This window comes from Melanostigma gelatinosum, assembly GCF_949748355.1.
Source record: "Melanostigma gelatinosum genome assembly, chromosome: 7".
Classification (NCBI taxonomy): Eukaryota; Metazoa; Chordata; class Actinopteri; order Perciformes; family Zoarcidae; genus Melanostigma; species Melanostigma gelatinosum.
The window spans coordinates 7105803-7249481 of NC_136640.1; the positions used below are offsets into that span (position 1 = coordinate 7105803).

The 143679-nt window shown below is 42.9% G+C and overlaps 8 protein-coding genes across 18 annotated transcripts in view; 3 read left to right on the top strand and 5 right to left on the bottom strand.

The window, feature by feature from the left end:
• Positions 1–4747: 4747 nt before the first annotated feature.
• Positions 4748–25645, bottom strand: LOC306780261 (mitochondrial intermediate peptidase-like). The gene is made up of 19 exons (XM_079272567.1): positions 25276–25645; positions 24922–25095; positions 24685–24773; positions 24413–24499; positions 24226–24289; positions 23927–24109; positions 23224–23380; positions 23055–23103; positions 21909–21969; positions 21689–21741; positions 20128–20281; positions 19853–19930; positions 19352–19559; positions 18516–18625; positions 18211–18285; positions 17646–17762; positions 14403–14524; positions 13706–13779; positions 4748–5150 (listed from the first exon to the last, which is right to left on the bottom strand). The coding sequence occupies exons 1-19, from the start codon at positions 25420–25422 to the stop codon at positions 5050–5052; spliced, it is 2103 nt and encodes a 700-aa protein (XP_079128693.1). The 5' UTR covers positions 25423–25645; the 3' UTR covers positions 4748–5049.
• A 1093-nt stretch (positions 25646–26738) lies between these two features.
• On the bottom strand, positions 26739–46664 carry brwd1 (bromodomain and WD repeat domain containing 1). The gene is made up of 44 exons (XM_079272496.1): positions 46536–46664; positions 46354–46412; positions 46206–46235; positions 45927–45986; positions 44825–44975; positions 44610–44708; positions 43377–43537; positions 43039–43260; positions 42488–42588; positions 41582–41652; positions 41343–41443; positions 41207–41247; positions 40988–41089; positions 39546–39699; positions 39306–39440; positions 38769–38897; positions 38356–38504; positions 38057–38133; positions 37647–37865; positions 37371–37554; positions 36967–37057; positions 36607–36717; positions 36407–36474; positions 35902–36136; positions 35623–35739; positions 35329–35436; positions 34999–35123; positions 34115–34197; positions 33771–33882; positions 33442–33503; positions 33163–33318; positions 32875–32995; positions 32602–32727; positions 32445–32511; positions 32222–32272; positions 31932–32057; positions 31691–31843; positions 31416–31576; positions 31143–31309; positions 30327–30446; positions 30081–30239; positions 29689–29979; positions 29370–29525; positions 26739–29253 (listed from the first exon to the last, which is right to left on the bottom strand). The coding sequence occupies exons 1-44, from the start codon at positions 46570–46572 to the stop codon at positions 27779–27781; spliced, it is 6723 nt and encodes a 2240-aa protein (XP_079128622.1). The 5' UTR covers positions 46573–46664; the 3' UTR covers positions 26739–27778.
• A 941-nt stretch (positions 46665–47605) lies between these two features.
• On the bottom strand, positions 47606–51094 carry hmgn1a (high mobility group nucleosome binding domain 1a). The gene is made up of 6 exons (XM_079271696.1): positions 50913–51094; positions 49746–49772; positions 49045–49077; positions 48909–48938; positions 48654–48782; positions 47606–48561 (listed from the first exon to the last, which is right to left on the bottom strand). Exons 1-6 carry the CDS (start codon positions 50928–50930, stop codon positions 48481–48483), a joined length of 318 nt encoding a protein of 105 aa, XP_079127822.1. The 5' UTR covers positions 50931–51094; the 3' UTR covers positions 47606–48480.
• Positions 51095–51782: 688 nt separating this feature from the next.
• get1 (guided entry of tail-anchored proteins factor 1) lies at positions 51783–54234 on the top strand. The gene is made up of 5 exons (XM_079271953.1): positions 51783–51887; positions 52489–52654; positions 53333–53400; positions 53495–53609; positions 53860–54234. The coding sequence occupies exons 1-5, from the start codon at positions 51798–51800 to the stop codon at positions 53931–53933; spliced, it is 513 nt and encodes a 170-aa protein (XP_079128079.1). The 5' UTR covers positions 51783–51797; the 3' UTR covers positions 53934–54234.
• A 147-nt stretch (positions 54235–54381) lies between these two features.
• LOC306779592 (lebercilin-like) lies at positions 54382–58121 on the bottom strand (the record flags this gene model as incomplete). Its single annotated transcript, XM_079271557.1, has 8 exons — positions 54382–54926; positions 55170–55269; positions 56164–56276; positions 56359–56428; positions 56685–56822; positions 56994–57236; positions 57517–57788; positions 58010–58121. 8 exons carry the CDS (start codon positions 58119–58121, stop codon positions 54544–54546), a joined length of 1431 nt encoding a protein of 476 aa, XP_079127683.1. The 3' UTR covers positions 54382–54543.
• Positions 58122–58872: 751 nt separating this feature from the next.
• sh3bgr (SH3 domain binding glutamate-rich protein) lies at positions 58873–69122 on the top strand. Of its 6 annotated transcripts, none has more exons than XM_079271948.1 (10): positions 58873–59029; positions 59988–60173; positions 60304–60384; positions 61315–61404; positions 62393–62536; positions 63153–63179; positions 65932–65958; positions 66698–66730; positions 67279–67340; positions 68322–69122. In XM_079271948.1, exons 1-9 carry the CDS (start codon positions 58985–58987, stop codon positions 67294–67296), a joined length of 651 nt encoding a protein of 216 aa, XP_079128074.1. In that variant the 5' UTR covers positions 58873–58984; the 3' UTR covers positions 67297–67340; positions 68322–69122. The 6 variants fall into 6 exon arrangements, with proteins under 6 accessions (XP_079128074.1, XP_079128073.1, XP_079128075.1 ...); XM_079271947.1 differs by having other exon boundaries at positions 63150–63179; positions 68322–69121; XM_079271949.1 differs by having other exon boundaries at positions 62393–62521; positions 68322–69121.
• Positions 68017–86816, top strand: igsf5b (immunoglobulin superfamily, member 5b; the record flags this gene model as incomplete). The annotated part of the gene is made up of 11 exons (XM_079271558.1): positions 68017–68165; positions 68322–68453; positions 71313–71398; positions 73087–73404; positions 76393–76520; positions 80357–80522; positions 80924–81055; positions 84176–84200; positions 84858–84946; positions 85781–85845; positions 86706–86816. The coding sequence occupies 11 exons, from the start codon at positions 68017–68019 to the stop codon at positions 86814–86816; spliced, it is 1401 nt and encodes a 466-aa protein (XP_079127684.1).
• Positions 86817–138567: 51751 nt separating this feature from the next.
• dscamb (Down syndrome cell adhesion molecule b) overlaps positions 138568–143679 on the bottom strand; it is a 104653-nt gene continuing 99541 nt past the window's right edge. For 2 of the 6 annotated variants that reach the window (XM_079272174.1, XM_079272176.1), the window contains exons 33-34: positions 139255–139332; positions 138568–139137 (exon numbers count right to left, since the gene is read on the bottom strand). In XM_079272174.1, the coding sequence (XP_079128300.1) occupies positions 138812–139137; positions 139255–139332 (404 nt within the window). In that variant the 3' untranslated portion in view covers positions 138568–138811. Of the gene's footprint in view, positions 139333–143679 lie in introns of all 6 variants that reach the window. The other 4 variants (XM_079272172.1, XM_079272173.1, XM_079272175.1 and 1 more) reach the window with 3 other exon arrangements.

The following is a 143679-nucleotide window of genomic DNA, read 5'->3' on the forward strand; positions in this document are numbered from 1 at the left end:
AAAAAGTCATAGTATTTCGTAAAAAGTCAGATAATAGCATTTCATAGTAAGTCATAGTATAGCATGTCGAAAAAATAAGTCAGTATGTCCTCAAAAGTCATAAAAAAGTCATAGTATAGCATGTCGTAAAAAGTCTGATAACATGTCGAAAAAGTCAGTATTTCCTAAAAAGTCAGATAATAGCATTTCATAATAAAAGTCATAGTATAGCATGTCGTTTAAAAGTCACAGTATAGCATGTCGTTTAAAAGTCACAGTATAGCATGTCGTTTAAAAGTCACAGTATAGCATGTCGAAAAAAGTCAGATAATAGCATCTCTAAAAAAGTCATAGTATTTCATAAAAAGTCAGATAATAGCATTTCATAATAAAATTCATAGTATAGCATGTCAAAAAACTCATAGTATTTCGTAAAAAGTCAGATAATAGCATTTCATAGTAAGTCATAGTATAGCATGTCAAAAAAGTCATAGTATTTCGTAAAAAGTCAGATAATAGCATTTCATAGTAAGTCATAGTATAGCATGTCGAAAAAGTCACAGGATAGCATGTCGAAAAAATAAGTCAGTATGTCCTCAAAAGTCATAAAAAGTCATAGTATAGCATGTCGTAAAAAGTCAGATAATAGCATCTCGAAAATAGTCATAGTATTTCATAAAAAGTCAGATAATAGCATTTCATAATAAAAGTCACAGTATAGCATGTCGAAAAAGTCATAGTATTTGGTAAAAAGTCAGATAATAGCATTTCATAGTAAGTCATAGTATAGCATGTCAAAAAAGTCACAGGATAGCATGTCGAAAAAAGTCATAGTATTTCATAAAAAGTCAGATAATAGCATTTCATAGTAAGTCATAGTATAGCATGTCAAAAAAGTCACAGGATAGCATGTCGAAAAAAGTCATAGTATTTCATAAAAAGTCAGATAATAGCATTTCATAGTAAGTCATAGTATAGCATGTCGAAAAAGTCACAGTGTAGCATGTCGAAAAAATAAGTCAGTATGTCCTCAAAAGTCATAAAAAAGTCATAGTATAGCATGTCGTAAAAAGTCAGATAACATGTCGAAAAAGTCAGTATTTCCTAAAAAGTCAGATAATAGCATTTCATAATAAAAGTCATAGTATAGCATGTCAAAAAAAGTCATAGTATTTCCTAAAAAGTCAGATAATAGCATTTCATAGCAAGTCATAGTATAGCATGTCGTTTAAAAGTCACAGTATAGCATGTCGAAAAAAGTCAGATAATAGCATCTCTAAAAAAGTCATAGTATTTCATAAAAAGTCAGATAATAGCATTTCATAATAAATGTCATAGTATAGCATGTCGAAAAAGTCATAGTATTTTGTAAAAAGTCAGATAATAGCATTTCATAGCAAGTCATAGTATAGCATGTCGAAAAAGTCACAGTACAGCATGTCGAAAAAATAAGTCGGTATGTCCTCAAAAGTCATAAAAAAGTCATAGTATAGCATGTCGTAAAAAGTCAGATAATAGCATCTCAAAAATAGTCATAGTATTTCATAAAAAGTCAGATAATAGCATTTCATAATAAAAGTCACAGTATAGCATGTCGAAAAAGTCATAGTATAGCATGTCTTTTAAAAGTCACAGTATAGCATGTCGAAAAATTTTTAAAGTCATAGTATGTCCTCAAAAGTCATAAAAAAGTCATAGTATAGCATGTCAAAAAAGTCATAGTATTTCGTAAAAAGTCAGATAATAGCATTTCATAGTAAGTCATTGTATAGCATGTCAAATAAGTCACAGGATAGCATGTCGAAAAAAGTCATAGTATTTCATAAAAAGTCAGATAATAGCATTTCATAGTAAGTCATAGTATAGCATGTCAAAAAAGTCACAGGATAGCATGTCAAAAAAAGTCATAGTATTTCATAAAAAGTCAGATAATAGCATTTCATAGTAAGTCATAGTATAGCATGTCGAAAAAGTCACAGTGTAGCATATCAAAAAAGTCATAGTATTTCGTAAAAAGTCAGATAATAGCATTTCATAGTAAGTCATAGTGTAGCATGTCGAAAAAGTCACAGTGTAGCATGTCGAAAAAATAAGTCAGTATGTCCTCAAAAGTCATAAAAAAGTCATAGTATAGCATGTCGTAAAAAGTCAGATAACATGTCGAAAAAGTCAGTATTTCCTAAAAAGTCAGATAATAGCATTTCATAATAAAAGTCATAGTATAGCATGTCGTTTAAAAGTCACAGTATAGCATGTCGAAAAAAGTCAGATAATAGCATCTCTAAAAAAGTCATAGTATTTCATGAAAAGTCAGATAATAGCATTTCATAATAAATGTCATAGTATAGCATGTCAAAAAAGTCATAGTATTTCATAAAAAGTCAGATAATAGCATTTCATAGCAAGTCATAGTATAGCATGTCAAAAAAGTCACAGGATAGCATGTCGAAAAAAGTCATAGTATTTCATAAAAAGTCAGATAATAGCATTTCATAGTAAGTCATAGTATAGCATGTCGAAAAAGTCACAGTGTAGCATGTCGAAAAAATAAGTCAGTATGTCCTCAAAAGTCATAAAAAAGTCATAGTATAGCATGTCGTAAAAAGTCAGATTATAGCATCTCGAAAAAAGTCATAGTATTTCATAAAAAGTCAGATAATAGCATTTCATAATAAATGTCATAGTATAGCATGTCGAAAAAGTCATAGTATTTTGTAAAAAGTCAGATAATAGCATTTCATAGCAAGTCATAGTATAGCATGTCAAAAAAGTCACAGTGTAGCATGTCGAAAGTCACAGTATAGCATGTCGAAAAAATAAGTCAGTATGTCCTCAAAAGTCATAAAAATTCAGATAATAGCATTTCATAATAAAAGTCATAGTATAGCATGTCGAAAAAGTCATAGTATTTTGAAAGTCAGATAATAGCATTTCATAGCAAGTCATAGTATAGCATGTCGAAAAAGTCACAGTGTAGCATGTCAAAAAAATAAGTCAGTATGTCCTCAAAAGTCATAAAAAAGTCATAGTATAGCATGTCGTAAAAAGTCAGATAACATGTCGAAAAAGTCAGTATTTCCTAAAAAGTCAGATAATAGCATTTCATAATAAAAGTCATAGTATAGCATGTCGAAAAAAGTCATAGTATAGCATGTCAAAAAAGTCAGATAATAGCATCTCTAAAAAAGTCATAGTATTTCATAAAAAGTCAGATATCATTTCATAAAAAAGTCATAGTATAGCATGTCAAAAAAGTCATAGTATTTTGTAAAAAGTCAGATAATAGCATTTCATAGTAAGTCATAGTATAGCATGTCAAAAAAGTCACAGTATAGCATGTCGAAAAAATAAGTCAGTATGTCCTCAAAAGTCATAAAAAAGTCATCGTATAGCATGTCGTAAAAAGTCAGATAATAGCATGTCATAATAAATGTCACAGATTAGCATGTTGAAAAAATTCATAGTATTTCGTAAAGTCAGATAGCATTTCATAATAAAAGTCATAGTATAGCATGTCGAAAAAAGTCATAGCACTCTCTCGAAAAAAGTCATGGTTTAATCATGGTCATCAAAACATCCAAGTATATAATCTCAAAAAAGTCATAGTATGTCAAAAAAGGTCAAGGTAAAAAAGTTATTAAAAAGTCATCGTATAGAATGACAAAAAAAATGTTCATAAAAAAAATTAGTTTGTCGAAAACAGTAAAAGTATACCAGTTGGTAAAAGCAATGAAAAAATCCTATTATAGTTAAAAAAAAGAAGTAATTTTCAGAAATTGCCATGGAATACTATACCATCACTTTTTTTATGGAATACTTCACTATGATTTCTTTAAAGTGATCTTTACGTCATACCATACCATGACATTTTTACATACTGTGGCTTTAAGAGCAGCTGGTCAAAGAAACAAGAGACACCACAACTTCTTTGATGTAGACAAGACGATCCTGCTTTCAGTCGGCCCCTGGTAGGCTCCAGATAGATTTGTTACTAATCGCTGTGTGTCTGTGATCCTCTTCCTGCTCTTTCCAGGATGACATGGATTTCTTTGGCTCGTGTTTCACCCTTGAACCACCCTGGACTCAACAAGAGCTGTTGCCAGATCCCCGATCAGACTGCTTACTTGTCCTTGTCGTATTCTCTCAATTCTTGAATCAATTCATAAAATCAAGCGATTCAGCGATGCGCTTCCAGAGTTGAGGGATTCATGTAATACAGATTTAAACAATACGTTTCACAATTAACTCCGGCTGATGTATCGTGACCTTTTTATCTGCAGTTTATCTGCAACACTGAATCTGTCCTGAACCCCAAACTGACATAATCCCGATGACATCATTGGAGTGATTTTTCCTCCAAACTTCACGCCGGTCTTCCCGAGCCACAGAAGACATGCACTCAGGAGTACCTAATGATCTGGTAACTGTCTAAAACTGATACAGTCCAATACAAAAGTCCTGCAATACACGTGGAGCTGTAGATTCAACTTCACAGCCATTTTTGAGGGTTTAGTTGAGAGAGAGAAATTCACCAAACACTCATCCTCCTCTTCCTCCTCCTCAAAACTCCTGACAGACAAAACAGATGGAGCGTTGTTAATATAAAGTCTAAACAGTCAATGACCACATGACAGGAAGAACAGATTAAGCATTGCTCCTCACACTGATTCAATCAGGAACATAGAATACTCTGCTGCTATGCGAGCTGAAAATGGCATTAAATAAATAAGTTAAAGGCAGATAAATAATAACCACAAAATTAGGGAACTTAGTGAAATTTATGGGATGTTTGTTACATTACAGAGCACATTTTGTCTGTTCATTTTTAACAACGCTCAGTGCTACTAAAAGGTGATAAAAGGTACAGTATGTACAAACCAAATACATTGAAACAAGTCAATGTGACTTTAAGGGAGACCAGCAATTTATAAAATGTTAATTAATTTACAGACAAAGTAAAGATGCTTAGTAAGAATGAGCGCGCACCCTGCTGCCACATCTGTGTGCATCATTAGTGTATCACGTCTTTGTAAAGGTCCAAGTCCGCTGCCATGGCGCCAGAGGCATCGTTCAGCTTTCAGAGTCCATGATGAAGGTTTCAAAGTTCGGGTTGAGCTCAGACACCAACGCATCCACAAAGTCCTCCATGGTGGGCTGTCTCTGCAGCATCCCTGTCACACAAACACATACAGCAGCAGGTTTTAAGGTGTGTGTGTGTGTGTTTAATGCACATCTGTGTCTGGGAAGGAAACAATACTGTTGGGGCTCTGGGATAAACCGGTTTTCTATTTCCAATCATCTCACCTCATTCTGACAGCAAAAGTGCAGCTTTCTGGAACATTTAAGCTGAATTTACTGCAGTGGTTTTACAAAAGAGAGCAAACAAAAAAAAAAGGCTAATGGGAACAATTTTAAGAAATCCTTTGAAGCAAGGACTATTTTTATCCCAAATTAAGCTTGAATCTAATTAAGTTGATGGATACCGGCTGCTGCTCCTGAGACTTCTGCTCTAATTCTGCAACGTCATCCTCACAAGTATAATGTATTTTAAAGGAAGGTTATATTCTTAACATGTGGATCTCGTTATTTGATGTGCAATCAGTGCAAAGTATAATATTAAATCGAATCCTTAAATACAGTGTGTGGTACTTGTTGTTGTCATACGTTCTCTCTTTACTGAGTAGAAGTGTAAACAGACACTCAAAGGTATCTCCACAGCTTGTTTCTCCAACGGGCCTCAGATGTTGATATTGATCCAACAGAGAGCATCTCGTAACACACGGCGATGAAGTTCTCAACATCTTCAATTTCAGCCTTTACCAAAACGGTATGCTGTACATGTCATAGGGGCGATACTGAGCTCACACATCAACACACACTCTAGATACACCAGACTACGACTAGCGCTGCAGAGCAAGTGTGTGTGTGTGTGTGTGTGTGTGTGTGCAGCCCGTGAGCGAGCCCTGGGAATGTCTGTCTGTGTTTTGAGAACCTGTCTGCCAGCTCATGCGTGGAGGACTCCCTCGCTTGCTTTACAATTCAGCTGCACGCCCGCTTTGAAGTCAGTTCATTTCCCCTTGTGTAGCTGCCAATGTAAATAGGCCCTCTCTCTCCCCCCCCCCCCGCCCCCTCCTTCCTGCACGGGTCACCTCCAACGCACACACTCACTCGAACATGTCTGCACAGGCACGCATGAATGGACACGCAAAAGAGTCTTTACACAGCGATCCTGAACACATGGACACACACAGCAAGACATGGCCGGTCAACCCCCCCCCCCCCCCCCCCCCCCACCCCCACCACACACACACACACACACACACACACACACACACACACACACGGGAGTCTACGTTGCTGCCATCCTGAGAGAATCGCCTTGTATAAGAGCAGCAGAGAAGGGATTATCATCTCCTCTTACCCACCGGTCGCTCCCTACCCCTCGGCTACAAGATGATACCAGCACATAGGGGTACCCAATGCACCACGACCGCAAAGGACCCTGGGTACCTGGAAACTAGGCAGCCACATGAAAGTGATGATTTCTAACCATAAATGACAGTCTTAATTATAAAGGGCTGCAGGACGTTCTGCTGTATCCACTGCACCTCTTCACAGTACAGTATGTAACAAAACATGAGGAAAGGGGCAGAGCATATAGTATGTCAGACAAAAAGTCACAGTGCAGCAAGTCATCACAGGAGTTACATAATATAGTATGCAACAAGAAATATCTAGTATAGTGTGGCATGGAAACGTCATCATGTATAATATAGCATGCCATTAAACGGCATAGTATAGTATGTCATAAGTATGTATATAAAAAGTAATTATCGTCATTATATTGCATGAAAAGTCATAAAGTATGGCATAAAAATAAAAATCATAAAAAAGTCATAGTATTGTATAAATAATTGTGTAGAATGTAAAACAATATATATTTATTTGATTGTATAGTATACCATGAACATCTTTACATAGCATACCATACAAATGTAATTAAAAGTCAAAGTACCGTATATATCATAAAATAAATGTAATAAGTTGAAGTATAGTATGTCATAAAAATTAAACAGCCGTTAACAGCCACTGTTTAGTTTTAATTAAAGCAAGTCGCTGACAGTAGAGCGGTGTGCAATAAAACCAAAACGACAAAATGAAAGATGCTTGAACACTAACTGCTGAGTCAGGTGATCATTCTCTTGTGGTTTTGTCCTTACGAACCCTTTCACATCACAATAAAGACAGTGCAGCTTCATTCTAAAAGATTAAAGCTGCACTGTTAGATATAATCTCTACATGTCGATGAGATATTTGACTAATCCGTGCATTATTATCCCCCTTTCAATTATCAAACGCAACACAAAGGTCAGAGGTCAGTCACAGAACAGCTTAGAAGAAAGAATGGTACTCGTCTCCACAGTCACTGCAGCAGTTCGCAGCACAAAAACAACGATGAAACGACGACATGTTGGTTGACTTTACAGCGTGTGAGCAGACAGAGCGGTGGGCTCGGCTACGAATCTGAACTCGCCGTACTCCGTCTGCAGCGTCACCAGCACTTTCTCTAATAGATGTAACGAGCGTCCACGGGGGGATCCAACGTCTGCTCCAGTTTACTGTGTTTAACAAGCAACGTTTACATGACAGCAGTGATGAGAGAGGCGGAGGGGAGGATAAAGAGAGAGAGAGAAAGTTAGAGACGCAAAGGGAGGCGTGATCATGAAAGAGGTCAGTCGGGTAAACAATAGCGCCCTCGCCGGCTTCTCATCACCAACAGCTGCGGGTGTCAGCGCCAGGAGATGAAGAGAGGCCCAACAATGGGCCGTGAGGAGTGAGTCTGTTCTCAGCCCACATCCCTGGGAGAGTTTGAGAGGAATGCACCGATAACCTCAAAGTCACAACAACACCGTGGACCTGATGTGAGAAGCGGCTTTTAGAGAGACACACACAAGGAGGTGGTGCTGAGTCGGACATGACACGCCGACAGGGCGCCATCAGCACGCTGTAAACAGGTGAGCACTGGAGTAAATGGAGGCACCACAGAGGTTAACGGTGGAGCTGTGCAGTCCACAGAGGGAACACCACCAGAGGGTTTATCACCCGTATGCAACTTAAGGCTAAAGTATACAGCGCTGTATTTAAGTGGTTGAGAAAAGCTGACTTGCTGTTCTCAGAGCGTTGAAAAATGACACAAACCAATTCAACAGAAATGTGTTTGTTTTGTCCCTACACACTGGATTATCCACAGACCTCACTGGAACTACTTTGGTGAGAAGTAGTTCCAGTCCCTTCTGGTGTACAGCAGCAGTACCTCTGAACAGATACTGTACCGAGTTGACAGCGTCACAGCGGGCAGAGCTCTGAAACTCACAGAGGAAACGCAGAGCCAAACCAAACATAGGCTTTGCTTTGTGTCCTTTGTTCGGAGAGCCTTAGGACAGAGGCTTTGCCTTGTGAGTCACCTCGTATTTAAGAGTTTCCATTTCCATTCATAATGGCGCTGACACGGCCAGTGAGGACCCGGGCTTCTACCCATTACAGTCATCTCGGGGCCAACTTGGCCAGCAGAGTTTGGGCAGGTGTTAAAAGACACACAACAAAAAACAGTGGATCTTTGCTTTGCAGTTTGGCCGCTGAGCAGCCCCACTGGAGCGGTTGGCGGTTGAGCACCTCGCTCAAGAGTACTTGTTGGGAAGCAAAGTGCAGCACTCGCGCTCTATTCGTACGTTCAAATCACACGTTCACGGCCTCTTCCAGTCTGAAATAGCTGTTCTCTCAATACAGAGCAGAGAGATTCTTTCCACTGAGAAATGGAAACTCACTTTAGCCACCTGCTGCAATAACAAAATGACTCAACATGGACATTTTAGTGAATATTTAAATCCGTTTCCTCCCTCTGATCCTGAAGCTGCAACTTGCCCTAATATCTTTCTACACTTACACTTCACAGTTAAATGTCTTGCCAGTAAACAGAGCTTCATCTCTCACAGGAGAAGATACACAGAGTAATCTATCTACTTAAAGGGTGGTGGGCGATGGCCATCAGTCAGATGAAGACCCGTGTGGCTCTCAGCCTCGGTAATGACGGCCCCGGGGACAAGAACTCGGTAGAAACGTTGCCCAGCCTGCAGCTACTGCTGGTTGAAATCATCAAACATCTGAGTTACCGCCCAGTTTTGGTGGTAAAGTGTCTGGTGAGATGCGTTCTTTTAAGAACAGATTCACAGAACACTAAACCCATTTTTTGGGGGGGAAATCTTGAACATGGGGTTGAAGGCTTTGGCTCGTTGGTCAAAGTGAACAACAACCTCTGGAGTCGTGCAGCTTTCCTACAAAAACACATCTATTGATTTATTGTCTCTCTTGAAGTACGTGCAGGAAGCACTTTCACACTTTTAGTGCACCAACAGCAGAATACGGCTGTTCTGCTCTTAGAGCACTAATCAGCGTGGTTGGAAAGTGTCTTGAACCAATCGGAGGGCTGAGCTGTTGTATAAGAGCCACTGATCCCGGTCTCTTGGGCTTGGCTGTGCTCACTTCTTTCATGATTTAATTGGTTGCTTTTATCGGCCAATTAAACTCACTCGCAGGGGAGCAGCAGTACGCCACATTTGTGCATTAATAAAAAAAGGGGAACAAACTGCAGAGTGCAGTAACTTGAGCCTCTGTACAAAAAAATAAACACTCGTACAACGAAACACTCGTGCAACGACTAGCGCGCGGAGCTTTAAGTCACTTTAAGAGTTGCCGATCACACATTTTCAAAACGTGTCCCTGGCTGCCTCAGAAGCCGTTCAGCTGCTGCTTGTAACCATTTGAAACATGTCGAGGTGTGAAAAGCAGTTACTTCTGTCAAACCTGGAGGCAAACTTTGGCTCACTGCCTCTGTAATTACTCCTTTGAAGTTCAGGAAGCTTTTCCTACGAACAGCACTTAAGACGGACCCTGAAAGTAAAGCGAGACAAGGGTGCTGACAAACGCTGCACAGGGAGGCTCTTTGTTGACTAAGCACCTCCACAAAAGAAAAACCCTGCGATGGTATTGAGCATGAACCGTACAAAAGTCAGTACACCAGCGCTTTAACATGCTAAACTAAGTCAACATGGTGAAACTATTTTAAAAATCAAAAGCTTCGACAACTTCCTGTCTGATGAACCTGTACCCAGCCGCTGTCTGAAAAGCTCACTTTTAGCGCTCACTAAAAAGCCTCGTTGGCTCCGATTGGCAGCCGAGAAAAACATGATGAATCACTGCAACGGTAGTTCTCAAGCCGTGGGCTGTATATTCTAATGAGGCTGCACGTGACAGATACAGGAAGACAACAAAGAAACCTGACTGGGTTGTGGGTTGGAAGACACAAGCACTGAAAAAGCGAGTCTTTCATGATACGTCGCCTTTAAAACTTGTGTTGCTCTGTTCTTCACAGCGCTGGAGTCATCAAAAGGCTAAATCACGGAGGACACACTTCCCTCTAGACCTGGAGGATCATTTTCATCACAAATCATGTCTGCTTTGATGTAAGGGCGATACATTATGAATTCTGCAGCTTCACATCTTAGCCGTGACGTTTCTCTCCTCTGGTTCAGGCCGAACGAAACATCATCGTCACAACAGTGCTGTGGGACCGTGCGGACCACCGTGCTCTTGGGGGTTTTATTGGCGACTGTGCGAGCGGTCGTATGAACTATTGAGCCACGCTGCCCTCAGACAAAGAGCTCAGCTACCGAGCTGCAGTAGATCCATTTTCTGAGCTCGGGGCTGTGGGAACAGTCTGGGCCATGAAAGCCCTCTCTGTGGCAGGAGCCGAGGTTCAGTTCAGTCAGTCGATCACCTTTCACTCTCTCGCCTTGTTCTTCCCTCTTACTCTCACGTTTTCCTCGGACTCATTTCACTCGGTACCTTACGCTGCCGCTCCGGGTTTAATGCCCGGGTTTACGTTTCAACGCTGGTCTTTCCCTGTGAAACATCCAGCGGTGGGGAGGGAGCAGATAAAGACTGGCCTCTAGACCAGCCTCGCCCGGGTTCCCCGGGTCCACCACCTCGCCGAAGGGGATCGCAGCGAAATGTTACACACCACCATGTGTACAGGGCTCTTTGTTTGAAAGAATTATGCGTCATGGGTCGGATCTGGAGTCTGCGTCCTTCTTCTAGTCTCGCTCTCTTCTGGCCTAAATCCTGCGGTTGACGTAAAAAGGGCCGTTCTTATTCAAACCCGTTTTCCGTTCCCGAATAGGAATTCAAGATGGTTGCTATGAACCTCTCAACCCCGCAGTGCAGAGTAGTGAAGAGCTAAATGTTTCAGCACATGCACCGATGTCCCTTTCTAAATCAGACTGTGGTTTTCATGATCTCAATGTAAATCATGAGGACATATGGAGCCAGCTGAGGCGGCTGAATGAGTCTCTTTAAATACGTTTCAGCGTTTCTCCAGACATGGAATAGATATTATGATTTAAAAAAAGAAAGAAATGGGTTTCAGATGATCATCATAATGTTGGTTATTCCCCCAAGCAGACATTTTTGCAGAAGGCTTGTACGATGACTTATGGCTGGGAATGACAGCCGGAGGGATCAATATGACCCGGATAACTATTCCGCCCACATGGGCCTATAATTAGAGTAGCGCTCACTTCAAAAGAGAGCCATGAACGCAAATATTGACAGTTCAACAACAGTTAATTGGACAGTAGATCTAATAACAAGGACTTGATCGGTTGGTGGCTGGAATGTCAGAAGCTGGGCGCAGCCCTTAGTTGGAGCTGCCAAAGGGACAATCCGGAGGAGGAGCGAGGAGGTGACCCCGAGGGAGAGATTTACAGTACACTCCCAAATGTCACCTGATCTTTCTAATCCCTCTCCTCTCTCCTCTGTTGTCCTGTCCAGACATGCCACAGTGGCTGCTGAAGTAGGGGAGGAGGAAGTGATGGGAGGAGGAAGGGAAGAGAAACAGGAGGAAGTCGTTTGTTTTGCCCCCTCATGTCTATTGGAAGAAACTTATAACCTGACGGTTACAAACAGACGCACCGGAAGATATCCAAACACAAGTCTCGAGCCATGCCAAGCCTCTGTGAGCATGTACACACGCAAACATGTTTGGCTACACACAACGTCACAATGATAACATGCCGATGTGGAGCAGGTACATAGTTCATGATCACTATCGTAGTTTAGCGTGTTAGCACGCTAACATTTGCCACTTAGCGCTAAAACACAATGTACAGCTGAGACTGATGGGAATGCCTTTAGCTTTGCAGGTATTTGATCGCAATACAGATTATTTGACAAACTGAGATTTTTGACTTGATGATGGCGCTAGTTCAGTGGTGAAAATAGATTTATTAAAAATTAAATAAAAAATGTGTGTCAGGGGAGGATACCCCTGACAGGACCAGCCCTGAATGTCTGCTGTGTGTTTATTAAGTGCTTTATTGGTTGAAAAGTTCCCACCAAGTTCAGGGAGGAACAAAAGAATTCACGGCAATCCGTCCAACAGTGGCGAAGTTTCAGCCGTCACCGACGTGGTAGACCAACTGACTGACAATGCCGTCTCTAGAGCCACAATGCTTGCATGGCTGAAAAACGTTGGTTAAACGCAAAGTTGAATGTACCGGCCTGTGTTTTAACCCTGCAGAGTCAGCAGTTTTTGTTTATGGTTCAAACCCATAATCATCCATGTCTGTATTTCCTGCCTTCTGGATTTTGTCTGTTTTTTTCCTCAAAGCAGATCATATAACTGACCTCAGAAGCGGGTTGGACGAGCATGAATAGCGTATGGTTGCCAGAGGGCGCTAACTCGACAATTTATACTGCAGCGGGACTGGCTGCGTCTCTGGGTTGCTGTTGTAAACAAAGATGAGAAACATTGGGAGGTGTGTCTATTCGGTAAAGAGGTGACATTGTGGGAGCTCAAGCACAGAGCGAGCCAAACCACAACAGCAGCAACACCCGACCCGACCCATGAACTCAAGCTACGATTCCCCTCAGGTGACGTTCAATACCATCGTTACTGGTGAGGCTTACGGACTGCAATGGACACCAAGTACTCGTGTCAATCTTACTTGATACATAAATACATATTTTCATGTTTATGCTGTAGATTGATAATTCTCCGTGGGAGAAATTGGGTTCACAGTTGTCTCATGGTACTCGAATATATACCGATAACAATCGTTACTGTTTTCATGTGTCGTTTTTTTATTCATCTATTTGTCATTTCTTTATTTCTTCTTCCTCTATAACATTTTATAACACATTTGAAAAATAACTGGTAAATAAAAGGTTACTTTTATTATCTAACTTTTTACGCGTTTCCCACTGACGCACATTCTAACTCGGAATCAGTATGTCGTCTTTCAAGGATGATTTTCTGCCTCACAGACTTGCTGGAAAAAAACACATTTTAGAGCAGTTGACCCTCCAGGCTGTCGAAAAACAAATTCAACAGCATAATTACAGTAATTATGCAAAAATCTCTCTTTTAGCCAACGGATTGACACTTTAATTCCTAAACCGAAGGAAACCTGGAGATGAAGTCTGGGGAATCTTAAAACATTTTAAAGATGGTACTAATGAGCTCAATCTGCCTGGAGAAGAGACGGTGTCTTCCACGAGGTGGGGCGACTGTTATCTTCAGGCAATGGGGTCAAAAGGTGAGCCGAGAGCCCAAAAATATTAGGAGAACTGAGGCCTAGACGTCTGGGGAAACAAAGTGTTGTAAAGTTACCTTCCACCATCAGCATGGGCTCCTTGGCTCCTCCGTGGGCCAGCATCTGCCGACGGTAACGCTCACCCATGTCCCTGACAAAGAGAAAGACAAACACCTGAATTCTGCCATCAACAAGCTCCACCACTGCCACTCGGGAGCCCAGGGGCCAAGTCTCCTACGCTGCCTGTTCACAACACACAGGCGACAGGAAACAAGAGATCTGACAACTGCAGGTGGAACTACAGCAATCTCAGAGGGGAAGGGAAGACAGAGAGACGGCAAAGGACAAGAAACGAGAGGCAGAAACGCTGCGGGGCTCCACGGTAGTGGGCTCGTTTTTCAAACAAAGCGTTTGTGCTTTGTCCAAAGGCAAACACTTCTGTGAATTATATCACACACCTGCCAAGTCGGCGTGAGTTTCATATTAACGTCATGTTCAATGTCAGACGACGGAGACTTTAACGGTAAACAGGGGAAGACGGCCTGTCGGAAGGCATTCGTCTCGGCGCCACTAATGCTTTTGCATCATCTGTGTGCCTCTCCCACCAGGAGCACAAGGCAACGAGTGACTCAAAAGAGTAAAAGAGTGTTTGGATCAGAAGTCGAGGAGGATATTCACATTCTTGTTAGAGGGAAGTTGAACATTTTTCCTCCCATTTCTGCATGCTTAATTTGATATTTTGTCGTTGAATGTTTTAACCTGCAGCTGTCTCACCTGTTTAAAGGGTCCTGAACGAAGCACTGTTTCCACACCATTGAGGCCACAGCGCGGGACATGAGGTAGGAGTAGTACTTGGCCCCGTAGCCAATCAGGTGGCTGAATCTCAGCTGCCACGCCTGTGGAGGAAATAAAAAATGTAGCCACAACATTATCACCTTCACAGACAGGGCATCTTAAAAAGCATCTGCACGTCAGCAGGTTCTACTTCCACCAGACGGGATGTGACAGCAGACCTCTGACAGTAAAGTATGATCGGTGTGTGTGTGGTGAGGGAGCAGTGTGGAAGAGGACGACGTCACAGCCGTAAAAGGCTTAAAATGTTTCTGCTCGAGAGAAAAAACTAAATAGTCCCAGTAAAACTAAATATTAACGGCAGACTTCAACTGGGGAGAAAAACAAAACAAAGACAACGTACTTAGTTTTGGCACTACAACTAAATAGAATCATAAAACTATGAAATGTCTGCTGACAATTACATCAAACGCTTGTATCATCTTTTAAGCCGCCTCCATCGTCTTTATTGATGCCATTATACTGTTGGCATAAATACACCTTTTCCTCCAATAAACCTCGACGACAAAACATGAAATCACAACCTGACAGAAGCTCGTTCTTTAAAAAGGCCAAATCGTGGAAATTCCTAAATGGTAGAAAGCCCCCTTCTCCTCTCTTCTGCTCTCACCGGGTTGCCTGAGGGGGGGGGGGGGTATCTATAAAGACGAGCCTTTTTTATGATCTCTGCAAACGGGGACTCTGGGGGAATTCGGCTGGCAAACATTCAAACATTCAGCCATTTAGAGAAGACACAGTTAACAGCATCACAACAGACTGCAGACGCCTCCCGCCACCACTTTAAACAGCTTGATGATTTATCCTCAAGGGAAATAACTGTCTAATGCAAAGGATGTTTCATGAGAATGCCTTGAGGCCTATGTCAGCACGACGCAGCACGACGGTTGTGACCGTGCCGACTGCGCATGCTCCAGTCACGGCCCACACTCTGGTCCAGGTGGTTTGGAAGAGAGGTCGTGTGAGGAGAGACACGTTTATTGAATTTGTCTTTAAAGGAATACAAAGAGAACCAAACGGCGTTGAGCTCCTGGCACAAGAACATTGTGGTGCAACGCCAAAACCAAAACACTGAGCTGAAAGAAGCTAAATATCTGAGGGGACCAGCAGAGTCTCTGTGGGCTCATCAGTACCAGCGAATCTTTTCAACTTACACGTGATCCTTTGTTAATATAAACACAATACCTACAGCAGTCTCATTGAGATCGAATTTCCAAAGGAGACCTGAGTTCATACTTGATATAAAGGCATTGTGCATTTATAATATCAACACATTGTAAAGAATTAATTAAAAAGTCTGTTTCATCAGCTTTGAATTATACAGACTTTATTATTCTGATAAAAAATGTATTAACCTTATGTTTATAAAGTGGAAAACTAATCTACAAATATCACGAAAAAGCCAGAAAACAACAAACTTAAAATCCTGTATTTAACGTTCATGTTACCTTCAAACTGATGTTACCGGATCTCAAAAGTGTAACAAACGTTAAAAAGTCATGGAGATTAGAAGTCCGTTATCGCGGCTTGAAGCTAATTCACACAACTGACAAAACAAAAACGTGCATCAATTATTCTGATTCATGAAAGCAACATGAATACATATTCATATTTGGACTTTTTGTTGCTCAAGTCTGAAATCCAGCCTTTCATTTGGAGACTCTTCGGCTTCCCTGTATGTCCTCATATACTGGAAACAAATACAAATCTACTGAAGAGCTGTTCGGTACTGTTCGGTTTTTACGCTTTAAACACTTCAAACGTGCCACATAAGTGATCTTCAGACTTCCTTTCTGTTTCCAAACCCCCCCATTGCCTCACATCAAATGATTAATGTCAACGTTCGTGTGACAGTGCAAGTGGACGACGTGTCAGCGAGATATCCTTTTGATCCCGACGTTCAAGAAGACAAAGTCAGTGCAGGCTTTCAACTCCATTCCTCTTGTCAGTGAGATAAAAAGACACGGTTCGTTCCGTCTAAACTCAACTCGTGGTGCGTTCACATTTCCACAGGAAAGTCTGGATTAAATGTGCTCGAGTGTGCATTAAAAACACTGCTCATTAAAAAAAAGGGGGGAGAGATCATGAAGCATTCAAGCCAAGAACAGCAGATTGAAGAAATGTCAACACAGCGAGCTGAACATCTTGCTTTCTGCCAGTTATTTCCAAATATTATCTTCGGCTCAAGGGTGAGCATGTGGTGTGTGTTACTTACAGCTGATCCTCTTTCTCTCTCTGCACACAGTGGGAAATGATAGCCCTGCTCTGTAAACTATACACATGTCAGCGTCACCCTAGTGTTTACAATCTGCGCTCTCCGTAACCTATTCGCCACTCAAAAGGTTCACTTTGCTGTGGAAACTTTGCCTGAGCCGCGTTTCCACGAGGAGAGAGAGCGAGAGAGAAACAGAGGGCACATTTTTTTAAAGAAACAAGCTTAAGTAGAGTCTGTCATTGAAGGGTCTAAACAAATCTGTTTTCACTTGCTCTGATCCAACGATGATCCAATACACGAAACTCAAAGCGCCGCGATCATCCTTCAGTTTCTGCCGAGTACAAATGAGGGAAAAGGATCCTGCTGTGGTTGGCCAAGTGTCTGTTCGATCTGTCAGCGTGGGGTTTGAAACGTTGGAGAGACTATGTGACAAAGCAGGACACGAGCAGAGGAGAGGGAGGACGCTGCCCTGGACTCCGACGTTTTGGGAGAATATACAGAAGTTCTGGAATCTCTATTCCTGATGGCACCCCACATAATTACAGCCCGGAGTAAATGCTTTATGACTTCTCCCTCCTTTGCCTCACCCACTGGCCCACAGCTGCAAAAGTGGGGGAAATAGAGCTTTTTTCATTAAAGGACCGGGAGGAAGAGTTTCAAATATTTCCCCGAGGGAGAGCTCATTCAGAGTTTACCTCCGCTTTGTGATTTTAGCAGGACTTCAAAAACAAAAGAGGCTTTAATCCCTTAAACGCTGCTGTGCCTGGTAAGAGATATAAAACCAGGGAGAAAGGAAAGAGAAGGAGAAAGACTAGAAAGCTGAAAGGAGTCCTCGTCCAAGTTTGTCTTTAGGGAACCAAAGCACAGAACTTTCCCCAAATGATCAAACCCCAAAGACTGCAATCGATCTGAAGACACGGCATCAGAGACGAGCCACTCAGCTGGAGATGTACCGTATTGGGCGTGTACGGCAAGCCGTAGAATTTCTGCTGCATCTCCTCCAGGATCTCTGTGGTGGTCTGGTTCTGAGGCTGGCCGTGGTAGATCTGGTCCAACACCGCATAGAAAATCTGCACAAGAAAAAAACACAAAGAATTCAGTTTCTACTAATTCAGTCCTGCTAAGAAAATAAATACAGATTTCCATAGAAATCGGGGCAAACAAATGTGTTTTAAAACTTTCTACATTAACCATCAACAACAACATTAAAGTAGAATCCCTGTTCGTTAAAACAGCTAAAAGACAAACCAGCCGCCTTCAACAAGGAAAACTGTGTCGGTTTAATGATACAAAGCCTGCGCAGGCCTTACAACCACAAGATGCTGTTAAATGTTTATGACGAGCCACATTAAAAACAGACCGGAGGCTTTTGTACTTGATGGATTGTTGATCACACAGCGAGCAGTCTTTCTGCAGTTGTGTGTTCTTGTGAAAGTGAAACATACTTTTACCGTACATATAATTGGAAGTGATGCGCGTGTGTGTGCGTGTGTGTGTGTGTGAGGTTGGTCATTATACCTGCAGCTGGGTGTCTGCGGCTCCGCACACCTTCTTTGACTCACACAGGCGAGCCACCAAACTCTGAGGGAGACGCTGAGCAGACAATGACACAGACGGAGGAAACCACACAGTCAGACATCATTTCATCTCATCCTTTTAGTCACGATAACTGCAGATGTCACTCAATCTTAATAAATAATGTCACAGCTAAAGTTAAGGTGTTAATATTAGTATAATCCTGATGTATTGGAAAATATCTCTACAGCTTTTGAGTAATATTTCAGTGGTTCGGGGTGATGGTGATTCTGAGGGCTTCGGTGTACCTGTCCAGTTTCATAATGGCGCGCAAACTGGCTGATGACTCTGTAGTCGGTGGCAAAGTACTCCATGAGGATGGACGGGACTTCAGCGAAGTCAGTCGCACATCTGGTTCCTGGAGGGGAGGACGTCAGAGCTCAGAGACAAGAACACAAAAACTAAAACACAAGGAGGTCTGACCAAATCACTCCAGAATCGACCCGACTGCGCTCGGTACTGTGCGTCGTTTTCACGGAATATCAAGAACAACATCCGATACAAAAAGAGATTTAGAGGTAAAGGAAGACAGGATTAAAGTTACAGGTGAACTGACTGCCGTGAGCTTTCAGACACAATAGTAATTACAGTAGCATGTCGAAACAGCTGTAAACATGGTGTCCATCAAGAAAACAGCCTGAAGTTGAGTTCATGGATACTGTCATTAGTGTAAAATAAATACTTTTGGGATCTTCTATTGCTGGAGAAGACATCCATCAGCTTCAACTGACAGGAGGAACTGTATTTAATGACAGCTTCACCTGCCAAGCATGATCTAAAGCTCTCCTCTGGGCTCACGCGATCACATTCATCCTCCATTTTTAATCCGCCACTCTGTTATGAACAACTTAGACGCTCCATAATGTTACAACACAATTCCTGCTTTTGACATAATTTTAAGATACCCAGCTCATAACATGTAAACTCTTCTGCCAGGTGAACGGTTTGAATGACACACGTGTACGATCCTCATATATCTTTGTCTGTCTTGGTCATTTATCATTTCTACGGAGATGTGATGTTTTAAAAAGAGGTTTTGTAAGTTGCACATGGTTTCAGTCTGCGATCTGTGCTCGCAGCTCACCCGTCACATGCTGGTAGCGGGTGCGTCCCAGCATGGAGTGCATGGCGTGTCCCATCTCATGGAAGAGGTTCTCCATCATGCCGGGGGTGAGCAGGGTGGGGGCTCTCTTGGTCGGGTGGGGCAGACTCAACATCAGCACCACGACTGGGAGCTGGTACTGACCCGTTTCCGGGCACCGGCGGCCGCCGCGGATGGTGAAGTGACAGTCCTGAGAGGAGGAGGGAGGGAGGGGAAAAAAATCACGTAGTTGCATATTTTATCACTGATTAAATTAAGAAAATAACACAAGAGCATGTCACAGATTACAACAATGTCTTCATTGTTCATTTTGTCAGTTTCAAGGTTCCACGTTGCCTTACGTCAGTGAAAAGGGCTTTTATTCTGTTATGCAGATAAAGAATATTTGATCTGAAAGCTGAATTAAAAACTATGGAGAGGCCTATCCCCTGAGGAGAAACCATCAACAACCTGTGAAGGCATTGTAGATGTGTGTATGCACACCTGATGAGGTTTATCCTGCCGGTGGAAAAAGTCACAGTAGATATATCCCATTAATCCCTCTGTCTCGTGTACCACGGCCTGGGAACACACACACACATAAAGACATATTAAAACACTGTGTTGAAAAACTTTGATCTTGGAAATATACACCGTTGCTACCACATGATAGAAAGCAGACTTTGTTTTAACACGAACAGACTTCAAACACCAACATTTTAGAAAGAGGCATCGATCCAACACAATCCCAGACATGTGGCTGCATTCGTCAGATTTACCAGTTTGCGGACGTCCTCGCTCCAGACCTCTCCAGCGCTGGCGTGTTCGGACATCAGGGACACGCCGTACAGCTGAGAGAAGAGGTTGTTCAAACCCTCCATGCAGGCGCCCAGAGACAAATACGGAGTGTACAGACTGGGCTCTATGTTGTACCTGCCATGAGCAAAACAAACCACAACAAAACGGATTTTTAAATAAAAAGACTCGTGACTCAAGTTTACTCCGTGTATGGAAGTGTCGGACTATTTAAACAGATAAAAGAATGACAATGACCATCTTTTCTGGAGATGTCTCCTTGCAGGCTGAGCAAGTCTGGCTAAAACTCTCCCGATCGTTCCACACGTGTGATAACTGGTTGGACAAAGAGACCATCGCGAGGAGAAGGGCCCCCCATGTTTATAACAGATGCGTTCACGCTGCTGTTCACGCTCGTTTAGCTTCAACACCACATGTAGTGTGTTATCAGTGATGACTGACAGACTGCGGCTCTGTTTACCACACAAACACAATGTGGACCTCGTTTCAATGCGGTCTGAACACTGATGGACAAGCAGAGATAAAGAGAACACGATTGAGTGAGCGATTGGGAGAAAAAGTCACGAGAGACTGACGAGTGGGTTTTTTGTGGGAGAGATCAACAGCTTTTGGATCAACGCGTGTTAAAAATGTACGAGGCAGAAAACAGAAGCAGCTCAGAGGGGGAAACGGCTCTTTCATGCAATCCTGAATTTAGGAATGTTCTGCTAACTAGCGGAGCCCAAAAACCACCAAACGGGAGAAAATTAGAAATGAAGGGCGGCACGACGGAGAGGAGGACCAGTGAGCAGATCCACTCCTCCTCAGAAGCCCCGGGAACAGTCACCAGCATCTCTCTTCCTCATTTCTCTGTACTGGATCAAATCAAGTGTTTCAGTGACAAAACTATTACGACATAAAAGCAGCTGTTGGTAACGGCTGCAACTAACACTTTTGTATTCGACTGATCCAGATGTGTTCCATTGTTTCCTCGTGTCCAGAGAACAGTCCAACACCAAAACGCCGTCTTCCATTTACAAAGTTATGGAGCGGGAAACCGTGAATGTTTGGCTTTTATAAATGACGAGACGATTAATTGCACCGTTTCAGAACCATCGTCGGTCACAGGAGACGTTCGACATTACAAACTCCCTCAGATCAACTCGTTTGTGCTGCTGGAGAACACGTGCTCTCTGAAGACAATCGTTCAGTTTGTCACATTAATATGAGAAATACAGACACACAACAAACATGTTTTAAGGCCAAAGAAATGCATGCTATTTCTATTTACTAATTACTCACAATAATCATATTTGGTGCATTAGTCATCAAATAAAAACATCAGAATAACATGAAAACAACACATGACAGTCAGAGAAATAGAAGACAACACTTGGACAACTGCCAGACTTCTCTCCTAACACCTTTTATAACGCCCGACACCCGAGGGTGAGCCAATAACAGCTCACACCTCGGAATTACAAACATCTCAAAGATACTGATCAAAACGACTTTATCAAACGACAGCAGGCATCAGATACTCACCTTTCAGCACGCAACACACCACTGAGGTAGGGATGGTCCCAGGGCATGAGCTCCTATGAGACAACACCAGCAGTATTGGATTTACATGCGATACACTACAGTGAATCACAGTGAATGTAAAACGGAAAGAAAATGCTTTGAACCATTGGGCAAATAATACTGATTCAGCTAAATGTGTAGGAATATGTTGCAAAAGAAAATACAAATAAAAATCACTCGCAGAGTTTCGAGGGTTGAGTTTTTTCTTCATGTTCCTCATCATCGTAAAGTCTGTGGCTGTTCTGTGAGATGAAAAAGAGAAACTGTTATGAGCTCATTGCCTCGAGGCAGTCATTCCGGTCTTTACCGATGTATCTCTCCAGGGTCAAAGGGTGGGGGGGGGGGGGGATAGAAACCTATCCCAGCATGCATTTGGCTGAAGGCAGGGGAACACCCTGGACCGGCTGCCGGGCCAACGTGCTCACATTCGAACCTGTGGGTAATTTACAGTCTCAGGTGCACCTGACTTGCATATTTGTGGGCTGTTGGAGATTATGGATGCCGGCTCAGGGAAGATGACACAGAGGGAAGGCAAGAGACTTTCTTAAAAACAAACTATTAAACAGAGGGCGTGAAATGAAGGGAGGTACTAAAACTGTCTCACAGGAACAAAACAAAGCGTGAGCTGTAGCACTTAGTACCAACGCTGCCAGACTTACAAATAAAACATGAACTGTAACGACTTCCACACCGAACATTCTGGTTCCTCGCCCGTCAAACCAAATTCCACCACAAACTCAGCACCGTCAGACACTCCAGGCTCAAAGCAAGTCAACGTACAAGACCTGGCTGGTGTATTTTACGGTCCTTAACGAATGTTTTTAAAAGGTTACAAACCCACAAACACATGTACGACTGGAACATGTGCAGTGAAGATGCAGACGGCACACAACAGAGCCCAACTCCAACCAAGCAGAGCGAGCAGACCAGCAATGAAAGCAGCAGTGCACGGATGTGTGGAGATGTTGAAGGTGCAAAAATAAAAAGACGAGTCATCCGATCAGTCATTCGGTCGAAGTCAACTAAGATTTCTTCAGTTGATTCGTCGTTTTATGGATGACGGCTGTAAGAAAGACGAGAGACAGACGGAGCTTTCACAGCCTGGAAGGCCCAGGTGAACCAGAACCAGCTGTCAACCCTCACACATGTCTGATGAGGTTGGCCATAACAGCCTCCAAGACAGCGGGAGGGGCGTCACATCGTCCTTAATGACAACAGTCTTACAAGACAATATATTAAATAAATATCCGGTCGTGATAAAAACCACGTCACAGAATACTGAGCATCACATCTTTTCCCACATCTTTGACAAACACTTAGACGGTACCTGTCTGACAGCTTGTCCGTTAACAAATGAAGAAAGCTCATCACCGCCTCTACAAACAGAGAGAAAGATGAAGTTGCAGCATGTTCAAATATCTAAAAAGTAGTTGCCCAACGCACTATAAGAGCAACTTAGAATCTATAATGATGCTGAAGCAACGCGACGTATCCACCTGGTGTCTTGGCCATCGTTCCCTTCAGGGCTCTGTGTCCGTAGGACTCGTAGCCGACCAGCTTGGCCAGTTTGTATCTGCATTTCAGCAGCTCTTCCAGACACTCCATCAAATCTGCGTTTGGATGAAGGTAAATCATGTACGCTATTTCTCGCACCTGCAGGTGGAAGAGAGAATGAAGAGCAAAATTCACGACATAATATTAAGAGACATATCAACAAAACGAATGCAATCTGCTAATCCAGAGTTACAGATGAGAGATCTTTGGATGGTCATGTGTAGACGATAATGTATCATATCTCTCTACTTCAATTTTTGTCTGGACGGAGCTTTTAACCTCCTTCATGAGAGACATCGGCACAACTATGACGACATCAAGATTAGAGAAAAACGGTTGATATAAATAAAGAGTTTTCTTGTAACTGTATAACGTAAATATTTAAAATTAAAGTTCGTAACTGTAAGAGAGATTATTTGGACAATTTTATAGGCACCTCCAGGAGGGAGGAGCCAATATTTCATTCAAAAATGCTTTCAAACTTTCCTTTTTGTGTTTCGAAAGCTTTCATTTTGTCATTAATCAGGAAAGTATTGGGGACTATAATTTTAAAAAGTCCCTTCATCAAATATACGGCAACAGTGCCACCTGCTGAGCAGAAGCGAGAAAGGTTTTGTGGTGACCCGGAGCAAATGAAGCACACACCAAGTCATCGGGGGAGTCTGCGTGTAATCCCCCGATTTGGATGAAGCTTCCTTCGTCTGCAAAGTGCAGGTGCAGATGCTCGGGAATCGCAGACCTCGCAATTCTGTTCGGCAGGTGAGAGCCGACCAGAAACTCGTTGTTTAGATCCAACAGCTTCACGTGGAGGGCGACGGCCTCTTTCCTCTGCAGAGGAAAAAAAAAAAAAAAGCACCAAGTTCAGTAAAATCCCACTGCATAAAAGGAGAAACATGTTGTCTTTACACATTATTGATTACTTGTCTATATTATGACCACCTCACCAGTTTGTCATCCAGATGAATTCCACTGATTTCAAAGTCGAACAGGAACAGCTCTGCCACTCGTCTAGAAAAGGCAGAAATAAATTGATCACTTACCATCATACACTAGACATTGATGTATTTATGGGAAGAGATAAACAACAAATCATTTATCCAGATACTAAATAAGATGACGGTAAAAAATGACCTCGTATCAGCGTCCAGTTTAGCCACAATATCCGGGCTGTCCAGCAATATTTTTAGGCTCCTGCAAAGCTCAACATTGGTGTTCAGCCTGAAACACAAACCAGCGAATATGAACATCATCAAGTGAACATCTATGGAGTACTGAAGCTGTTTAATGTCTTTTAACGACCAGCGTTTTCTTACTGTTGTACAAGTTGATCATAGATCATAAGCTAGATGTGCTGGGGTGCGTATTTGTAGTGTGCAGATCTTTGTTAAGGTGCCGCCACTTACTTCTCCACAACCGTGCCGATCTCTATGCAGGCCTTCTCTGCAGCCTCGCGAAACGCTGGATCTGGATGTGCCACTTTCACAAAGTCTGCCTGTAAAAGCAAGAACGATGACAGTTGGCTTACAACTCTTCAGACAACACAATTAAGCAGATGATGCAGAATACATGAGTCGTAGATAGCAGCACAGTTTCAGAAGTGTGCTTTTTTTGGGGGGGGGGGGGGGGGGGGTTAAACTCACCAGATCAGCCACTTTACACAAACCATCTGAGAGTTGGTCAAAAGACTCGACTGTCTCAACGCCTGGAGGACAAGAACAGGCGTTCTCCACCAGCCGCTCCGTGTTCTTCAGAGCTCTGTCTGTGGCAGCCTGGAAGCCTGCAGGACAGCTCAGCTCTGGCACCCCAAACAAACCCTGCAACCAGGAGGTCAAACACACACACACACACACACTGGGAATGTCATGACTGATGCACTCTCTATTTACATTATTTCAGTAAAGCTGCACGCACTGATGTAAAGGTGTTTTAAAGGTGTAAAGGTGTAAAGGTATGTTTACATCTGTACACAGATGAAAAGGTGTTGCAATACAAACCACGTTTTTCTCGAACAAGTTCGGTCGTTTTTGTTGTTTGGCGTTGAAAGCAGCTCCAACAGGAGACCACGTTGTGACATTTCTCCGAACATGTGTCCACAAGCTCCGGTGCTTCACAACGTAAAGTAACCTTTTACACGCAGACATGTTGTACTAGTATATCTGCTCCTTCCTGGTGATGTCTACTGACAGTGGCTGACAGAGGACATGCTCAACTTTAGCGTCAATGTGAGCCTGTTTTCAAAAGCCGGAAATGTACAACAACTAATGTAAATAACGTCAATATATTCAAACTGTATCTTTAATTTAAGCCTAACTGAACTGTTGTGTGTCAAGAGTCGTACCTGTCAAGCCCACAGACACTCACATGTTAGCTCAATGACCATCTAAGCCAAGCTAAGCGACTGTAGCATGTGGTACTTTCGTGAAAGAAAATAAAAATTGTATAAATACATATTTTTAAAAAGTAATCTTCATAGAAAATATGGTATGACACGCTGAATATTTATTTTGTTAAAGTATTCCATTTTTCTCATTTTTAATGAGTAACAATAATAAAAAAAACCGTACAACTGACGTGTGTCGAAAGTGCGACTGGCTACTGAAAACCGTTACGTGATGACGTCACATAGAAGCCACGGTGGTTACTTGTTTTGAAAGTCCCTACACAATAAAAGCAGGTTAAGGTCGTGCATCAAAAACACCAAATACATAAATCTCACCTTTACCTGAATAGTTATATAGTATATGAAAATTACATTTAACTATACAACATATTCGGATGACAAAAGAGCAAATAACACTATTAATATAATAAATAATAAAGAAAGCAAACTAAATGCTAATCGGGGTTTAATTTCATCTGGAAACTGATCAATTATTTATCAAGAAATCAATTTTGTCGTCTTCTGGGATTGCCTCGAAACATTTTAATGGATGTTTGCCATGAATCATTCAGAGACAGCGCGGCAAAACTACACGATTCTGTTCAATTCAATTTATTACGATCTAAATCAAGTTAGGTCTTAAAAATGGAGACTCAAAAATATAGTGAATACCATTTAAATGAATGATTATATTCTATTGGGAACTAGCTTACTCCCTATAAACATTTCTTAAAATATTGAACTATTCCTTTAATTCTTGATATAAACTCCTTGGAGACAGAAATACAATATTTTCGTCCTAAACTTGGATTATGTGTCAAAATTGAATTAGATCTCTACAAACCAGAATTTCACAAATAATACCAGTTATTGTATTTCTTACTGTCTGTTAAGTTTATACCTGCAATGAATAAACTGAGCGAGACAGATGCGATGTAATTACTGAATATTCATGTCAATAGATATAAGATTAAGTGAAACAGAATACACCTTGAAACGATGTCTTTATTAATATGAGGAATAACTCATTCATTGCACTCCACAACCACATTGCATTAACAGTTTTCCTGTGAGAGCGATTTATTAAAGGTGTAGTATGAAAAACATTAAGCAAAATGTCAAAGCGACTGCATTTAGAAACCTCCCCATAAACCAAACCAAGTGACTGGCAAAATGTCTTAAGTCATCTCTGAAAATCAATTTAATACTGAAAGTAGACAACGCAGAACAATAAAAAGGTCTTCCCAATATGAGAAATCACAGTATTTTTGCAGTAAGTACTTTTGTTTCCATGTACTTGGCAAAAAGGTACCAATTTGTGACATATGGCAAGACAATATAGGTAAATGTAAAAAAAAAAAAGAAGCTAAATAAAAAAGCTCAAATTTAAATAAACGTTTTGATACCAACTGATAAACAAACCTTTCAGACAATCTCAATCAACTATTTACATCTATTTACTAGAAAACAAAACTAATTAATAAAAAAAAATGAAATGGTATGGGGGGGGGGGGGGTAAGAATACATATTCGTTCATTTGGCTCATGTCAAGCATTAAGTGTGTGGATTTACAAAGGAGTGCTGTAGTCAAAGTGTGAACAGGAACTCGTCCCAGTGAGTGTGTGCTCGGACATCTGCCAACCTGGAATCGTTTCTTGTCCGTACTTTAGCTCAAAAAACAACTGCATGTCTGAGACTACAGTAAACTTATTTGACCCCTGAGTTTCTAATGCAAAACTAGTGTATGAAACACCTCATTACAGTGTATCTTAGTGCAAGCCTTTTAACAGAGGTATATTAGATTAGCACCCAAGCTGACACGATTCCCCAGAATGGTTTACTCTGCTGGCCAAAATCACAACAAGCAGTATGGGCGGTGGTGTTGTTGCTCTGTATCCTTGTGAAAACCAGCTTTTTCAAAAATGCTTGAATTTGTATTACATCTATAAACATGTTTTTCATAGAAAATATAAATATCCCTGAATGAAACAGATTCACAGCATTTTCTGTCGAGTACTCCAGTGCTACTACCATAACGTGGCCATCGAGTGTCTTTAAAGGTCTCCAGTTAATGTCAGTCTCCCTCTCTCCTCCACAGCTCCAGCTGCTGCGTCCTTCTACTCGCTGTCGTGATAACTGACTGTCCGCTTGCCCCGGTTGCGAGTGTTCACGCGGGTCTTTTGCTGCGCTTTGCTGTAAAACTCGTCGCTGTTCTCCTCCTCTGAAGCGGACCGTTGGCGGCGCTGCCGTCTCAGCTGGCGGCCGGCAGTCCTTTCCCCGACCCCGGGCCGTCCGTGACTCCTCCTCTTTGGACTGCTGCGGGACCCTGAGCTGGCACACGAGTTTTCAGAGGCTGAAGACGAATGCGCGCTCTCCGACTCGGAGCTGCGATTGCTGCTGCTGTAGCTCTCCTTTCGTTTGCGTTTTGGCCGCCTCGCATTCTTCCCGCTCCTTGAACGACCGACATCTTCCTGCTCGGCCTCCTCGCTGGAACCGGATTGGGAAGAGGCGTCTTCCTCGTTGCTGTTACCCTCCTTTTGTTTTGATTCCCTTTTGGGACGCTTTGAGGAGCCGGACTTGCTGTTTTTATTGTTCTTGGACACTGGCTGCTTCTTTCCTTCGTCCTCCCCATCTTCAGAGTCTGAGGTGTAAATATGTTTTCTGGTGGAAGACGGCTGATTCCTGGCTTCATTAGGTGAGGTTCTGTTCGACTCTCTCGTATTATACCTGCCCTCTCGAGACGCTGTGGCTGTTTTGTTAGAGTTTCCCTGTTTACGCTGGCTTGCAGAAGCAGAGTCTTCCTCAGAGGGAGAGTTGTCACTGATGTATTTCTTTTTTGGTAGGGCTCGGAGATTCCGCCGTCTATTTGATGCATTGTCTGAATTATTCGACTCTTCGTCTGATGAGCCGGTGGAGCATTTCCTCCTCAACTTCCTCTTGGGTCTGTATTCCTGCTCAGAACTCTCCGAGGCGGCGGTGTCGCCACGAGGTCGTTTGGACTTGGTCTTGTTTCTCGTTGGCCTCTTTGACTTGTTTTCATCCTCCGACTCCTCACTGGAGTGATTGCTTTCTGCTTTGCGTTCCTCATCTTTTTTCATCTTTTTCTTGCGAGGGCTGGATCTCTTTGGAGAATCACTGAGTTCCTCTGATTCAGCACCATCCAGTTTATTATTTGAGGCAGCTTTTTGTTTATCTTGGCTTTTTGACTGTGAAACTTTACACTTTTTCTTAGAGTCCTTGTGGATCGCTTCTTCCACATTTCTTCCGTTTTGGTGCGAGTGTTTCTGAGAACTGTTGACTTTCTCTTCTTCATCCGAGCTGACGGGAACTTTGTGTCGCGTGGTCCTGCGATCAGTGTCCTCCTCCTCTTCGTCGTCGTCGTCGTCTTCCTCCTCCTCCTCCTCCTCCTCCTCCTCCTCCTCACTTGTAATCCTCTTCTTCCTGGCTTGAGTGGTTGCTGTGCTTCTAGACGGTTTCTGAGACACAGAAACTTCAGCTTCTCCAGAACTCTCCTCTGCAGCCTCCTCTTGCTCAGAGTTGCTGTCAGACTTGTGATGTTTTGCACTGTGTCCATTCACATGGGACAAAGTAACTGCAGAGGAAAAGAGGGGAAAGAAATCCAACTGTTAGAGAAACTTTCATCACAATTCCAAGCAAGTGGCAACTAGAAATCAAAAACTAATAATGATCGATGAGGACATTTCTCACCATTTCCCTTATTCTTAGCAGCTTGTCTTGATGTCCTCCGTTTTCTGGATCTTGAGTCTCCATTCTGCAGATTCTGGGAGGAGGATGAAGCCTCACTGTCATTGCCATCCTCCTCGTCCTTGGATTCGCAACCCGATTCCTTTGTTGTCCGAGAAGCTAGAAAGAGAAACAAGGGCAGAATTTAGAAAATGTATCTTGTAAGCTGCCCAAAACATAAAATACAAATGTGTTTCACACATGTTTAAAGGACTGTTTGCGTTCACGAGATCTAAGAGAAACTCCTTCTGAATTGAAATGTTTAAAGAAGAGCTTTGTATACCCCGTCTTGATGGCTGTTCATCAGAATCTGAGCTGATCTGGATCATTGCGGTGCGTTTGCTGCTCCGGACTGTGTGGCGAAGGCGGGTGCTGCTCCTTCTCGGCTTTTCCTCCTCTTCGAATTCCTCGTCTAATGCTTCAAGGAGTTTCATCTTATTCACAGCCGCCCTCGCCGTCTTTCTCTTGAGTGAGCTGCGAACCGTGATCTCCTCTTCCCTGACAGAGTCCCGGTGGCGACGTCTCTCCCTGCGAGACGATCTGCCGCCGTGACCGTTCATCTCTGCTCTGCCCTCTGAAAACAAGCCACGCGGAGGGATGTTTAACACGAGGGCTAATGGTGGTGTGATGTGGTTCACTAAGAGCGAGGCTTAAGACGGTTGTTGTGGTGTTTACCTGTGCGCTTCCTGTCTGCACCAGCACTGTTTCTGGTCAGCCGTGTGCTCCTGCTGTTCCCGCTCCTGCTGCTCTTGCTCCTGCTGGGGTAGCGGCGACGTGAAGACTGGGAGGACATCTCTCCATCCTCACCTTCACTGTCCTCTTCACTATCGCTCTCTGCAACAAAACAACCACAATTAGCAGGCAAATTAAGAATGCCCCACTAACAGGCAGCATGATTGAAACCTGGATTTGACTCCTGACCTTTTTTCCTCCGCTTGGCCCGGTTGCTTCTAGTAACTCTTGCTTTCTGTCTGAGTTGACGGTGCCTTGACGAGCCACGACGTTTCTCCACCTCACTCAGCTCACTCTCACTGTCAGACTCTGAAATACATTTAAAATATACATTCATTTGGCAGATGCCTTTGTCCAAGGCGACTTACAATAAGTGGAGGAACCAGATCATTGGAAATGCAACCATCCCAAATAAACTGCTAGAAGCGTGTTGGAGAACTACGGAGTGAAAAATGTGCAGCGACTTTGCTGTCCTGACTTCAGTTAAGAGATCATTCCACCACCAGAACTAAGAAGAGCACGTCCATCAGAAGTGTCAAGACACAATGACACTACTAGTCTATACCAGTTATACCAGCTAAAATATCAACTTCACAAATGATTGCATTTGTTTTTGCTGCACAACATCTCACTAGTTCCACAAGAGGAAGAGTGAAGTTTGGACATAGTTGTGCATGTGCAAACGTTAAGTTTTGTATGTTATTGAATTGCTAGCCGTCATCTTGTTTACACATATTCAGTGTCTCCAGTAATGTTAAGTTGAGGATCTGGGAGCAGATGTCGCCACGAGTCTGCGCTGTTCAGGCAGCTGGATGTTATAGGGTTACGAAAGGGGAGAGGAGAGAAAGAGGGAGCTCGGGGAGAAGTTGGTTTGGGCTTGTCTGATTGGGCCTTCACTGAAGTTATGAGGAATGAATTACTCCTTATCATACACCCACGTCACTGACAATAGTTCAGAGAAACCAACGATGAGACTAGGGAACCTACTAAGAGTCCCTTCTGTACCTGGTGTCGATGAAGCAGCTTTGGAGTCGTCGTCCGAGGAGCTGTGACCTGAGCTGTTGCGTCGACTCCTCCTGGCTCTCTCAGGAACAGACACTTTGGCTGAGGTAGATTTGGTCACTGATGTCGACTCCACTTTTTCCTGAGTTTTTACAGCAGCTTTCTTTTGACTTGAGTAAAAAAAAAAAAAAAAAATCAATGCAACTTTTGACCAGACATGGAACACCTGAACCTTTTCCCATCAGATTATTGTAGGAATGCACAACTCAAACAGACCTTGATGAGGCGTTGGACTGATCCTGCTGCTGCATTTTCTTGCGGAACCTCTGACTGCGGCGGAGCCTATCGCTGCTTTTGATGGCAGTTTTGTACTCTGATATGATTGTTCTGATTTTCTCCTCGAAGAAGGCAGAGATCCTCAAAGTCATACTGTAAATCTAGAATAGAACAGAAAAGGTGAGTAAAATAAGCTCAAACAAAATGGACCCAAAGAAGATTATACTAAATGTCCTGCATTAAAGAGCAGTTCTCGTGGCATTTCTTCCACTTACCTTGGAGCGTTTATTGGGTGTGTAGGCTTTAGCGTTTGCAAATATTAGCCGGGTGTCTTTGCAAAGCTCGACAGGGTTTTCATAGCGGTCTTCGAACAAAGTCCTTTTCACCGTGTGAAAGTCCATTGGTGTATCAATGATGTTGTGGTAGTCCTGGACAGGCAAACAAAACACCATTTAGACTTCATCAAAACACAAAACATGTTGAACGCTTGCCCTTAAGTCTGTTGTGTTAACGCACTGGATAGTTCTGAGGATCCACAGGCTGTCGGAAGGGTTCGGAGTCCTCGCAGTCAAATATGTAGGTGAGCAGATACTTGCACTGCTCCTTCCAGGCGTCTCTGTCAAGCACCACCTCGACAGAGCGCTGCCATAGAGGAAGAGAGGAAATCATCATGACGTGCAATGAATGCTACAGCATTCTACCAAGACAATCATGTGTTTCAGACTGATTATTTAACAACACGCAACGTTAATCAATAGAATGTCAAAGGCCTTTGTTATCTATTCTATCCCATCTCATGTATTTACCTGACGCAGTCTGTGTCCAGAGGAGGTTCCTGGTGCTTCTGTATCCTCTTCCTGTAGGCAGTAACCACATTATTGTTATTAACCAGATTACCTTTTTCAGTTGCAAAGATTTTTTTTCCCATTTTTAGTAATTCATCTATGAATTACTAAATTCATAGATGACAGCAGCGCATGTTAGAGCAAACAAATATAACACTGACAAGCTGATTTAATTCAGACTCACCTCATCATCATCGTCCATCTCCTCTACAGCATTGTAGATCTCCATGATATCCGTGCAGCTGGGATTACTGGGAAAGTAGGAAGAACGTGTCAATTTAGTGTGACTGACACTGTGCCTGTTATTACAGTATCATTACATCATCTTAATTTTGACTTACTTGACAAACTTCTGGAGGACATTTGTGATGAGCTTTGCAGAGTGGGCAATCTTGCTCCTTGGCTCATTGAAAGTGCGGGCGTTGTGTGCAATATACCTGGCATCCCAAATTAATGCTGAGAGGTGCCTGTGGATCACCAGAGGGGAGTAAATACACAGCGTCTTCACAAACACATAACATCAATTGTTTGAATTTCAAGGACAGAGCTGGGTTGACAGTCAACTGGGCAAATACGTCCATGCCGTTGCTTTGGTGGGAGGAGGGCGGACTCACCTATAGAACCTGTTCCTGAGTCGCAGTCTGATGGTGCCCAGGTCAGTGGGATAGGCGATTACAGTGCAGTAGGTGGGATACTGGACTAAGTCCACAGGACCATAGAAAGGCGCTGCAATCTCTATAGCAGAAACACAGTGGCAGGAGGGTAAGTACGAATGGGAAGAAATGATTTTGCAGTTAAAAGGAACCTATAGATACGCTGACGTGAGTGGATTGGGACCAGACATGTGAAAGTAGAAGTGTGCGATTGAGAGCAAACAACAGAGCGTGTTCACGCATACACACCGACGGTGATGAGCTGGTCGATGCCGGCGACGATGCGCTCACACTCGGCGTCTCTGCTCCTCTCCCCCCACTCCCCAGGCAGAGGCTTGTACATCAGTTCATTCATCTCATCTGCAGTCACGGGGATACCACCTCCTTCCGTCTCTGGATGCTGGGCTGCACGGCAGAGACAGACTTATTCAATATGCATTAACCCCACTGATCCCACTTTGTGAGCGGACATCAGTTCTGTGTTTGTGTGTGGATGTGACAGAAATAAGAGTAAAAAGTCTGAATTACCACCATCTGGAATAGGTTCGACATCCCAAGGACTCAGTTTCTCTGTTTCCCCGTTGTCCCATCTGGTGAAAACACAAAGTACAGTCATATCATTGAGTTTATAGCTTAAAAAAAAAGCATGTTTAAGTGTGCAATTACTCTTTAATATGATACAGACATGACACCGTCATGCCTCTTAATAACCACTAGGGGGCAGACAGACTTGTCCTAGAGACTGATAATGTCAAAAGCAGTGTGTTCTAGAAACTTGCTGATATTCGGAAATGATAGCGACGCCACAACCACCATATCTCCAGCTCCCCGTATAACGATAACGTGTGTTGGCCCACCTGACTTTGAAGCACTGGAAGAGACTGTCGGGGTACTCTGGCTGGTACGGCTCCTGACACACGATGCTACCAAACCACCAGGCATCGTCTATCACTGAGCGAAACCGGTCTCCTGCACAGGAGAAGATGTGAACCAATTTAGGGGGAGGAAAAATCCACATTATCTATATCTACACAGAAACTGAGAATAATCTATAGAGTAGACAGTACTTATTAGTTTAAAGTTATAAACTACTTGGGAGCAGCCTTCTTCTGTATTTGAAATTGATGAAACAGATATGAAGACGATGCTACTTGGCCTCAAAGCTAAGTTTTAACTTCTTTAACACGATGCACAGACTTACTTGGTTTCCAGTTTCTACGGAGCGCCTCGTCATAACTTTGCCTCAACACGAGGAAATCGATCACATCTGGCATGTCATGATACCTGTGGGAGAAATATACGTCACTTTAATGCCGAAGTACAATAAACCAGAGGTTCTCAAGTCTTTTCAGCTGAGGATCCCTTACAAGATATAGAATTTACCCAGGACCCCAATAATTTGGTCTTTACCCCTATTCGCACAGGACCAGAATTACCTCGGACCTCTAGTCATTTTGAATAATTGCGAATGTCATCTTTGATCTTAATCCTTTTTAAATCTGCCATGTCGTTAATTTGTTATGTACCGACCATAATTCTGGGATTTGGATTGGCGTTTTTGGGCGTTACACACAGCCCCGATATCATATCGGAGGAATAATGCCAGTAAATACAGACTTTGCTCATCCCGTGCAAATATGCTCCATGAAACGCAGACGTGGTGGACAATTTCTAATTACATGACGTCCTTTGGTAATACTATTAAACACATTTGCAGATTCTAATAGATAGATTCTAGATGTGATGTAAAAATGTCCTAAATTTAAATGAATGAATCTGAAAACTTTTCACGAACCCCCTGGCACTCTGAGAACACTGCAATAAACTTTCAAGACTTTGTCTTTGTGGAGCTGAAGCTGAATTATATTGATGAATTATACTGATTTGAGCAAACACATTACAGTACCAGACATTCCACCAACATGTCGAGCCAAAAACTGATCGTTGTTATCAAAGTTTTGTCCTGATCATAACACTAACCCACAAACAAAATGTAGGCTTTCACTAGAACACATTTTAGAGTCATAACCTCCATGTTATGTACATTCAGTTTAAATGCCGCCTTCACGTTGGGTTACTGCTTACTTGACAGAAAAGGACTTTTCTAATGTTTTGCCAGTGCCGTTGTCAATAAGAGTCAGCTTCAGACAGCAAAGGGTTGGCGGGCAGACTTCGTATTTGATCCCGGTGATCTTCACAAACTCTTGGTCCTAGAACACATTTGAAAAACAAACACAATATATTGGGTTCATGTTGGGAGGAGGGGAATGTGCCTACATTTAAACCAAAAAAAAAAAACGGAACGTTTTTTTTTTTTTTATGACATCCGTGAAGATTTTGTTCATGATGTTCTTCAGAGTTCTGTGTATTCTACCAAGAACATTTTTATTATCTTCTTATTTGCCGTAGTCTTACCCGTAGCTCCATTTTCTTCCAGGGCTGTTTGTCTAGGTTTATGGGGTACAGTTCATTTCGGTTCACTGCCTCTACATAGGCCTCGTGTCCCTGCCGAAAGTAGATCACCTGACGAGACACGAGGTTCAGAGCTTAGACAGTAAACGTTTTTACAAGATGAAACAGGATTGTGATCATGACGTCCTGTTAAACCACCGAAAGATCAATACAGCTGCTGTTTATTAAAGAACAATCTGTACTGTACCGAGTGCTTTTTTTCCCCTCATGCTCTTGTAAAGTGCCTCGTTTAAATACCTCATCGCCCATTTGGGGAACAAAAGGAGACTTCCTGGGAATGACGTCGGTGATCCACGGTGAGGGTCTGAACTCATTGGACACTTCTCTGTTGATGGACGGTCGGACCTTTGGACGCTGAAGATGTAAAACGAGGGTAAATATGAGCCCGTTTTAAATTCATCTTTATATTTCCTCCCTGACAGACGCAGAGTCTGGCCAATAGTCAACCGGTTAGGATTCAGACAGCGAGACATTCGTTTGGCTACTGCGTATACTGCACTGTGTTCGATAACTCACCCTGGGAGACTTGTACTTTTCTTTCTTGGACTTCTCTTTGCTTTTCTTGCCAGCTTTTTCCTCCTCGTCACTCTGCTGCTGCTGCTGCTCCTCCTCCTCCTCCTCATTCTCTTCCTCCTCCTCTTCCGAGCTGCTGAGTCTGCGCTGCACTCGTTTCCGTGAGGATAAGGGGGTGGAGGGCTGCAGGTTGATGCCGGCGTCTGCCGTCCAGTCCGAGTACTCGCTGGACGTGTGGCTGTCCAATCAAAAGCAGTTACGATTATAATTCTAAATTACATATATGAAAACAGGCAGAAAAACGTAGTTAAATTATTTGTTTTAACCTGCTTGGGGTACCAGATGGGTGGGGATTGCCACCTAAGACAACACAAAGGAGTAACACAAGATTTTAACGTGAAAGACAAAACTCTTCTGTCTATATGATCAATCTTGTGATTCAGGAAAACCCTTTTATCTGGCACTCTAAACAAGTTAAAACAAATTCTAAGTCTATAAAACGTGATACCTCGAGCTGTCACTGTTCCACTCCTCATCATTGGAGGAATCCATTTCACTGCCGTCCAATTCATTGTCCTGAACAGATTCAAAAATGAAAAACAGGAAGTTGCGTGAACTCCCCCCAAAAAAGACCACAGGTGCTTGTAAATTACTTATTTTTTCCGCAAAGTCACAAGAGAGCGGAGAAAGTGATAGCTCGGTGTGTACCTCTGAACTTGCGGTCTCCTCTCCCTCTTCGCAGGACAAGTCCATGTATTCCAGCCCGTCACTGCGGCCGTGTGCACGCTTCGCTGTGTGAGGATCATCATCTGAATCATCCTGAGGGGACAGACGGGCCGACTCAAAACCAGTGCAAAGATTCTTACAGAAATAAGTTGTCAACAGAGGAAAGAAAGTGCTGACAATTATTTCAATATATATATCATTTTGACACATTCCAACACAACACCTTTAATGAATATGCCATTTCCAATTACAGTACAGACTGTGTGATGATTATTCACAATACACGGGTACACAAGCCATTGTTTCAAATTGCCATTGAAGACTTGCTACATGGAAACCTACTCGACAGCTGCTGTAGATAATGCGTCTCTTCTTTGCATTATACAGAACCATCTCCTCATCTCCTCTGGCCGCTCGCAGGCGCTCCTGGATCCTAAAAAACAAAATCCACGATGTATGAAACTTAAGTAGGACAAACACGAAATGTCAAGTTAAATAAACGCTGTAAAATCTCATGAGGTTTGTAAACCACTCTGTTGCTTGATGGGCACGTTTCGTACGGTTGACATGGATGTATGTGTTGAATTATTTTCAGTATTCTTAAAATATTGATGTAACCTAAAATGGGAGAAGAATCCATTTCCACTTAGAAACATAAGAGAATACAAAACACCACAACAGTACAGACATTGCCAGTCACACACGCCAGCTGTTGACGGTGAAGCTAACATTGCTATCTCTGCTACCTGTAGCTGCTGGGTGCCACCTCGGGCACCACCACCCTGCGCCTCCAGGCCTGCAGGTCTCTCTCTGTGGCCATCTGGCTGCGAGGAGCATTCTGGTGCATCTGCCGGACGCCCTCCACCTGTCCGCTGCGGCGCAGACCCACATTGGGGGGTGACTGTACGTCTGCTCGATCATTCACAGACACTGCAACGAAGGATCACATACCTAGCATCCAACAGCTCACTGGATGAATATGCTAATAAGAATCAGATAAAACACGAGTGGCGTATCGATACCTCTACGTGGCGTGCTCGGTGCCAAGGCGTGGCCCTGTGCCTCAGCCAGCCCTTCTGGTATCGCCGGCAGAGCCAACTCTGTCCCAGGCTGGCTATGCCGGTCTTGTTGTTGCTGGAGATTTCGGATGGCGTCGTCCAAAAGGCTGCTGCGTCTTATCGCAACTTCGATGTGCTCTGCCGTCTGCTGGCTGATCACCTGCTCCACGACCTCGCCATCACCTGAAGACGCCATCAAACAGGGAAACAGAGCATGAGTGGGATGGTGGCAGAGGTTAACGCTGGTCAAACACTGAAGAAATCAAAGATATGTTTCAGATGTCACTTACTGTATATATCAAAAAGTGAATTTATGTTTCTGTAAACTAGCTAATTATAGAGAATTTAAGGCCTGCTTCTGGCTGGTTGCTTACTGGTGGCTACGTATCCCAGCTGAGGAACCAGGTGTTCAGCCGCAATGTTCTCCCGGCCCGGGACGAGACGCTGGTACCTGAAAATAAAGTCAAGACGTTTAAAAACAAAATGTAAACTGTGAAAAACATTGCATGCATTTACATAGAACACAAATGTTTGTGCCAACATTTTGAACCCGGCTTATTATCGCTTTTCATAATGGCCTCGGGCATCGAGAACTTGCATGAGACAAACATTCAAACAACTGATCCCACAGGTAACAACTGGTGTGTAACTGATAGAAGGTCATCGTGTCTACCTTGGTGGATGGGGGTTTCCATCCACATCCACCAAGAAAGGCGGGGGCATGAGATGGGGTGCCTGCTGAGTCTGTTCATCCAGCACGAAGCCGTTGGTGTCCCGGATCAGCGGCCGGTAGTCCGTGTGGAAAAACACCTGGTCTGGAAGCTGTGTGACGACCAGGAGAAAGAGGAAGTTTAAGGTTTTTGTTATGTTCATGTTTTCTGGGACACTTATTTTGGGACGGCCAATGTTAGATTTTTATACTATATAGTAAGATTTGAAAGTGTTAAATTTCAAGGGCTACAACAACATCTGGAAAATGCTGTAGTGTATTTATCAAGTGAAAACAAGCATCCCTAAAAACGGCATTACAACAAATTATCAGGCTACAATTGTTTGTGTGAACATTTAAACGAGTGGTATCCTTGCCTTCTCATACGGCTTGGAACTGCCGAAGCCAAAGATGAGCAGGTGGCCATGGGAGTCTGTGCAAGCAAAACGATGCCCATCAGGGGTAAATTTGCAGTCAAAAACAGCTCCATGACCCTGGCCCTCAATCTGGAAGACAAACACAAAACCACCCCAGGTACAGAAACCCGTTAGCAAGGGAAACTTTTCCTTTTCAGATCCTGCAGGACCTTACGTTTTTCTTAAAACACACTTTTTGTAGAGAAAACCAAAAATGCATATTAATAAGGCAGTCAAACTCGTCGTACAGCACAGAAAGAAAGTAAAGAAAAAAAACAATGAGGACCAATGAGAGTTAGAGGATGAAAAACCCTTGAAGGCAAACTGTGAGGCCGAGGTAAGCTGATGACAAACATTGAACTAGGTCTGTTTTATTACTGTTTTGCTTATTGCCGTCTTTGTCATGTTGTGTTATGGTGGGTCTGTAACTGTCTGTTCATCGTGTTACAGAACTGTTGTGTTGGCCATCATGTAAATGCCTGACAGTGCTCAGTGTACCATGTTGAAGTAGTGCTGTGTGTTCGTCCCTCGCAGTAGATCCCAGATGAAGACGTTCCCGTCATGGCCGGCAGACAGGATGATCCTGGGGTCAAAAGGGTGCGGCTCCAGGACAAACACCTCAGCCTCATGGCCCTGAAAACAATGTTCAAGTTAGTCTCTCTGGTCTGAAAATAAGAGGTTAAACTAGGTGGTTGTGATATCCACGCTGCTCTACATTTTACAAGGAGAAACACTAACTTTAAGGATATGTAGCAGCTGTCCTGTGTAGGAGTTCCACACTTTGAGGAGATGGTTGTTCACAGCCGTGATGACTGTAATATCGTGGCGGTCCCACGCTACCATGGTGACTTTGGGTTTGAAGTAGCTTTCCTCTTCACTCATTGGTTCAACACTGAGAGAGAATAAATCGAATTAGATGTCACACACACACACACGATGCAACTCTCAAAGCATACTATGTAATGGAGATACAGTTGATTAATTACTGAACAAATGAGAATAAAATAATTAGTTGCTTGTATTTGACGCTATAAAAATGAAGTTGTCCATTCATTTTCTCTCTCTCTCTCCCTCCAGTTGCGGCCTCATTCCACATGTTGAAACTGGTTCTCGTCCTCCAGGAGATTCAGTCTCTCCTCGTCACTCACTCCTTCTGCTTGACATTGCTTCTTGTTTTTTTGCGTAGCCTGTCCTCTTGTCGCAGATGTCGTGTAGTTCGGGCTCCAACTGTTTAGCAACAACTAGAAGGTGCTTGACATCCCGTAAGATCCATCTCCTTTATTCTTTAAACTACTGACAATATTTCTCCCAAATAAAAATATTGTCATTTAGAGCATTTCTTTGCAGAAAATGACAACTGGTCAAAATAACAAAAAAGATGCAGTGTTTTCAGATCTCGAATAATGCAAAGAAAGTTCATATTCATTTTTAAACAACACAATACCGATGTTTTAACGTAGGGAGAGTTCAGAAATCCATATTTGGTGGAATAACCTTGATTTACAAATCACAGCTTTCATGCGTCCTTCACATTGCTGTTGGGTGACTTTATGCCGCTCGGCTTTGTTTGATGCTTTACATCAGTGGGCAAAGCATCACAACAGGGCGCACCAACTCAATGTTTTCACCCTCCTCAGATTAAACGTATTTAGTTAGTTTCATGTTTCAGCAGGCGTCGTTAACGCCTTCATTAACCTACAATTCAGCAACAAGGTTCAAATTGGGCAACAAATGGAGTATTTAAAAAAAATCATTTACATCAGCGGGCAAAGATGTTCAGCTATCAGAATAATGACGTCATTCAGACCATAGCGGGAAGAAATGTCTTCACAATCTGTTAACCACTGCTTTACAGACAGGCGAGAAGGCTGTGCTAAGGCTAATACAATCTGACACGCGCATAAATTAAACATTGGGAAAAAGAATTCCTCAGCTTACATCAGCAGCTGGTTTACTTCTACATGCTCCAACAGATCTCTGAGGCGACCAATGGAGCAAATGATTGTGCCTAACACAGCAAATCTTCCAAATACTTGTCTACAGACTCTTCTCCTGATGCTTATAAAAGTGTGCGTCCTTGTCTCACTATTTCTTCTTGAGAGACACAAACATTGAGGACACATCAAAAGGAATCTACGCTCAGAATAAGCGCTGCTGTACGACAGCACAGTGCCGCTTACCCGGGGAGAGTGGCGGACATGTTGAGCAGGATGCACCTCCACTGCTGACGCAGATGGAGCTTCCAGATCCGTGCTGTTCCGTCACGGCTTCCGCTCACAAACCTGAGACAGGACGACACCAACCCGTGAACCATCACTTCACACACGGTTACATTTCATTCAGTATGTCTACTATTAAAGAAAATCAATGGCGAGTTCAGTACAAGGGTTCTACTGTACCTTTCACCCGAGTGGCAGAATTGGATGCTATCGACTTTGTCCTGAACGGAGAGCAGAATAGTACTCATGAGTGACTGCGGAATGTTTAATAACTTAAACCAGATACTACAGATTAAGCTTTATGTTTTGTTTTTACCGTGTGCTCGTGGAGCTCCGATATCTTTTCTGGACTTCCGCCACCCAAGTAATATATTCGGATGACGTCATCAGTACTTCCTGTTGCTAAGAACATCCCACCTGAAACAAAAAAAGTTTGTCTGTAGTAAATATGTGCTAGCTAGATGATCATTCTGTGAACTGTAGCATAGATACAGGTTAATTAAACATAAACAGCACAAACATTCAACATAAGTGTCTGCCTAAAGTGACTAATACCTGGACTGAATGAGGAGCACACAGTCTGAACTCCGGGTCTCGGCCGCTCTGTGAATTTGTGTGGCCGATCGCTTGAAAAGATAGAAAGAAAGTGTTTTACTGATTTTATTCAGAACAGGAAAAGTGCATTTAACTGAATAAAGTGCACAATAAAATACACAATATTTGGTTGCAGGGGACCTTTAGAAGGATTTAAAGAATCGTCTTTTCCTAGACATGTCTACTGGCAGCCAGCGGTTTAATTAATTTACAGACCTAGCACCAGTGCTCACCTTTACATCAAGTATTGACTTGTTGGCATATCCTTCAACAAAGAAGTAAGTGCAAGTTTCATCCAATCTAACCGGCATTTCCACTTCAGGATGACTGATGTGATCAACAGTCGGGTAAGGTGCTGATCTCACATTCCTTCGTCAGGTGACTCATTAACACAGTTTGAGGGAATTAAAGATTATTTAAAAACCATTGAGTTCAAGTCAATATTCTATTTGTTTTATACTTTTACCTGATTGCTTGCTATACAAGTAAAGCAGGCTCTTTGAATGCATTTATTTTACTAATATAGCAGCCAGTGTTGGGACACAGACTGTCAACCCAATTTGACTCGTCTTCCAACGTTTGATTTACATGTACTGCTGATTTCCATGAAAATAACTGTCATATCCAACAGCCTGCAGTTACCATGTTAAACTGTTTGCTCAGCAATGTCAATGTTTCCTTTATGTATCCACAGAACATCATTCTCAATCTTTGCTCCTTTAAAAAGACCAAAACACTTTAAATCAAAATTGATTGACCATTTCTTTGTGCAGATGTGTATGTTTCTCACAGGTGTTTATTTTCTTAATTACTACAACTGAATATCACGAAGTCACCATTTTAAATCCCATTTAAAGCAGCTCTCACCTGAAGTTGATGTTGTTGACGTCCCACTGCCAGAAGCAGACGGTGGCATCAGTTCCAGTGGACAGCATGAAGCGTTTGGAGCCCTTGGCAAACGGTGAGAACTGAGAACACAAGACATTCACAGGTGAGCCATCTGAAACCACTCGCATATTAAAATAAAGACATGGATCCTACATGGAGTGTTAAATATTAACACGCCCCCTGACCAGACCACAGACAACAATGGTGACAGGAAGTATGTTTTATCCACTTGCAGTAAAGACTTTACACTTGGCTGAGGGAAGTTGTCATCGTGATAAAGAGAAGATTGAATGAAAGGCTGAAAGGCTGACGTAATATCTTTGCCAGTCCTGCTACCACCTCCTCTTCTTGTTGTTTTATTTTAGGCATTATTAAAAAAAACCAGTTACTGTTACCCAATCTTTAAAGCGCATCACAAAAGTATAGTCCAATAAATACAATTATTTTAAAATACAATAACTAATTCAAATGATGATAAAATCACTATTGTATTGAAAAAGGATCCTTTTTCCCAACAGAGATCCGTTTACCTGTAGGGAGGTAATGGATCCACTGTGCCCCTGCAGCACAGCCACAGGGGCACAGGTACGAAGGCACCACACACGGATGGACTTGTCACAGCTTCCTGCAGCAATCAGTGTGTTCTCGTAATTAACCGCCAAGTCTGTGATCTCTGCAGAGTGTCCTCGCAACGTCGAATGAAGCCTTCCGTCAAACGAAGACCAGATCTTCACCAAACAGTCATCTGAGCCCTGACAAAGACAAATACCAACTTATACTTTAATATTCTACTCGACACGGTTATCGCCGCACATTAAGTAGAGGTATATTTCTAAATAGGGCGATATGTTGACAAGCTCCATCTTACTGTGAAGATCCGGAGACCGGTGCGATCGAATGTGATACAATACACTGCAGACAGATGCCCCAGGATCCGCCTGTGCAGCCGCATGTGCTCATAGTTGCTGACGGGGTTGACGGAGCTGAAGCGCTGCGCTCCCGTCAGCTCTCTCCCTCGATGGACCTTCACTGTGGATTAAAAGACGCCAATCATCAGAAAACGGTGACGAAAAAAGACTGGGATTAACACAAATATGTGGGCAAGGGATACATTTACTCTAATGTGATCAGGAGTGGAAGGGCACCGTCACAGGGTGAAATTAAATATACAGAAATATAAGAAGCTGGTGTTGTTGGGCTTAACCAAGCATGTAAATGCATCGTCTTCCAATAAACCTTTTTAAGTTTAAAGAATATTTTTTATTTATTGCCTCTTGAGAGCAACTGGACAATGTCAGGAGAACAGGGAGAGAGACAGATGGTATGACACGCAGCAGAGGGTCATGGATCGGAATCGAACCCGGGTTACATCAATTTGATTTAAACATCAACTGCATGAAACAAAACTGCCATCCCCATTTCTAAAAAAAAATAAAAAATATCACTGCTGAAGTCTGATGCATCTGGTCCGTACTGTTCTCATCTGCTTCAAGTTCTCACTGCCTCAACATGAAGCTGTTTTAAGCATTTTACAAGGCCATTTTGTGGAGAGCATGTCCTCTTAAAGGTGGCTTAATCAACAGTTTAATAACTTCAACAGCATTTCTTGAATATGAACAAATAATCCGAAAAGGCCGAGACAGGTTTGAAATAGAAAACATTGACGCAAACAGGTGTAACTTTGCAGCCCTGTGTAGTAGAGAACTGTCACAGCAAATGGGAATCGAGGGAGTAAAGCATTAAAAACACACCAATGATTCCTTGCAAATCTGTAGATGAAATTATGACTTATGATCAAGACAATTGTCGTGTTAATAGCAACTAGCACTGCGGGGTAACAGACTGCATCAAGACGACCAATCTGGTGAAGTCGTGGCAGCGCACCAAATTGTTATTTGACAACAATAGCCTAACGAAATGCCTTCTACTCAAAATTGGACCATCAGGGTAAAGAGGAATACAGTGTGTACAGTACACATACCATACATGCATAACATGCAGGGTTAATGGGGAGACGGGAGCAAGTACATGTACCAATGTCCAGCATATCCATTTGTCTATTTCATGTATTTTGATGCTTATTGAGCGAGGCCAGACGTACCTAGGTGTGGAGGTTTCTTGCAGTTGAAAGGCCTCTCTGGTGGTCTGCCCCGGTGAAGGGCTGCATATGATGAAGCATTGAACCGCACACCGTCGCAGTCTGACAAACAACACAAATAGTGTGTCAGTGTACGAGGCACGTAGAATCACCAATACATGGATAAGGGGAAAAAAAGCTATTTATACATTTCGCAGAAATACTTGAAGATTATGTACCTTTTGCTGTCCTCAGCATCGACTGCTTTCCAGACCCCAGGAGAGAGTGTACACCTGGGACACATGATGGCACGTCTTTGTCAAGAATGGGTCCAATCTGCTTACATATCTGTAGCAAATAGTCAGGTGCAATATGTCTGTTGGCTGCAACCTGACGGGTCACAAAAACACAGAGTAGTGACATGAGTAGTGACCAAACACAGAAGACAACAATTGTTCGAATGAACAACAATTTTGACAATCAATTAGGTCACTAAAATGTCAAACAACCAATAAATAACAACCGGCAAATTCAAGTAATTTGAAGTAGTCACCTGCCGATGTCAGAACTTGTGATCGCCATATCTCACTACTTTCTGTTGTGTTGTTTGTAAACAATCGGAACAGCTGTATCAATAATGACAATGTTTGTTGGCTTTCCTAACGCAGATGTTCGTTTTTGTAGAATTATATGTAATGTAGGATTCTGTACTTATCAGTCTGGTTAAGTTTGTTTCATATGAAAACTCGCAACCAAGAAACCCATCTTGATTTGAGACTGTCTATTTAACTTCTACTATATTCATGACATTGTGTGGTCTTTAGTTGTGTGTAATATTCCAGGGACTGTAGCCTGAACAGTTTAGTCAGAATAAATGTGGGACAGGGTATAGTTGGTGGTTTCATGTGCTTCTCAACTCATATCCCGAGAGGCGTGGCTTCTCTTTTTAATGGACCAATCACAGCGCAGGTCACCAGCTAAATAACGCAGAGACAGCGCATCTCGGTCTCTGATTGGCCAGCGGAACAGTCTCGACGTAGCAAAGAAGCCGAACTCCCCACCCTTTCTGCGGTACAACAGTCGGGGCTAAATAATATTAAACCCTCTCTCTATCCAAATACAGTTTTCTGAGCGACCATACAGTTCACGCCGACGAATTAAGTCAGTGGGAACGACTTGCGACCACGTCGACCGTCCCACCTCCAGATAATCAAACAGTAGTAGCAAGGAAAAAGAACAAAGACCGCAAACAAGAAGCATGGACACCGAGTCCCGTCTGTCACAAGACAAAAACAATGAGACAATGAGCTTTAATAACACATATATTAAATGTAATCTCACCAAATCTTCATATGTTCTCGGGTGCTCGTTTCCCAGCCAGTCCAATCTGCCGGGTAAGAGCTGTCGAAAACACAAGTTTTGGGGTAAAAGCGGAGTCACCACAGAAAAGCACCATGTACACAGCTAGCTAATAGAAAAAAGCCGGGTGATGTCAAACGAGTGGGACGTCCAAAAGTATTAAAAAAAAAAAAAAAAAAAGTGGACAAGTTTCATGCAACTCAAGTCCAAAACCGACGGTTAGCGAACGTTAGCCGTTAACCAGCAGCAGAGGATACACACCTGATACTCCTCTAGTTCGCTCGCGAGGACCTGCAGTAGGATTAAGAGAGATACCGATTAGATTCTATTAACTTCATTATAAACTAGCTAGTCAAACTATTTTGAAATACTACACACTGGTACTCGTCAAAAGCACCACCAAGCTTACCTCAGCCGCTCTCCGACACGGACCCGTTGTTAGAAAACGAGAAATCAAGTAATAGAGCTCTGAAATTGAAACAGCGGAGACATTAAAGCGTGAGAAAAAACAGCAGTTAGGATGTCAATTAACGCGAGCGACATCGTATGTAAATCAAGCTATCAGTTGGGTTTTTTACTTCTGCGGCTTACCCGACTCAAGGAGCGAAATGTTCCGATTTTTGGCCATTGAATCGGCCGTGATTTTGGAGAGGTGGAACAAATTTGCAAGGCTTAACTTTGTGACTACAGAGAATAGGATATATATTTATTTAATTTCGGTTACACAGCTCTGACCCCCCTCCACGGTTGCTCCCGCTTTCTATTCAGCCTGTTTGCAGTCGCCATTGGAAGGATGAGGCCCGAGCGATACGACTTACTTCCGCCACAGCGGAGTAACACACAGGAACAAGGGGGTGGGGAGGAGCGCGCTCAACAAAAGACGAACGTGTACGTTAGCCCAACGGCTAGCAACATTAGCAGTATTTTATGGAAGTCAAGTATTGATAAATTAGATTGAATTAAAAAACTATATCTATATATTTTTTAATATATATATATATTTTTAATTACACACAGCGCAGAGATCAAACGGCCGCCTCTTTTTTTTATACCAGGATCGCGAGCTCTGCACATGACGTCATACGCAATGTCTGCCAATTTGCTGTACCAATTTATTGATTGATTTAAATCATCAAACCAGTACTTAATGGGCGAAAGGTACAATAATAAGACGTGAGTTTATAGTGCATGAATCCTTTTTTTTTGGCAATGGTGCAATGTAACTAAGTATATACACAAGTTAAGTTAAAAGTACAATGTTGAGGTACTTGTACTTTACTTGAGTACCTTTTTAATGCTACTTTATAGTTCTACTCTACAACATTTATTTAATTTTGTAGGTACTCTGTAGATTCAGATTATTAATGGATGTCAAACAACTAAAGAATCCTGCTGTACATTTTTACATTATGCTACCGTGCACTATATAAATAAAGTAAAATGAACCCCAACTTTACCAGATGTAATATTTAAGTGATGTAGACTAATGCATCAATAATTATAATCCAGTAATATAAAATGAGTACTTTTAATAGAGTATTTTTTTTAGAATTGGTCCACGTATTGAGTTTATGGCTCAAAACTGGGATTAAACCCAGATTGTATTATTTTCCTCACTGATGTGGTAAACGGCAACAATGATTCATTTCAGGTACCAAAAACACATCTGAAATAGTACTTTTACTCAATCACTGGACACAGGATGTAATTAAACACATAATCAATGAGTAGCATACTTCAGAGGAATTCCCATTTTAAATTCATAACCAAAACATTTTTTTTATTTTCTTTCTTCTTTTTTTAAAAACAGAGGAAACTGTACATTGGAAGAGAAATCCCAAAACCGCAATGTATATCCCCACAAATATGTGGGACACATTTTTGTAGACTGAGGTGAAAATACAGGAATTAAAAAAAAATAAAAAAGGACAAACCATGACAAGAGTGATGAGCTCTGTATGGCATTTTGTTTTGAGCAGAGAGTACAGATTAGTCTAACCATCCTCAAATGTACCATCACTGACAGCATATAAAATCAAAAACATGTCCAGTACTAGTGAACGGGATTAAAGTGATCAGTGTGAACAAGACTTTCTTAGCATAGCTCACAACTCTCAAACATCCTATTCCCTATCAAACACATAGTCTTACGATGTATTAGATTCCAAAACAGTACAGGTTCCAAAAATCCCTCAAGACGTCTCGGGTCTCAGGTAAACTCAAGACGTCTCAGGTAAACTCCCCCGAAGTTGAACATTTAATTCCTGATATAGGCACAACTTCACGTCATGCAGAAAACTACGACCTAAACAAGGCAAAGTAAGAGGCCAGAGAAACAAGAGAAAAAAAACCAACATTATGGCAGAGAGGCCATGAAACTGAGTGGAATTTGTCGTATTTTTTAAAAATGCATCTCTGCAATCGGGTGCCTAAAAACCATTACTGTCTTATGAAAATAGTAGATAAAAATATTCTCTGCATTGTACAAGAAACGAGGTACAGGGAGTCCTGGCAAGTGAGTCTTGGGGTGTCACAACTACTCTGCTTCTTTGTCGTCTTCTTCCTCCTCCTCCTCCTCCTCATCATCATCAGCTTTGTCCTCTGCTGCTGCAGCCTTCTGATGGATGGAGAAAACATTGCTTTCTTATTTAGGTTCTCTTGGAAGATTTCACATGGCAAGAGTCATGAAGATACAAAAGCGTGTAATACCTCCTCAGCTTTTCCCTCGCCGTTTTCTGCAGGAGTCTCTTCTTTCTCAACCTCGGGTTTGTCTTTCTTCTCCTCAGTAGCTTTGGCCTTTGCTGCTGGTTTGGCTGCTTTTTTGATCTTGGGAGCCACCTACCATGTCAACAACCAAGCAAGCAGTGTAAAACACATGGTGAAATGCTCGCCACACAGATGTAAACTATATTAAATGGATACACCGCTCTTGTCCACTAAAAAATAAAATTCTTTTTTTTTTACCTTTTTCTTTTCTGTCAAAGCTTCAGCCTTCTGTAACACAAACGCACCATACAATTATTTACATATTACGCCAACAAAATAAGCATAGTAATAGGAGAATATGCAGTTATTATTGAACAGTCTTTGTAGAACTTACCCCCGACAACCGTAAAGATTTTCTCTGTGGCTGCTGAAGAACATATAAAAACACAATAGTTTAGTCATTTGAAAGTATTAATACATAACATACACATCCTGTTCCAAAATGTTTGATTAAACTAATGTTACTCAATGTGCACAGGAGGGAAGTTATGGCACATGAGGCCAGTGAATGTGGGGGAATAAATTTAATTTAATAATCCCTCCAACTCAAGTTTTGTCCTTGTTGTAAAAATGTAAATACTAGCACATGTAAATGAAAATTGTATTATTTGCTATATTAGCTTCATGCAGACAAAAGGGGCACTCTGTGAATGGCTGACTGACATTTCAGATGGTGAGAAATCACCAGTGATATATATAACCGTCTACTGGCAACGGTGAAATATTGCAACGAGGGATTTTGTAGCAAAATACTATGGATCCAACGTGAATTGTTTCCGTAAGGGGGCATCTCACACACACACACTTTCCACTAAGCATCTGGGCACTCTAAGTGGCAGATCAATTGGGGGCTCTAGAATAACCAGCACCCCCTAGAGGCTGTGGAGCTTCTTGAGCCCAATAGGCTGACCAGGTTTGGAACAGAACATGTACTAATTGACGTTGTTGTCTAGAACTAGAACAAAATGTTCATTTGGGTGCAAGTGGGGGGGGGGGGTCACGGTCTGTTTTGTTAGTTATTACTCGGACACTAACCTCGTCGCTTGCTTCGGAGCTGGGAGTCTGAAAGAAAGAGAGAGAAGGAGAAAGAAATTTAAAAAAAACATGAACAACAGCCATTCATGACGACGCTAATGTGGGCGTGTAACGCATGGGGGGGGGGATGGGCACCTATCCCTCCCCTAGTCACAAAGACATGCAACCTTAAAGTGGGGAGTGGAGCAATAACACGTTTTCTAACTTGGCTATTTAGCCACTTCTTAGCTTCTTCCCGCCAAGCACAGCATCATTCGTTGAGATCGACATGTTTTTGTTGAGTAAGCATGGTGGTCTGTAGCTACTTTATATGTAAGCGAAGAAGAAGAGCCTCCTTCCTCTACCTCCACACGCGCTTCCATGCATCAATTCAATGGATAGCGGATCCATTGAATTGATGCATGGATGCGTTATGTTACACAAACGACCAAACCTTCAATAAAACCTCTCCGACACGACGATAATAAAGGGCTTTGTTTAAAAAAATTAATTTAAAAAAAGCGACCAGATGTGTCGCTGTCTTTTCGAGGATATTTCAGCTGCCATGACACTCAGAAAAGAAAAAGACACATCGAATGGTGACGCGCAGCAGCTTTGACAGTACTCTATGTGAAAGGAGAAAAATAAATAAAAAACAGCGTGGGCTGCAAATACTAAAACAACACTTCGACATGTACCGAGGGCAAATCACCGCTTAAATAGGAACGCGTACAGCCCACGTTTAAATTACATCCAGAGGCAACTACGGAATACATTTCCTTGAAATGGAAACCTGTTCGTCGACAGTGGTTGCACCCCTTTGTTTGATGTCAGTACACAGTGAAGACAACATATTGTTAAACTACAGTCAGATTATGGTTTTTTTTTTGCAAATGTACCGCAAAGTGTAGTCGCTTTCGAGGAGACGACGAGAAAGCACGTTGCACTGCACTAAGTAAAAAGGCGCCACTTCCCTGTATCAACAGGGTCGACACGACAGACGTGACCACAGCAAAGGCGGACCTCATGCATGCACATGGACACGCTGTCGCGAGTACTTACAACGTTACATTAAAGCGCATGCACTGTGAAAAAGATACGTTTGCTAAAAAGGAAATGAAGTTATAAAAAAAAGCTAAATTATACGGTATATATTACATGTGACACAATGTACACGTTTTAACTTACTTTAGTTTTCCTTCCCATTGTTGCTGAGGTTGTAGAACAGATGTATATAAATAAAAAAGAACAACGCAGCCTTTTCACCGTTTGGGAAACTAAACGAAATGTGGGTCAGCTGTATACACCTCACCAGACACCTTCAGAGTCGTCTGTAACTCCACATTAGCGTCCGACCAGTACTAGAACTAGCTCAAACCGGATTGGATCACCCTCTCTGTATATTTTATCCCTTATCCTACCAACCTAGCAGGGAGAGTAATCCCCCGCCCCTTGCTTCCAGTGATTGGCTTTGGGGCAAAGGCAATACATTTTTGAACCACAACATCTTACCTGTGTTGGCAGGATTGTGTGCCAATCAGTCGGCCCAAACCAGCGCTCACTTTTTAATCACACTGTGCCCGGGGTGTGTTTGCAAGAAATGCCCGACAACAACCACGTACATGTTATGAGATATTAAGTAAGAATGTACAGACACAAACAAAAACATATTTCTAAAGAAGCATGCCGAGTCCTTGTGTGTGCTGTCTTTTCTTGTTTTGTTTTAAGTCCCCATGCATCCTGATATCATATAAAATTGTATATACGCTGAAGATAAATCACACCTCACCAAATCATGTTTTACTGCAACTTATTTTGGAATAAGTTGCAACGTTCAACTCTTATGACAAACATCAAATACAGATAAGATCTTTTTTAGGTTTTTTTGGCCATTGCAATCCATAATGCTACACAACAAACATATTAAATAAAGGAGTTCGTTGCTGTTGTAAAGACGACGTGCTTTTTAAAAAGCCGCCATAACCAGAATAACCCGAACGGCCTAATTATTATGCAACATTCACTGTGTAACCTCGTCCTGCAACTCCACAGCTGCAACAAGGAGGAACAAACATGGCGTCGGGCTATGCGTGGTTCCTTGTGCTGGGGTCGGTGTTTCTGTGCAATCTCATGAAAAGCCTCCTGCCGACCATATCCTCTTTTGTAAGTAGGATTCTTGAATATATTAAGTGTGTGTGCGCATTGAAGGCACATGCTAAAGCGACAACCAATATGAGTGAGTGTTGGTGTAGGCTGATTCGTGTAGCTTCCTCTCACAGTCAGCACACTATTGTTGGCTAGCTTAGCTTTTAGCTACATGTATAGCTAGCTGTTAGCTTCGTCTCACAGTCAGCAGACTACTGTTGACTAGCTTAGCTTTTAGCTACACTGTTAGGTGGCTTTAAACAGCGTAGCTGTTAGCTACAGTCAGAGGGTGGGGTTTAATCAGGATCCCGCTGTACTTACTACACATAGGTGGGGAACATTTTGTGCTGCATAATTCTTCAAATGTAGGTGATGGTGATTGTGACGTTGGGAAACGGTGTAACGTTAACTGCAAAAAAAAAAAAAAAACAGCTTACCAAAAGTAGAAATCTGCATGCTAGTCGTTAAACATACATGGGTAATAACCACATTTTATTGTCCAGCAGGACTATTGAGGAGGAACTGTGTGTCTGAGCCCCTGCATCCATAAATAAAACCCCACACTGCAGTTAAACTACTTCTGTTAACTCAGTAATAGTCTTTTTTTTCTTCTTTCAAGCTCACAAAGATGGTGCAGAAAGATGCTGAGCAGGAGAGTGAGATGAGGGCTGAAGTCCAGCAGATGAAGAAGGAGCAGGCCTCGATCAGCATGATGGATGAGTTTGCTAGATATGCCAGGTTGGAGCGCAAAATCAACAAGATGACAGACAAGCTGAAAACACATGGTGAGAGACAAAAGTAAAAAAAAAAAAAAACATTCATAACCTCTACATACAGCGACACTAGAAATTATGACCTCTTATTGAATCAACATTTCTGTGACAGTCTCAACACAAAATAGAACATGAGTGTTAATTGCAGGGCCATTTTGTATCGGTGATCCTGTTATTTAGTCCACCCCTATAAAAGGTTCACAGATCACCCAAAACCACCGGCCACTGGAGGTTTAGGATGACATACAGAGTGTTCAGTGGGAACAGCTGCTGCCTGTTACTGTCCTTCACACACAGCCTCATCTTGTGCACAGACAGGAAGTGGCTTCAAACAGAACGTCAATATGATACACATGCACAGCAGAGCAAAAGGATGTTACAGATCGTTTCTGACTTTATATTTTATTTCTCTTAACTGCACATTGGCATTTTTAAATCTCCCAGTACCAAGCTATATCTTCCATGTTGAATACCAACAATCACGCGTTTAACTCTGATTATGGCTCTCAAAACAGTAGTAGATTTGTAGTCTCTACTTGTGTTCATCAAGAGGAACTCGCCGATGAAAACTTTGTTGTCAGCACCTCTCCCAACACTGGCGTTCGTTCCTCCTCTCTCGTCTCTCATAAAGGAGGACACATCATCACAAAGATCTGTGTCTAACAGCTGTGTACTTCCTCACTTCTGCAGTGAAATCCAGAACAGCGCAACAAGCCAAGATGAAATGGGTGGTGAACATCGTCTTTTATATACTGCAGGTAGGTGGAGATTGTAAGAAGAAGCACAAATGCATTTAGTGAAGCTAACAAAACAGCCTTTAGGTATTTTACTTTTTTTCTTTTAATGTGCCAGGCTGCTCTGATGGTCTCCATGATATGGAAGTATTACTCTGATCCAGTCACAGTGGTCCCGAGTAAATGGATTGCCCCAGTGGAGCGCCTTGTGGCCTTCCCAACAGGAGTTGCAGGTAATAAATTAGTTTTTCATATTCCATATACGCAGAACAACTCATCTATAGCTATCAAATACAGACGGAACTGTTTTTCTTTTGTAATACAGCATAAATTGAGTATACATTGATAATAAAACAACTTTAGTTTAGATGTTGTTGGGTTTTTGTACCGATTCAGACACAGTACTGATGTGTGTATAAGTTGCAGTATGCTGTACTTTGCCTACTCCATTAATTCACTGACGGGGCTGTTCTTTCCCCTCAGGTGGAGTGGGAATCACATGCTGGCTGGTGGTTTGCAACAAAGTGGTTTCTCTGGGTCTCCATGCCGTCAGCTAGAGATGGCTGCTGAGTCAAACACACTGGTTCTCTAAGTTATTGCTCAACATTCAGTTGGCGAAAGCCTTATTTTGTGTTATTTTATTTTCAGCTGCTTCAGGTCAACGTGTAAAAATGCAGTGCATTTTTGGCTGATTCATGTTGCAACATAGTTTTTTTTGTGATGTTGAATTTAGTTCTTTTTGTTGTGAGGATTTTAAGTTAATTGTGAAAATGTTTTGACTGAATTGGACCAAAAACAATGGTTTTGAAATGTTGAAATGCCTTTTTTTTTAAAGAAAATAAAACATCAAGAAAAGATTGTAATGCTATAATTTGGTAATTCACAAATCGGGTAGTTGTCCTTTAAGTAAAACTGTAAAAGACTAAAACAAAGCAGATGGATCACAATGGACCGTGTGTAGCTTTTGGTCAAACAATCATTTATTCAGAGAAATACTTAAATATTAGAAAATCTTCTGCCACTACAGACAATGTCTCCTCATCCACTTTTCCTCTGTGTGTGGCAGCTGGAGAGTATAGGTGTGTCTGACATTATTGACCTCAGTCCTGATGTCGAGTCACCAAATCATTGACTTAAACTCTTCATCAGCTGGCTCTGCTTCTGTCATCACTCACCCTGAGGGCTGCCTGCTTCACCTCTCCTGGGTTTCCCAGCTGGAGGACCGAGTTCACGACTCTCGCTGCTGATGACCTCCACCTTGATTGGGCTCTCGGCGCTTTGACAGTGACTCAAGTCCACACTGCTGTAGACAGGCCTTCCACTGTGCAGGTTCTCGATAGATTCTTTGAAGGTGTAAGTGCGTCTGTTTTTGGGGAACTTGGATCCTTTTCTCTTGGGTTCAGTCAAATTCAGCGACTGCTGTGAAATGAAAGACGTCTCGCTCTCGTGCTCCTCTGTTTTCGGCTCTTCTAACAGCTGTGGGGCCTCTTTAGCTTCCTCTGTTTGATATTCTGGGCTCTCTTCTGAACAACTACTCTGCTCACTGGTGTCTGAAAACATATTTTTTTTATAGTTTCTTTGAATAAATACTGAATGATTCTAAAACAAAACATGTTTAGCTCCATATTACAAAGACCTCATACTAAGTGGGCTCTTAATGGTGTTTGTCTTGTGTGAGAGAGTTGTTGGTGGATGTGTACCACTATGTATTTTATCTTCCAACAACTTTGTATGTGTGTATTGCTTGTGGTGTCAGTTTCTTTTATTATACTGTAACATTAATAAGTGCTCACCTGAACACGTCTCAGTTTCCTCTTCTAATGAGACATTTGAAGAAACGTCTTTCTCTGGATCTTCTAGTACCAAAGACTCCTGCCCTGGATTGGAACAACACTGAAATGATATACAGGCTTTGTTAATATGAGAGCAAAATCCTGAACTACTTTGCTAATAAAACAAATTCATCAACAACTAAATATATGCACTGAGCCCATAACAAATGGAGGTGCAAATGCAAAGAAAAATAAATAAGTATATTTGATTATGTACAAAATATTAAGATGCAAATATCAGAATTAACTAAAAAAACAATGAAAAAAAGAGAATTCTTCAAAACTAAATATATGTAAGTGCATATCAAATAATACTAAAACAAGCAAAATTGAAACGTAATGACAATTAAGATCAAATAAAACACCATAAAATAGTATAAAGAGGAAATATGAAGTCATGCAATAAGGGAAAACTAAACTGTTAAGTGTAGACTATGTTGTAAAAGTGAGTTTTAAGCTGCAGTGGAGTCTTCTGATCTCACTGAGAAAAAAGTCTGTTCCAAAGCCGATCGGCGGTAACCTTTGGTTGTCAGTCGACCGGTGGAACAACTTAAAGGTTTTGGTCAGCTGATCTTAGGCGCCTGATTGGGCTGCAAGGAGTTAAAAGCTCTAAAATAGAATATGTTGCCAGAACATGGATGGCCTTGTAGATAACTAATACAAAGTTAAATAGTTTTATAAAGTTAGTGGGCAGTCAGTGCAGTGATGAGTTCTTGATAAATTTCATTTGTGAGACTGAGTGGGAGTCAAAACAAGTAAAAAGAGAGTTACAGTAATCCAGGCGTGATGATATAAAAGCATGTATGATATTTCTGGTATGCTGCTCAAAGGGTAAGCGGCCATCAAAAGTTACCCCACGGTTATTTGCCAACAATTAAAATCGAGTAAACATAGGCAAACGAGTAAAATGGTCTGATGTAAAAACCCTGACAGTAACACAACATTTAAATCATACCCAGTTCACAGAGCTCTCCTCCTCAGTCTCCGTATATTCTAACGGCAAAAGACTCTCAGCCGCAGCGGGGAGAAGGACTAATCCATCAGTTTGAACCATCTTGCTTTCAGTGACTAAAAATCAGGAAAAAAAACTGAGACACAACAAATGTGACATGGCCAAACTGAGCTAGAGTAGCTTGTTGTGTTTGTACACCTTTTTTGGACGGTCCTTTTAGGAACCTGTGGGAGTAAATATTGTGTGTTTCCAGTTCTCTCTCTCTATCCTGTAAAGGGGAAACAAAAGACACAATATAAATGTAGTTTGTTGTTAAATACCTCTCTAACATGTGCAGCTAATGCATGTGACCGTTGCAAATCTACACCTGGAAAATTCAATTTAGAATGTTTGGTTGTCTTTATGGGATGCTGAGCTGCTCCCATCACTGAAGACAGGCGCTTGCACAATAAACAATACTGTACATGAACACGGACGAGGACATGTCGAATAAAGAAAATCGCCCCAAGCTCTTTTAAACTTACTTGAATTTCCTTGTTTAGCTGATATATTTGCTGTTGCAGATAGCAGGACATCTTTCTCGCCTTGCTGATCTTTCTTTGTTCAGCGAGTATTTGACGATTGAATGACGATCGGCACAATTCAAGATTCTTCCCCAAGTCCTAAAATATTGCGTTAAAAGTGACTGAAATCATAAAACATTCCCGTTCCTATTTATATGCCCCGTGTATTAGTGCTGAGGTCTAATCTATATTTCTAATCCGTGACCATGGGTGATGCTAGGAGATCTACAGTGTCAGCCACCACTGTCCCACCCTCCTGCTCCTCCATACCAGTATCCTCTTGTCCTTGTCCTCCAGCTCTGCAGAGGCCCGGGTCAGCCTGAAGGTGAGTTCCTCCCTGTCCAGCAGGCAGTGGTCCTCATTGAGCAGCTGTAGGTGCTGGAGACTGGCCTTTGTGCTCAGCAACTTTCTTTCTGTGGCTTTTAGCTGCCTTGCCAGATTGTCGCGGCAGGCGCGAGTCTCACGGAGCGACCCTTGCAGGACTCGGGCCTCGTTGCTGTGGGTTGCGAGGATCTGGGAATAGGGACGGCGTCAAGGGGAATGATTAGAAAAATTGCTGTAGAGCTGAAAAAATATACAAACATTCATTGGAAATACGGGGAAAAAAGGATTTCCTGACTGGAGAGAGGAACCAATGAGCAGCTTTTATTTGGGCCTTAAATGGGAGTAGATGTAGGTGGTTCACACATAATATAACTCTTTGTTTAAAGGATGAGTACTCACCACAGGCCATGTTTCTGTGGCAATGATAGAAATCTGAGCAGTGATACTAAAGGGAGACAAACCAACCGACCTGGGAGAGGCAGCCCTCGGAGTCTTGGAAGTGCTGCAGTGCCACCGTGTGGCGATGCTGGAGCCTCTTCAGCAGCTTGTTCTCGGTCCTGGCTTCGCTCAGCTGCTGCTGTAGATCCCACACCTGGCTCTTCAGATCCTTGATGCGGTTCAAGTCGGCAGACGGGATCCCCGGCTTTGAAACCTGCAGGGGCTTGATTGGAGGCAACTTGGGGAAATGGCGGCTGGCAGTGTGGTCTGGCTTTTGCTTGTTGGGCCCTTGTGCTTTTTTACCTGAAGGGCGAGAAAAGTCACGATAGTGTGAATTGCATCCAATATATATATTGTTTTCCACAACACAGGTAGTGAATCATGTTCAATAAAAATGCCTTTTTCTCGTCCCCGTGTGTTCGATCTTGGCCACTTGTCTGATGTCTTGACTTCTGGGGCCTTGTCTGTAAGCGGGTCATCCTGGTCTTCAAAGTCAGATGTGTAGTATGATCTGTTGGAGTCACATTCCAGCCTGGAGGGACTGGACCACCTGGAGGTGTCGGTGCTGGATCTCACAGCATCACCGTCACCCTCCTCCTCTGTGAGAGCAAAGGCCTGCAGCCTCAGGCTCTGCATCACTTCTTTTATAGGCTTCTCCACTCTGAGAAAAGACGAAAAAGATCATTTTACCAGTTTAAACAACAAGCAAAGCTTTAGGGGTAAATAAACCAACTTAAATAGTTTTTTCTGAGTTCAATAAAAACGTTTTACCCCTGTTTAGATTTTGATGAGAAAAAAACCTTCACCTGCAAATAATCTCGTTGTTTTCTCTCCCGACGGTTGTATTTAAGATAGCTAGCTAGTAGCTAATGAGGCTAACGGTACATTATTTCACCAACGGTTTGCTCGGGCCTTTTTTAAAAATGACTGAAAACTGTCACGGATGTCCCCGTAACCGGCGGAAATAATGGTTAAAAAAACTCAAAAGTAAGAGTGACACTTCTTGCAGAAAAGTTGCAATATAAAATAATATTCAATACGTATATATATCTATATATATATGTATTAAAAATAGAGAGGCGTTATGTTTGGCCCTCATTGGGGCCCCCTAAACGGGCCCGAGTTGGTGCGTTTGGAAACCAAAGCCGGACAGCCTATAGTGCTGGTCAGAGCTATTTCTGGCCATATATGCACTCAGTAACGAGCTGAGGACCAGCTTCACTGTCCCCTGCGCCGACAGACAGCTGAAGTTGCCAATCAGTCTGTGTGGCGCTGCGCCCCTAGGGGCCAACCGGCCAATCCAGCGTTAATGGAGCCCGTAGACCAAAAATAGCCGCAGCAGTGTGTGTCTTCGTGTGTGTGTCTATGTGTGTGTTTGTGTGTGATCTCGCTGCTATGTCCCCCGTCCTGGGTGAGCTCTAATAATAGAGGAGGTCGCCTGCTCCTTTAAGAGCCTACTTGTTGAATAGCCTACTCCACTACAACGCATTGTAACAAACATGGTTATCAAAGTATTCCTCGCCTCTTCGTCGGGATCCACCGCGGTAAGTGTTCTTATCAACTTTCCTCCGGTTGAAGATACTTCTTAAAACCGAGCAGGACTTTCTCTCACACACTGAGCGCTAAACCTTCGACATGAATGTCACTTGCTTGCGGTTTTGGCATATACGTAAATGATGGACGCTTAGTTTTTTACCCCTCTGCAGCGGTTCAATACTTTAACTCGCAGGTCGATGTGATTCACATGCAGATCTTTCTAGAACAGGGGGCTTCGAACGTTTTTCATGTCTCGAGACGCTTTCAGCCCACAGAAACTACGATAACAGCCTTTATCGTAGTATTTGTGATCAGATGTACCTTGTTTGAACACTATGTTTGATGACCACAGCAGAGAGGGCTGAATATATCTGGGTCTACTTTTGGCAAAGCTCAATGAGCAGTTTGATGGCCTGGTGGCCCAGCTGGCCAACAGTGTTTGTCTCACAGCAGTAAAAGTTTGGTTTTGTCCTCTTGAGTAGATTTTTGTTTGTCTTCCATGCAGCATGTACTGGGAGAGGTGCAAGGTCCCCACACTGTGTTTAGAAATGTTACGACTGAATCTAGTCCACTTTGTCTTACACAATTCAGATCGCATTATAATTTGTTGGTAAATAGTGAAAAATAGACCCTCACTTTAGGACCTTAAAATGATATCTTCCTGTCAAACTAACAGTCCAAAAAACAAATATATCAAATCTGGAGCGATATATTTGGCATTTGTGCTCGATAAATAACTTCAACAACTAATCAAACATCAAAATAGTTAGTAATTGCTCAAGTCCTAGTTTATATGTTTGGTAGGACACAGGAACGGGGAAAGGTGGTGCACACTTATTAAACACAAACAAAAACGCTGCAATTTACAATCTTTAAAGTTAAATATTACAGCCCTTTTCCCCACACGCTGTGCAATCAGTGCTGATTTTCTTAACGCGGATTGCTATTTGTTCTCCTGCCTCCCAGATCAAGAAGAAGCAGCAAGATGTGGTCAGCTTCCTGGAGGTTCTCAAAGTGGAGTACGCTCCGCTGGACATCGCCTGCAACGAGGAGAACCGCATGTGGATGAGGCAGAACGTCCCCGAGGAGAAGAAGCCCTCCAACGGCATCCCGCTGCCCCCTCAGATCTTCAACGAGGAGGGCTACTGTGGGGTATGTACACAGAAACAGGGATTTACTGGATTTGTAACTGCTACACTGCACATATACCTGCATGATGAGGAAGTGGGAATGGAAGATGCAGTGAGCTGTTAATGAACGTTCTCTTTTGTTTTGAATGCAGGATTACGAGACGTTCTTCGACGCCAAGGAGGACAACATGGTGTATGCCTTCCTGGGGCTGCCTCCTCCTCCTGGGTCAAAGGTTGGAACTATTTTCTTCTAAATAAAATCATTGAATTCGCCCCTACGCCAGACTGTAGATCTGCTGTATTGGGACAGCAGCGACAGTGTTTTTTGTATTTAACCAAAGAGCTTATTGTTTTTTTAACAGCAGGTTTAAAGTTAGTGGAACACACTTTGTCTTTGTGTAATACATCACCAGCTGTTTGTAGTATGTGACGTCTGTCAGAGAAAGATCTTCCTTTTGGATTTTAAGTACTAGAACGATACAGTTTAGGCAATTTGGCTCACGAGAACCATTAAACCTGTGCGATCAACAGAATTAATCAAGCAGTCATCAGGTTATTAAACAACAAGTTTAGCGTAATTTGTTAGAAAATTGTGAAAAATACACCACCACTGTATCCCAGAGCCCATAATGATGCCTTTAAATTACATTTCCTGTCAAACTAACAGTCCAAGACAGAAACATATTGAATCTGCGGTGATATATTTGGCATTTGTGCTTGATAAATCACAGAATATCAAAATACGTTTCGAATTAAACAACTGTAAAGCGGGCACAGGGCTTGAAATGAACATCAAACACCACTATATATGATGATGTTTCTTTATTACCATGTCATGCATACATCCCGGATACAGCCCACATGGGATTACAAGACAGCAGAACTCATTTAAACCAGATCCAGAATGCTGCACAAGCATTTTAAAGCAATACTACAGAGTCCAAAATACCGTGAAGAACAACGTAACGTACTTAATCATGTTGTCAGATCTTGATGCCGATAACAAAACTCATAGGCACTGTAACCGATGAAGCATATGTCTAACCTTAAACTTGTTGAAATTGATACAGAGAGGACACATTGACTGGTGATCTAAACAGTTCAAGCCCCGCTTTTGTTTGACACACTTTTGTTAAAGCTGATCATTTTGTTTATTGACCCAGGAAGCAGAGCAGGCCGACAAGGCGCTCGTTGTGGAGAACGGGACCCACGCTGAGGAAACTAATGCAGAGGAGAGCCTTGATGAATCAATAGTAATGCCGTCGATACTTTAGTTTCCCCCCCCCCCCCCCCCCGTCGTGTTTCCTTTTCACCGTGTCTCAACTCTCCACCCAGCGTAACTTCTCTCCATCCCTGTCGACTCGAACAGACTCTTAACTTCCTCTCTGTCCCAGTCATCACCACTGACTAATCTTCTGGAGTTCTGCATGAGAGAGAATTCATAACACAACACACTTGAGTTGTCATATCGCTGTGTCGCTGTGTCCGGACTGCCACAGAGGTGTGAAGCATCGTGTCCCTGCAATCCTAGTATATAACAGAGTGGAGTATGTTTGATTTGCATTCTAAAATGTGATGTTTCGTTATTGTGGTTTTGTTCAATGCGTACGTAAAAAAAGCATGTTGTGTTTTTTCCTCCCAAATGAAAATCCCTGCTGGACCTCTGTTTCGCCACAGTATCTGCAATGTCATTTTCTTTCCAGCAGGAGTGCGGGTTGTGCTTTTACCGGTCAACAGTTTGGGAAAAATGCACTTATTCGCCGAGACTGGGTTGAGAAAAGTATGGCCCACTCTCATGTCTGTAAGGTAATTGTTAAGCTACAGCCGGTTAGCTTAGCTTAGCACAAAGACTGGAGACAGGTGGCAACAGCTAGCCTGGCTCTGTCCAAAGACCTACAAAGCTCTCAGATGAACTCGTTATACCTCGTTAGTTTATTCTGTAATAGTCCGGCACTTAACAAACTGTTGTCTAACTTCATTTAAGGCAATGACTGATCCTCACATGTGACAAAAAGGCATTCTTCAATTCATGATGCATCACAGCCAACTTCTGGTCCTTTTAACCGCCACCGCTTCTACCCCTCCTCTGCTTTATTCCCAGGATTGACTAACTCCGACCATTTGAGCTCCTGAACCTCTCCAGCTGATCAACCAGTGCCTGAACAACTACGCCATTAATATTCCAAGTCGCTTGTTTTCCTCCATCACCAGTTTGTTGTTGTTCTCACCTCACAAAAAAAGGAGGTTCCGGTGGAGGCGCGAAATGGGAATGCACACGGAGACGAGGAGGAGGAGGTAGCAGAAGGAGAGACTGCAGAGGAGGAAGTCACGGAAGGAGGCGAGGAGGAGGCAGTGGAAGAAACAGACAAGGTCACAGAAGACACAGTAATTGCCACTCAACTGCAATCCAACCTCCCGTAGCTTTGCCTCTCCCTCCGTCCCTTTAATGTTTTGAATGTAATGTCTTCTCCTCCACTTCCCCATCATTCCTGGAATGCTCTGTTTTTCCTTCCCTCAGCATCTCTACTGTCCCTTTAATGCCCCTTTCTTCCATATTAAGGGTTTGCCTCCTTTTTGAGTGCCTGTGGTCCTCGTACTCCATCTCCTTGTCAATTCTCTCTTCAGGATTCAGTCGTTTATTATCCAAAAATGTTCCTCTTCATCGTTCTTGTTCAGCACCACTGTACATTTAACCATTTCACTGTTTTTTTTTAAATTTTCCTCCATGTGTCGTATTTTGCTGACGACGTTGTTTCCACTTGTCTTGCATCTCGCATTTCACTGCACATCTCCGATCACTATTAACCGCCCTGGTCCTGGTCTGTCAGTCGGGTCCCACAAACACCCCACGTCTCTGGGTCAATGAGCCTGCTCTGTGGATGCTGTTGTGTTTTCGTGTGAATAATATGCAGTATACGTTCTGTGTGTGGGGGGGGGATCAGTCCGTACATGTCAGCACAGTCTGACATCTCTAACACTATCTTATCTCTTCTGTCAGCAGGCCCAAGCAGAGGAGGAAGAGGAAGAGGTGGGTTTATCAGGAGCTTACAAACACACACCGATGTCTGCTTCTGGAGATCTGAAAATGATGACTAACATGAGCTGCACTTCTCGAGTGTCTATTGAATTGTAAATTAATCAGTTTTAATTCTCACGCCAGAGCTGGATTTATGTTATCGTAAAAAAAGAAAGATTTTTTGTTTACCGTCGGTTTTAAGAACCTCAAAGAGAATTTCTATTAGTGAGTTTCTCTTCCCCTTTTAAAATTACCGGTAGTTGTATTATTTCACACAACTTATTTACAACAACGTTTCTGTTTTTAATCAATATCCATGTGAAATCTGTAATATATAATCCTCTTTCCTTAATAGTGTGAGCTAGTCTCAGTTGATCCAATGCAAACCTCTAATGTCCAGTATGTTCGATAGAAGACGATCAGCCACATTCAGAGGTTCAAACCCACTCTGACTGTAAATGACTGTACAACACTTTCAGTGGATACTCTCCCATTCTCTGTACCAGGGTAGTGGGTATTTCTTTTTTTTAAATTCACGCACCACTTGGACTGTGCACAAGCATTTGAATGCCTGGAACTCAATATCTTCACTTCAGCCGCTGTTTGCCAGACTCTGGTGTTGAGAATGCATGTCATGATCATCAAACACATTTAACAGCCTCACACCACCAGGAAAAATATACAAAGAAGACATTCTGGCAGTGACAGTTGATTGAACTCAACATTTACCTACTATTATGCGGCATGTCCGCAGTTAAAAAATGCTACATTCCACTTTAACGACACAGTTTGGTCTTTTACCGTGACACATTTATATGCCATAAGCCATTCATAAGCTACACACAGTCTCCCCGCCTTCTTCTTCAGGTAGCTGCATGTAAGAACTGGCACGTCTCTTCAGCTTGTGTTCCGGTGCATGGAAATCAAATGACTCACATTCACTTAGACGCATCAGTTTCAGAGGTCCTGCAGCAGTCTTGTTCCTCGTGCACGCACCGTACGGCCTTTGACCCCCTCTTTGCCCTTTTGTCCATCTCTTGGCTTGCTCCCTCCAGGAGGAAGATGATTTGCAGTCAGAGGTAACTGTGCGTCGGCGATCGTCTCTTGTCTGCGGCTCCTCCGTATAGTCATCATCAGTGTGGGTTTGATGGTGCACAGATCGGGGAAGGCTGCTCCGGTTGGGTTGGGATGGGCTTGGGTGCTGTTCCCACTCATCTGTACACTCTTCAATGTGCTCACTTCACCGTTCTTTCTTTCCCCTTCTATCTTCTCTCTCTTTCCATCACTCTACTCCCATTTGTTTCCCATCTCCTTTCTGCTAACATCCTGTTCCTCATTTCTTCACAGTTTCTGTAGCTGCCTCCTGACAACCTCAACCATCCCCATGTAGCTTCCATTTTAAGTCAGAGGACTTTTCTATAGCGCATGCCTGTGGTGCTCTTTTGCTCCCCCACACAGCCGGCTGACCTGCTATCTGTTATTTACTTCCAGGAGGAAGAAGAGCTTCGGCAGCTTGAGGTAGATTCACGTGATGTTTCTTTAACCCGCCCCAATCCTTCCTCAGTTTCCTTTTATCGCTTCCTTCATCACTTCCCAGATTATCAAGCATTCCTTCAAATGTTCTCTTTCACTAGATAACTAGTAGACTTAGTATGTTGGCCATACTAAAAGGTTTTGCTCGCAACCTCAAGTGTGTATCTTCTCCACTCACGATTGAAAGTATGACCTCCAGTGCTTGTCATAAGAACATATCCAATACAAGAATCATTTTTTAGAAAGGTAATACTGCAATATACTGACTTTACTTATATATGTCATTAGTTTGAGACTGCGTTCTAGTATGTGTGCAATGAATTTACAGTATGTTCTCAAAGTTCTTCTGCATCCCTGTTTGCATTCACACGAGCTCAAGCACATACACACATCTGAGCATGCACTTACACACAGGGTGTCATCTCTTCTTGGGGCTGGTGGAGACTAGTGTCTCGCTCCCTTTTCAAAGTCTTGTTTTTGACCCACTTTTACAGTTTCAGTATGATTGACTCACTAAAAAGAAACGCTCTAAAAAGCGTCCTCATGCTCTCCGGATGAGAGAATATTGATTCAGTCATCTTTTTTGTTGGACATATAGGAAGACCTCCGGCTACATTGAGCGCCACACACTCCTGGAACCAGACCTATGCGTTCGATCACACATTGTCTCTCACACTGACAGTATTCCCGAGAGAATTCTGACTTAACCAGATCCCAGGATTAAAAAACAACAACAAAACAACAAAAGCCCAGATCCTAAAATGTCCCTTTGTTTGATGTGCTGTGTGAAAAGAGCTCCGCCTCTCTGAAACATTCCAGCCTCTGCCTGATCTACTGTCACATATGCTTCACTGCTTTGCTTCGCCTTCTTTCCTCTCTACCTCTCCATCTATTGTGTTGCTGTCCCACTTCTCTTGCAGGAGCAAGACAAACAAGGCCTTCTGTTGTTGTTTGTGGCGTCCTGTTTTTTTTAAGGCTGTATAAAATGTAGGGTTTAAACTGTCCTCCCTCTTTATTTACTCTCTCTCTCTCTGTGTTGCTGCATGGATTTGTCGGTTATCTTACATGGAGATGCCTGATGGTGTACAGCATGAGAAACTGTCATTTAAACTGAAGGTGGATTTAGTGTGGTGACAAAAATGCGAGTCCATATAAAGACCACGAATTACGTTGATCTTCTTTCCTTCTGCGTGACATTTAATTACTAAACACACGGTTTTATCTTCTGTAGGAAGAAGAAGAGGCTGAAGTACAAGAGGTACATATTCTGTTCTGCATCGTGTGAATCATATTTGGATTTGAATGCATGATCTGACTGCACACAAAGACAACACCGGTGTATGCAAACATTTCTACTGTTTCCATCCAAGGATGCAACTTTGTCTCACGAAGTCAAGTGCACACAAGTGACTCAGCTGTGAGTTTCACAGATGAACATTGCTTCAAGATGGCATCTGACCACACAGTAGCTGTTGTTAGTTCAGTGTTGCATGAAACAACATTTACTCAGCCATTTTTCTCGGAGTCTGCCAAGACATCTTTACTAATTTTTGTTTTGATGCCATGTTCTGAATGGATAAGATGGAGCACTTCTTGTTGTTTTTGCAACACCAGGAGAAAAAAAACAGAAATATATTTAGTTAGATCAGATGACCCACTGGGCTATAAACTGCTGCCTACTTTGTTTTCAGGTGTCATAGATCTGTTTGTGTGATGGCGTTTGGCACTCATCTTTTATGGTGCGCCGTCTTAAGCACCACTCTTGTCTCGCTTAGGTCATCCCAGGATAAACTGAACTCTGTGGGTCATTAGCTCCCTTTCTGTCTCGTCCCCGCCGCCGTTGCCACCGGCCGCACCTCTCTCGGGTTACTCCTCCATTTATAACCCACCATCCCTACAAACACTAACACGTGAAGTCCTCTCACCTCGCTGTCATTCGGGACCGTGGCTTCACACAACCCCTGTCTTCTGTCTTTCTGTTTTTCAACACGTCAAAGGAAGAAGAAGAAGAAGACTTGGAAGAAACACAGGTAGTGTTACAGAAACGAGTTGAATACATTTATTTATTTATTTTTACATCTGAACTGCTGCCTGTGCTTGAAATTCCTGCAGAAAGTCTTGTTTCACTCTTATTAAGAAGGTTGATCTATGTGGGACACAAATACACTTTAATGGGGCATCTTGATTATTCAGACCGAGCAATCACTGATTTTACGAGAGCAATAAGGGAAAAGAGAAGCTTTTGGCTTTTTTTTTATACCATCTGTCGCCTGAATCAGCGTTTCTTTTATTTGTGCAACAAACTAAGCTTAAATCCACGAGGCTTAAAGCCGCACACACTCACTGGATCCGGCCCGGGTCACTGAGACAAATTGCAGACACAACAAGCAACCGAGACTGCACCAATTTGTACTAAATTATTAGATTTTTCAAAACCTTCAGATGCTATAATCACATAACAATTCTGCAGGAAGCAATTTAAAACACAGATTTTGACACATTCTTGAGAATTTTCTCCTGCTGTCATCTTTCACTTCTTCCTATTTGTTATTCATACGTGATTATTTCTTTTTCACAGGAGGAAGAGGCCGAGTAGTTGAAGCCAGACGACCTTGTTGATGCTGACTTGCTGCTCTCCAGGTGAAACGCGACACTTTCTCCACTGCTTTGTGTCGGTGCTTGTGCTTTACCACTGGAGGGCAGTAACACATTATGTGAATTAACAGCAAACGTTACACCACAGCATGAATAGGTCCCCTTGGTGTTGCTTTGATATTTGGCATTTTATGTAACCAGATTAATTAAACTGTGTTTTGCTTTTATGTGCCTCTTTGAGCCCGCTATCAAATCAAAGGCCGCCGAATAATAGCAGAGCGATTACTCAAACCTCTGCTTTATCTACATTGTATACTGAGCCCATGAAGCAGCGCTGTAGCATTCGCTACGACGTATAATGTTCTTGCCTTTCACATATGGGATGCATAAATCTCACGCTAACGCTGACGTTCCCCTTGCTTCACCTTGGTGTTTGCATTGTGTTGTCTTTTGGTTTTTCCGTTGACTTGCACTTTGAGGTGTTCAGTCAGAGGAAACTAAATAATGCAGCAGCTTATTTACAAGGGACTGCCACTACTGGCTCCATCTGCAGACAGCTTCAGTGAGCACACAGAATGCCTGGGGATCATCTGGAGCCACAACAAAAACATCCTCTTTTTTTTTTTTTCTTTGTTCCTCTGAGGAATGGATGACAATGAGGATGGTAATGATGATAATAATAATCCTAATCTTCAAAGCATGTCTTTTAGTCCCTCTGCGCATGTCAGGCATCTATGACCCCGCTGCATTATGGGCCACAGAGCAAGCTTTTGGAGGAATGGGTGAGGCTCGCGTCCCTCAGCTGTTGTCCCTCAGCTGTCTCCCAACCCCTGCGAGCCCCTGTCAGGCCTTGTTAGAGGAAGCTGCCAAGTGAGCTTCAGATGTGCCTCCGGAGGAGCGGGCACGCTGGGTGGCACAGGCGTAGCGGTGGTGGTGGCTGTCTCAGCCACCGCAGACTGTACTGGGAAATATGTGACCTCATTTTTTAATTTTTATGGTTTGTTTCCTGTTCGCCTTGTGTTTCAGCCTGAAGGAGCCTCCCATTACATCTCTCCCTGACCCCATGACGCTTGAACCCCTCCACCTCTCCCCGAGGCCACACTGGACTCCACTGGAAACTGTCGGTCATGTGCTTGAAGGCGCCATCCGAAATGAAGAGTCCGAACCCACATTTGCCCCCCCCTCTTCTCTTTTGACTGCAATGTTGACTTAATTTTTATATTTAGCATTTAGAGACTGTACTGAAAATGAGTGGCCTAGTGGTGTCAGTTTGTTTTTATTGAGTAGCTTTTGTAAAATGCAAAACAGTTATTTTGTTAGACTCGAACATATTTCTCATGTTTTACTTTTAGAAAGTCGAGTTTTCTAACACAGACAGTGACCTTTTCAAAAAGCATTACCGTGGCTTGTGGCCTACTTCAGATTCAAAGGTTCTTACTCACTCTCTAATGTGTTCAGCAGTTTTACCAACGTCGTGCCTTGTTGACTCCCTCCACCAAGTGAATGTGTGAATGCAAACTAAGACTTCTAATGGCCACATGAGAAAAGACTACGCACATACCGCACACTACTCCACCACCAGTACAATTACTTCTGCCAATACTGCTGTCTCAGCAATGCACTTTGTTCAATGAAGAGGGAAACATGTGACTAAGTCTTGGATGCAATGGAAAATGCAATAAAGTAGACTGGTATAGAAAGAAACCCCAGTGGTTCTATTTCTTTTGTTGACATATTTATAGATCAATGGACCATTGTGCATGGTGAGCAGCGCAGGGGCAAACAGGAAGATGGAGCAAATGCCTCGTCCACAGAGGTCCCGGGAAAATGAGGAGGGAAGCATACGATAACAAAGAAATATATATTTGGAAAGGCATTGTAAGTACTTTACAATACAATGTAGGAGCTGTCAACAGGGTACAATAGGCTGTCATCTAACCACTTCAGTACGAAGGAATTTATGTTTAATTAAAGAAACAAGCAGATCGCTGGTGTTGACAAATCTGTGTTCCTCGTTTCCAAAATAAAGAAAACACATTAAAAGGCCTAACCAGCCAAAAGTTCTTAAAACAAGACAAAGGGTCTACAGCCATGCTAGCAACCCTGTGAGGCTGCATGCTAACGCTAATGTGCTGATGTGTAGCAGATATAATGGTTAGCTGATGTTTAACATCTTAATTCAGCTGATAGCATGCTAACATTTGCTAAAATTAGCCCAAACCAAAAAGTAGTTGAGGCTTAAAGGGGAAATATCATGAAAAACTCACTTTTCAGTGCTTGTGCACATTCATTTGTGCCTACCAACTCATAAACTGTGAAAAAAGACAGGCCAGATTCTTTGTGGGCTGCCTGGATCAGAAAACATTCAGGCCTGTTGGAATATTTCACTAAAAGCCCAAAATGGAAACTCGTAGTTGCATTAGAGGCAATAAGGTCATTAGGATCCATCTCCTGGGGAACATGAATGTTGTTGAGATATTTCAGTCTGGACCAAAGAGGTGGACCAACCTGACAGACTGACATTGCCATCCAGTGCCACAGCGCTAGCATGGCTAACAGTTCTCAAAAAGCACACTGAGAACTTCATACTGTACATCTCTCATGTTTACCGTACGGCTACATCATCCAGCGTGTCCACAGACATTCATTTGAAGAGGGCGGAGGTCTATGGCCCCCTGGGAACTGGGGACCTACAAGGGGGTATTGTTTGCACTCTGAGTCACTCTATATTTACATCAGTGTGCAGCACGGGGCAAAGTTCGCGCTGAGTTTGGTAATATTTAACAGGACAGGTTTTGGGTGACATGGCTGAGCACCAAGAGTGAGGAAGGTGCAGCAGTGTTGACATGTTTCCACCGCGTGGGACACTTGCCGCTGATCCACAGAGACACCAAACTGAGGTGAGTCAGATAAACACAGCGGTGGTTATTGTTATTTACTGTTCAACTTGAACTTCGCTCAGTCGGTGCTGCTTTATGCCGTGTGTGAAAGAAATGGTTGAGACACAGGTGCAGCGTTGCAAGTTTTTTTATGTACAAAATCTCAGTGATTTTACTGGTTATCTTTGTGTCTGAATAAGTAATCATACTCTGACCTGAATTTAATTCAACTGAAACTCTTTTACTTTTACTAAAATATGATTTGTTGTAACATGATCAGAGATTTACAGTCCTATTAAGGTAACTTTCTTATTTTTATTATCTTTTCTGTCAGAGATAAAGTGATGGATACCTCAAAACGATTATTGATTAAATGGAAACAAATCTGAAATCATTATTTTTCATCCTCCAAAGTCTCCCTGTCTACAAATGTCCAACTTAATTAATGAATTAGTTGTATTCAAGGTTAAGCCAAAAACGATGTCACGCCTTCAGCTAGTACAAAATTCAGCTGCTCGGCTTTTAACAAATACTAGAAGACAAGATCACATCGGCCCAATGCTGAAATGTTTTAATCCTGATTCAACGATGTAAAGCATTGTTTAATTAACTTTATATTACTTTAATGTTTATGACATGAGTGCACAAGGATGAGTTAAGCTAAGAATGAATAAAATAATAAATCATTTAAATTTAACAAAATAAAAATACATTTTTCTGAATTGTATTTAATTTTATTTCCACGAAGAACTTAAAGGATTTGATTGCAATGGAAAAGTCCTCTTGTCTTTTATAGAAGATGTATATGTATATATATTTTATATTTGAAAGGCTTTTTTTAAACAAGACTATAGCCATAGCAGCTCAAAGAGATACTAATTAGCACTAAACACGAGTACAGCTGAAGCTGATGTGAAAGAACCATTCACCCCCCGAGTGACATGGATATGTGACCAAATTTCATGGCAATCCATCCAGTAGTTCAGATATTTCAGTCTGGACCAGAGTTGCGGACGAAGAGAAAGACAAACCCACCCCTGACGCCTCGTTGCTAGCATGGCTGAAGACTTGAGATTGTGATCAACCGTCTTCCTCTGTTGGGAAATAATTAAATTCCTTTTGTCTCCGGTCCGTTCAGCATCGAACAATGGATTAACTGGATCGACGGATCAAACATGGACATCTTCTATCTGTTCGTGCTCCTGCTTTCCTGCAGGATTCAAGGTGAGAGTTCAGTGCCGCTCCAAACAAACACAGCAGCTTGTTTGATTGGAGCTGTGTCACAAAGGGCCAGTGATGTGGTTGTACTACCGGCCACATTCAGTGCTGTGGTGTGCTTAGTAGCAGCATCGTTCAGAGTAAACCCACAATCTAATTAGAAGGCCTAATTATCTATCCTTTATAATTACTTTTCTTTAAAAAAAACAAAACGTGTTCAATTAATTTGAGATGGACATTAGAATTGTAACACACATTAACGCCACAGACCAGACGCGCTGTGTATAGTGTTTCTAATGAAATGCTAATTTACAACACCTGTCCACAGCTGCCTATCTAACAGTACGATGAAGACCGTGGTCAGGGGGCTTCAGAGTTACTGGTTCATGGTCCCAATAGGAGCACGCATACATGACGCTCATTAGACTGCCATTCTCTAATTGCGATGAAAAGAAAAAGCCATAAAGGCTGGCCTCGATATTTCTCAGCCCTAATGTCCTGAACGGATGCTTAATTTAGGATTCTGCAGGCTTTATCAAACTCTGTAGGTTTCCCTGCATGTTAAAATGTTTAGCCTGCAGAATGATGCAGTGGCCTTTTGCCAACAGCTACAGATTCATTTACACTCTCCTACTTTCGTTCATAATTCTTCCCTAACTCCTACTTGCCCTCATTCATGCACCCGTCCAAATCACCACGAAAGAAGAAAGTTTTAAGGAGTTGTTTCATTCTCTTTCTTTGTCTCTTTATGCCTCAAAGGCTTTCTCTCTCCGTGTCCTAATTGTTATGGGAAATGTGTTTGAAAGCAACACACTGGCTCCTCTACAGTTCTTGTGTTCTTTGAGCAAACTGAGCGATTGCCTCTTCTTACGGCTCACTGAATCTCCACCATATTTATGGATTTCCTTCACGGCACCAACCTTCAATTCATCCCCGACTATAAAATGCAAAGTCTCTTCTCAAACAATCTGTGACAACTTCTCCAATAACGTGTTACTTATTATTTCTGTACAAATGTAATCTAACTGTATGTGCGCATTGCATACATTTTATGTGGTTTGAGATCATTTTTGAAGTAATCAGTGTGCATTGCATAAATAATGTAGTATAATAATGTTTCCTGCTAAAATTGCATTCACATGCTAATGTCACTCAAGACAACTGTAGCATTTGACTGCTGTTAAACTGTTTATGTTCAGAATATAGATCTGTGTTTCCCTACTGCGAGTGGTTTTCTGACGAGGTCAATAGTGAGTTTGCAAAGCCAGCTTAATGAATGGCCGAACATTGATTTTTAAGACCACTGGTCTTATTTGGTCTTGGTCCATGAAATAGTCCAGCTCATAACCCGCAGTTTGATTTTTGTATGGATTAAACAAAAATGATGTCATGCATTAAGTAGTGAGCTTTAGACGTTGTCACTTTTGGGACTTTGTCACGTTTTCCAGTCTTTGTGCTAAGCTAAGCTAACTGGCTACTTGCTCCATAGCTACATACTTGAGAGTGGTATCCATCTTTTCATCTAACTCTCAACAAGAAAGCGAATAAGCGCATTTCCCAACATGCCAGACTACTTCGTTCAAGTACGTTAGCAGCAGTGTTAGTCAGTGTTGCTCTGGTAATCGATATGTTTCATACTCAGCTCAACATGGAAGGACTAATGTGTTTTATTTCTGTCTCTCTTTGGTTTTCAGTAGTCGCAGGTCGGATGAAGCTGTCGCCTGAAACACTAACCGCCCTGCGAGGAGAGGAGGCCCGTTTCACCTGCAGTGCCTCAAACACCCGGTGGACCGTTATGGTGTGGCTGCTGAACGGCACAGCGGTTCTCACCATCGCCAAGGATGGTGGTGTCCTGCCCTCCGTCAACCCGAATGTGACGGCCGAGACAAGCCCCGTCTCACATGGAGACAGCTGGGTGTTTGTCCTGAAGAGCACAGAGAGGCACGACCAGGGACCAGTGACCTGTGACCTCCAGGGCATCGATAGGAAAACAGCAAGCCTGTTTGTACAAGGTCTGTATGTCCGTATGTGTGTGTGTGTGTGTGTGTGTGTGAGAGAGAGAGACTCAGAGGATATGTGCATGTGTACGCATGTGTGTGTGATTCACTGTAACAGGAAGGCAGCAAGGAACTGTTTATTTCGGCTGCAGAGAATTTCAAAGGCTTTCTGTGCAGCCAGAACTCACATTCTTGCAAACTAGAGTCTTGTCCACACACACACACACACGCAAAGCAGTGAAGGAAACGAAGCAGATGGCAAGTCTCAAATACAACCATTGCAGCGCGAGAGAGAGTACAGAAACACACTGAATTTAACCGTGACGAGGCAAAAAGCACCATGTAAAAAGGAGGTAAATGAAGGGACCACACTAAAGTTGTGTTGCATTGATTCTGCCGACAGAACACAAAGAGTCAGAGACGAATAATGTTGTATTTTGCCTCAGCATTCAAGGCGCTCATCCTGATTCAGTGCTTTTGTTTTAAATTTCTTGAAGTGGGGATTTAAGGATGAAAGTTTTCTGTAAAAGCAGCTGAACAAGCCTCAGTGATTAATCACGGTGTGTATCAATATCATTTGGGCCTGTGTGGTGGGGTACAGGTGCCCAGGGATGTTTGATGGTCTCTGTGACATTGTTGATGACAGTGTGGATGGTGTCGGTTGATGGGAATTGATTGGCCCTCAGATATAAATACCAGGCGGAAAAGCGCCGGACTCCATGCTAGTCAGGCCCGGCAGCAGAGCAGGATTTACAGGCCGATCACCCCTCCTATCCTAAGAATCAGGACTTTGTAAGAATCAGTAGTTCTCTGCAGTTCTGATGAGGTTGATGACTCACGCTGAAGAGCACTGCAGCATTCTGACCTGATTGAAAGACAAAAAAGTCGAAACAAGCAAGTTATAGCAGATTCACTTAAGTTGGCCGTACCATTCACGAACATTTTCATTTCCACGCAAAGAAGGATATTTCAATTTTGACACTTATTTCAAAAGAAGGATCAAAGGTTTGTACGGCCATTTCAAGTTCAAAGACTGCTTGATGAAAAATGACACATTTCAGAAGAGTATTGACACACGCATCTCCGGGAAGATATTGACCACTCGATGCTATTCACAGTTTGAGCTCACACGGAGGTGGCACGCCTCAAACTAGACGACAACTTATTACGGAATACAAAGCCTCAAGACCTGCTTCTCTTGACCTTATCATTCAGCTTATTTGCATCTGCAGTACGCACAAACTGAACTGAGAACTCAGCTAAAAAAAGAAAATCAGCGCGGAAACATCCTCTCTGTAAACAGGCGAGAGGATACAAAACCACTGACCCATCGCCTCCGATATATTACGGAGAGAGCCTCCATTGCTGCCAGTGCCACAAATCCCCACTGACACATGCAGCCATTACCAGTAGTGCATGGTGAATCAGGCCCTCTGGCCTGGATGCAGAGGATCACTATGGCCTGACACAGCCTTTGAATTCATTGTGCATCCTGGCACGCCCAGTTAACAGTCAGCAACTCTGCCCGTGATTTGTGTACTGCAGCTTCAAATATACTGTTGGACAGGAGCCACAAATCCACCGCGGCCTGGACGACTCTGTATGCTATCATCCGCACTCCCCCCCCCCCCCCGCTTTAATTATCCAGCATGAAGATGATGTAAATATGACAACACACTCCTGCTTCCTCTCGCTGCTCCTTCTCGCTGCTCCTTCTCAGCTCACACACACACACACACACACACACACACACACACACACACACACACACACACACACACACACACACACACACACACACACACACACACACACACACACACACACACACACACACACACACACACACACACACGCCTCTCACTTGAGCAAATCAATACAGTTGCATGCACTGTTGAGTGTGAAAGGGTCTGCAGCGAAGGCTCGAGCTGCAGAGAAGTCTTCTACGTAAATCAGAGGAGGAGAGTGAACAGTAGAAGAGTAGAAGCGCCGTCCTCATTGGCATAAAGTCACACCCACACATACATGATTTTCTTTTTATGTAAGACAAAATTCATGCGCATACACAGCAATCCTGCAGACAGACATGTACAAATGTTTAAATGCTGCCCTCAGTAATTTAGCCTCTGAGGACCCCTGCTGAAAAATCACTGGAATTAGTTAGCTGACGGCTCCCTGCCTCACACAACGTCTTCAGAGTTCCCCTACAGTGATTAACCAACCTTATGAAACCTTATTCCAGGGATCACTTAAATTGGAGCTTTGGGAGAGAGTGCTGATATCGTCCCTTTCTCTATTCAGATGTATCAACCTGTCGTGATCGCCCGGAGCCCCTCATCAGTCAGTGCAAATGAGGCTGCTGGTTCCTCGCCAACCTTTATTCAACGGCGCAGAGATTCTGAAAGAGCAGCCGGAGTCCACTCTTTGAGAATGGGACGGTACGATATTTATGACACAAAATCAGGCATCAAATGAAAGCCCCAGAAGAAAAGGGAGAGCCAACAAAGCGTACAAAACCAGCTGAGGATTTGAATTTAAATCAACCCAGACGTGTCATTCGCATACACAAAGCATCGACGCTTCTGTAATTATCTTTCTGTCTGTGGCAATCGTCTGTTGCATTCGCCGCCTTTCATTCTGCCAGACAATGGACTTCACGTATGAGATACTGTAGCCTATATCTCCCAGGGCCTTACGTGGCTTATTTGGCTGGCAGGGAAGGAGATGAAGGGGAAAAGAGGAGATGGATCAGTCAGGCAATTGAGACTTTGAGACACGCGATCATTCACCCGGGACGAATGAAATCCGTCTTTTGTATATGAGCGGGAGAACTGGAGAGGTGATGCTCACCTTTGGGTGCAGATGCAACAACGTGCATTTCAACAGAGACTCATGGATTCCTGCCCGGCGTTGATATTCATAAACTTACTCATGCACGTACAGGAATATACATAAGTACATGAATAAAAGAAGAAAAAAATAGGTTTGTGATTGTGATTGCAGAAAAAGGCAGCGTGAAAGTCGTTGGAGACGACAAGTTGGCTTTTAAGGGTCAGTCGGTCCTGTTTGAATGCCAAGCAGCCGGATGGTACCCTCCACCCACTTTGCAATGGCAGGTGAATGACAAAAAGGTAAGTGCATACAACCTTCTCACTACGGTAATCTTTAGAAATGACGAAAGGATTTTATATTACAAAACACTCATCAAGCTCAAGGTGTAGCGTTGCAACTCTTCATTTAGACACACACACCTACACACACACACAGAGAGAGAGGAATGAAGTGACTGGGCACTCAAAACACAAGAAAAAAAGGTTTTATCAGGTGTAATCCCAATACAGTACAATGCACTCATTTTGGTTTATGGCAATACAACAGGCAAAGAAGGGATTTTTTTCTTTCTGACAAAATTCACATTTGTAATAATTTGAGCTCAAAACCACAAGTATCCATTCAAAATCAGTAGAGTCTCTAATGGAGTGGCTCTGCAGAGAAGGTGAATTTGCAGATGAATTATTATTTTTAGGCTTCCTGTTGAGAGAAAGTAGCTTAAAAACTCTTCCAGATCGTTGTCACAGTGTTAGTTTGTCATAGTGACAACTGCACTGCTTTTAAAAGGGTCCAAACAAAGTCTACAGATTATGAATGAATGAATGAATGAATTTTATTTATATAGCGCTTTTCACAGACAGTACTATCACAAAGTGCTTAACAGAGCAGACATTTAAAAGCATAAAAACACAATGTGACCCTACGGTCAATAAATTACATACACAGAGTGAATAAAAAATGTTAAAGAATAAAATTAAAATAAAATAAAAATGTAAAACAAATGTTAAGAGCAGGTCTAGGACATGGGTTTACTTTTACACAAACGCCAGCCTAAACAGGTGGGTTTTTAGCTGGCTTTTAAAAGTATCCACAGTATCTGCGAGGCGTAGAGTTGCAGGCAGAGCATTCCAGAGCCTCGGAGCCACTGCCTCAAAAGCTCGGTCACCACGGGTCTTAAATCGTGTGCGTGGGACTGACAGAAGACCTAGAGCATTTGACCTGAGAGTGCGGGCGGGTGAATAGGGGCGAAGTAGATCAGCTACATAAGTCGGAGCCTGACCATGAAGTGCTCTGTAAGTGATGGTGAGAATTTTGAAGTGTATCCGAGATGCTACAGGAAGCCAGTGGAGAGATCGGAGTACGGGGGTGATGTGAGACCGTCGGTTTGTCCTGGTGAGTAATCTGGCGGCAGCATTTTGGATGACCTGCAGACGGTTAAGAGCAGATACACTGAGTGATGTAAAAAGTGAGTTGCAGTAGTCAATGCGAGAGGAGATAAATGTGTGTATGATCATTTCTAATTCAGGCGTTGATAATACAGATCTCAGTTTACTGATATTTCTTAGATGGAAGAAACATGACCTGGACAGCTGCTTAACATGAGGGTCAAATGACATGGAGCGATCAAAGAAAATCCCAAGATTGCGCAGGTTGCAATGGGAAGCAGAAGAGAGAGGACTAATAATCTGCCTGATCATGGGGACAAACTCCTCTGGAGCAATAACTAGGACCTCCGTCTTAGAGTCGTTGAGTTGCAGGCAGTTTTCTGCCGTCCAGTCTCTGATGGCATTGACACAGTCCAGCAGCCGAGTTAATGTGAATGCCTCGCTGGGTTTGAATGACAGATGGAGTTGGATGTCATCTGCATATAAGTGATAGGACACATTATAGCTTTTTATGATCGGCCCCAAAGGTAACAGATAAAGTGAAAATAACAGAGGCCCCAGAACCGAGCCCTGCGGTACACCACAAGACAGTGGAGAGGTAACAGACACAAAAGCACCCACAGAGACATTGAAACTTCTGTCACTGAGGTAAGATGTAAACCAGTCTAACGCTATGCCAGTTATGCCCACCCAATCACGTAGCCTCTTAATCAGGATGTCATGGTCTACAGTGTCAAATGCAGAACTGAGATCCAGAAGAACTAACACAGAGCAGTCACCTGCATCAGCACACATGAGAATGTCATTTGAAACCCTCAGGAGAGCGGTTTCAGTAGAGTGTTGCTTACGAAACCCAGACTGGAACTTGTCGTACATATTGTGCCTCTCCAGTGCAGCAGTAAGTTGTTTGGCCACCACTTTCTCTAAAAGTTTGGACAGGAAAGGCAGTTTTGATATGGGCCTGTAGTTCATGGGCAAAGCTGGATCTAAGTTAGGTTTTTTTTAATATGGGCTGGATAGTGGCATGTTTGAAATAGGAAGGGACAATTCCTGTATACAATGAGGAATTGACAATAGATGTTACTGCAGGGCCAATAGTTAACAGAACGTTCTTAAATAGAGAGGATGGAATTATATCCAGAGGGCAAGTTGATGGCTTTGTATTGTTAATTAAGTCCATCAGGTCTTGAAGGCTGATAGGCTGGAAAGAGCCCATAACAGCAGGAGATTGCGAGGAGCTACAAGTAGCCGAACAGATCCCAGGCCGAATGCCAGACCTAATACCTGTTACCTTATCATTAAAATAGATCAGGAATTTGTTGCAATCGTCAACAGAATAGCATGGTACAGTGGAGACAGGTGGTGAAACAATTCCTCTAATTGTGTCAAACAGAATCTTGGGATTTTTCTTTGAAGAAGAGATTAGGTTGGCAAAATAAGCAGTTCTAGCTTCCTTTACTGTGGTATTAAAAGAAACTCTGAGGTCTTTGAGATATAAACGATGCACTTCTAGCCCAGTAGCTTTCCAGAGTCGCTCTGCCCTGCGACACTTCTGTCTCACGCTGCACACAGCTTCTGTCATCCACGGAGTAGTGTTATAGGCAGCCCGTGTCCTTTCCTTAAGAGGTGCCACTTTATCCAGCAAAGTGGTGCAATGTTCATTAAAGGACTGTATCAAGTGTTCAACATCATTGAGATTTGTGTAAAAGTCACAGCAGAAGTGCATCGAGAACTGATCAGCTGTACTCTGAGTAATAATGCGTGAGTGGAATGTTTGTTTCAGACACAAGGGGTCAGCATTGACAGAAAGATCAAAGAAAATACATTTATGGTCACTGATCAATAGGTCCTCACAACGGGTATTATCAATATCAAGACCCAGAGAAAACACAAGGTCCAAGGTGTGACCACCCCTGTGAGTGGCGCCAGAAACATGTTGCGTGAAATTAAAAGATTCAGTAATATTGAGAAACTCAGTAGCTATACAGTCTGTGGTATCATTGACATGCAGATTAAAATCACCAACCAGAAGCACTTTGTCTAGCTTGATAATAGAGGTCAGAAAGTCTGTGAATTCTGATAAAAACTGACCTGCAGGACCTGGAGGTCGGTAAATTAAAAAACAGTAAAACGGCTTTTGCCGGCCCACTTTAGTCAGCTGTAGTTCAAAAGTAGCATAGGATTCTGTGCTCCCCAAGTGGCAGGAAAACTGATTCTTCCAGACCACGGCGAGGCCTCCACCGCGGCCTGTCAGACGCGGTGTCCCAACATAAGAACAGTCCACAGGGCAGAGTTCATTGAAATGGATGCATTCCATATTCTGTTGCCAGGTCTCGGTCAGAAATAAAAAAGCCAAATTATGACTTGTGAACAAGTCATTTAAAATGTGAGCCTTGTTTGTTATAGAGCGTGCATTATCACGTCATCGTATCTGAAACGATAATTGTCTCAAGTTACATTTTTTGGTGCTAAGTACCATAAACCAAATGAGCTTCATTACACTGGTGTGGATGTGAACTACAGTCACACTGATCTGCCACTGAAGAGTGTTTTACTGGCTGAACAAATCTAAAACAGATAAGTCATCTCCAAAGAGTTAGGCGTTTAAAAACAGACGTGTTCACAGCGTCGGCTGCATCACCTGAAGAAAAAAAAAAGACTTTTGTACCGTCTCTTTAAATACAGCTCTGTTTTGATTGTTTACATAACTGCAAAATGAATTCTCTCTCTCTCTGGGGATTGGCGTGGAGGTGAACCAGGATGAATACAACACCAGCAGTGAAGAGTCAGGGAAGAGCCTCTTCACTGTGACCAGCAACCTCAGCGTTACGGCAGTGAAGAGCTCTCGTGTGGCTTGTCTGGCCTCCGTGTCTGCCCTCCTCACACCACTGAAGAACAGCGTCCGTCTGACAGTGGGTGAGAGGACATTCCTTCTCTCTCTTTGTCCTTTCTTTTTTCCCCTGTTCCTTTCTCTTTTTGGGACGCCTGTGAATCATCACTGGGCATTAATATTGAAGAGGAGAGGGGAAAGAGAAAAGAGCCGCCAGATCAACACTGCATGAGTTTGCATCACAAGAGCAAACCTCTCTAAGGCCCAGAATACAAATACTACATCATTATCTTAGTAATGTTCCATTTGTAGTTGAAACATTTTCTTAAAATCCACGAAGAGCAGCTTCCCCCTCGGCATATTAAAACAGGAGATTGAACACAGCGTTCTTTACACTGTGTCTGTAAATCTGTAATTGAATTGCAAGGTAACAACACCGCTTCGGCGCTTATTTAGCGAAACACCGATGTGACCTGTTTCTCCTCAGTTGCAGAGGTGCTGCGGGAGGAAGACGACTGCACGCTCCCTCTGGCACTCACGGCCTCCCTCTCTGCTCTTCTGCTGCTCCTCCTGCTCTGCATCTGCACCGTCCTCTGGCACAGGCGAAGGAGACAAGCAAGTATGCACTTTTGTCTGTCTTGAATTGCTTTAGGTGAGAAGAAAAAAAAACCTCACCTCCCCCCTACACGTTTCCAGTCCAGAAACTGTGATTAAAGGACAATGAAGAAGATGGGCGGTTGCACGCTGTGACTCGGCACTGCCCCACGCTGGCCTTCACCAAGGACACGGCTTATATTTTGTGACAAAGGCAGAACATTAGTTGTCAGCGCAAAAAGCTTTTCTTCTCAGGAGACAGCAACAGCAGGAATGTTCGATAAGTGTGTGGACTGTATGACTGCAGGGTTGGAGGTGTAAATCCCAGAAGAACTGGGACAAATCGTCAGGAGGAAGGACGATTAATGCTCACCCTGAATAAACACTGCAGGGGTGAGACTGAGCGAGACGTTTCACCAGTAAACAGTGCGAAGATACATCTGTCGCCCCAATTACAATCACTTTACCGAGTACCGTAGCTCTTCTAAGTCCAACTGATATTAAGAAGCATGTTTCTTTCTGCTTTAACGTACATATCTGTCCTCCTCTTCTTTGGGGATAAAACTAGAATTTGCAGTTTACATCTGCGTCTGTCCAAAATGTCATCACTTCATCATTTTATCCTGTAAGCCAGTGTGTGGAAACTTTCATAATTGGCATATGAGTTCTTGAATTATGGCCAAAAAGTGTTTTATGTGCCAACAGTGGCCTTTGACCACCAAATTCTAATGTCTGTTAGACGGAACGTTACAACTTCCCTCAAGGCGTTCCGGAGATATTGCATTTGCACAAATAGGACGGACGTACAACTAGATGGACAACCCAAAAACATAATGCCTCCGGCCACGGCTGTCACCGGCGTGGAGGAATTATAATCGTCAAGTTTCAACTTTGTGCTATTGCACTTTCAATAATGTCTTCTATCAAACACCAGCCAGGAAACAGTATTTCCCCTTCAATGGACTGGTGGTCTTTACTCTACTGGTGCATGATTTAATGAACGTGTTACAGGATGTTGCAGGAAAACAGGTTACAAAAAAAATAGGTAACTGCATTGAGTCTCCCTTGGATAAATAAAGGGACCATGTTCCGGTCCTGGGTTTATATCATAACCCTGTCAGTTGAGACATGCAGATGAGTTGACAGTTGTTGAATGTGGCGATTCTGGACAAGCTATCAACCTGTGTGTGAAGAGGATTACAGCTGTTGGTACACTGGCAGAGATCGTACCTTGGGGAACATAAGGTCCTGACTCACACCCAGTTGCTGCCAAATGAGTCAGTATGTTTGACATGAAGCTTTTGGACACAGCTTGTTCTGTAGAGTTAAATAAACTAGTGAGGCGCCGGTTCAAAACATGCCCTTTCAGAAACGGACCGAATGCCTCGGCAATACTCCTGCCATGACGTCGTTGAGTCACACACCCAAGTCGCGGCTACTCGCGGTAAGAAACACCAGTGAAATACTATCAGGTTCAGGAAAAAACACCAGGGGCAGAATTTAATATCAGGCGAGGAAGACAACCTGGGCCCCAAATGAAAAGGGCCTCAAACAGCTACGGAATTTTGTGGCTGAGATGAAAATGAGTCCCGGAAGTTTTCGCGAAAAGCATTGCGCCCGAAAAGGGGTGAAAATTAGCGTATCCTTCCAGGTGTCATGTTTCCATCACTGTCGATCTAAACTGGAGCTGATGAATACCTGCGATTACTGCAGAGTCATTTATCCCGGGAATGAATGCCGATTGAAACCTTTCTCACTCAAGACAAAAGCCAGATGTCAGCAGGTGTTGGTGGTTTTTTTTGTCCAGTGGGAAATGTGGTTTAAAATACTAACACCTCCAAAACGCACTATTTAACATATTGTAACTCATTTGTCCTTTTTTACACTGAGGTTGTTGTACCGATAAAACAATAAATGTTAGTCAGTAAGCTTAAGCGGCGTTAGGCGTGTCTTGTTTCCTTCAGATAAAACCCGGCTAACTGCTAAGCTAAGCTAATAATTGCTAGAGTGGCGTTACTCTTCTCATTTAACTCTCTGCAAAAAAGCCCCTGAACATAATTTCCAAACTGTTGAACTACTCCTTGAAGACATACATGTTGATTTTTTTGTTTGTTTGTAAAGTCTAAAGGTGACTCAGGCATTACCGAATTGCATGGCTCAGTAATAAGGGTTTTAAACCACTACAGTGCGACGGTTTCACTGCAACTCTTTTAGAGCTCAAAACCCCGGCCTAGAATCTGTGTCACCTCAGAGACGTCGATGCCTTGGCAAGTCGGTGGAGGTAAAGTGGTGTGATGTTGTAAAAAGTCTGGCCGGGAAAGAGGGATGTTGCAGAGATGCTTCTGGAGTGCCATCGCCGAGGGGATCGTTGTTCTACAACACGCGGAGCCGGAGGAGGCCTGTTTGTGCGTGATAACAAAAAGAGGCCCTAAGTCACTCATTTAGAAGTCAGCGTAATCCCCCTGACTGATTGTGGACTGTTGCAAATCACGGCTATGGTTTAGAGCTAAGGGATTATCACGAAGCAGGTGTGACCTTTCTCCTCCGGCAGCCGATTCTGTACCTGAAACGCGTGGTACCGTCTTCACCGTCGTCTTCACGGCTTCTATGGAGCAAAATAAGTTGAATTAACTTCGTGAGGATGTGGCATGGCTCCAAGCCACTAAGCTCTTCTTTGAGTAATCCACCTCAATGGGGAGTAATTTATGCTTTCTAATTTGGGGGGAAAATAGAAGGGATCTCATGTTGTCACCCTCCAAGACTTTGGCCAGCGTGACAGCAGGGATTTAAAATACAATGACGAAGGCAATTTCTTTCCCTGTATAAAAGGAGCAGTTTATACGTCTCCTGAGGCAAGCGCCATCTGCACCACTGTTATATTGTTGTGTTTTCGCCGTGGCCAGGAGGACCTTTTGGCAAAGACAACCATGAAGCGGTATTACAAAACTCATTAACACCGTTGAACGGCAAGCTGACTGGAGGCTATGATATTAGTGCGGAATCCAGAGCGAATAAATGGCGGGACATTTCACACTGTTGTGGCGAGCAAGCACAATGGCTCTGCGGTCAAGGCAGTGAGAATAAAACAGTTATTGGCTGACAGCTCATAATAATTCTGTAAACATAATGACTCATTTTCTTTCAGAATCGACCCCACAGGAGGCAATAAGGTAAGATTTAAGAGCTATTTTTTTCGAGACACCTTTTGCTTTATGAGGCTATTTTCAAACAATGAAAACCTTGGATTTGCTCCACTTTCCAAACCAACAAACACAACTTTAAGATCATGTAAAAGTGATTGACTTGAGGAGAAAGTAGCCGCCAATAATCTGTGAAGGAGTCCCGGCTGTATTGAGCTCCATTTATACTAATATGAAGACTCAGCAATCTCTATTAATACGGGCAACTTATTTCTGAGAATGAATGGGCTTTTATTGTTTCTCATTATAAAAGAAAATTGGAGACATGAATTAGATGCATTAAATAGTCATTACATTTTGCAACTTAATTAAGATTTAAATTGCTGTTAGCTCATTTGAGAAGCATTACTGTTGTCAGAACCTTCCATGCGGATGAAACACACATTATAACTTCCCCATTGAGCACATTGCAGTGAGAGTGGAGCACGTCGGCGAGGTCTCATAAAATGCACTGAAGGATGATGACGCTCATTTTTTAATCTGTCAAAGCATTTTATGATGAAAACAATGCAGAGGCCCCTGATATATACTGCAGCTTTGTGAGAAAGGAAAGATTGTCTGTTCACAACTGCACAGCCTCTCTAAAGGTTATCTTTTCCCGTTGGACATTCATTTGGGCATTTGCAGGTCCGACCAATCGGTGAGCGGGAGACGCTCGGTTGCTGAGCAGACAGGAGGGAAGGTGAACCTGGGATATTCGAGCGAGGGCCCCACAGGTGAGGGAGCGACACACAGTTCACCATGATAACTGTACGACTGTACTGCAACTGTTGGATCACAATGAGAGGGTTGACAGAAGAACATCGGAGCGTACAAATAGTTCAGCTGGGGCAAAAACACAATAACAACTACTTTACTAACTGCACATGCTTTCTGCTGGGGTGTCTGTTTTTTTTTTTACTTCTTCTTTCGAAAAGACAAATTTGACAGTTTACACTTTCAAAAATCTCAGAGAGAGGTCAATACATGTTATAAATGATTAAATATTACTCCAGTCACTTTAAAAAACCTGTTCAGTATGTTTACGTCTGTTCTTAAATTGTGTAATTCATCACATTTAACATAAAGTCTGTGTTCATTATTATTAGATTATGATCGCCCTGTAATGACATTTTATCGCAGATTGATTCTCCATAACAATAATGATACTTTGACAAAAAACAGTAACGCGTGATGTTCACTGTGATGGAGTACACAATTTAAGCACGATTCGAGAGTCTGTTAATAGTTATTCATGTTCTATTGAAATGTAAAGCAGCCAACGGATGTCTGGAGTAAGAGAAATAGATCGACACGTGCAAGACGAACCATTTCAGTCAGCGCTGGCTGTTGAACTTATTTATATGTTTTAAATTGAGACAGAAACAAAAGATAGAGTTTAACTCGGGACGCTGTGTCAATTTGTTAAACATACCAGACAAACGAGCCACTAAATCACCCGATTCTTGCTATTTTTGCCGAGGTCAGCTTTGAGTACAAAGTGGTCCGTATAGCCGGTCAGAGGGACTGCGAGGTTAGATCAGGCTCAACTGATGTTTTTCACCCTGCAGATGCAGTTAACAATGAGCTAATCGTGGAAACTCGTAGGCAGGAGGACTTTGTCAGCTTTCACAAGGTAAGACGGAGAAAGAGAAGGTGGGAGGGCAGAGAGACAGACAGACAGACAGACAGACAGACAGAGACTGTAACTGAATAATGCAGCCATTCATTCTGCAGCTGGAGTTTCTGCCACATCCTCCCATGTTGATGGGAACAAGAACAAACTGATGTGCTGTTGCACCTCCCCTGTTCTCCCAGTAGACAGCTAGATGTCAGACAGGGATGTGGAAGAACATGCTTTCTGGCACAGCGCCACACAATGTCATCAGCACTATTCTTTTTAGCTTACAGGGCACTAATGTGGCGCCATCATCATCGACATCATGTTGTAGTATCGTCTAAACAATGGGATGATCTCAAGGTGTACATGCTGGCATGGACTAAACTGAACGGTTTTCTACCTTTGTTGTCATCGAGGAATAGATTTATAGATTTAGATTTGATAGGTATTGCTATGAATATATTCTGTATTGATATCTTGGGATTTGTCCTGGTATCTAACAATGGAGGAAGGAGGGACAAGTGTTCCCCTTCAGTGCTGGTGCATGTGGCCTCTTTTCCCAATTACGTCTGCTGTAGAGCGGCTCTGTGCTGAGTTCACAAGTTCAGTTCTGGTTCACTGTCTTTGAAGTAATGAGTTTGAGTTCGGTAATAGGATTGCCGTATCTGGAGAGACTAAGGGTGCAAGACAGTTTGAGGACTTTAAGGCAATACTTGTCCTCCAGTCGTCCTCCGATACGTCTGCGTATATCCCCAGTGTCACTGCTGCTGTCGGAGAACGGTTTCAGGACAGGAATATCTGTTTGTTGTCATTCTACAGTGCTGATGTATTGCCACTAAAACCTAAATTGAATGGTGTGTGTGTGTGTGTCCCAGGTCCCTGATGTGGTGTCCTCCAGCAGCCTGTCTCTACACAATATGGCACCAGCGCAGGTGTGTCTATCAGAGGAAACCTCCAAGAATGTCAGAAGAATTACCACAGTTTGAGTTATGATATGAAATATAAAAATAATGTGGTGTCAATGATGCACACTATTGTACAGGACAGTATTTACAGGTGGGCCACTCACCATAATGTTTGACATTTTTGTAAAGCTGTAATCTTCAGCTAAATGTGTGCAGCACATTATTTAGAAAATATATTGTGATGCCTTTAACTTTAACGTATCCTCAAACTGTTTTTAGAATAAACTAAAAAAAAAAGTTTTTTTTAATTTTCAATACATTTTTGTGCTCCTTTATGTTCTTGCCTTACATCTGTATAGTTTGAGCAGGCCATAGTAATTTGGACCAAAACAGGATATAAACTACAGTGTGTACTTTCATTCAAAATATTCCAGCTGATTACAACTTTTTGCAGCTTTGGCTGTAAGATAACATATTACCCAACAAGTAACAAGATAAAAGTTGTAATAAACCAGAATGATCATTTAACGTATTCTTTAGAAAGTGTGAAAGCTTTAAACTGTTTTAATCCTACGGTTAACGACTGCACTCTTGGTTTCGTCTTGCATGATTTAAAGGGACTCTCTAAGCTGTTGCATGTTGATCGATATCCATATTACATCATTTACATATAATCCTGTTTTCAGGAAAGCCATGCAAGGAATGCCTCTTTTTCAGTTTCATACGTGGCAGCATCTCAAACTCAATCAATTTCCCAGTCAAGAAAAGGAAATGTTTTTAAGATAACGTATCAATGAGGAAAGGCTGGGCTGTAAATTAACACAATGTGACTGGTGCTGCAATGAGAACGGTGGTGGTGGTGAGGCTCCCCGCAGTAATGCATGAAATAATGAAATAACTGATTTATCTCCGTGTGAAGTGGGTGACATACCATTTGCATTTAATAATAGTAAAGGATGGAGGGGAGTAGAGCGGTGGAGATGGAGGTATATGAATCTGCCAGACGCTCTATAGTTTCACCAGCATTGCTGTTATTAAAGGAGTTGGCGTGCATTAAACAGATGGCATGCCTATTGCTGGTGTCTGGGGGGAAAAACATGTCCAGATTATTATAATTTTTTTTACAAACTGCTGCTGCCATGCGAGTTTATTAAATTATTCACAACGAGGGGTTATTATCATATAATGATGTCACAATATCTGCCAAAAACTAGCTTTTTCTGGATGATGCTGTCTTTTCGTATTGTTTGTCCCCTCCCACAACGACTGTGAAAGAAATGCCAAATCATGCAAATCGGCTTCGTTGAATGGGAAATGCTCTTTCATTTCACTGAAAGCCAATGCACATTCTGATTCGCCCTTTCAGCGTTAGATGTGATATATCGCCGCTGCCGGCAACCTTCATTAGCTGAATATGACTCCGAGCCCATACGAGAATGGCATGGCGGTTAAAGCTCTGCAAATACAAACAATGCTGAAAACAAATGCAGTCGTCTGCAGTGCACTCAATTGTGAAGTTGTATATTTTCATATAATAAGGAATCACGTATGAAGGAGAAATTGTCTTAACCCTTTCAACAGGGGGGGGGGGGGTCAGAGCCAGAGGCCAGGAATAAACCAGTCTACTGTAGGGGTGTCAAAAGGTCCAATCATAAAAATAGAAAAGAAGCATATAAATTCATCCGACATACTGCAAGCGGCGGGTTCAATGAGGGGAGGTTTCGCAGTAACGACTGAAACGAGCAGTAGAGTAACGTTACGAAGCGTAGAGAGACATTAAATGAGTCAAATTTAACAACTTGCTTCATCAACTTCTTCTTGTCACAACGTTTGAAAGCACAACGCTGTCGCCAGATGAGTGTGCAGCGTTGTTCCGCTAATTTTCTGTGTCCAGTGTAGCGTTAATCAATGCATGGTGGACTTAGCAAGCTAGCTAGCTAACTAGCGGACGAGTGGCTCAACGCTCAGTCTGAGACTTCCAGAGATGGACGAGCTACAAAGCAAACTAGCCACCCCTCTCTAGAGCCCAATGAGAGCGGCGGCCCTATGCTGGATACGTCAGTATAGATCCCACATGCATAGATACATGCTATGTGACACAGCACGGTGAAGCCTACTGTCAATGCAGAAGCCACCAGTAAAAACAAAATGTCTTTGTCAAAAAGGAGAAAAGTGGACACAGTGTCAGGTTTTGAAAGAAAAAAGGACACGTTTTCATCACAGAGGTGAATGGGAAGCCAGCTTGCTCAAGGAATTTAATATTCAGAGCCACTAATAAGACTCTGAATCAGACAAATACAAGAACTTGCAAGGACAACTGAGAACAAAGAAGATAAATTACGGCCAAATTTGACACCCCAGGTCTCCTGCCATGCTGGCAGTTCTGCGAGGCCGTTTTGATGCAACATGAATCAGTATCAAATTTCATGAAAGTGGATCCAATAGTTGGTGAAAGATTTCACTCAAAACCTCAGACGTGAACCTCGTGGTGGGGCTCGAGGACATAACTGCATGGCAATCCATGCAATAGTTGAGATATTTTCATTCTGAAACAAAGTGGATTGATAGATGCCATAGATGCTGCGAACCAGGCTGAAACCTGATGTGCCAAAAGACACATTTGAGCGCCACACTAGTGCCGCTGTTCACAGGGCTTTAACGCTGAATACTCACCACGGCGCCCTTCAAATGCGAAGCTCTGTTTTGTTCCGACATTGTGTCGAAGCCATGCAGTTCCATCTTGGCTTTCCAGCAAAATAAATGGATTGATAGGAACTGAAAAGTTATGTGTTGACAGCATGTACGCCTGCATTATTGAAAATAGCACGCTGACATGCTTTCCTGCTATTCTCCATCACCAGATGGCTGACACAGATCTTCACTTTGGAAATCACATCTCGCCAGCGAATGTGTGAGGAAAGTGTTTGTCCTCTATCGCTCTCCCGCTACGCTTTCATCGTTGCCGCATTCTGTTTTTTCGTGCACCAAAAACGCCTGGCATTGAAGCAGCGGGCTATTAAATTAATTAGGTTTCCTCCAGTGGGCCTGGCAAAGACAGGCCCATTACATGACCTGCTTCAGTGTTTTGTTTTTTCAGTTTACCACAGCCTTCCCTGGGACTAGGGCACCCCGTGGGTGTCAGTTACGCGCCACAAAATGGTGCGCTCGTATCGTATCGAGGCATCTAAAGCTCAGAGAGCCAGCCAGGGCCGGTCAGTGTCTGCCTTTCCAACAGCGAGACTGTAACAAGCTCCCTCGCTTTCACCCTTCACAGCTGTCTGTGCCATCTCCAGGAGCCACTGTCACTCAGTCGCCGTCTTCTCTGCTCCTCTCCTGCCCGTCACAAGCCGATCTGGTGTCACCGTGTGACACTGCGGTTGCTCTGCACATGCCCGGTCTCCAGCGCACACTCTGGATCTCAGGATCGCTTACGTCGACGCGCAAACTTCTTCCGTCTGCAAGGGACCGGCTGTCAGTACAGCGGGTATCGCACTGCGCGCATCGCAGAAAATGACAGAGTGGAACGCAACCCATCGGGGACAACGAGAGTCTGCTGCTTCGGTGCAGCTCCCCAGCTTCCTCAACAGTTTTCTGTTGGCAATTAGCAAGAAGCCACCGCACTCTTTGTTTTTGGTGTGTGGATAAATAAATGGAAACTTTGACTAATGGCCCTCCGGAGTACAGCATGTCTCCAGTGCCTTGTTATATTCTGGTTTCAACTTCCCGTTAGTTAAGGTCCATTAGCAGTCCAGTAACTGAACTGCTAGAGAGGAGCAGAGAAAGGACATTAAAACTACACATTTACAAATATGTTAATATGGCCTCCTCTTTGTGATTCATTCTTTATCAGACAATTTTAAAGCATACAGGTAGCAATATTCAATATTTTTGTTCTTGTCAAAAAACACCATGAAAAGACCAAAACATCTTTCTATACTTCCTTACTTTGTCTGTTGCTCGTATACAAGCTCACTGGTTCCAAAAAGGCTACATTTTGTGATGGGTGAAGACAAACAAGGCTTCCTATAGATGAAAGGTGCTCAATACGGACTTCATAGCATATCTTTTGCCTCCGTGCGGCTCTCAACATGGAGACGGCTGAGCCAACGGACTGCAGCTAACGGTGTTAACTTGAGGGGGATAACTGGAGGGTGGGCACTAAGCACTATAACCTTAAAGACTCAAGTGGGCCAACAAAGGGGAAGACACAGTTCTCCCTCGTCATTGACTTCTAAACATGCAGGGCCACAAGAACTTCTCCAGTTCCTCCTCCAACATGCATACATGAAATAGCTGAGCCGCTTCAGAACGTCACCGCGTTGATTGACTTGAATTAAACGGGCCCTCTCGGTACTGGTCAGGGCAAATTAAGAGGTCCGTGCTGTGTTTGGGCTCTCGAGGTCCGGCACTGGTAGAGCCCCACTGATGAATAACTTAACACGTCCTCTCATTATTGAAAGGCGATGCTTTCAAGAGCATCGTTCCACGGGGCTCCTACGAAGTTAAAGGACCTTCAAAAGTAACTCCGTGCCACTGTATTGCGTGTCAAGGGCCATTAGCAGCAATTGAGGCTAAAATCCTTGACACAACCTTGTTAGCGTAGAGGGTACTATTTATTAGCCGTTTAATGCAACTCAGCAAAGTATTTTGTAAACTAATCACCAGTGTGATTCGCTGTTCAGCGATCGTTATTCAAAAGAAAGGAAAATAATTGAGTTGCTTATCTTTTGCATGCGGGTCCCCGTGACGGTTGACTGGCCTTGGTGGATGGTGCAGCGGGGGTCGGTGGTGCCGCCTGCCCGAGTCGAGCTATCAGAGGTATTTCCAATCCCATGCAGCCTCTCTAATAAAAAACTCTTGCGTTTTAGTTTGCTGACCCGTAACAGATTTTGCTGGTTAAATGGCCACTAAACAAATATGAGAATGATTAGCAATAAAGTGTTGTCGTGATGTTCTCCTAAAATGTTTCAAAGTGGCTTGAACTTGAAAAGGTAGATCTCGACTCCTGTCTCAGGTACATGACCTTAATTAAAATGCTGAAACCATATTAATTCAATTAATTAATTTGGTGCAACTTGAGCAGGTTGTACTGGCATGTCTGAACAGCTTCATTGGGCAGAGGCATGTGCGTGCCAAGAGTTACTGTGCGTGTCGGTGTTTCTCACTACGTGACAATGTTTGCCCTCAGTTCATAAATATGTACATAGTAAAATAAAGCTGAGACCTTCTGTGACCTATTGCTATATCAGCACACCTTAGAGTACATTATTGCACTTTCAGTACAGCTACTAACCACAGGTAAAAGGAGAACCTGTGTTCAGATAGTCAAAATGTGTTTGTTGTCATTTTAACCCTTGGTTAAGTCGACTACAGGAGTAACAATCAGCTCATCTTAAACCTGCAGTTTGATGTAGCTGATTTAGAACAATGGTTAAACTGTTAACCGAGAGGCGCTGAATAAATTATGTTTCTAGCAAGGTGAACTGATACCAGTCCCGATCAAGCTCGAATGAACACAGAGTCCTTGAGTTTCTCCCGACGGGACATGGACTGATGAAAGTCTTCTGGCACTTTTTTTTCTCTGCCTGTCCCGACCTGCCCATCTGTCATGGCCGTGCTGGGATGGAAACAACGTGCAGAGCATCAAGACTAAATTTAAGAGCTTCTTAAATATTCAAAGGACTTCTCCCAAAGAGCCATTGCATACAATCTTTCTTTGTCGCTCAACTTTTGTTTTATCGTTATGTTAGCAGGTAGTTTTGGTAGTTTTGGATTCCTTGGCGAGGTCTTGGGGAGGGCAGGGGAAGATGAAGGGTATTTTACTACTCTGTGGGAGAGAAATCCACCTCAGGCTGAGGGAGGAAAGCCGCCCACACTTCATCTGCCTTACGCCCAAAATAGTAGATGGAAAGAAAAAAAAAAATCAATGGTGTCTAACACACACACACACACACTCACACACACAGAAGGTGAAGGCCAATTTTTCCTGCAGAAATTCTGCAGAGCAACATGATGATGTAACTGATCAGCGGCCATCACAACAAGAACATGGCACCTTGCAAGAAGTGTGTGTGTGTGTGTGTGTTGGAGTGGGTATGGGGAAGAGGTTTAAGGGGGAGTTTCTATTTCTATGCCATACATTTAGGAATAATTCCTGGAAGTGTTTTTAAACAAACTATGCAATTATCTTCTGCGTGTCTACAGTGTGAGGATGGGGCTGAAGTTTGTTGCACAGACCGGTTGTGTGTTTGGCTCCTGAACGGCTGTCAGGTGGAGAGAAAAAAGGGCAAGTGGAGAATGTAGTTGGTCCCCTAAGAGGCTTTCAGTTCATCTCAACATGCTAGCACAGCTTAGTCCACTGCAGCGTTTCATCAAACGGCACAGCAGTCATTTCTGGATGATCCCCTTGTATGCCCTCTGCCTGGACACCACGTCCTAAACTTCAATGTTTCCGCAACACACAGATAAGTTTAAACCGTTTCTAAACACCCGCAGACTTACAGCTCTGGAGTGCTGGTAGTGCTCGGCATGAAGGCCCGTTTCTTTTCTACTGTGTGAGGACTGGAACCTTTAGTAAGCCATAAAACTGAGATTGCCATTCAAGATGTGTTAGACATACGTGATTTGAAAAGTAGTTTAACAGAATTTCATTACATTTGTCAATAGTTTCATCCATTTTATTCTCACTTCTGACATACTCATTTTCTTCGAGCAGGCAAATCTCGTTTTTTTCTTTTTACCAAAGATGTGAAAAATCACCTTTAGATTTGGACCAATAATACTGACCACTGGCCCCACAGGGCCTGATGAATGAACACATTTCTTTTCATAGAAATCAAGGACACATTTTCCTCCTTTCTTCTCTGCATGAATGTGGTATTCTTGTTTTCTCTTAAATGATCAAATGAAGTTGTGCAATGACTACCATGTGGGCTATTAGGAGGCAATTGAGCGGTTCCTCTGTTTAAACACACCGATCAATGGCGGCAACATGACAAATGTATTCACTGCATAACTGATGGCATTTTGGAATATTGCAGTGGCAGCCTTATTTGTTTAAAGTCAGCTCATTTTTCACTCCAACAGCTTTTGACATGCATCGTGCACTCGTTTGACAAACTTGCTGAAATCTGGAAAGCACTTGCTCGAGGGCGAGCGCCATTCTTTTATTATTAAAATGTTCTCATAGGATATTGTATTTTAGGTTTATGCACTCAATGCCACCAGTTTTTTTATTAATTTCCCTCTTTAGATACAGACCAAACTTTATTTCCTTTACAATAAAGCTATGAGGATGTTAACAAACTCATATGTTAATATTGCTAATGACACTCCATAGAAATGAATGAAGGTGTTTCAAATATTTGCATTATTTTTAAACACTTTTGCTAGTTAAGAATGTTCGCTTCGTTTCATCATCATTTAAATCGACTAATCGTTGCCGAACTAACACCACAGCATGAGCCTGCAAAGACCAAACGAAGAAGCACAGATGTTGCCACAGAAGCTGCAGGTGAGAGCAGAGGGATGAAGAAGGCACATTTGACTGGTGACGGGATAAACACAATATCCAGTTCACGTACTGCTAAATAGCTTTGTAACTGCAGGACTTGGCCATCATTACTGTATCACCATCCCTAAATATTCAGTTCAACCAGGAGAGACCTAATAAAGACAACTTCAGTCCAAAATCATATCCTACACTACCTCCTGCCCACAATGCAATGCACCACATTTTATAAATGTGAAAATGAACAATCATGCGACTTGCTGATTTAAAGTACTGTAGCCTGATTTGTGAGGTTGACTGATGATTGGGATTACCCACTGAGATTGAAATGCGTTGGTCTAGTGATGCACCCTGAGATCTGGTGACACTAAACCATCAAAGCTGCAGCTAAATCAGAGACCTGGACCAAGAATTGGGTGGAAACCTGAGGTTTCTGGCCAAAACATTTGGAACTCTCAGCAGTGGTAAGTTTGGCTGTAAATTCAGGGAAATTACACACTGGTGGCATTCTAGTTCAAACATCGAAAACAAATAAATCAGAGACCTGGGAAATCTATTCTGCTAGAGAGCCCTGCCTTCTTCTCTCTGATATAGCTGGACTTGTATTTCATATTCTCCTATTTTGCTTTAAAATACATTTCTCTGTATTCTTTACAAGACTAGACACCAGCCCTCATTAACGCTACTTTACCACACAGGCAGTGATGTGTTTTTCGTGTCTCTTTGCACTAATTGCTTTGCTGCAGGAGAAACCACTAAAATCCTTGTTGTATATATTTGGGTTTCCGACCGGTTGACATCCATTTAACATAACTTTTTGGCATATTTTTTGAGAGTGTTAAAGATGGTCTCAGCATCCCACATCTGTCTTGGTCTCTCTGTTGGGTGAATCTGTCTTGGTCTCTCTCTAAAACACATCGTTGTTCAGTTAATGAGAGAACAGCTTCTCTGTCTTTCCCAGCTGAGCCGAGGACGGTGTGAAACAACGTAATTGCACACCACCTCCAGAGTGGATTTTTTTATTCATCTTTTGGTGCATGCTTGATTTTTACACTCTCTGTTGAGGAAATACGAGTAAACAGAGAATCGAGCGAGCAGACTGTTGTTCTCTATCCTCTCAAGTGACATAAAAGCTGCACTTAACCAAACAGAGTGTTTACCTCCAAATGAAACTCTCTGAAAGTACAGCGACACATCAGATTCAACCTGACATTTTGAGGGTTTTTTTTTTATCATGTAACTATTCCAGTATTCAGATTGACTGCCTGTTTCTGCCTGTTTTTAGTTTTTAAAGAGTTGCTGTTTGGTGTGCAGCCTGACAAGGCGATAAAAACACTTTCGCATAATGGAGCAGCTGCTTTTAACAGCTCCATAAATGTCGTCCTGGTAATGTAAAAGGCGTATAGACGTTCCTGACATTAAAGTGCGCCACTAATTATTTTGTAGAAATTGACAGTTACTGCTCTACATTGTGACACAAATCTCTCTTTGATATTTGTATGTAATTCATGTACAGGATGATGCCGTAAACCAAGCTTCTCTTGTCTCTTTTAAAAGCCACCAGCCTCTTCTCCCATCTGACTTTGTGCAAATAACTCACTGGAATTATAATATATATATATATATATATATATATATATATATATATATATATATATATATATATATGTATATATATATCAGGGGTGTAACGGTTCACAAAATTCACGGTTCGGTACGTTTCGGTACAGTAGAAAACTATAAATGCCAGAGAAATGTACTTGATTTTAAAATATATTTATTCATTACAACTAACATCATGAAGTTATTCTTTGACTTTGAACAATGATGGAACTATACCCGAGTGACCTTTTCCTCGAAGGAGCTGAGTTTTTGCATTGTTCTGAGCTTCAATGCTTTGTTCATTTTATTTTCAGAATCCTTCACATGAGGCTTCTCCAGATAGCTGAGGCACCCCTCACGTCGACTTTGTGATCAAATGAAAATGCAAATGTCCTCAATTTGCTGCTGATATACATGATGAGAAGGATTGGTTAAAGATGGATTCAATTACCATTCATGTGTTTTCCCTAATATGAATAAAAAGCGGTGATGCCAATATTCCCCCGACCGATCCATCCACGTGCAGGTGCTGACGGTGCACATTGGTTTGGCCCCGCTGCCCGTGTAATACAGTTGGTATTGATCAGCAGCACAGACAAGGCAAGACAAATTGAATCCAGACCTCACCAGTAACGTTAAATTCCCTCTCACGACATCAAGTCAGCGGGTTCCAGTTCAGTCCCCGTCTCTCTCAGTCAGGCCGACTGACGCGAACACAGCCTATCAGCACTTTCCTTTGACTGGCAACAGTCCTAGTAACGAATAACTGCAGTGTGCAGAGCTGAGACATGAAATCAACTGGCTGTGCTCTGCTGGAGATCCCCAGAGCTGGAGAGCTGCACAGCCGGGGAAACGCATGTGTAGAGGGGTGAGGAAGGTGCCGACCTATAGTGAGTAGAGGGGAGCAAGATGAGCATGTGTGCACATGCTGTGAATGCAGCATGCCTGAGCATTGTAGGATCAGACAAGAATAGACTTTCATAATCAGGGAGTGCTTTTGCCTATTTTTCTTAAAGTGGCAATGGACAAGTTTTTGCCTTAGCCTTATCATTAGGAAGCAAATGTTGATTGCACAATGTAATAGCGATTGAATAATGACCCCATTTATGTTTGGATTGGTTCCCTTATGAGCCTCGCTTTCACTATGCAATTCTATCTGCCACCGGGTACAATCTCCCGGAAAAATCAAGGATCCAATTACGGCACAAAAGAATCATTGCACAACCAAAACGGGTTGTGCAATGTCTAAAACAGGAAGAGGGTAGCGCCGCCGGTAGCTATCCCGAGTTACCAAAGAGTATCAATGGAACTCCTATGCAGTAACTATGCCCGTGTAGCGGAAATCAACTTAAGTGTGGAAAACATAATGCTGTGTGTCCTGTGTTGCTCGGCTCTGAGGAAAACAGGCAATCCGATTATCTTTGCGACAATGGCTGAGGAGATAAAAAAAATGAAATAATTCCCATTATGTCTCACCTCACAGTGACGACAGGACTCCAGCAAGCCACTGTGTCCGACCAAGAAATAGTCCAACACATACTTTGTCTTTTTATGAACTAAACAAACAGGTTATAATGCATTAATTAGTGAGACATAGATGTTGACACTTTTGGACAGTACTGTTAATGCTTAGCTAAGCTAATGGGCTGCTGGTTGTAGCTTCATATTCACTGTACAAACATGAGAGCGGCATCAATATTCTCATCCAGCTCTTTGCTTTTCTTTGGAATTTAATAATCAGATATAACTCAACAGTCCGACTTTATTTCCTTCTCTCTGATCTTGAACACATATAGAATAAAATTATGATGCGATCTACTGTAACAGAACACTCTTTGGTCCCTTGTGTCCTCCAGCACTGATATGCGTATATATGTGTTTTCTTCTCCTCTCACAAACACACAGTATGCATCTCATTAGCTCGACCCTAGCTTGTCTCCAGTGAGCTGTGTGTCCAGAGGCTGATTGGCTCTGTGGCTTTCAGTGCCCAGCAGCTATAGCACTGATTATAAAAATGGCTCGGCACACTCTGACGAGGAGCAGCGTGTCCGGTACCCGGCCTCGGCAAGACGCCAACGCTACTCAAACACGGGGGGGCATCACAGGAACGGACAGTGACGAAGGAGTGTGACAGCAGTTGGGAGTCCCGCGAAGGAGGGGATTATAAAGCAAGGACATAAAGAGGAAGACAAAAGGAGGAGCGAGGAAGGAGAGAGAGAGAGAGACAATATCTGTAGATCTGGAAGAAGAGGATCCCAGGCAGGCAGAGCTGTCAGGTCTTCCCTGCGTGAGACGTCATTATGCCGCTGCCTCTGGCTCTCCAGAGGTGGCCGTGCTCACAGGATTAGATTAAGTTGACAACCACAGCTTTGAAAAACAAGGAGAATGTCCCGGGACTTTTTTTGACACGTTTGTTTGGAGAGTGCGAGGTGCGGAAACACACACACAAATTATTTGTAGTAATGCTATGATGTACAAAGGAGGCCGCTGAAAGGGCAAAATGTTAACTTCCTGTCTGGATGTCAACGTGTCCTTGAGCAGGACGCTGAACCCAAAGTTGCTCCCGATGGGCGGGCCAGCGCCTGCCGTGGCGGCCCCCGCCATTATCGATGCATGAACGGGTGAACTGTAAAGCACTTTAGATATATAAATGCAGCCCATTTACCATTTATCACTGCTTTGCACCGTAGTATAACACATCCTGCTCACCAGCCTGTGTCACAAAATTAGACGGCATCACAGAACATCCCTCAATTACTGACAAACCTGCACATTTGCCCATTTGAAATTCCATTACTGCATACATTTGTTAATCTCTTATGTTGAAAGAACACGGAGACGTGTTGTGTGACGATGTGATGATAGAGGCGGCGCAGTAAGGACTTATGCCTTCGACTGCTCTGTATATTAATTATATGTGAGCCATATAAACCCCTTTCTGCAAATCCAGCAGACGCAGCCTGCAATTTTAACATTGCACTCACACATCCAGGCAGCCCTGAGCAGAATTCTAAGAGCTGCACTTGTACTTTAATCAGACGCGCTGAAATGGCTCAGTGCTTACAAACAGAACAACCTGATACAAGAGGAATGAGGCGGCCTCTCTTCTGTCGTGGCCCTTGAATCACAGACAAACCAACAGACTGAAAGTTAAGGAGTAACTGATCAACATCCATCTTAAAATGATGTGGCCCTAGAAATATGGTACCTGTGTATTAGTAAATATATCTTTTGCTGAATTTGGACAGAAAACACAGTGTTCGTGTTTCATTTTCATAGAACGTGATGAATTAAACTCTGAGAACTTTCTACAAACTACTGTTGACATTTCTTCAGCACCACAGATTTTGTTCAATGACAATCTTTACGTTCAACAACACCACCGACAACCCACAACCACCATCACTGTTGCTCTTTGCCTTTCAACAGAAAGAGCTGCAGAAGTTCTTGCTCTTGAAAAGAGAGAAAGACTATTTTTTATTTCACTTTCAGGAACAAAATGATCAGACGAGGCAGCGTCGCGAGCGTGATCACCCTCTCACCCTCCTCATCATCTCCAGTTTACTCTTCTCTTCCTGCACCTCCATCACTTTCCTCATCGTCAGTTCGCTCCCCGCCTGCAGCTCTCATACCATCACATTCATTTCTCCACTCTAAATCAGCTCACTTTCCTCAGTTTGACTAAGATCCGTGCACCTTTGCACAATACTCCCATTTCTTCATAGCCTGGCCTCTCTAGGTCTCATATTTACTTTATTCTGTCCCTCTTTTCTGTAGGATCTATAGCTCACTATCTATCTTCTCCCCATCACCAGCTGTCCGAGTCTACCTGGACTTCTTTTCACTCAAAGGCACCTGGTGGCATTCTAGTTCAAACATCGAAAACAAATAAATCAGAGACCTGGGAAATCTATGCTGCTCGAGAGCCCTGCCTTCTTCTCTCGGATATAGCTGGACTTGTATTTCATATTCTACTATTTTGCTTTAAAATACATTTCTCTATATTCTTTACAAGACGAGACACCAGCCCTCAGTCTACCGAGACTTCTTTTCACTCAAAGCACCGTTGATCCTCTCACTCTTCTTCTTCCTTCTGGCAGCTCTGATCTGTTTGTTCTCCTCCTTGCGAGCGCATAAACTTCCCTGGAGGAAGCTGCTTTCCTTTATATCTCACTGCATTCAGTGGCATCTTGTTTGCGCCATATGTTCCCTTCTTCTGAATATTTTTTGAAAACATTAAGTCATTATCTTGCACTGAGCTGAAAGTCTGTCGCTCCTCAACGTCTTTTGCAGATTTCTTACTTTTATTTATTCATCATTTAATTAACTGCACAAATGAAACCAGGCTGAAAAGTATCTCCTTCTCCCCACGATCACATGTGGCTCACTCCAATCCCAAAGGCAACATTTACAGCACTGGAAAACAAAGATGTGTTGGAGAGAGAACGTCCAGCAACACATAGAGCCGATGTGGAAGGATATTATTTATTGTTGCCAGTCAAAGCAAACACTATTATCTGTGTGTAATTGAAAGCCACCGGCATGTTCTTCGTCGTGTGATACATATCTGGGGGTCAATTGCCGCTCAGCTTCCTTGTGTGGAGTCTGAAATAACATGACGATAAAGATAAATCACTTCCCTCTGCAGATACAATCAAACTGTGTGGACCAGTGCGTGAGAACACATCCACTATGTAATCCTGCAGGGTGGAAGTGTACGCGTGGACTGTTTTTTGTTGTTGTTGTACCGAGCGCATCGACTGTGCATCACGTATCTGTCCCTTGCAGTGCTCACTGAGTGTGAATTATACTGTACACTTAGCTCCCGTTGTTCAAGCTGTCACTGAGTCTGCACCAGTGTCACCAAGACGAATGTTGTTGCCTCTATTGTGCTCGATGATTCAAGGGGGTCGGTGAATCCGACCGCATGTGATGCGAATGCAAAAAAACAGGTTCTGAAACTTTTCCAGTACAACTATTTTAGAAAGATTTGGACTAATCTAGTGAAAACACATGCATTTCTGTCATTATCGTCACTATTTTATAGAATAGCTGCATAAACGGACCATCTCAGTCATCTTGAGATCATATCATACTGTTGTTAATTCAATAGTTAATTCATTAGAATATAATTGATATATGTAAACACATATATACACTGTATACACATCAGGATAAATAAACTAATCAGATAGTATTATGTCAAACCCATTTTTCATGCTGTAAAATTGCAATTACAATACATCTCTATAACTGTAGAAGGTAAAAAACTGATTCTGTATTCACTGCACGGCATATTGACAAGCTATACAGGTTTGATAGCGATGACACACTCTTTATGTTTTTATTCTTTTAAAACGCTCAGCCACAGTACTTACCACCTTATATTCTCTCTGTGTACTTGGAGCTTCCCAACGAAACAGCAAAATAATTTTAGTCTTGGAAAAATGATATCCAAACGTCTCCAAAAGGCCCAGTTCAAACCCTGATGGAAATACAACAAAGCGGACACACGCGGTGGAATGTGACATAAGACAGACAGAAAAGACCTCACAGAGAGATCAAAGGAGCAGAGAACAATGCGATATAATCAGTCAACATACGAACAAATTCAGCTTTCAGTCGCGATGCATTTACACAGTGTGGAGTGAGGTTTGGCTGGAACACCACAGGAGCAAGAACTACGGTCTGTACATGAATTGCAGTCTTTTTTTGACTGTTAAGTGCAAAATCACAAACAGATAACGAGCACTCTACAGGGAAAACAAATCCACCACAACCTTCATTTTTACGTCAAATAAAATAAGCGAGTGCAACATTTTCCATTGAAGAGACAATGCAATGTAACAATCCACTGAACCCGAAGCGAATCAATTCAGGTCCCACATGAATGATGGACAAGCCTGACACGAGTGACTGCAGAGTTCAATCGTGGATCCAGAGCCCTGCTGGTTTACACTGTACGCTCATCTCATCACGGATTGTTTTATTCAGCGATAATAGAATATGAACACTGTCGGCATACATTTCCCTTCGCGTGGCCGCTCTATCACAATGTGCAATCATTTGTTCCTCTGACTTAAACATCACGTCTTGCCTTCATGTGGCATCCTGCTTGAAATGTTTCACTGCGTTCTATACCTCGAAGACAAAAGCAGTTCCTTTTCATCTCTGATCAATGTATCTGTTCGTTGCGTTTGGTTACGTCACCGAGCATACTTGATCAACACCCTGAAGCTACAACTTCATGAAGGTCGATCCTGGGAATGGACTCATCGCTGCACAAAAGAAGTTTCTAAATTCATAGAGTCTCCCTACTACGCTGTCCAACAACGCCACACAGAGTTCAAGCCACTTCCTCAGGTGTGATCTGACCGGCGTCTCTAACTTCATCATGTCCCGAAGGCGTCCCGATACACTGTGAAGGACAACACGAGCTCGGCTACGCTGCAGGCATCACATATTGTGCTGCATCTACCATCACGACTTCCTTCCCTCAAACTGCCTTGAGCAGAGCGATATGAGGACGATTTCTTATTTGCAGAACAAGGACCCCGAAGCAATTTTTCAGTGCAAATCCGCTCCAGCTTGTCAGGCGCATTGACAGACACCCAAGAGACACACAGGTCAGGCCGGAGCAGCAGAGATGTTGGGCTTCATTTGTAATCGGGTTCCAATTCTCCCATCCATCAAGACTCCATTGGGACTTCACCGACGCTCCAGCGGCGCTCCATAAGGGAGCTGCACAGCCTTCATGTTACATCCACATCAGAGCTTTGTGAATATCGGTGCCGGTTGTCTTTGTCTGAAACCATTTCCGCTTAGATGTGCAGGAACCAGATGGAGGTTTCTCTGGCTTGAGTCAAGTTGCTGTTTGCTATTTGAATGCACCACCGCCTGTATTGCATTTTTACAAATGGACAAATGGATTTAGGACAAACGATAATTAGCCGTCTCAAATTGATGTTGAAGGGGATGAAAAGGAGGGAATGGATAGAGCTGGATGCAGTTACACAAGGCTGCTGGAAATAGACACTGTTCTTTCTGAGAAAATCATAAGCACCTTTTCTTTCAAGTAAGAAATTTAATAATGGTAAAATGCAACACTCGGTCTCTCTGATGCAATAAATTGAACATGCTGTTGTTAGAGAATTCACCAGACAATCTAATTAGCTTATTCTGTAAACCTTTACTGGATGTAATTAACAATACATGTGAGGGGAGTGCCGGCAAACATCACCAACATCATCAACAACACATTTCATGAGATAAAACAACAATAAAATGTAATGTGGGGACCTAATATCAACATTATGGTGCATTAAAAGAAGCACATTATGCTACAGTGATGCACCACAGGCAAACTGTAAATCCATGTTTTTAAAATAAAAGACACAAAGGCAGAACATCATTTTACTTTAGAGCTTTTGTTGTCAAGCTCACACCCACGCACTAGTGCACGCACTCAGGTGGGATTCACAATGGTACGTTTTGTGAAATAACTATTTCTACTGACGACATGATGACTGGTGCATGAAATGCCTCAGGGCGCTCCCTTCAACAGGAGGAGGCGAGCTCCGTTTGGCTGATTCTGATGAAAAGGGGCTTACCCAGCGTATGAATATTTTAAAGAGTTGGGTGGTAACTTGGGAGACACATTTGCCCACGGCACTCCTATTGGTTTATTGGTGACGTGATGACACGGAGGAGTTGGGCTTACCACTTTATAAAGCTCCTCTGTCCGCGGCGAGCCACTCTTGTAAAGACCACTGTTGCTGAAACGTCTCGCTCCGCAACTCGCGTACTGGAAGCAGCCGAGAAAACCTCCACTTTACCGTCCATCATGAGCGAGGTAGGACTGCTTTATGTTTTTATTAAAACAAAGAAACGGTCGGGTTCAACCCAATTACGCGCGACGCGCGCGCGCTAACCCGCACAGGGGGAACCGTGGTTCATGAGATTTAACGACCACGGCAAGCTGCTGTTGTCGAAGGATTTTGTCGAAGGATTTTGTGCTAACTGATGAGATTTCTGATCCGACATTTACTGTTGCAGCGCGGATATAAATCATTGCGGAGTGTCAGATGCTGCACAGCTGCTCGGTCAAAGTGGAGGGAACCCCAGGGCGCATCAATGTGCCGCGGGCTGCTCCCTCCCGAAGCGGCACTAGAGTGGATTTACGACAGATAACGGTGTTCATTTTTCACTACGATGTTTCAGACCTACTTCACGATCAATCGGGATTTTAATCTTCGTGGTTTCACACCAATGTGCCGAAAATCGAGCGCAACGTGAACAGGTTGAGAAGCGCATTGCGCCAGAAGAGAACAGTTGTTCTACTTTGTCGGTCATACAAACAGTGATTTAAAGTAAGGATACAGTGGACCTGTTTGTGGATGACAGTAGACGTATAGGTGTATCTCTTAGTACAAATAGAATCCACAGGGGGGGTTTCAGCTTGCAATGGAAAACTGCTGTGAGGTTTTCCCACAGCTCGCGCCCCTCTGATGCCGCACAGTCACAGATGTTACAGCTCCATGCGTTTGAAAGTGCAGGGACAAGGACATTAATAACTCTTTTTAATGTTTTTAATCTGCAGACACTCTTAAATTCAATACCCTGCTAATATAACAATTTTAGGAAATATCATGCATGTTGTAAAAATGTCAGTATTATATTTTTTACTAAATAGCAGGACTGACATTGAGTACCCAAAGAGATCATCTGTTCTAAAGAGCTGATGCTCTGATCTTTTTTCTCAACAGACGCTGGGACGTTTGATTGTTTTTAGATTGTCATAAGACTTATCTGCAACCAAGTGACAAGTTGTCAGTCTTTGAAATATTTGCGACGCGTCAGCAGATTGTAAGATATCAGATGTCAGTTAATGCGAGTGAATTCAAATTCAGTTCACGTCCAATCTCAATTATTAATGTTTTACAGTACGAACAAAACCAAGACCAAAACGGTACTTGCAGCAAATGTTATCTATTTTTGAAGAACAAAAAAAGAATCTGATAAATTGCCAGTAAGATGCAGTTGCAGTTGTCGTAGTATTCTTGTTTGCGCACGTATTTATGGGTATACATTTGCTTTTTAAGAGTAGTGCTTACATGCACGTTTGTGTATCCCTGTGCATATGTTGAAGTCGGGAAAATAAGGGCGTACATGTGTGTAACAGCAGCAGTAAACCTCCTCAGACCGTGCACTTCAAACTCAGGTACCCAGGTGTAAGAAAAGTGTCCAAATGGCTTCAGGTTAAGAAGGCAGAGTTACTCGAGTTCCATCCTGCAGTCTGGTGGGTATGCGGTCTGTCATTCCCTCAAATGGATCGGTGGCAGGCATCAGCGTACTTCCCTGTGAGCCGTTTGTAACAAGTCACACACACACAGAGAACAGCTTTTAAATAATTGAATCCCTTGCTGGCAGCAAAACACCTGGGCCTTTTTGTTTGACAATAATGTGCAAAGCAAAGATAAGCTGCCAACTCCTGTTGATTAAAAGAGGTGTCATTTTAAGGAGAGTAGGGCCCCTGTGCGAATGTGAAGAGGAGGAGGAGGAAGAGGAGGCAGTGCAGTGATTTTTCTGCTTAGTTTATGTTGCGTCGAGTAATGTTGCAGAGTGGAGGTGTTCCCAATCAAAGAATTCGGGCGCCAAACTTGAGTTGAAGCCAGTTCCCCGAAGCAGAGCAGCTCAGCACGTTCTGGATGGATGAGTCTCGCAGTGGTCAGCACTGCAGCGCTGCCTCTCTCCTCCACACCACACCCTCTGCCCTTGTTCTCTCCTCCCTCTTTCTCCCCCTCCTTATCTACACAAACCTGCCCGGAACAAGTACAACACTCTAAGGTAACACAGTTCTACCCCTTAATCTTACCTTTTTTACCTTTTGCTGCTTCTCTATCGGTCTCTTGGCAAATGAACCAAGGCTTTAAAAAAATCCAACGAAACAATCAAAGTCCCTAAAGCTTTAAATCGCTGTCAGTGTGTTCATGTCAATGAGGAATGAACAGATGCACCACAGATACCAAGTGCTCCAGATGGTGGAAAATGGCTGACTCAGACACTGTATCGTGTTTTGTACCACTCGGTAGAGTTTAAGCTTCTGACACGATTACGAACCGTCATGACAGTCAGCCTTCACATCTTTCAGGTCTCATAGCTTGCCGTTTGTCTTCACTCCTTCTCGGTGGTGTTGCGTTCACGTATTTGACATGTTTTTGATTCTCCAAGCAACAAAAGACCTTCCCAGCGTCACAGCAGGCAGTTTCACTTTGTCCTATTGAGAAAGAGTCACCAGAAAAGCCCCAGGTTCCAAGATGGCTACCCCCACTGTTAGCCTTGTGTGGTCACATCATTTAAATATGTCTGTACTAGCTAGGAGCTAGCTATCTAGCTACTAGCTGGCTACCAATCTAACTGTCACCAAATTGGTGGTTCTAAGTCTAATTTTACTTAAGTCCGTGAACTCGTCAGCAGCAGATCACCCTTTGGGTTTGTTGTTCTTCACCGAATGATGTTTTGAGGCAGTGACCATCTGTCCTCCCAGTGTGTCTATATATTTTATGCTGGTCTGACATCTTCAGACCAGACATCTTCTTGTTTGATGCTACTCAACACTAAGCTTTGGGAAGTCTGAACCGCTTTAGCCGCCTTTTCATCCGGCATTCTCCTCCTCGCTGCATCCTGTGCTTCGCGCCGCCCAAGACGATTGTGAGTGCTTTAAAGAAATACAAACGAGCCAGAGCGTTTCTCCCCCCTACAGCAGAATAATAATGTGTGGAGCCAGACCTTCCTTTACCGCTGACACAGCGCTAAAGAAAGGGTTTGGCTGTATGAGACTAGGTAGGAACTGCATGAGGAATTGTAGTACAATTTACCATCTTAATGTCTTCACCCACATTGGATGCATTCTCCACTGCAGCTGGATGCATCATGTTGAAAAAAGCAGTTGGCAAACATTTTCATTCGGGGTCATTATGTGGGGTATCTATGAGAATCTACTTCAGAGTTATTCTGTCCTCTCTTCTTGTGCTCTGAACAGTTCAGTTTGTTCCCCACGACATTTAAAAGCTGACTTCAGCAGGTTTTGCAATAAGAAGCATGAAATGCTCAATCCCTGAAATGTACCTTGTGTCCGAGGGTAGAAATCAGCATTGTTTTGCTGCAGAAGCCAATTGATAAATCTGTCCTGGTCTCCACAGATTGTAAAGCTATAGCAGGAAGTGGTTTGTCCCTCCGTTCAAATCAAACATTAAGCAGCTTTAGAGCATGTACTGCTGGATTAGGGGATTTTTGCGGATTGTGTTGATCTGCTGTATCGCAGCCTCCAATGTTGTCGAGGCCAGATTCTTGTGAGCTGTCCAAAAGGCAGATGGACCTCTCTTTGTTTTTCATCCTAAAGGCACACGGGGTTAAATTGGCTCAGCTTTGTAAATGGAGCGAAACTTGTATAAATAAATACTCAGTTGTGAGTTATTGCCGTTAGTCCGTCGCTGCTTTTGTAATGGACTGTCTGCACTAGCAATAATGCCATTTTGATGGAATTACGCATCTACGGATGTTTGTCCTGTAAAAGCAGTTTTAATGTGATGGACAGTTACATCTGTTTGGATGTTCCACCACTTTGGGCCGGATTAAAATATCTCCACAACTGTTGGATGAACTGCCATGAAACTTTGTACAGACATTCAATTCAATTAAATGTTCTTGCAAAGCCCAATATCACAAATTACAAATTTACCTCTGAGGGCTTTACAATCTGTACAGCATACGCCACCCTTGGAGCCTCGCATTGGATAAAGAAGAACTACCCCCGGAAAAAACCTTAATGGCGCCAAGAGGATGCATCCTACTGACTTCGGTGATCCCCTGACGTTTCCTCTAGCGCCACCATGAGGTTGATATTTCTATACGGCCACTCCCATCATCTTCAGCTGCACTTGTTAGCATGCTAACGCGTTAAACTTATGTGGTGATCTTGTTCAACATTATACCTGCCGATGTAAGCATTCAAACAACCTGTAGACTCTTATGCTGTCTATACGCTGCGCAAATTCATCGCGCCACGTACGTATTCGCATCATTCGCGCCGCCGGTCTCGCCGGGGACCATTTGTGTTCATTCGCGTGAATTGCGCTGGACGCGCCGGAGAGGGGGCGGAAAGCTGTTCAACTGTCCGCCATTAACCATGGAAAAAAATAACCTCTTTCTGCTTAGTACGTGTTGTGAAAGTCACAGATATCCCGGGAAACTAAACCCTGTCATGTCTGGGTTCATAAAATAGTATCGAGGTGTGTTCACTGTGTCTAGCAAGCCACACGTCGCTGTTTACTACAGCTGTATGAACACAAAATAGACCGATTTGGCTGCGATTTAACGGCAATAAACCGACAAAAAGGGACTCCGAAATGACTACGAAATGATGCCGATTTGATCGTAGAGCTCTGGGTGAACACAGACGGCTACAGTATTTATTTCCTGATTCAACAATGGACGTCAGTGATGACAGGAGGAGCATCTCAACGCTGATAGGCTATCGCGCCAGGGCATAACGCGAATATTTCGCAGAAGTTGAAAAATTGCAACTCGCGCGTTTGGGGTGATTTGTCGTTCGATGCAAATTCGAGCCAATCGCGCCGCAAATTCGCGCCACGCCAGTCTCATCGCGTCTGTGCATGGACTTTGTATGTAATCTACTCGCACGTATAATTCGCGCCGCGTTTGGTGTGAACGCGCAATTAGTCTGGTTAAGAAGACAATTGAATAAAAACCTTTCAGAGAAAGTAATCACAACTTTAAATGGCACTCTCCGATGATGTCATGCATTTGCCTAAAATAATGCAACATTTTTGTAACAATTTAAAAAAGGTAATTAGCATCGCAGTCACTTAACACAAGGTGTTTTTAAATAGTATTCTCAAATTAAAAACACCCTTAAAGGGTTAAATTAATTATACTATTTCCTTTTGTAAAACAATCACATGTCTTCTTGTTGATTCATATCAGGTTTCCCTCGTGCGTCTAATCAACAAACACTCCATCAACCAACACGATCTTTATCAACAGCAAAGAAGATATGAACGGCTATTTACTCAACGGCAGCCTCATAAATCACTTGGATCGGTGCCGAACGTACCATCACACACACTGGGTGGTTAAGTGACTGCGATGAAACGGCTTTTGTAATGCATGTGCGGCTGTTGTCTTGATTATTATGCAGTCACAAGCCGTGTATAAAAGGATGACTGGTTCCTGCTCCTCAGTTTCATGGATAGCGATGTAAAGTGAATCAATAAAATTAATTGGCATCTTTATTCAACATGTTGCTTTAGTGAAGTGCTTGGAAGGGTGTTTACCGAGCTCCTTTCATGCTGTGAAATGATGAAATGATGATTGATGGATGAGTGGATGTCAGATCGTGTATGCAAGAAAAAAAAAAGAACGAAATCCTCTTTAAAGTTTCTGTTTCGGCTTTTCAGGTCAATAAAGTACGGCAATTCATACTGAAATAAATGAAAAATGGTCAAACATTATATGTTATTGGTGAACATTAATGTTCTGCAGCCGCATCCAAATTGTAACACAACAGATTGGGATGTGAAAGTACATTTTGACAACCATAAAATGTGTTAACATGTGATAAGAGGCATCATCTCGGTGTTTAACCCGTCTCGGTGCGTGCATCGGCGTCATGAAAATCATGCACTTCAGCAACGTCGGCAGCACCCTGCGTGCGTGTTTCAGTCATTCACCTTACGAGCGGAGCGGCTGGGGAAGGGCTGAATTAGCAGAGCGACATTACTGCTGCTCGCTGCAAATCTACCACTAAATCATTACAGCGTCACTCTCAAACGGGTTCCAGGCTGAAAATAACACTTCAGGGACTGCAGGGGTCTGCAGGCCAATTTATTAAGTAAGCAGGTTACAGAGAGGTTTGTGACTGCAGGTTCCCCCGTTTAGATATCTGCACCAATGGAAAGTAATGGTGGCAGAGGCACATGAATGTGCAGCCTGTTTTGTGCCCTCAGTCATCACTATTAATGTGAAACCTCAAGTTATAAAAGGTGTTGAAATGTGTAACTTTACCCTCCCCGTCCACTCCCTCAGGCTCTAAATCAGACTGTTATTGTTGATTTGCTTTGGTTCAATTGGATTTTACAAATGGTATAGATGGTATTCGATGTTGCAAAAGTAGTGGGTCAGATATCATGATGTGAGTTGACATAGTTATCTTTTAGGCGCTTTAATGTCTTGCAAAACGATTGACAAATGAATTATTGGCGAAAAAGAAAAAAAAAAGCTAGACTGTAATCACAGAGTCTGAGATAGTAGAAGACGTCGGAACAAGACATTGAATGAGGGTGAATCACAACGTTAGGTCGTGTTCATACTTCATACTGAGATGTGGAGCTCAATAGTGAGGTTTTCTGGTAATGTTGAGGCTTAAGTCATAAAGACTTTGCTCCTTCAGTTTTGACAATCACAGCCACATACTGTATAATACCTATAAAGAATAAAGAGACTCTACCAAAGGTTAGACTTGCTGTTGAGGAGCCAGGTTCCTCGTGAGATGGTAATATACTGTCTGATTAAATCCAGATGAATCATTTGCTTTCCATCAACTCATGATAGATTAAGAATAAGAATTAGAAATCTTTTCCTCTTGGCTGATTTTTATGTAAAACAACATAGTTGTATGGTCCCCTTGGTAATGTTGCATTGCAGGTTAATACACTTCTATATTCTCAATTTTACACCTGCTGCAGTTGACTTTGTTCTTCGGCAGGGCTGTTGTGTCAAATCAGCAAATTGCCTCAGACTCCACAGAACATTGTGAACGTTCCTGCTGGCAGATTTAGGCGCTTTATGTCCTGTGTCTTTATTCAGTCGGTGATTATTATGAGCTAAGAAGTAACAGGAAGGAGCTGGAGTTCACCGACTTGTACTATTGTATCTCCATTTTGAGTAGGATTTAAAGCATAATTTGAAAATTCGACAGAATTCATTTTAATATAAGTGTGTATCTCATTATATGGCCACTTACAGAGCAGGTCAGGACAGTTGCGTCAGCTTTCTGCAGCACTGTGCTGGACTGGTTAGGATAAAAAAAAGCCGGAGTTTTATTGATGGTGTTCTGTGCTCTTCCCATTACGGACTAAATGGAGCCTAACATCTGTGCTCGATTCTAAAAGGAGCTCATGTGAAAGAAAACCTGCTGCTCAAAGTAAACATTGTGTCTCTTTGGATGTTCCAGGAAGGGGCAAAGATGAGACAAACTGGCAACGTGGACGGAGATTTGTAGCAGTTGGCACGGCGGTGAAACATGGATTTAGGGAGAGGATACAAATCATGAGCTGACAGCGAACGTATGTCATCGCATCTCGATTAATTTGGGATTGACCCGCCACCTGAGAGCCCAGTAGACCCATATATCCTATTGTTTATGCTCCTGGATGTTGATGACAAGACACACACACGATGAAATATAAAAATCAGTTCATTGGTAGTTGAACTTTAACTGAGTCTGTGGACAGATGTTGAGATAATATTAAACACGCTCAGGGTAAGTATCAGCAGAAACTCTTCTTCTTTCATAAATCCTGCAGCACGCTCATGTCGCCACGGGTCTTTTCTATCGCCGTGCTTCCTCAAAGCGACTCCGTCGCGTCTCGTCTGAGCCGGCACACGCTGGAAGCCACCACGTGCCCTCTGCAGATGTCACTTGAAATTCACAGCAGCTTTTGAGGAACGGTTTCATAAAGCGGCGCCTCAGAACCACATTTAAACATGAGAGGTTATGAGGAAAAATTGTGTTCGATGGTTTGATCAGTTGGCTTTATTAGTCCAACAAAAAAAGGAAAAAGGTGGAGGGAAATTGGAGCAGTCAGTCTGATGGTCTGTTCATGATCCTGAGCTGGTATGAGATCACAGAACTCACAGTTCAGACTGCATCACAGTTTTGAGTGACGGATCGGATTAGCAGAAAATAAAGGGAGCGATATTATTCTATATTTTACACTTTGACTTTGTTATAGTCATCTATATTCTCCATTTTTTGGGGGCATTTGTAGTTATAATTGTATTATAAGCTGCTTAGAGCTGGTGTTAGGAAGTCTTATCTCTTATATCTATATACTGCTGTGAAAGAATCTACTTTAAACAACTGTATGTGGTCAAGTTTCTGAACAAAACTCCATGTTATAAGATTACATTTAAACACATCATGACAGCATATAATTTACCTTAACCCAATACTTATCTTTACTGAATAATGCATGAATGAATGAGAGCATGAATGCATCGTAACGTAACCGAATGGATCCACTGTTAGCTCCAGTGACATCAACACAGATTTATTGTTCACAATGTAGCACTATCAGGGATGAGCGACTCAAAAGCATTTTTGACTGAATATTGGCCTATAACTGTCTGGGGTGAAACTTTATTGATGGTTCAATTGAGTAATTAATACAGTGTTCACACGCGTACCGAACCGTGGGCGGGACCCGTACGGATCACGGATCAATGCGGTCCGTTACACATCCGTGAGCTGGTGTTTTGAAGACCAGCGACTCATCTGTCTCTGCCCCACGCCTGAAGAACAGAAAGAGGAAGAGGCAGTTTGGCCTCATGTTCTTTCTGCTCGAGTTATCTGTGGCCTACTTCTGCTTTTTTAAATTCTTAATGGCCATTGAGTGTGTCAGCGAACTCTCGGACTATGCCGAGCTGCCAAGTCTTAAAATAACCCCAGAAACGAATGAACAGTATTATTACTACATTGTTTCCCCCAATTCCTCAGCCTTCATTTTCCTCCACCGCTCTACTTTGATGAAAATTACCTCGTTCTACACTTCAAACTGTGTGATGTTTCGGAACCCACTGGGCATGGAGAGAGGATCCAAACTACGAGTCGATTCTGATTCCTCACATTATCATCATATCAAATGCCTGGCTCTTCTCTTCCCTGGAAAGTTGTTCAATGAGATGTCTCTGCTCGACGGTCTCTGGTGGGACGGCACGAGCAGGGACAGATTCACCGTTCCTCATAATTAGGGTCTTAATTTGAACACCTTGCTCTTTTTTTCAGTTCATTTGCAAAGCTACTCTCCTGCTGCTTGGCCCACAAAAAAAAAAAGGCCGGAGCGTTATTTGGGTCGCCTGGTTACGTATGGCGAACGCTCTCTGTATCACGTGGACCCCCCTCCCCCGCCCTCGCAGCCGATGGGCACTTGGCACTGGATCGGCGCAACCGAGTCGGACCGCCAACAGGCTGGCCTTCCTCTGAGCAAACAAGTCTCTCCGGGTCTTAGCTCTCAAGCTAAAAAGCCAGACGACGCTAAAACATCAATCATCGCATTAAGCCAGCCATGCTTATGAATCAGCTATCACAGATTAACAAAGTAAGAAGCTTTCGGGATACACAATATTGATTTTCTCATTCTCATCTGCTGCGTATAGCGAGAGGCTTTAATGTCCCACGCAAACCGTTAAGGCAAGAAGGAAACTGGGGCTACAATCAGATCCAGGATGCCGCGATGTGAGTCTTACTGGACTCAATCAATGCCTGTGGACACTGTCAGGCCAGCTGTTAGATAAGATGAAGATGAACTAGAGGGCTGCTGACTGGCTGTCTCTACTCTAACTATTCCTTTAAATCAACTGAAATGTTTAACATCTGTTGAGTCCACCGCATTTCTGTACGCTCTTGAAACAATTCACCTTTCGCTAAGTCCCGCCCCTCGAACTGGCCAATCATAGCGTAGCATCTGCCAGCTCCGACCAGGGTTTCTTTATTTTCGGGCTGGTTTTGTGGACTTCCTGCTAGATATGTGTCATCATTGTATAATAGAAATACACTTGTTACCCGGAGATGTATGTTTCCAAAGTGTTACGTTTCTATGTGAAAATCTGTGGAGATAACATTAGCAGAGTACATTAGCACATCATTAGCCAGCATAATGATGCTATGCTAACTTATCATCCCAACGCATGTTGTTGACCGTTCTGTCGGCTTTCTTTCTCTGAAATCGCATTTTTACGAGGTCTTAGCGAAGGGTCAATTGGGACTTGCTGTGAAAACAAGTGTTGCGCGATCTCAACTCATTGGCATGATTGTTTTTTTATTGTGATTTAATTGAAAAAAAAAGCTGATTCTCGCTCTCGCCACGTGATTAAGCGTGTTGCAGAGAGAAGCACTTTCACCCAGCGCACAGCTTGTGTAAATCAGCTGGCTGATTGAACCAGAGCCCGGGCTGATCACAGGGAACTCCCTCGTCTATTTACCGGCTTGCTGGTTAGTTTGTTGCTCCTTTCATCGCTGCAACGTTGCTCTGTGGCAGCTCGCTTTACCGATCCCAAAATGAGGAAACCAATCCCCAGAGATCGGCGACACCCACACTAATGAAAGGAACGCCGGAAAATGTAATCTCGCCAATTTCAAGGCTCATTAAGTTGTGCAACAGATGGGAGTTTGAAGTAATAATTTGAAGAGGAGCTGAAATGTGTTTCTTCCCCCTTCCTTCCTCTTCCCCTCAGCGCTTTTCTCAGTGGAAATTGCTGTGAATCAAAGTATTTTTAGATAAAAACAAAAATTCTATTCTATTCTAGAGGCCCTTGTGGTTTTGTGATTTCAGGTTTTTCTGGGGCATTAAGGCATTTGTACTTCTTGGCTTGGTGTCGACCGCATTATGTGAGCCGAGAGTTTTACTGCTGCATTGCAAACCCCCACTCCCCCCACCCCCCAAATAAAATGTTCGATAAAAAAAAAAGGAAAGAAGTTTGTGAGTCAATGTGAGTTGGTTTGATCGCAGCTTTTCTGGGGACAGCTTCTTGGTTGCATGACAGCTGGCCTGCTTTCTTAGACTCATCATTTTACCAAAAGCCCTCCTCAGCCCGAACCGCAGAGAAAACACAAAAGGAAGCAAATCAACCGAATGAGTGTCTCGCACACAGACAGCCGTGTGCATTGTGTGGAGGTGGCTCGACGACGGGCTGCAGAAAGGGAACAGCGGCGTCGCTGCCACTGCTTTGCAACAATGCAGTTAATACGAAGCGTTGGTGTCATCCTCAACGTCAACCGTTCACCTCAGGGGTCCCCGGCTGCCACAGAGGAGATGGGAAGTGTGCAGCAGAGTTTCTGTGCCTTGTGGTTGTCGCCGGGCGAGACCGTGCCGAGGTGCAGCGTCGCCGTGTCACAGTCACACAGCTGATGTTCGTGACAAGCAGATCAGCTGCTCTTCCTCTCAACCCCGCCGAGTCGCTCCACTTGTCCCCGAGGCTCCACTGAGAAAAAAACCCCATCTCAGCACTTGACTCACAGATAGTAAAAGATACCAAAACCAGCTTCATTTCAGAGTCATTCCCACACCTACTCTGTGTGGGCCCTTGTGCAGTGGCATTATTATTTCTGTAGTCTCTGCTGAATGGACTGTGGAAAAAGGTGCAAGAGCAACTAGCATGGTTTAATGAGACAAATCTAACTTCGTTAATGGCGTCATCATTAAATAGCATGACAATTCCTCAGTGCCAGAGGCTGCAGAGATGGATTTTGGAAGAAGAAGAAGAAAAAGTGCATTTCTGAACTGGGAGTTTAGATGCATTTCAAGCTTAATTCATGCTTCTGTTTGCCCTTCAACTGACTCTCTTTATGTTCTAATTACTGCGGCCGAACTCGTGTCTGTCTTGTCACAGAAAAAAAAACATCCCAGGGAAAAGCCAGTAATTGTGTTTCATGGTAATTACTGACCTGCACTGCAACAGCATGAACAGGCTTTCTCATCGTTTCTACCCAGACATGTGCTGGCTACCCAACAAAGGAAAGAAAATTCACAAAATCTGAAGCAGGGAGTTATTGACCCAGCACTGATTTGACAGTGTTTCAGTATGCCCTGTAGCCTTTATGACAGTATGCTTTATGTAACTGCCAATGGAGCTCATACAGATGAGTGGTCTGTAGCGCGCGCGCGCGCGCGCGCACACACACACACACACACACACACACACACACACACACACACACACACACACACACACACACACACACACACACACACACACACACACACACACACACACACACACACACACACACACACACACACACACACACACATTTCTGAAGAGGCAGCGCGGGTTTTCCCAGTAAACCAGCGGAGACTCCAGGAAGTCGGTACCGCCAATAAAATAGTCCAGCACAAACCCCCCGAAAATACCACATTTCATTTTTACAGTTTGATTTCTGTACAGATTGATAATCAAGTTACAATGTGTTAATTACTGAGCTTAAGAAGTGCAGAATTGTTAAATCTTTGAACAGATAGGCTAATTTCCGATGTTAAGCTAACTAGCTGCACCGTCCTAATCACCAAAGACACGAGGGTGATCTCAATCTCCTCATCGAAGCAAATAAGCATATTTCCCAAAATGCTGAACTATTCCTTTACAGTTTTAACACATAGTTCGTCATAAAAACATTAACTCTTGATATGGTTTGTTAATTGCAGGATAACACTAGTGTATATATATATATATATCGTTGAATAAACAGCATCTGAATCAGAAAGTGTCTTGGTGATGTAATGCATAACAGTGCAAAAGTCAAGAGACATAATATAATATATAAGAAATATGTAAAGATGTATCTGTATTAAAAGTGGAAGAGCAGCATAACATCTCCTCCATTTAGGAGGAACCACATCGAAATTTTCTTTGAGAGTGCAGGCTTGAATTATTCTCCACACACTTGAGCTTCATCAATGTCACGTTCACAGTTTGTGTACAGCACACAAACTAAAAAGCGCTTGCCTCCAGCATCCAGTTCTGCAGATAAAGGAACGTGGCTTGGAGTGAGGAAAGTACAGGCTCGCTCTGAGCAGAATAAAAGGACGTTTTTACGGATTCTCTCTGAAAAACCTCTCCACCCCTCCCCCCCCCCCCCCCCCCCCCCCCCCATGAATGTGCCCAATCAGAGATAAAACATATTTACATTTCTCTGATTTACAATGTGCTTACAGTCCATGCTCTTCTGTTATTCTGCTTCACTATGTTTGTGTGTGTGTGTGTGTGCGTCTGCCTGCATGTGTGTGTTTATTTTCCCCCCTTGAAGTATCCTGATTGAAAGCCTGGAGGCACGAAACACTGATGCAGCCACTATGGAGTTTGCCGGTAGTATTCTGCAGTTTGTGTATTTCACCTAAAAAGGCACACAGAAAAACACACACACACTCATCAAAACACTGTTTGTTGACCTTGCGTACCTCGGAGTCTGTTGATGATTAATGAGAGGCACAATATATGCGTCTCTGCTCCCCGTCTCTCTTGTCAACGTCATATAACAGCTGTTTTTATTTCTGCTTGATCGGTTTCTCATCTACCGCTTTCTCCTTCTCACGGTGCATCTATAGTCACTCGAGTACGTCCTGATGTGTCCACAGGTGTGCAGAGTTGTTCGCCAGTGTTTGTGTTTTTCATGTGCGCGTTCATTTATCTGCAGAGCGAAGATAGCCAGCCAGCCCCCCCCCCCCGTCGGTAATCTCTCTCGCCGTTATTGCAGCTTACATTTGGCTCGGCCCCAGAGCTGCTTGGCCGTAATGGTTCCTCCTCTCTCCGCTGCCCTCGGGGAGCGTTACAGTTTCTCATCACCACTCGTCAAAAACAAAATGACCTCCGGTCACGTCTCGTATTTGAGCCGAGTTATAACCCCGCAGAGCCCGTTCCGAGTGCAACATCGGGATGGTCGTGGCCGAGCGGCGCCCACATCGACAGCGTTGGTATCTCGCAGGAGAGATTTCTCATTGTGCCGTCGTGTTAAGACCTCTAATGCTAACCAAACTCTCATTTTGTTGGTTATAGTTTTTACTTTTACTATGGACGGAGAGAGCTTTACAACCATCGGTTTGACCAAAACATGTCAAATCATTAGCCATGATGACTGAATCAATATTGTACGCTTTTTTTAGCGGGTTCACTCAATCTGTTAGCAAATGAATGTCATTACGTATGATTGCTCACTGATATCCATTTGAAGGTGAGGTGCAACTCATTGGCTACAAAAAAGAAGAAGAAACGAACATCAGCACCAAATTGTAATTTCCACCTCTATGCACATTAAGGTATAAACTCAGAAGAAATGTATATTAAATATATTTTTTGGGGAAAAAAAGAGATGTTCTCCAAACAACGGAAGTATGACCTGGTATTGAACAACAAAGCTAAAATGAGAGGAAGGTGATTTAGGTGTGATGGTATCTTTGTCGGTCAAATGCATTGTAAGAACAGGAACATGTGTCTGAGGCTGCAAGCATGAGAGCGCAAATCTAATTATTTTTCTCCTGTTTGGCTGTTCACGTTATATTTTTTTAATGTGACCAAAATCAACTCAAGTGTGAGTTGTCACGTTCCTGTACTGACCCGCTTGCGATAAAGAACATTCACAAAGACGTGACACACAGGACGCCGTTGCTCCGAAGTTAACACGATTGAAGTCTGTGTTTATAAAGCGATGTGCAGTGGAAGCCAGTGGATCCGTGAGCAGACGTCAACAAGAACTAGGATGAAGAGAAAGAGAAAGGCAGACATTTCTAATTTATGGTGTTTCGTGGAGCAAAGGCTGCTTCTGTACTGTGTGTGTGTGTGTGTGTGTGTGTGTGTGTGTGTGTGGTGATCTTCATGTGAATAGCTTCACAGAGCAGAACTGTGAAGTCCTGTATCTGATTTAGGACCACATATAAAAGTGATCCAAATCCATGAAAAAATAAATAAATAATGATCTCAGTCATATGAACAAAACATCTGATCTCGGCCACTTTCGCCTGCAGAGTGAACACAGCCTACGATATGCCTTTTGAATCTTATAGGCCTGTGGGAATGTTTAAATGATGCAGAAGCCAATATAACCTTCCCAGCGGGCCTCTGTGTTTAACACAACATTCATCTGTGTGGAACAGTGCTGCAATTTTTACATCAACATCATGTCTTCAAAAGCAAACAAGTAACTGAAGCAGATGAGCTTGAGGTGAGTTTGGTTAGAGAGTGCCGATGCGGTTTCCCTTCTCTCAGCCAGCTGGTGCTGTAGTGGAGCAGCCACAGAGCCTCCGACGCAGGCACCAGCTCATTTCATGGCCATTACAAGAGGCGGGTGGAGGGACTCTGCTCTCCTCTTTGAACTGGGATTAGTAACAGGGAGAAACACAACTGTGCTCTTATCTGCCTCTGATATTTGTGTGGAGCTGCAGGGGGGGGGGGGGGGGGGGGGGGAGAGCTCAGCTGTGTGACATCACAAAGCAACGTGATGAATCGTTTCACTTTCTTTTTCCTGACAGACAAATGAAAAGCGGGAACAGGTATCGTCCTGATTAGCTCGACAGGTAAACACACACTGTAGCGTAGAATGCCTCTCTTACACACTTCAAGTGTTGTTTCAAGACCGATCCTGAAATTAGGAATTTCTTCTGGGTGTGTTTTCAAGGATGCTTGAACCCCCCCCACCCCTCACTCCACCACCACCCGTCCCCTCTCCCCAGCATCAAAGCACAGCACACACCGTTTGAAATTCACAGAAAGCATCGGATTAATAATGCAGAAAGAGAAGCTCGGGGGGGGGGGGGCCCTTTCTCGACTCCTCGGCCATTAAAGCACGGAAACCCTTCTGAGGTGACCAAGCGGGAAACCTTTGAGCGAGCGGCGGAACGGCTGCAGAAAGGTCGCGGCGGAAGTAGCTGGAGCCGAGTCTCCCTCGGGAGGCGGCCAGACACACGCGACCTAAATCAACCCGTTTCCTGTTTACTCCGTGTTGTTACCACTCCCCGGTGCTTTCCCTCCAAATTTGTTCAAGGATGGAATACAAAAGACATCAATCCATATGAAGTGCTTGATTTAAAAGCGGTTTTCTCCGATATTACAAAATGCGGTGCATAAAACAAAACGAAGCTTGAACCAGACAATTTGAATATGAACGGTATCGGAAATATAACACAAGGTCCCTGTTCCAGCTACCTCCTCATAGAGGAACAAGTCAACATTTTAGGAAGTGTAACTGTTTGCAAAAGCGAGCAAGCGCGTTCTGTTCTTTAAGGCATGTCAGGGTTTTGGTTACTAGGCTCTAGAAAATTTAGGTTTCTGGGGTTTTTCACAGGGGAGCATTTCCTTCATGGTGTCCGACACTGAATGTTTTTTTTACGCGTTCTGTTTGTGGCAGTGACAGAGTGTTGGAGTCTGGAGTATTTTTGCACTTCTCTCCACTGAATCCCAACTGCTCTTTGGTTGTGATAACTACTGAACATGTAAACTAACAAAATGCTGCATCTTTTCAGCAGAACCCGTCTCCCCAGTGCCACCTTTAAAACAGTGTGATCAATAAGACTAATGATGATGACACCTCTCCTCCTAGCTTCCCTTCCTCAATCCACAGCGGCTCCTCCGTCATTCCCTGTGATATCTCGTCTCCCTCTTTCTCTGCTGCAGGTTAAAAGCCGGACTCTCTAGTATGGTTCTAAAGAATAGCGTTCCCTAACCTGCTCATTGTGATAGAGTGTCACTCCTGTTCTCCTCTCTAACACAATGTCTGCTTTACTTTTCTCCCCAAATAACATTCATGTGAGGAGAGTCAGACGGTGGGCATCTCATCATGAGGTGAAGCTCTTTCAGCTCCGTTGCATTAAATCTATTTTTAAGTGACAAACTCACACGTCAGACGACATGGAGGCAGACGTACGTTAACGCGGCCACTCTGGGTTATTGCCCCAGAGATCGGGGCCTATTTGCGGTTTAATATGAGGAAAGCAGGCGTTTGGAATACAGAACACGGCGCCGGAAACAAATGGCTGCGGGGGTAATGAGAGTCGACATTTAGATAAATGCTGCTGCATTAGTATGCAAGAGTGCAATGATTGTCTTGTATCGGCCCGAGTGTGGCCACGTACCGTTGTGCAGCAGCACATCTGGAAAGCCATTTGTTGAGCAGGAGTGCGCACAGTAACACCCAGGGAGGCTTCAGACTGTATAGAGGAGGTGTTTGCTTCTTTTTGGGGTCGGCAGTATGTGCTGTTCTCATTTGCATCAGTCTGTCCTTTTTTTTTTGCACACTACTTCTTGTGGTGTAAAGTGAATTTAAATGAGTGAATGTGATTATGACCATATGGACGAGAATAACCAACACTAATCTGAATTCTCAGTCTCTAACTCTTAACTTGAATTGAGCTGTTTTTGAATGAAACCCTTCATGTAAGCAGAATGTGGGGATATTATATGAATGTGTAATATATATTTTAGTAAAATATATTGATGCGAGTGGGTACATTGTTTCAGGGTGTAAATTATTTAAGATGGAGTTCACACTATTAAAGTACACTAGGATTTATTCTTTTATTTTATTGTGAAAAATAAGAATTTGAAGCCTTTATTCAATGGTTTAACGAGACCTTATACTGTAAATATATAGACTATTTTCTATGAAAACACACATGATGCATTTGACTGCCAACTCAGAATAAAACATACTGAGGGAACTAGGTCACTTCCTTTGTTCTTTGTCGATATATTTCTGACCTCTGTAGTGTCACAGCGCCAAAAGTGCAGTAAACCGCAACACCTCTGGCATGGTCATTGTTACTGTCACGGGGCCCTCAGCCTGCAGGGCCTCCTCTGTCCAGCTCATGAGGTCATAACAAGGGGACCCCACTGGCTGAAAGACTCCAGAGTGAAGGCGTTAGAGAGAGAGTGCGAGCAGATTAGGTGGCAGCTTAGCCCCCCAGTCGATGTCAGCACAATCGTGAGGACGAGGCTTAATTAGTAAAGGGCGAAGACCAGTGGCGCGTATTCAACTCGTTTGGATATGATGACAGGATTGTGGGTGATCTTCTATTGTTTTGCTGAAGTCTGGTGGAAGTGCTGTGAAAAAGAAAACGTCCATCTCATTCATGTTTCTCTGTTTTGGCGTTGCAGAGACAAGGATCCGGAGCAGCTGCTGGCAACAACAAGACATCTGGAGAACAAGGTGATAAAAAAAGTTACACAATTTTACGTCGTATATATTATGACGTTTACTTTCAAAACATCCCCTTATATTTGCATCAGCAGGATCACATGGAGAACATTACATAACATATGAAACATGTGAAAAAATAAATCTGTTTACAGACTTTTTGACAGTTGTCATATAAAATGCCCTCCAGTGATGACAGCGTGTGCTCTAAAATGGTGCCATTTGTTCTAAACTTGCACCTAATTGTTCATCAGTGATGACTCATGTTTGAAACTAAAATATAGGATTTTTATTCGCACGCCTTTTCGCACGCCTTTTAGAGAACCAACTTTGCTAATAGTTTGGTGTTTCACAGTTAGATACTGCACCACTTTACATTTTTCTCATAAATCTATTGACAGAGCCGCTCAGCTTTAGCGTCCTGACTCAGCGGGGTTACAATAATACAGACACCAGGAGACAAGCATGAGATGACCATAAACGTCTGTAAATCCAACTGTCTGGTTGCCGCCCCCCCCCCCCCCCCCCCCCCCCGAGCAGAGAGAGACTGCCTGTTCTGTCCGGGGGGAAATAAAGATCAGCTCCGAGCACCGAGCGCAGAACAAATCATGTTTATTGTTGCGCCTTCTGTCATTAAACCTTCATAGCCAAGCAAATAAAAGCTTCCACGCGAAAACTAATATCTCCCCCGCTTTCGCATCCCCTAAATCATGCCCGTGATTTGGATCGTCGCGCTGACTCAGCACCACTTCACAGTCTGAGAAGGAGCTATTTTGATTTTTATAAAATAGTGTGCTCTGTGATTTAGTCAACATATGAATACTTGATGTGTTTTGTCAGTCAGTGGAGTGTTAGCGTGAAAGTGAGTCCTCTGCAAACGTGTCCGATTGTCTGAAGATCAGAAATCTTAAACTGATTGTTTTGTAACTTTATTGCAGTGACTTGAACCGTGCGGGTCAGTTTGGTATTTAGAGATTCAAAGTATTGTACAGCTCATGATATCACAACGGTCAAATACAAAGATACAAGTATGCAACCTTGAACAGGTGAGTGAACAACCTCCATACATGCCATCCTGACTTATTGAATTCCCCTTTCAGCCATCGGGGGAATCGGTGTGAAACTTCACAGATTCTCAGTGTGAAGAGGCCCAAAATGGGTCACTTTGGCACTCCTGTCGCCAAAAAATGTGATCCAGAAGAGAATACAGTTATAGCTTTACGAAAGAATTAAATAAATCTCGAGTAATCTTCTTGTCCATCTTAAAGAGTAAGAATGGCTGGCTGAGTTGAAACACCGAGCTGCAGAGACTCATTTTTCACTGCCTTTCGGATTCAGACCCACCTCTCTAGTCACTTAATAAAACCAGAGAAGGAAAGTGCAACGCCTGCAACACACACACACACACACACACACACACACACACACACAGTTGTCTGACATTGACAATTAATTTGATGCCTGGAAAAACTGCTTTCCCAGCGTGTCTGAAGTGTGCCTCTCTCAATGTGGAGAGGGAGATTGGGGGAGAGCTCTCAGAGTGGGCGAGGAGGGAGCAACGCTGCTCTCGACTCTCGCCCATGCACTCTGCATACAGCCAGCACACACTCGTCTTTAGAGACAACCTCTCGCAGGCTCAAGGACGGCCACACAGGGACGTCTTCATGTTCACTGGAACACATTTCTGACCGGGCAGGTCCAGGAACGTGCAGCCGTGGTGCACCTCAGCAATGCAGCAGAGGCTGTTTACCTGATAACAGCGCTAAGAGAGAAGCCGGAGGAGGGAAGTGTTTACTGCAAAGATAACGGCTCGAGATTGAATGTTTATCAAGTGGATACAATTGAAGCGACCTTTTCATTGTTTCCCGCTTCGCTGCATCGTGCCGTTTACTTCCAGACAAAAAATCAGAGTCAGAAGACGTTGATGTTGCTGCTCATAGCGTTTATTTTTCATTTTAGTATTCAGAACCTTTACCTTAGTAAAAGCAATACTGCAGCGTACAAATACACAAGTATGCTGATTAAAGAAAATACAGGAGACGAATAAAAGCTAAATACAACAAAAAGGCCAAAAATAAAAAAGCTCATTGTGCAGAATGGCTTCTTTGACTGTGTTACATTATTCTATGTATTCAATGATTGAATTATTATTACTGATGCATTGACGTTTAAGAAGCAGTTGTCATGTTGTAGCTGAATTAGGTGGACTTAACGTGACTACTTTAGTGTCGTTCTTAATTATTTAGTGCAGAGAGATCCAGGCCTTTATTTGAATCTGGTCTGGTCCTTTGTCAAGATTGAAAGGAGTAATAAAGTTTTCTGAGTTACCTCCTTGTTGTTGTTGTTGTACACTATTGTGTATGGTTTGAATATGTCCGCTCCGCACAACATTATTGGTTGATGCCTTTATCAGCAGTGAGAGAGTTCAGAAAAATCGACCTTGCTGCAAAAAACAAAAAGTCGCTTTTTTTGCCGTGTTGTATTCGCGTCCTGTATGAAAGTACTCATGAACAAAAACAAAAGGTTTGGACAATTATAATGACGTGCAAATGAATCAAGAAGACGTCGAACATGTGACCCATCAACTGCAGGTAATTCTACCTCACGTCAATGTTTTTTTTAAGTGCTGCAGAGGTGAATCATTGTTGTGGGCCAACCCCAGAGGTTACCATTGCACTGGTTCCCTCGACAATAAGCCAAAGGGATTTTTTCCATTTGATTTTGGATTACTGAAGAAAATAAGCGCTGAGGTAAAACAAACCTTTATGACATTTACATGTTCCGTTCAGCAAGATCATTTTCATAAACAAACTCCACTTTTATGATGATTTTGAAGCGTAAATCCAATCTGCAGGAGTAAGAAAGCTAATGTTATGGTGTTACTACACCACAGTTACATGAGTGTGAGGCTGTGAGTGGTGTTTACTGATTTATTTTACATCATAGAACAATATGTTAAAATCTCTTGTGTGTGTTAACCACAGACCTTATATTTAGGTATCTTAGAATACTTAGAAATACTTAGAATACCTTACATGCTACCTGAGTTTGTGTACTTTCTTACTGTCCAACACTGATTCAAACTCCCTTACCGGCTCGGGCCCTCTGTGACATTGGTTGGACGCAGTTGGAGTCCAGATGTCTGTTTATTCGGGCCGTATGCTCCACATGTCCGCTGACCTTATGAGTCCGAGCACAACTGTCCCCGTCGCAGTAAACAGCACGGGCTTCCTCCGGCTTTACGTCACACTGCACTAAATAATCACCGGCTCCATTCCTTTATGTAAATGTTAAGGCTTGCAGGGAATTGTTCAGGAACAATGTGGAAACAGCAACACCATCATCAGCCCCCCCCCCCCTTGTTTCAAACAGCCACAGGAGGCATTTCAAATGGGCTCACCTCAGAGATCAAAGTCGTCCTTTTATAATTAGCTTGCGACGAAGATGACCCATTTTCAACACACGTTTTAATTAGCTTTACTGTACTCAATGATAGCCATATTGAATTTGTCTTATTGTGTCAGAAATTGTTCGTGAACGCACGCTGTGTCGCTGTTTCAGGTATATTCAGTGCTGGAAGGAGCCGAACACATTTCCTCTGTAGTTCTTTGAACATCCCACGTTTTTTTTAAATGTGCGACCACATCCAAGTAGGTCACACAGAAGCTTCCTCGCCGAAGGAAAAATAAAAGTTGACAAGTAGTGAAAAACCAGAGCACCCGGTACGAATCAATACACAACCGGTCCTTCGTGTGCACTTGTGTATTGATCGCTGTGGTTTCTCTCAGGCTTTGCTGCCCCTCGGGTGTTTCAAGGCCCGAGGGATCGCTGATATTCTCCTTCTACTTTCACACACTGACTTTCAAACACTGGCAGGCACAGTATGCACACACACACACACACACACACACACACACAAATCAAAGGAGTTTCTAAAACCTCCCTGGGATGGTGCAATTTAAAACACAATTGTAGCAGAAAAGAAGGTAAATGTAAATCATCTCTATTTTATTGAAAAGCAATTGGGGCTGCAACTAATAAGGCATCATGATAATTATACATAATAACAGTTTCCATAATGATCAAAGCTTTTTGTTTTTTTAGATTGAATGATTGTTGTTCAGTATATTAAATGTCAAAAATGACAAATTCCCATCATCAGAAATCAAATTAATGTTTCAAAATTGCTTCTTTGTCGGATAAACACAAAGTTAATCAAGTTATTTAGCTTTGAGTCGCTGTAACCAACAAATGTTGAGCTTTTCACTTCATAAATAACTGAAGAGATTCCTTGATAATCCAGATGGTCATCTCCAAATGTTATGTTAATTGATGACTTACTTCTGCAAACTGCTCATATAATTGCTTTCTGGGAAAAAGACCAAAAGCATAGAATACAGAATATTCCCATGATTTACTTTTTCCTTCTTTAATGGAGCTAAACACTGAGCTGCTGTTGGCTCTCTGAAGGAACATATGCACGACTGTAAATTTGCACCTCGGCACGGCTCATTTTAGTGACAAATAACTGCAGCTCTGCCGTATTTTAAGCCCAAAAAGATGTGTAAAACCCTTTAAGTCTCACTTCACTTTCCACAATCTGTCTTTCTTGTCTCAAGGTCTAAAAGTCCTCCTTTAATGCCTCTCGTTCTCCGCTTCCACAGAATCCCTCTCGTGGCTCAACTGGTTTTAAGCAGTGAAATCAATAAGACGTCCCAGCTTCTCACCGGGCTTCAGAGCAGCTTTTAAAAAGACATTTTGAAAGACGGCCAACCGAGGGTGGTCTTATCGTGTCACTTTTGAACCCGCTTCCATCTGAACTATCGATAAAGTAACATGCAGGAAAGTCATGACTGAGAAACAAAGTAAATCCATTGAGCCTGAAACCTAGAAGCACGTAGGCTTCGATTGCAGCAGTTACCAAACACAGAAATAAATACATTTTAAATACAAATAATACAATACAAAATCTATCGTCAGGCCTGAGGAAAGCCTTCCATCAAGAGGACGACATGATTCTTTTAGATCAACGATTCCTCTGAATTATTAAACTGGACTTGATTAGTAGAGGAGATGCTGCTTTTAAAGTAGTCACCCTACAAAAGTGTCAATACGACTGTCGAAACCTATACGGATGGTAAAGTACTAAGTATCTTCACTGACTTGTGTCTGCGCTTTAGAAATCAAAAGTTACTGTGCGCTGCATTGTGAGAGTGAAAGAAGAAAATAATGTCAGAAAACTAAAGATATTTTTGAAAAGAAGCCAAATAAAGTTGTGAAAATAAACACTTTTTTTCAATTCGTGCTGATGAAAGTAAATGTTGCCCTCCAGACACGGTGGCATTAGTTCAGGCAGAGCACTGTTTCAGACGATGCATTAGTGATTTGACAAGCAGTTTGGTTGAAGCATACCGACCTCTTAACTGGAACACCATTCGCGATGAATGGTCAGAAATCTCCAACTAGAAAAACCAAAAAAAACTTGACTTTGACCCCTTTTACGTGTTGCATAGAAATGCGTCTCGTGTCCAGATCGTCTCTGTAATAATTTAAATTGACGTCTAGTATTAATACGTCTCTCCAGCGTCCACATTGAGTCCTGCTCAAACAACCAAATATCACTTCCTCCTCTCATTTGCGCAGGACAAAAAAAAAGAGAGAAAGAAAAGATGGCTGCCATCCGTGAATCACTGGTGGCCAATGCCAACGGCTGTTACCTCGCTGGTTTGAAACACGATTTTGTATCGACGCCGACACAGTTTTATTAATAAAAGTAGCTTGTATTGATAGAAAATGCAATTGAGTTTACATTTATGTTCAATGTGGTCACCGTGCATCCATGACCACCTCCGTTAGCGGTGGAGTCGGTGGGATCAATGCGCTTTGGATGCATTTACATTCATGTGGTCAAGCACAAGGCGTAAAGGTTTTACAATTACAATATTCCTTCCAGCACCGGATCACCTCCTGCGTGAGCCTCCACTCTGACAATGTCATCTTTTTATGAACAAAAGGAGCTTGTATTACAAAGATTATGAGCATGTCTGCTGTTGACGTTGACTATTATAAACGATTGATATCAGGAACACCGCAACTGATTGGTATTTTGTCAAGTCACAACATAATCACAGCATGTCCAAGTAGAGAGATTAAACCTAAATGTCCTAATCGGTTCAGTATTGCATCTGGACTACTACGTCAGGACTTCATTGACCAGGAGTTTAAAAACACTCTTCTTTCCCCAGTGCTTGCTGAAACCAGCGGTTTTTACTGGGATGACAGTGGTGTCTTCCTGCTCGGCGTTGGCTGAGCTCCAGAGGGGATTAAGAGCCGGAGATCAATTCATGCTCTGGCCTTTGACAAGTGATCAGAAACCCCCATGGGAATTCTGCTCCACCACTATAATGAGGGCCGGGGTTTAGGAGTGCTCGTTACGGTTACGTGTCACTGCATCACCTTACCGTTTGAAGAGATGCTGGTTTATTGTGACGGTATTAATGTCGGGCACATATAAAACTAAAATCATACCAACACACTTACTGGATAATTTATACAGAAGTCTGCGTGTGAATTATTGAAATAGGATCTCTTTGTCCTCACTCCAAAATAGACAGTCTGTTTAAACCCAGTATTTCGGCACAGTTGCAGATAAAGGGCCGAACAAAATCATTATAAAATGTCACATTTGAAAAACTGACTACAGCATAGATGGTCTGTCAAAAAAAGATTTGAGACAGAAAAATTGCAAAAGGGAGCGGGGACTTGACCATGTGACCAGTCTGTGTACACCACGGTGACCATCTTTTCCTCCTCCCTCCAGATGCGTCCAAGACGGACGTCCCAGAGGACTTTGACATCGACATGGAAAACCCGGAGACCGAGAAGGCGGCTGTCGCCATTCAGTCCCAGTTTAGGAAGTTCCAGAAGAAGAAGCGCGTTGAGAAGTCCTAGTGAGCGCCACACGGTGCTCTGCCACTGTGTACGGACGGCAGGCGGACGAGGTCGGCGCAGTGACGATGGTGTGACATTTGCATGTAAACAAATTCATACCTGTTGGAACTCCAGGGGCTGTGATGGGGTTTTGGGGGAGGGGGGGGAGAATGCAATAGCCTGTTTATCATAGAACATGTCTGTGACTTTTCATTATCCTATTATTATAATTACTATAATTTATGATTTGACTGCCGTATCAATAAATGAGTAACAGAAACAGTTAGAAAAGAAGATTTGGTTTCTGTCCTGTCCCGTGTATCATGAAGTCTAGCTGGTGTTTGTGTTAGAATATGTTTTTGTACTTATCCCGGCCTCAATAGTTACACTTGCAACTCTCTGTCAGGCTTTAGGACCACGTTTCCCAAAAACACCCGTTTACATCTGTGTCGATGGAGCAAATGCTGACGTTGGGTTGAAGGTTGTTTTTAGGAAACTTGGCCTACAGCTTTCCATTCTGAACAGAATATCTCACCCAGAGGCATTTTTCTTACCCGCATGGTACTATCAAGGTGTGTATCAATGTACATTGAATAAATAAAAAATGTGTGGAACTGGCGTAGAGTCTATGTAAATTCAAAACATTTGACAAAAGCCTCGAGCGACACGTCAAACGTGGCTGCTGCAGTGATGTCTGATAGATTGCATTGACAGACGCTCTGCAGGGATAGCTGTGGGACTTGCATTCTGATGACAAACTATGAATAGCAACCTCTTCAGAATGAGCCGGGCTGAATCTATTCCCTTCTCAGCTTGATGACCTTCTCCATGTAGAGCCAGGCTAACTGATTGACTGATTCCCACTGAGCTGAGAACAGCTTCTGCTCCAGACTTTTTTTGGACTTTTCCTTCTGCTCTCTGTAATTAACTGGACGGCCGTGATTTTGGCTCCGAGGCAGCTGTCACAAACGAGCCGGACTCCTTGATGATGCGTCTTATGTCACATAGAAACATAATTTTCTAGTTTTCTAGCGAGATGTTGATCTATATTTCATGAACCATTTTGAACAGTAGAGTACATTTGCTTATGGCGTGGCTTTATGGATGGCGATGTCCATCTGTCTATGGATTGTGATCACATTTTTTACAGATAATCATGGTACCCAGAGGATGGTCCTGTGTGACTCTGGTGATCCCCTGACTTCTCATCTGCTACCGGCAGGTCAAAATTCATCAGCATCTTCTAGATTGATTGGCAGAATGATGCCCAGATGATGAAGCCTAATCACATCGGTGAGGTCTGACCTTTCCTATCGCGCCTCCATGAGGTTGACATTTGTGGTTTGGAGTGAAATGTCTTGACTACAATGGGATGTGTTGCCATGAAAATTTGGTTGAGGACAGTTCATTCCAAACTCCGGGGTTAGCCTACAAAAATAAAAACATCCCCGCAGAACTTATAAGGGGCTCCTTTGTGTTTTGTGGAACCTTTTTAATAACAAAGAGTTCAGTCAGGTTCTTATAAAGGATACTTTCATGAGAATGATGCTCCAATGGAGATGGGAATTTAATCCGTCAACGGTTAAGAAAAGCTGCACTGATTTTCTTGCAATCAGGACCATAACACTGCACACGGTTGGGTTACTGAACTGTACTATAACAAGGTCAGTGATGGCCTTTGCACCCCAGGGAACTGATCCTCACAGCAGATCAGCTCTGTAAACCCGGGAGGATTAAACTGCCATGACAAGGTCACTCGATTCCTTGATATCCACGGCCAGATGGTTCCCAGTGCAAACCAGCCAAATAAAGGGCATTCATTACATATTCATATCGTCTAAATGCCCATAACACTACATTTACAGAAACAATATTGTGCAATGCTTATGTCAAATCAATACAAGGCAGGGTTGTTGCCATAGTCTTCCTTCCTAAAGACAGACAGTGACCTTTTTAAGGTCCTTGTCTCATGGAAACACAGACTCGCTGCTGCTGCCTGTTAGTTTGCCTGCTGGTTTTATGTTCCACCCAGAGGACCACTAAAAAGGATCCTGCAGAGTCATCCGAAGGCCCGCAGAGGACGACGGTCCTCCCCGAGGTTCTGCTCGTCTCTTCCTTGCGTTTGCGTTAGTGAGTGTGTGGTAATAGAATTAATATCATATTATTAACATATGGAGATTTCCTTCTGATCTTTTACAGCGAAGCCTCTCTCCTCTGTGCTGCGCCCGGCTGATGTAGAGAGGCATGTTTTTTGAGGTTGACATGAACTCTGGATCGTCACGTCTGGGTGCTCATAACGTCCCTGGAGTATGACTGGAAGGTAGATCACAGCACCGCGGCCTCCAGACAGAGTTAAACTATTTTTACCGTTTTAAAGGCAACTAAGCCACCTTACCTTGTGCTTTAGACACAACAGAACACTCATTCCTTCTTGCTGTCTGATTAAATACTGCAGACCATTTCGGGGACGGATATGAACCATTCTGGGGGATAATGATATGTTGATAAATGCACCGAAACTGTATCATGATGAAAATTCCCACATGTACCGAGAATGAGATTGTAAAAATGCACCGCCTGCCATCTGCTCTGCCCAAAGAAGAATATCAATGCTCTGCAGGAAGCGGAATACATCTTCCGGAAGTGGAGGATGGGGCCGAGTCAGTGGAGGCAACACATAATGTGGAGGCAGCGTAGCTATATAGTCCATCAATTATCCTCGCGCACTACTTCACTACTGTTTTCAAGGCAAAGAAGGTATTACTGTGTCCCGTTTCCTTACGTTCCGACAGCTACGGGAATCAATTCCACACGATGAATGTTGTGATAGTAATTATCTGTGATCTTATGAAACCTGACATTTTCATGGTTCACGCACCACCGACTACATTCACTCGTGCATGCATTCCAACATCTTTCCTTGACAATAAAAAAGAAGAATCTGCTCATATTGGTTCTGTTCATGCGTAGCCTATGGGTCTATGGAAACCTCCCATCTCACGCATTCTTCTCGGGTTATTTGATTTGTTTGACGCTGTACTATACGGTCCCTGCAGATGGGGAGATGGATGATTCTGCTCGGTTTGATTCATTAAATTCACATTTAGCCATTAGCGGCCTGTCACAGTATCAGTAACATCTGATCTAATCAGCGAGTGCGTGCGCATGCAAGCTTGGTCTGAGGAATTACGCTGTCAGAAATAACAGCTGCGTACGAACGACTGATGTTTCTTCTGGAATCACACAAAAAGACTCACTTCATCACACACACAAAGTGTAAAAGCTCTCAAAAACAGTTTGGAGTTTATCGGCGCCTACAATCAGCAAATCTCTCCTCGATTAAGTATTTGGATTCCTTCGCATCATAAAGTTTTACCACCGTTCAATCTCTGAGGAGACAGGGAATTGAGTGTTGATGGATTAAATCAAAACCTAATTCTCAAAAAAACGACCTCCGTCACTCCAGAAGCTGATTAAAACTTCACATTTGCATCCTCGGGAACACAGACAGGTGCCTGAGGAGGTTCTAACGTTTTCATGAAGCACATCTTTGTGCCGTTCTCCTCGTCTCAGGCATAACTTTACGTTTATAAGCAACTCTGAGTGGCAGCAGCCTCCAACTTGAGTTGCTCTGTTGAGAGTTGAGAGCTACAGCAGGCTACAACGGAGAGCAGTTATACGGGATCTGTGCTGCCATTAGAGCCAAAGTAGTTATGGAAAACAGCATCTTACACTCAGACAGATAATAAAACGAGCAGCTGTGGAGAACCAGTAAATGTTGCCGTCGTAAAAATTTTAATGCAGCAAACACTTTCGGTAAAGATATTACAATGTGGAGACCCATTAGCTTTAGATCACAAAGCTGACGTCATAATAATACCACGTGACTCTTACCATATTGCATTATGACACATGACTAATACTGTATATGTTGTGTGCATGCTGAATCATGTCTCTGTAGAGCACAGCACTCTTGACAGGCTCAGGGCTCGTGGTGTTATCTCAACACAGGTAGCACACATTACATTTGGTGGTGCGGTGATGAAAGTTCAGATGAGCACATATTTTGCTGTTTACGATCCGTGATTGTCTGTAAATATTGTATCTTTCCACGAATAGCAAATGTAATAGACAGCAGAGAGCTCAGAGAAGGGTGAACTTATCTGAACGGACATGGAAGGGAAGCTGAATTAAAACAGAAATGAATGTACCACACCAGGTGGAAGCTGTCCTCGTTAATGACTTTTGTTTCCTTGACCATCAATCTCAAAGGAAAGTTCTGCAACAGCGATTAAATGCTACGTACTGGAGGCTACGCATTAGCCAATAAATCCACACAATGAATCCATGGGAACAAATAATAAGTGTGGCGGTGACCAGTTGCTGTGAACATGTCTGTTTGCCCTATCTGACAACAAGGAACCTCGTGGGAAATATTTTTGTTGTCAGAAACAACTCCTCAAGTCCTTCACTGAGGACAAGGGCAGACGGGCAACTGGATCAATAGAGCAATCTGAGACAGAGAGGAGGAGATGGAGGTCAACACAGGGCAGAGAAGAAATATAATGATTAGGGGAGTGTTGTGGGAACACAGGGGGAAAGTCCTTCCGTTTCATGCTCTCTAAATTACCCTCATGTCTCCTGCCAACTCTTCAGGCACCTCATTATGAAAGCCAGTAGGGAGGACGCTGGTCTATTCCTAGCCTGCTTCTGCACACTTGACACAACACGGCACGCTTTGGTTTCCTCGGTGGACAGTCAAAAGGAACCGACTCCCAGAGGTACCTGACAGGAACATGGAAGCTCATTTGAAAGATGGAAATTAGGATTTGGTTTTAGAAATGTAATCCTCACATTAAAATAAGAGGTTGCTAAACACCACAGCTTAGCAGCAGATGTTACAGTTGAGAGTGCGTAAAAATGGTTGAAATAGATTTAAAGTGTATCAATATTACTACCAAATCATGAGCACTGCAGGCTTAATAGGCTCTTCCATGCATTTGATTATTATTAAGAGTAAACCTAATCTAACCTAAACAACGAAGCCAAAGAAAACCAACCAGACCTAAACAAACACCATCCAAGCAGGTTTATACATGCCAGTGACTTCTTCACCATCAGCTCCAATGAGGACCATGGTCTTCATCATTCAACGGCCCTGATGGGCATGAAAGTAGGTTTTTAACTTACCTTGGACGGCTTTGTGAGGGAGGCGCTGCCATCTTGCATGTAGGTGCATGCGTGTATCTTGGGAGTTGAACATCTCGATTATTTCATCGTTATCCAAATAATCTGCCACATCATGTTCTTGTGACAGTAAAATCCAGTTGTTCGCTGATGACCGGAGACGCGTTTTGATCCCGTTCGTTGTAGAAAACACGTCAAGGTGTTATTGGACGTTTGGACGAAGAAAAGGTGACACGAATTCTCCTTCATATTAATTTGTTTTCATCCTGTCTGCTTATTTCACTAACTCTCCTGTCATTTCAGATCCTACCATTCACACCCCATCATCTCTCATTCCCCTCACCTGCTCCTCCACACCCATCTCACCTGCAGCCCATTCCCTCATTAGCCCTCACTATTTAGATCCCCTCACTGGCACTTGTTCCCTGACAGGTTGTCTTGTGTATTGTCTTATATTGTCCATGATCTGCCTGTTCCGACCCTGTCTGCCTGTTTTCCACCTTGGTTTTCTGCCTGGCCCTTATTGGATTTGTTCGCCTGTTTTGACTGACCTCCGGGTTTTGACCCTGCCTGAACTCTAGTAAAATAACTGAACTTATATCTTGTCTCTGAGTTGTGCTTTTGGGTTCTAGTATCTGTAATCCTTACAATTTACCCGATGTAACTTGGTGTCTCAGCTAACACTTGTGCTGCTAGCTTCATTAGCTCTTTCAAACATTTTCTCTTTAAATGACGTGTTAGTAATGTGTAACTTTGTAGCTGCCAATGTTCAATTTCACTATAAAGTGTCAATAAGTCCACACCTCGACTCGTTGACAACAGCGACCGTCGTGCGGCGCACACAAACTTTATTACACGCAACGGTCAAAGATTAGCGCCGCCCACATTGGAATTGCAGACTTCTAATTGGCCAATATGTACGAGCGACGTCTCCAGTAAACCAATCATGTTCACAAAACAAACGAAGAAGATAGATTCCCTTATTTGATTGGGTAAGCCTGTGGTCAAACTGATTAGCTAAAAGTAAAACGGTTAAAATAGTTAGCAACGGCTGAAATAGCAGCTAAAATCAACCGATAAATCGTTCTTCTTTTTCCATTTCGAGCTGTAACTTAATAGTGCAAATTCACACTAAACCGACCATAACATTGGCATTTCACTTGAAAAATAACAAAAAATATATCTACTTTTATTAGGGGTGTAACGGTATTCGTATTGAACCGTTCAGTACGACGTTCACTGTTCGGTACGCATGACGAACCGAATACGTTTGAATAAAAAAAAAAGAATTTAAAAACCTTTATTTAACCAGGTAGTCCCATTGAGATTAAAAATCTCTTTTGCAAGATGTAAGTAACAATACAAGATGTAAGCAAGATGTAAGTAACAATAGTACATAACATTAAGGAACAGTTTTTGTTTTCTATGCATATGTGTTGCTGAGAAGACACCCCAGAAGATGGGTCACTCAGGTATAGTTCCATCATTGTTCAAAGTCAAAGTTTTAATTTGAATGAATAAATATATTTTAAAATCAAGTACATTTCTCTGGCATTTATAGTTTTCTACTGTACCGAAACGTACCGAACCGTGGCTCCACTGTATCGTACCGAACCGTGAATTTTGTGAACCGTTACACCCCTAACTTTTATGTTTGCTAATCAATAGTTATGGCATCCACCTTAAAATCACGTCTCATTTTGAATATGATAGGTGGCGTCAATGGGGCGCTTGAGTTAAACTGACAGAGCAGTGGGTAGGCCAACATCAGGCATAAATAGGTTTGGGGACCATTGTACAATCTTATTCGATTTGAAAAACTCCTCTTTCCATTTTTCTTATCTCAGAGCTTCCCTCCCTGGTGGGAGGTGTGATAATAGCCTGCAGCCAGGAGGCAAGTCACACACCAGCACTCAGTCCTGCCTCTTCCTAATGTATGAGGGCAACTAAAGTCTCCTCAGTGTGATGCGGCCCATCTATCTTCATTATACTACCTCACACCAGTGAGGGGAGTGCACAGATATATATATATATAAATAAAAAGAAAGAAACTGCAATCATTGTAATTCGCTCACAGTAAATCTGTATCTCTAGTGTGGCCATTTTCTTGGAATAGTTTTTACCAACTGCATGAAGTTTTCCTTGGTGCATGCAGCAACATTTGCTTCCTCTCTCTGACACCATCTAACGATAAAATAATGTTTTTTATTTTCTGGTAGGCAACAGAAATACTTAATTCTACATCGGTGGCATTGATTTGCCAAAAGATTATTGCAGCGCATTTTTATCGATATGTATATCTAAGTGTACACATGCAGTCTCGGCCCTGCCTCTGCTGTCTCATCCACATTGTCGGGTGCTGTGGGGATGAGTGTGATAGAGTGAACCTGATATAGGATCCTGTGTCAGTGCAGGCATGAATAATTCACTGTGTTCAGGGTGGTGTGCTCTTGCAAAATGGCAGACAACACGCCGGAAAACAGACTGCCGGGCTGCCCTTGATGTCTCTCTCCAGGTTGATACAAATAGTTTTGGTGTTCAACCATCTCTTTCCATTACTCAAAGTCCTCAAGCTCACTCCCTGTAAGCAGCAAATGGACTCATTTTAGTGACTGCACAGCGCCATCTGTTGATGGCTGCATCAATACAAACCTGTTTTTATGCCTCTGGAGAAATCCCCTCTCACCATCTTTCCATTTGCTGCAGTTCATTTGTGCGTGAAAACAACTTCCACACATGGATGCAGTAATCCTGCTCGGTGAATATGACAGGGTCGGTGATGCTTGAGCTCAGATTGTGTCTGTATGTTGATAAAATGAAAGTATTAACTTTTCTCTTGCTGTCGATCACTTGACACAGAAATAAATAGAAGTTCTCAAGATAATCCCTTCAAACAAGTCGTATTAAAAGCTTATTGCTGAATCTATGTTGAAGCAAAGTCTGCTTTTATAAATGAAAACTATTGTTAAAAATATATTAACATTCCAAACTGAATGATCAGGAGGAAATGTAAAGTGTAGTATCAGTCAAAAAAGGCAGAGAAACACTGGCTTTTAGTCCCTGAATCACCAAAACACTGAATGCTGCACTTCCCATAATGCAACTCTTTGATTAGACCCCTCCAAGCCCCCAGTAACTGAAGCTCTCTGTTGTAAATGTTCAAGAAGTATGACACGTGTGATGCTTAATCAATGACTGTCTCTTTATACTACGCTTAGTTGTGGAATATCAGGTTTGAGATGTATCGGACCGCCACAGTTGCCCTTTTAGCAGTTGGACAACAATGTTTGACAGGTCGCACTAACTTGAGAGTATTGTGGCGACGAGCTCTCATATGTGAAAATGGAGAGAAAAAAAGAGGGAGAAACCGAGTGAGTTCAGAAATAAAGAGGAATCAGTGCTGAAGGGAAAAGTGATGCACTTTGACTGAAACTGCTGCAAAAACAAAAAGGTCTGAATCAGTAGAAGTGATGATATGAATCTGAGGAACCACGACATGATTAACGGGGCAGAATTAAATAAAAAATATATTCTGCAACATAAAAAGATGCTTATATATATATATATATACATACTGTATGTATTGAGGCTTTTCTGTGTTATTTTCTGGTGAACTGCTGGATCGTTTAACCTGTGCTTCATAAATTGAACAATCTAAGAAGGGAGGCATCACTCACACAGTGTAAACGCCTCATTAAACCTGTAGCAATGGGGACACAAGCCAAAAACACTGGGAACCTCTGACTTATACATCAAAATCAGGTACTTTGGCAAAGTGAATTTGATATTAACCACATGCCAGTTGTTAGCATGATTTCTGAGGGCAAATTGAACAGTTAGTTATGAGTCTTAGATTTGAGGACGGTCCATTTCCAGTCTTGCCTACTGGGACTACCGTGTTTTTCTGTAAATGACGGGTTTGAATGGAAGGCGCAGGCAGAATGTGGGTGAGTGGGACGTATGGCAGGACGGATGTTTGGCTCCACCGACATGAATCAAAGTCAGATGTGTGCAAACATGACTAAGGACTTTATTAACCAAATCATTTTCCCCATAATATCCACAAATAAAAGTGATCTCTTTATATATATTCACATTTTATAATTTCATAGTGTGACAAAAATTCTCTTTTTTTTTGGATATCCAGCCATTCCTATTAATTGTCATTTGATCAGTCGCCATGCAGTCGTCAGAAAGGTTGAAAAACATTACGGTTGGTCAGCATTGGCGGTCGTGTCCGGCGTCACTCCTCTTCTCCTCTATTGGCTCCTTGTAGTGCTAAAAACCCCCTCAGTTACCCAATCACAGATTTCATCACACTGCGACAATAAAATAAAAATAAATTAAGAAAGCAATGTTCTCCTGCGGAGTGCTCCATAGTCCTCCTCCTCCTCCCTTTCCCTTCTTGTTTTTTTAATTTTATTTTTTAGATATTTTCTGTTTTTATGTAATAATAATAGTAATAATAATAATGACTATAATTGTCCTTAATATAAATTCAACAGTATTTTTTTTCTCTTTCTCAAATTTTAAATAAATCATTTTGGCAATCCTCATATGTTTTCACTTTAGAATAAAAGAATACTCAAGTAGAAAATAAAAAAATTCATCAGAAGAGGAGCGAAAGGTGTGAGAGAATGAAACGTGTGAAAGCAACAGAGAAGAGCGAGAGAGGAAAGAAAGAAAAAGAGTGAAAGAAAGAAAGACAGACTCAAAGAAAAGCATCCACTTCAGACGCATGTCGGAAACGTCTCTATGTACAACAATTTCTGTTGTGGTAAACTGTCCATCCTGTGCCTGTCGTCTGTCTCCTGTCCTTCCTCCTGCAGTAGTCCTGTTGTCTGAAGCAGTCCGGTGTGTGTCCCAGTGTTATACCAGAGTGTAAGACTTGGCATAGGGGTTGTTGCTCTGTTTCAGGTGTCCTCTAGAGTCCAGCAGGGACTCCTGGGAAGTGCTGAGCTTGGCAGCCTGTGCTTGGGCTAGGTCTCCCGAGGAGGGGGCCTCTGCCCGGACCTCACCCCGGGCCTCTCCCCTCTCCCGGACATCCCTGTGGGGGAGGGTGGAGGCAGTTCCTGGCTGCCACTGCTGCACCTCCCTGGGCGACGGCACTTCCATGGGGGTGGGCTCCATGGGAGGAGGCCTCTTCAGCGTACGGCTTCTCTGGGGTTCCAAGCAGATCTGGCCCATGGCTCCTCCTCCAGCTCCTCCCACTCCTCTTGTCTCCCCCTTAGCACCAACTCCACTTGCTCCTCCTCCACCACCTCCACCACCTCCACTGCTGCTGCTGCCACTGCTGCTGCTGACCCCTCCACCTCGGGCTGCCAGTGGCACGCCACGATTCAACAGGAAGTCCATACGGAGGTAAGGCGGCAGGTGAACCAGCTCCCCTCCTGGGAGAAGGAGACAAACAGGAGAGAATGAAGGTTCAGTTCAATTACAGTTTGTCTCCATGCACAGTGATGTTCTGTCCTGTGGTTGGACAGAAATGAAAATACTTAGCAGAGTGGATTGATTTCTTTGGCCACCTGGGGGCAACAATGATGTCACCCTATTAAGCTAGACTGAATGGCTGTGATTGGTCACTACAGATCGTTTTCATTGGAAACATTGGGACCAAACGGTTTCTTATTTACACATCCAGCCGACTCAAGGACTTGGTACATCTGAAAATGTAACAATGCATCCATTTAGCTCTGTTTTTGGTCTCCACCATCTCCTGAGGGAAATCTCTGCCTCTTTTAGCTGATAAATACACCACCATGTTCACCAGCTCATCACTAACTGTGACTGGCTGCTGTTTGGTGCTGCGCAGGTAGCTTACAGGGTTTGTTTTTTGATAAGACCAAGACTGTATGACTGCAAACAGTATATTTTCAGACGACAGAGGCCTCCCCTGCCCCTCACTGTTGCTGTTGGTCAGCTTGGTTCCATAGTTATATTCACCAGAGAGTCTCGCCCCCACAGACTCTGTGGGATCCCCACTGTGTACAGTGTGTGCTCCTTACCGGGTCTGAGCTTCTCCACAGACTCCATTTGTATTGCTCCTTCCTCTCCGCTTAAATTAACGGCATAGAGAGTTGAAAATCCATTCACACTGTTACATTTGCTCACCTCGGGCCCTTCTGCGATTATGACTCACGTAACTATTATTTTAATGTAATACCAACGTTCCACCAAGTGTGAATCTATTTGATTGAATAGCCGCTATCAGGAAAAAATGTGCAGAACATAATGTAATAGGGAGCTGAACATTACAATGTTACAAGCTATCTGACAGGGACTCATGCAATGATTAAGATATATTTTATTAACGTGAAAAACCTGAATGAGGGTCTTCATCTATATATACTCTATAAATTCTTGCTTGCATTTGGTTGTATCAAACACCTTTTGCTGCAAGTTTAGTTGCATTGTAGGAGAAGAAGAACTGGAGTCTCATTAGGAACCAGAATAACTTGTAAAGGCCCGTAGCCAGATAAACCAGGTCAGATTTCATACCCTAACTGAGTGATGAAGCATGATTATAAACCGTCTCTTCAATCTTTAAGTCATCGTCTGAAGCGTTAGATAAGAGGTAGAGAGAGAGAGAGAGAGATTTTAAATTTGGTATTGTATCCCTTTTACTCATTGGATTACATATTTAACAGAACAAATTAGTTCATCTTCACGTTCATCTTCACATTCGTCTTTCAGAGGACCAGAGGTCATAGATCATTCAGAGGACAGGCGTGCGAGTCGTCGCTACGATCACTTTTCAACACATGCGCTCTCGCTCCGGCACGTGCACAAGTATATGCCGCATGTACGCGAACGCGAGCTACGTGCCAGCTACTCAGCGTTACTGCCGGCACGGACGAGGCCGTCTGCAGATTGCCTCCAACATGTGAAGAGAATTGCTTTCTGGGTTCATGGGGAGAAGAATGAATAATTTACCGTGTTTTATAATAAGCCCGATTAGTGCCAGCAAAGATGATGAATGGCTCGGAGTGTTGATTGAATTAAATATAGATTTAAGTGTTTCTGTGGGAGCTCATTAGAAATGTAGTTTTAGAATTCATCAGCCGGTAAATTGCAGATTGTACAGTAACGGGACAGTATGTGTAACCAAACAGCAATTCTCACCAAGCCGTGAATCTGAGTAAGTGCCTGATGCATCTTCGGTATTTCTATCTTGTGTGTGTGTGTCGTTCAGATACACACAACAACATATTTACAGGCCTATCACAAGAAGGCCGCTGCCTGTAGCCCTGTAATAATTACCAGCACTGCCGTAAAAGGGAACAAGCGGTTATGGGACACAGACCCCATGGATTTGCTCTTATGAGGCACTGAAGAGGAAGAGCAGCCAATAAATAAACTGTCGTAATAACAAGTTTGTCAGGTGGTCACGTGGAGAGAGAGAGAGAGAGAGAGAGAGAGAGAGAGAGAGAGAGAGAGAGAGAGAGAGAGAGAGAGAGAGAGAGAGAGAGAGAGAGAGAGAGAGAGAGAGAGAGAGAGAGAGAGAGAGAGAGAGAGAGAGAGAGAGAGAGAGAGAGAGAGAGAGAGAGAGAGAGAGATGAATGAGAAGCTGCCTTTGAGGTGAGGTCGGTCCAGGTCAGTCAGATGTAACAGAGACGGAGACGAGGCTGAAGCTGTCAGTCAAACTGCTCCACACCGGGTCTGAGTTACAATAGATTAATACTGTATGACACTCTAGTTAGGAGAGAACATTTACTTCTCCTATAGATTATGGAGGTGAAAAGTGATGAAATGACTTAAAAAAGTAGATGGACTCCATTTACTCATACGTGCTTTTGGTCTGGGATGTTTCGCATGGTTTGGGCTGTTCAATATTTCTACATGAACGTTGGGTGAAATGACTATATGTTATGTTCCCTTGTATAATATCAATGCCCGTTGTTTTGAAATGAGGTCTTCAACAATCACTAATGGCCATAATATTCGTGTTTCCGTTGTTTCCACATACTTGTGGCTATTTAGTCTTCCCATTGGAAGGATTAGTTAACGAGAAATAAACACTCAGCCTTTTCATATGCAGAATCAAATTGTCACTGGAAGGAACAATTGGTCAGGACAGCTTTTTACAAAGGCTTACTCTCTTTTAAGCCCCTGAGATCCTGTGATTAAAATGTTACGTGTAAATGCAGCTGGCCCTTACGGTATCTGGGCACTTGTGAATTGTCAGAGTTGCTGCACGCCTCTCGTAAAAACCACAATCCTATCATTTTACAGTTCATTGGCTGTAGAGTCAGCTGAAACATAACATTTGACACGGCTAAAAAAAGCTTAAAAAACGCTAACACTCAAATGAAAATATATAATACGCATTTGTGCCTGACTCACTCACGACTTAAGAAATATGCCTTCAACTTTCCTGCTTAAACCGAACTTTCGATATGAGCACAAATAATGTTTTTTTTGTGCAATGTCAAAACAGTCACGGAAACCGTAGAGGCCAGGCAGCTTGATTCTTATGCCTATAATGTATCCCCCAAAGTAACTGACACCAGAGTAGCAGAGCACTCTGCGATGCCACACCAGCCTAAGTGTCTGGTATTACACTGAACTCCACTGTGGCACTTAAGTGGTGTTTTGTACCGAGTGACAATAGCTTCAGATAAGATTGGCAGATGGCCTTTAGTTGCCCTCTCTCCCCCCCCCGTTGAACTTGTGATACGAGTCTGCTTTCTCGTGCACAAACGTTCACAACGTAATGAGGCCTGAAACTCAAGAAGCCGATCTGATGGCCTCAACCCTTGTCTGATCAAACTGTGTATTGTGCACACAGACCTATATTTCTAGTCCTAGTACGGGACGCCTCCAACATTATTCCAATTATTTGGGGACCCCAGACACACTATAACATGCCAGCAGATGGGATGACGAATGAGCTGTGTACGTGTGTCCGTCTCTCTGGATGTCTGCGCTTCTTCTGTGTGTGCGGTCGGCAGCTCGTCGGCACGCTCTGCCGGGACTTGTAATTGATCTGGAGGGCTACCCGGAGGAGCAGAGGGTCACGTAAGGTACGACTATAAGCGCAGAGGAGAGCGCAGGACAGCGCAGCAGGTTTCCTCAAATTGCGGAGGTCACAAAAGACTTTTGAGACAGAGCCTTCATGTAGTTTCCAAAATAACACCATTTACCGGCAAAAAAAAGTTTTCTAAAAAATAAAAAGCTTTTGGAAGAACTGAATCTCCTAATCCTCGCTCATGATGTGTGATGTGCTTGCTAACTGTGATAAGGCTCTAAAAGTTGGAGAAACACGAGGAGCTACACCCACAGAAGGCCACAGAACGCTTCCACTAAGATTCTCGTGTAATGTGTCAAGCGTTTATGTGACTATACTGTAAGTAACAGCGGTCTGAAGACGAATGTGATGCACACCAGGATTGAAAACTGATTCAATTATATTGGAAGTATAGGCCATGGTGGCCACCAACCGTGTCTACTAAACTGCTAAAAAGTGATACCTTCTAGTTTCTTACAACCTGAGCTTGAAACAAGGAGACTAAATTATTGACATCTGTAAAAATGTGTGACACTAAAGTAAAAAAAGGGAAAGTCTCACAGACTGCTAATCAATTATTGAAAAAAGTGTTTAAGACAAAAATCTCTTTGTCCCTGTGTTAATTGTTCAGTAATGTTAAAACTCATAAACTATTATTGTTGGCAAAAGCTTTTCCAAAGAATGCACTTCAGGGCTCGTCCACCTCCTGATCGAACGACACAAGTGAGAG

Coding starts and splice junctions, on each gene's coding strand:
- brwd1 (XM_079272496.1), bottom strand. CDS start 46,572: ATGGCCAAAAATCGGAACATTTCGCTCCTTGAGTCGG. Junction 41,248..41,342: donor CGGAGCTCCACGAGCACACG/GTAAAAACAAAA, acceptor CTCTCCGTTCAG/GACAAAGTCGATAGCATCCA. Junction 29,980..30,080: donor TGCAGACAGGAAGCGCACAG/GTAAACACCACA, acceptor GCTTGTTTTCAG/AGGGCAGAGCAGAGATGAAC.
- get1 (XM_079271953.1), top strand. CDS start 51,798: ATGGCGTCGGGCTATGCGTGGTTCCTTGTGCTGGGGTCGGTGTTTCTG. Junction 53,401..53,494: donor TCGTCTTTTATATACTGCAG/GTAGGTGGAGAT, acceptor TTAATGTGCCAG/GCTGCTCTGATGGTCTCCAT. Junction 53,610..53,859: donor CTTCCCAACAGGAGTTGCAG/GTAATAAATTAG, acceptor CTTTCCCCTCAG/GTGGAGTGGGAATCACATGC.
- LOC306780261 (XM_079272567.1), bottom strand. CDS start 25,422: ATGTCTGCGTGTAAAAGGTTACTTTACGTTGTGAAGCACCGGAGCTTG. Junction 19,931..20,127: donor GCGAGGACGTCCGCAAACTG/GTAAATCTGACG, acceptor GTGTGTTCCCAG/GCCGTGGTACACGAGACAGA. Junction 14,525..17,645: donor TGCCGTACACGCCCAATACG/GTACATCTCCAG, acceptor TTTCCTCCACAG/GCGTGGCAGCTGAGATTCAG.
- sh3bgr (XM_079271947.1), top strand. CDS start 58,985: ATGGTTATCAAAGTATTCCTCGCCTCTTCGTCGGGATCCACCGCG. Junction 60,385..61,314: donor CTCCTCCTCCTGGGTCAAAG/GTTGGAACTATT, acceptor TTATTGACCCAG/GAAGCAGAGCAGGCCGACAA. Junction 62,537..63,149: donor ACAAGGTCACAGAAGACACA/GTAATTGCCACT, acceptor CTCTTCTGTCAG/CAGGCCCAAGCAGAGGAGGA.
- hmgn1a (XM_079271696.1), bottom strand. Junction 49,078..49,745: donor GCTCCGAAGCAAGCGACGAG/GTTAGTGTCCGA, acceptor TATGTTCTTCAG/CAGCCACAGAGAAAATCTTT. Junction 48,562..48,653: donor GCGAGGGAAAAGCTGAGGAG/GTATTACACGCT, acceptor TCCATCCATCAG/AAGGCTGCAGCAGCAGAGGA.